The sequence below is a fragment of the Molothrus ater genome, chromosome 13 (assembly GCF_012460135.2).
Source record: "Molothrus ater isolate BHLD 08-10-18 breed brown headed cowbird chromosome 13, BPBGC_Mater_1.1, whole genome shotgun sequence".
Taxonomy (NCBI): Eukaryota; Metazoa; Chordata; class Aves; order Passeriformes; family Icteridae; genus Molothrus; species Molothrus ater.
The window spans coordinates 15,150,259-15,294,437 of NC_050490.2; the positions used below are offsets into that span (position 1 = coordinate 15,150,259).

General features: G+C 40.8%; 1 long non-coding RNA gene across 4 annotated transcripts; it reads left to right on the forward strand.

The window, feature by feature from the left end:
- Positions 1–1,386: 1,386 nt before the first annotated feature.
- Positions 1,387–62,308, forward strand: LOC118690815 (uncharacterized). Of its 4 annotated transcripts, XR_008508598.1 has the most exons (10): positions 1,387–1,661; positions 2,999–3,033; positions 6,471–6,657; positions 8,470–8,566; positions 17,396–17,491; positions 20,581–20,671; positions 28,337–28,456; positions 29,396–29,473; positions 30,997–31,074; positions 60,852–62,308. It is a non-coding gene; the product is annotated as an uncharacterized LOC118690815 (long non-coding RNA). The 4 variants fall into 4 exon arrangements; XR_008508597.1 differs by lacking the exon at positions 20,581–20,671; XR_008508599.1 differs by lacking the exon at positions 20,581–20,671 and having other exon boundaries at positions 6,556–6,657.
- The last annotated feature ends 81,871 nt before the right edge of the window (positions 62,309–144,179 follow it).

A 144,179-nucleotide genomic window follows, 5' to 3' on the forward strand; every position in this document is an offset into this window, starting at 1 on the left:
GCTGCTCCTCTGCCCCCAAGCAGCAAGGAAGCTGCTTGACTGCTCAGTTTTAAAGGAATATGATGTCTCCCTAAAACTCTTAGGGAGGCTTGCTGAGGATATTTAAGAGGGTTGGAGTTCTGTTATTTATGGAGGGGCTGTGCCCAGGGTGTGCCTGTGCCTGTCTCTCTTTTTAGGACACCTGTTCCCATGAAAGCTGCTGTGGTGTTTTAATTCCTCACTCCAGACCACACGGGGGCCAGTTTAGCCCCCAGCAGTTTTAAATGAAAGATGAATAATTTTAAGGGTATTTTGTGGATTTATAAGGAGGAAGTAAGGAGTATACACAAAGGGAAAAAATAACAGTCTATGGCAACAATATTAAAAATAACTAAAAACCCACTAAAAATTAGAACCCCCCCCTCAGCTTTCCCTCTCCAGCTGTGGATATTGTCATTGTAATACTGCTCAGAAATGGGGTCTCTTTGTGCTGGGAGTGAAAGTGAAACGCAGATACTCTTGAGTGTAATAGAAAAGCAATGAGGAAAGCAGCACATCCAGTAATCAGGTGAGCAGAGAGGGTTTCAGCTGAGACCATCCTCTGAATATCTCAACCACGGAGTAGAGCTATGACTGGATTCAGAACTGGCTCAACATCCTGGTCTCCCTGTGGAAGGAAATATGGCTACAGCAGCCTCTATTTATTGGGATGGCATTGGGGGATGCTGGAAATTAATTGGCTCCTTGGATATGAGGAATAAAAGTAACCTTGGGTCTCTCTGCTAAAAAGAAAAGGAGAGAATCACCAAACCAAGCAACATATGAATAATAGGAGATCCAATAATGACTTAAAAAAAGTATTTAAATGCAATCAGGCAGAGTGGAGGAAAGAATAATGACATGTGTACAGTAGACACAATGTAGATTACAATTTATAACAGGATACAGGATGGAGCCAGCACTTGATTAGGGGACCATGTTACAAATTTTTCAGCATATGTCCTCTGTTTTTCTTTGCCTTGGCATAGAAGGCTGGGCACTGCTGGTAAGTAAATCAGATCATCAGAAAATGCCCATGTTGATGGGAATTGCAGGATCCAAGGAAATTAACTTGACTTGTATTTTAGACAATTCTGCCATATCCATTCCTTGCCCAGAGCTGTCAACTGAGAAAGAGTTGTGCCTGCTTACAGCTTTAATCAGAGATAAAAATTACCCCTAGTTCATGAATATGTTTATCATGGAGATAAGTCAATGGCAGAGAATAGATTCTCAGCACACAGCTCTGCGTGTCTTGCACTAAAACATGTCATATACTGATGTGTTTTGCTCTACAAATAGCACCCTCACACTCCACTCATGGTCCAGACACAGACAGAGCCTGGGCAGGGAAAAGTCCTCCAGAAGGAAGCACAAGGAGCTTTTGCTGATGAGCTTGGAGGGCCTTAAAGCTCCCTGGGTGTCTGCTTGCTGTGGCTTGGCCACCATCTGTGAACCCTTCACCTGACTGCCAGGGGAGAGGTGAAGAGGGAAATTATCATTTGGTCTGATCACAAAGGCTGTTGGGGCTCCTTTGATCATCATCCTCTGTGTCTTGAGGCTCCGTCTCCCTCCTGGATGTGTTCCCAGCTGCTGTTGTCTGGACCCAACACTTCAGGCATGGCTCTTGACCATTAAAACCAGTAAGTCAAGCTCTGTGGCGGGGTGGGGGGAAGATGTGATGTGCTATTTCTTGTGGGTGGTCAGGCTATGATAAAAAGAAACCTTTATTCATTAATAGAGTAATTTTTTTCCACTTTTAAATGTCTTTTTTCTCCCCAGCCTGGTAACATCACATCCCTCAGAGTACCCTAAATTAAAGAAAGTACTACCAGAATAACAACAAAAACAGGAATGGGAATGACACAGCAGCAAACCAGAAAGCAAATGGCTGACAAGGGATATTTATATGTTGCATGGTGTTATTTTGGCTGCTCTGTTTGTCCAAATTGCCCTAGAAAACAGAAAGAGCAAAAGCAGCTAAATGAAGCCTCCTTGAAGTTGGGGTTTTGCTGGATCCTGACGTGTGTGTGCACTGGGTGTGGGTGTATTTGTGAGTGTACATTGGGGAAGAAGGAAGATTGTTATTGTGATCTCTTTCTAGACAGGCATAAACACCCCTGTTTATTTCCAGCATGCCATCTAAATTCAAAATTAGCATAAGCTGATGGTGTTAATTGATTTATATGCATGCAGGCAGTGGTTTATCAAAGGTAGAGGGACATAAGGTCACTCCCCTAAGGGCCTCCTGGGAACAAGTATCCATCTGAGATAATATTGAGATTGGCATAGTTGGGAATATAGCTGTGTCCAAGTATGAAGAAACTGAGTTCTTTGTCATTAGCAGCAAAATAATTTTCCTATTAATATTATAATTCTCCTTTTAATAAAGGCTGCTCTCATTGAGGTCTAGGAAAGTGCCCTCCAGGTCTGCTCTGAAGTGGCCCAGGCTGCAGCTGCAAGGCTGGCTGCCTTCCCAGAGAAGGGAAAAGTCCTGTCCAATTTGCCATCTGAGCCAGGCTCTCGGAATTTTGTTCCTTTCAGGTCAGTGTACCTCAGCCATTGTGGAAATGCCAGAACGTTTTCTCAGAGGAGGTCAGCAACGACACAGAGGCAGCAGGGACCAACAGGGACTTCTTTACTTTCTGAGGAAATTTCATTAAAATATTTTCCCTGAGCTGTACCAAGAGCAAAGCCAGAAAAGGGCCATGACTTACAAGTGTAAAAGGAGGAAAAATACATCTCCTCTTGCAGTGCTGGCCCCTCAGAAGGGAGGAAAGGAGAGGAGACAGTCTGAAAATGCTGTGTCCAAAATGTCTGCTATTGCTATTGTTTTTCACTATCTATTAAAAAAAAACTTTGTTTTTTTTCATGAAAATGGGTTAATCTGAACTGAACTTTCCTTTTTCCTTTCTCTCTCTCTGTTTGTTTGTTGTTTGTTTGCCCCTCACCTTTTCCTGGGTCAATCTGGGGAATTCAGATGTGAAATCCATCTAAAAAAAGCATCCTTCACTTGTAAGCAAACCTCCCCTGCCTGGCAAATTGGGAATTTTGCCCTGTCTAGTGGGAGCTGTAGTATCTGATTGCTCTCTGACTAAGTAGGAGCTCAACAAGGCCACCTTTACACTGAACAATCCCATATATCAGAGGCCACCCCTTTGAATTCAATGGCTTTTCTGGTGCTAAGAGAGGGTATTGGAAACTTAGTCTGAAATCACACCTTTCATGTAATAAGCAGCAATGAATGGAAAAGAAAAGGAAACAGAAGGCTTATAGGATTTAAGGAGTTTCTTTTGAAGAAAGAATCCACCCTGCTGCTGATGGCTCATGTGGGTGTTGAGATGTGCAAATAAAGCAGGGTATAAAGCTGTTAGCAATGGTTCACAGCAACAGACCAGCTCCTGTCAAGGAGAAGCAGGTTAGGTAAACTTTTCAGGTGTTTGGAGGTGAATCTTTTCATTTGTGCACAGCCCTTGTTTGACCCAACTATTTCACATCATTACCAATTGCTTTGTTCGTACATATCCAACTTCCTCCTGGCGCTTTATTGGTTTCTGCTCCTGCTGACCTCTTCCAGCAGTTTAGTTTCTAACATCCTGAATGCTTCATCACGACTGTTCAGCACACCTCACCGAGGGCTGAGATTAAAAGTTGAAAAAAGAGAAAGAGTGAACACAACAGGAGAGGAAACAGAAGAGCTTTTGGCAGCAGCCTGGTGACACCCTGGGGGGAGTCAAATGGGATGAGTAACCACCCGAAATAATGGCAGAGGGGAAAAAAAAGAGAGAAGAGACTCAAACAGCAGGGCCTGAGTGAGAGAATTAGTAGGAACATCAAGCTGAGAAGGCCAGGGGAGGGGAGGAAGGCAAAGTCTATCTCTCCATCTCAGCTCTCTGTTCCAAAGAGAGACACTGAGCCCTGTTAAAATAGAAAATGGGACCATTTAGTTTACAACACTAGGCACAGATATCTTGTATTCAGTGTCTGCTGCACTCCTGGACTGAAAGTCTGCTTGGCTCTAAGGTATAAGAGCAGTCCTGGGGAATTCTGAAATGAGGACAGAAAGGGGAGAAGGTGGGAATTTTTTTTTTTAAACAGGGGAAGAGCAGATAGTGTCAGACCCACCTGCAGTGGCTGCAGGGCGCTGGTGCAGCACAGCCAACACAGCACCAGCAATATCCTCCCTCCGTAGGTGCTACAGAGCTGCATTTGTGTCCCCTCCCTGAGCACAAGGATGCAGGGACACAGGGAAAGGCTGAGAGCACATCAGCCTGGCCAGGGCTCACTCTGGCTGAGCCCAGGACCTTCTGCCTCCTCTATCCTGGCAAATCTCAGTGGGGTTATGTTTAGGCTGATCAGTACTTGCTGAAGGATAAACATTTCATTTATCACAGGGAGGATGAGATTTGGGAGCCTGGCTCCTTCTGGATAGAGTGACAATGGAAACATTCAGTACTCATGCCAGGAAACATCATAAGATTTATTTAGTGTCAATAAAAGAAAGAAATATTTTGACAAAACCAGAATATTTTACTTGGGTTAACTTTTTTTTAATAATTCTCTATTATATGATAGAAAATTAAAATGTAAAGCCAAATATTGTTGTGTCCCCCTCAAAAAGTTGGCATGGGTTCTTTAGCACAGTCAAGATCTTTCTTCTAGTTTTCTTCCAAAAAGAAGCAGAGTCAAAATGAGTTTGATGTTATGAAATGTTTCAGTGTTGATGGAAGCACCTAACTGATAGCCAGGGTATGTGTGGCTATCTCTGCTGTTAACATTACCAAGAGCCTGACCCCCAGGTGCTCTCCGAGGTTTTCAACTCAATTTGCAAATTCAGGCTTTTCTTTAGGTTTACAGTACCATGAAGCAACATAAAGTTCAGTGATGATTGGATTAGGTTTTGACAAATATGAGAAAAACATTGAGATGTAATGTTAAAGCAGAAGGAACTCCAGGAAAGAGCAACTGGAGGTCTATTTTCTATTTTGTGAACATACTGAATATGTGGCTACAGCTGCAGCAGATTCACACTGCATAAAGTCTCTAACAAAAGACATTATGTAAACTTTGCATTTGAATAAGAAAAAGAGTATTTGACCTGCATTCTTTTCTCATTAAGTATATTTTTTCTGTGCACATTCTGGTTCTTTTTTTTTTTTTTAATGCTAATGAAGAATTAAATTGTTACATCTTCAGACTAATGACTCTCATGAAGATTATTTTAACAATTCCTTCCGAGCTTTTTCAAGTCCTGTTTCATGCTTAGGAGGCACAGAGAGTTTAAGTTTCCATGTCTGCCTTTGGTATTTCAACCAAGTGCAGATTTGTGACATGTGCTGCCATGTCCCAGGGTACATAAAGCTTCACTTTGGTGTCCTTGACATCTTTGGTCCTTTTTGTGGCTATCTCATAATTCATGCAAGTGATGCCATACAACTGTAAGTTTTTCATGAGGTCATAAAACTGATTTATAGAGGTTTTCCCATAATCTCCAAGCAAATTAAAGAAGGTTGATGGAGCTATGCAACTCACTGTTGCCTCAACAATGGTCTCATTCAGAAATGACACTGAACAAGATTGAGGTATTAAGATATCAAGAATGTCCTTAAGAAGCCTTGTCTGTCTGCAAAAAAAATGTGATGCCTACAAACCAAGAAGGGCTGTTTCTTCTCTACTCTTAGTTGATTTTACCCATTACATCTACCTTAAGATTAGCCAGATAGTTTCTTACTTCACTTTCTGCTTTCAAATGGAAAAGACTGATTAATCCAATGCAGATCAGCACTTACAGAAATAATCTGAGGTTAATCTCCTTTCCCTTTTGAGATATTTGAAGTTTTAGATTATCCCTTTTACAAAAAGTATTTTATTTTGCTTTTCAGCTTTTAAAATAATTTTATTATAAGGGAAATATTCCAATAAAGAAAAATTCCAATTCCAAAAATTCCAATAAAGGAAAAGATATTTATATATATTGATATATATATATTTACCTGTATATATTTGCATATATATATATATATATATATATATATATAAATTATATATATATATATATTTAAAAACAGATATATCAAAGTATATATTTGTATATCTAAAACTGTGGGGGTTTCACATATATAGATATTAAACTATTTAAAATGCACATATATAAAAACTAAACACAAACCTCAAACTCTATTTGGAAACTGTTAAAAGTGGACATTTCAGAATTGTGGGAACTTTATTCTTCCGTCTTTATTTCTGAAGCTGTTTGTGAAGCGCTTGCATTTTGACAGAACTATATAGTCCAAGAAAATGAGCTTTCACTAAACTGCCTCCAACTTCAATATATGCCCTGTGTCAAACTCAGAGAGAGCTTCCAACCTCTGTGGCTGGGGCTGAGTGCCAATTACACTGCACCCAATGGCCTATAACTGTCTTTTTTGCTTCTGTGAATATCACTTTTCTAGTTAAAATCTTCAGGACAGCTTGCAAAGTGTCTGCTACTATTGCTCTGGAGTTAAAAGTAACCTTGAAAACATTTCTCCATGGTAGTAATCGAGGTGATTCTTCCATCCCTTCTCAAAAATGGCAGCATATCATTCGTATCTTTCCTCCTCAAACTCTGCCCAGCGGGCTTCTGAAGACCTTTTTAAGGTGGGTGTTATCCTTTTTATTTTCTTCTTATTTGAATATTTCATCTCAAACTTCACAGGGAGATGACTATCTCCCAAGTGCGTGAAACCAGTCAGGAGTGTTTTATACATTGTAAAGCATTTGATGTAATCTGTACTGTGATTATACATAAATAAGTAAAGAAAATCTTTTTTAAATCACCTTTGTATTGGGATGAGTGGTCTTTACCAAAGAGATCATACAAACTAAGAGAGCTCTAAAGGTGTGAAATTCAGGCCCTTTAAAGAGTATTTGAAATAAAACCCAGGAAGCATAGATATTATAAGTATTAGTTTTACTATTAGAGTGAGGAAATAATTAGAATTATTTCCTGAGTGATTTAAAAGTGCTAATAGAAGTATTGAGCCATATTCTGATCACACAGTTTTGTAAATTGGAAGTAACTTGATAATATGAGTTCATTAAAAGGGACAGTTCATTCAGGCACCATACAAAGAGATGTAAGTGTTTCAATAAAAGACAGACACATAACAAAACTATAGCTCAAGTCAATACTGCCTTATGGCCACTGTGTTGCAACAGGCTGTAAAGGAAAGTAATGAAATCATTAGATACTGTGTCCTTGCATTCTATTTTCTATTTACATGATAATAAACCGTTATTAATATCATCATCCTTGTTATTGTTCTAGTATTGTGAATTCTTGTTGTTTTCTCATTATTTTCCTTAAAGCCTTAGATGCTGGAATCAGGTGATCACCTAGTAAATTTCCAACTTCTTTTTTTTTTATTTAAATGTAATATCCTAGTTTTCCTAGTTGTGGGAAGAAGTTCAAAAGCACATTTTGAGTGCAGCTCAAATCACCTAATTTTATGTAACTACATCAGATGAGTCAAAGCACAAAATTTATAAAATCCAGGCAGTGTGTGAAGCACAGAAGCTGCCCTGAAGGTCCCAGCATTTAAATGAAACTAACTCCGTTGTCGCCAGTGCCAGTAATTACAATAGGCCTGGCATTTCTTGTTACCCTGTGAAATTACCTGCAAGGCCTTTTCATATTGTCCCCATGCTGTTGTTTTCATGCTCAGCAGAGCATTCAGAGTCAATGATGGGCAGCTCTTGTGTGTGACTGCGAATCGTGGGGCATTTTGCTTTGGACTCTATAGAAAATCCTCAAGGTGTTTATTGACAAATGCTTCCTACGAGCTGCTGTAATAGAGAATTCTCCTCTCCGCCCGCTCCCCAGTTCCTACAAGGCCAATCTCCTCCACATCTAGGCATGCTGTTGCAAAAAGAATATATTTTTTCCAGTAGCCTCCGTAATGTGCCTTCAACAGGAGCTATGGATCAAGCGTGCTCCAGACCAAAGGCACTCAGTCCTCCAGCTCGGAGCTGTGTGTTGCCATTTCCCCTCCATTTGTTTCTATGGAGCTGACTGTGTGTGCGGTCATCCATAAGGGTGCTGAGATACCCTGGAGAGAGGAGGAATAGCTGCAGCTATTTTTCATTATTATATACTTCACTTCGTAATAAATGAGATCCATAGCATGTGAACGCCGCTCTTGTAGATCATCGTATCGGCAAGCACGAGGAACCTTGTGTGCCGCAAAGCTAAATAAAATAAAGTAAGTAATCCCGAGAAAAATAGGCTGGGGGGCGGCCACTGAGTGTTCACAGTGCATCCTGTCAGCCTGAGAATGACCTCAGGACTTGCAGCAGCAAGAGAATGTGTAGTTTAAAAGCTAAAGCCATGGTCTTCATGCCTGTCTCATCTCTATCTCTATCCACACACAATGCAGAAATGTACAGACTTGCACTTCCATTGCCTTGCAGGTGTCTTTGGGATAACAGGGACCAGCAAACAACTTGTGACCCAAGAGGGAAATAGCAGCAGCAGCAACTGGGCTCTTCTCCAAAGCTCGTGATAATGGTGAGTGCTGAGCGTCTCTATAAAGTAGGGCAGATCAGATGTGGACTTTTCAGGCCAAGTTTATGACAAATCTAGTTTTGCACAACCCCCATGGTCTTGCAGGTAGGGCAGGTATTTGTCTGCAGTGCAACACAGCAGATCTGGATGGTCCTGCTAAGAGTCCAAAGTCAGTTTCTCACCTGTTAACATTTTGACCAATAACCCAAAGATGTGAGCTATTGAATACCCAGTCAGTGCTAAAAAAATTACAGATATCTATTTCCTGCATGGCAGTTGTAATTCAGGAGAGGAACTTTGGTGTTATTTCCATAGGCCAGTGATGTTTTGGTACCTTCTGCCTTTGTAAAGTGATCTATTTATTGGGAGGCATAAGGAACCAGTCCTAAAGCTGGGTTTGGTGTACACAAGTGTTAGCAGGAGTCTCCAAAATACCAAAACTTAGTTCTGGAAAACCACACTCAGAGTCATAAAAAGAGTGAAAGAAGGGAGATAGAATAAAATGTAGCTCTTTTCTGGAGGTGAGGATTTTACCTTACAGTTTATTTGGCATTATAACACTTGTAAAATCACAAACAAAAATTTACACACATACACACACAAACAGAATTCTCCCGCTGTTCTAAAACACAGTGGTTTTCTTCACTGTTTCCTTGGGTGTGAGTTGAGAGGATTCTGGTTTGGTTAAACTTTCTGCCTCTCAGATAAAAAACAGCAGCAATTTTCTGCTTGAATTTCTCTGTGACTAAATCCATTGATCATCCTTTCTCTCAGTGAGTGAGGAGTGTGTTTTCTCTTTAATAACTACTATCCTTCTCCCTGAATATTTTTTTCTCTCCCCTTCAGTTGTTTGTGTTGTGTTGGTCAGTCCACTGCACTATTCCTCTGAGAGACAGAGAGAGCGCAAAATTGAAGTTATTTTATGCTTCGTCTCCCTCGGTCCCAATTTTCAAATCTTCATGTCAATTTTCACACATCAGTGTCATATGGCGAATGCTATGGAAATTTCAGTGGGGTCCTTGGGACACAATTTATACATGACCCCCTATTCCCTCCCCCAGCCAGGCTGCAGACCCTGCCTTTACAAAGAATAAGTGGATTTATAATTAATGTGGATTTTAAAATATGAGTACATTTGGAAATTTTCCTATTTGTTTGCCTCTGTTGCAGTACTAGTTCAAAGGAATACAAGCTCTCTCTCTTTCTCCTTTCCAACCCTAATAAATTGGCCAAGTTAATTTAAAATTACCTTGTGTTGAAGTAAAAGATCAACTCATTATTAACTTTACTTTTTTCCCTAAAAGTTATGCTGATGAAGGTTTATCAATGAAATAATTTGGTAATCACCAGTTAGCAAATGCACTCATTGCCACCTACTTAGGTGGGCAAGGTTAGGAAGAAATGGAACATGGTGAGCTTGGATGGGCAATTATATCTTCTCTTAAATTAATGAATGTGCATGGTGTTAAGAGTCCTTGGTGAGTGAAATCCTAGGAGAAGATACAAAGGCTCAGCTGACACCAGAAGAGCATTTCAATCATTGACCTTAAAATGGGCCCCTGACATCAGAAAGGGGTCCAGTCACCTGCTGAGTTTTACAGTGTTAATTATCCTCTCTTTGGGCAGTGAAGGGATGACAAGTTTTCCAGGTTACATCTCAAAACATCTGAAAACTAAAGCCATTTGTGGGGAGACCTAAACTGCACCCAATCCCCACTCTAGATTTTACTTACAGATGGTACCAAGGCATCACAGGTACCTGATTTTCTGTGTCACCCACCACCAGCACCTAGAAAAAGATTTTCTACAATCAGTCATGAAGTTTTGGATAGTTTGTTTCAGTTTGTTCTTTTTCTCTTTGTCAAAACCAGCAAACAGTAACAGGGAAAACCTAATGCCTGACTTTGAAAGAGCTCCATCTTCCCTCCCATTTTTTTGTGGACACTCAGCACCTCTTGCAGATTCCCTGCTCTACCAAAAAGAAATTTTTTTTTTATCCTTCAATCCCTTACCTATCCTTCACGTCATCTTTGTCTGACTTTTTTTCAGTTTTGGAAAACTATCTTAGGAATTGCAGTGGTAGTAGAATGGTTGAGGGAGCTTTTCTTCTGAAAAACTCTGGGGACTGGGCTTTGCAATGCAACCTCTCATCCAGGAGGTGTAGAAATCAGAATCACATCATCCTCCAGTTTATTTAAGTTGCTTCAAAGCCAGCTGCAACGTGTACAACAGTACACTGAAACCCTCCACCAAGCTTGCCTTCCCTGGTGATTTTGTGTGCAACCTCTGGATGAGATAGCTTTATTGGAATTGTTGTCCTTCTCCAATGTGGCCAGGGGGAAATGAACTGGATGAGCATTTTCTGTGCCACACAGGGACCAGCCAATGCACTCCACGTGTGTGCAGGTAAGAACACACTGCAGTTTGAAGTAACATGACCCTCAGAAGGGCTGCAGAAAATATATTTGTTTGGCATGCTGCCATTTTGCTGCTGGCTGCAATCTTATCACCTCTCCCAGTCTAGGTCAGGGGAACCCCTGCAGAACAATTCAAGAGGGGAAAAAGAGCATCTGTAGGTCCTGGGGCTGCCTCATCCCTTAAGGTGCTGTTGTTTCTGGAGGCACCACTCAAGCAAAATCAGAGTTCCTCTGAGATGCTGAGGGCTGCAGGGATGGTCTTATGTAAAGCTGAAAGCTGTAGGAAATGTTCACTGTGAACCTCGTGAAGATCTCAGTTTTTTGCCTTGCTGGAGAAATTAATCTTGGAAGGAACAGTGACCAAGATTGCCCCAGTTTATCCAGGACATGCCCATAGCACTTCTCTAACAAGTCCTGTGGTGGTGGATGAGGTGCAAACTCAGACAACTTTGCACCATGCAGTCACAGGACCATCAGTTGAGAGCTGCAAACCTGCTCCACTGAAAATCAGAATTGCCTGTATCTAGGGTTAAATGAGGCATTTTCACTGCTGGAACAGCCTGCCTTACGCTGATGTAGCTGGCAGAAGGATAGAGCCCTCAGCTATATTGTATATATTCCTGTAAAGACAGGGGTAATCCACCAAATTGAGGAAATAGGACATAACTCAGAGAGTGGGCACGTGCCTCTGCGTGTGTGCCTGCATCTGGGTGTGTGAGAGACAGAGGGAGAGATGAGATATATGGGGAAATACATGAGAGATGAGGCTGGAGAGATAATTTCCAGAAAATACAGCGACCATCAGAAACTCTGTCTTTCCAGCTGGAGGGTTTTGCAGTGCTGGTGCCTCTCTCTTAACTTGACAGCTCCACTCTTAGCCCAGCTCGTAGTTGCTGCCTATAAATTTAATTAGAATGGGGGTAGGGGAGGAACAAGCCTGCACAGCACTTGGCACAGCTCTGAAAATAACCAGCTTTAATACCTTTGACATTGAAGCACCTGCTAAGGGCACAGGCTGCTGTACAGCTGACCCACCCTGCTCTGGAGACAGCATGTGTCACTTTGCTTGTCCTCAAACCGTGCAGCCCACCCATAACCCAGGGGATGTGTGCATGGCTCTGGGGCTGGGCATCTCCCCAAGCACCACCAGGCAGCATTTCATCCTGGAGGCACCTGGGAGGGACACCAAGCACCCCTGAGCATGTGAAAAGGGAGCTGCTCAGGCACTGCAGCGTGCCTGGTGTATTTCATTTTCCTCTCTCTGATGTAGTGGGCTATTTTCTGTGTTTGCAACTAAGTGCTGCACTGCAGCCAGCCGTGAACATTTCTGTTGGCCCAGCTGGCCTCTTGTTTTAATGCTGTTCTCAGGGCTCTCCCTGGGTAGAGCGGGGAAGTAAACAGATTGGAACTTTGCCCACACATATATATTTAATTGTGAGCTGATTTTGTGCTAGGGAAATGTAATAGACCCATCACTTTAGGCAGACAACTCCCAGCTGAGGCAACAGGTTAGAGATTTTCCCCACTTCTGGAGCTTCCTGAGATGTAGCAGGTCTTATAGATGTAGATCTCTTTGACAGAGATTGAACCTTTTATACTGTTTCTGGTAAGCTCTAGGCAGTGTGGAGGCAATTTAGGGATTTGAGGGATATTTGACCTCTATCCTATGCATGCTGTGGGGATGTGCTTGTGATCATGGCTTTGGGTCATGTTTGGAGATGTCTCAGCTGAGAAAAGAAAGTCCCTGAGCTCCTCTCATGGAGTCCATCAGTGACCCAGTGTCAGGATGCAAATGAAACCTGGACCACACCTGACCCTTTTGCCACCATTAAGTGGCACTGAGGCTGCTGCTAGAAACACTTTTCTAATGTGTAATTCGATTTTTTTTTTAAATTGTGTTTGAATCTAACCCAATTTTAGTTCAATTCAAGTTAGCCAAATTCAAATCAAGATCAGATTGAATTCCTGAGGGTATTGAAATCTGAGAGTATTTTCATATCCTCCAGGGAAGGACTCATTGGACCTGAACTTAATTTGAGGAAAAAAAGGCTTCAAGTGTCTTGACATAATCTTCACAGAACCATGGAATAGGTTTGGGTTGGAAGGGTTGCTTAAGCTCATCTAGTCCATGAGCACAGGGACATCTCACACTAGACCAGGTTGCTCAAAGCCCCTTCAGATCTGACCTTGAATATTATCACCCTCTTTCTTTTTAGGGGGTGTTTCTTTGTATTGCTCTGTCTCAAAGCCCTGCAAGCTGCTGCATTTGCTCAGACCTGAGGATGAAGCAGCACAGGAGGCTCTGAGCAGGGCACCACGCCAGGCAGAGGGGTGCACACAGCCTTTGCATACACCACGCAGGACCTGAGAGGGCAAGACAAAATCCATTTTAAATATGCAATCGAGTCGTGCAATTTTCAGCCTATTCAGGCTTAGCAAATGCCTTTGAGGGATCAGACTACCAAGCACCACAAGTACAGTTGTGACTATGCACCAGCCTGTAATGCAACAGCTCTGATGTGAAGTTATTACCGCAGGCACAGTGTTGATACCTGTGTTAAGCCTCTGAGCATTGCCCAGTGTGAACTATGTGTTTCCACAAGACTGAGCAGACCCAGACAGAGCTGATTGCTCTTGCAGTTAATAAAAAGCACTGCACTTTCTCTCTTGACAATCCCGACACCTGAGTGCTTCCTACGTATGACAGTTAGCACATTCTGGTTGCTCAGTGGCCTGTGAGAAATGAGCCTCTTCTCAATTTAGTTCCTATCATCAGACAAGCAGTACACACAATAAAAAACACACCTTGACAGTCAGCCCCCAAAGTAGCCCTGGGGACTGCAGGTCCGAACTTCCCTTTCTCTCCTACACAAAGCCATAAACCAGATGGAATTTATCGGGCTGGGCTTCCTTCAGGTAAATCAAGGTAACTCCACCAAGGTCAAAGGAGTCACTCTGGTCAGGGCAGAATGGCCTGGAGGAGGGGAACCTCTGCTGACCCCACCACGTTTCTTCTCTAGATGGGGCTTGTCAAGCCCCCCTGACTTGCACTGGTGGCCATGGTTTGCCACAAGGTCCCCTCAATCAGAACAAGGTTGAAGTCCTGCCTCCGCCCATGAGCTGAGGAGCTGACCTTCTCACAGCAAAGAACACAGCATGGGAATGATGTCCCTTTTTCTCCAGGAGGCTGAGGAAGGCCACAGGGCAGAGGGGCTGGAGGGCTGGACCAGCAGTGGGTGGAGGGTGGCTGCTGCAACAGGCTGTGCTCCAGCCAAGCCCAGCTCATCAGGTCATGTCAAACGGAGCTAATATAAATGTCAGTGTGCTGCTTTCCGTCGTGAAATCTGTGTTTGTTGTACTGCAGTTCATTTTCAGTCTTCCAGCTCTATGGATGCTATCAGCTGACATGTCTGGCTGGTATCCTCTGCCAAAAATACACACACTCTCAACATTTCTCGGGAGTTGGGTTTTTTCCCCCCCTCCCTGTGACATGCTGATGTCAAATTTCTTCCTGGCTCTGTGATACACAAGACTGTCCACACCTACCAGATAATGAGTTTAACATTTCAAGGACAGAAGCTCTCAGTCTCAGTGAGACACGGCGTGGATGTGCAGGCCTGATTTGGGGTAGGTGCCAAAGGTAGCAGGGCTCTTTTAAGCTTTTTTGGCATGTTCTCTCTTAAGATAATCCAACCCAACAGAAACAGATGTGTATAGCTCAGAGTACCACTGGTATTCTTGTCACAGTTAAATACTTTGTTGTTGTTAACAGCAGCTTAAATTCTTCTCCCATTTTTCCTTGCTTTTAGAATAAATTCTGTTCTTCTGAGCACCCAGGTCTCAGTCTTCTATTTTTGCTGCTCTGGTTGACTCCAGGCTCTTCATCATCTCCCCACCCTATAATTTTATGTTGGCTTTACAAATAAAAATTCTTACTCTCTTCCATTCTGCTCCTCCACCTTTCTCTTGGCAACCTTATCTGCATATCCAAACTCAAGCATCCATGCTCTGACAATGACTCACAAGCCTACTCTGGACTTGTTTCTTTTTGTCCAAAACTGAAACTTCATGCAGTGCCCTTAACTTTCACTCACTCATGGTGAACTCTCATCTTAAGCTGACCATGAATTTCCAGTTTCCTCCCCACAAAATCCAGCCCCTTTGCCTCTCTCTCTCTTTTTTTTTTTTTTTTTTTTTTTCCTAGCACAACCTGGAACTGATATTTGTTACTAAGGCTCCAAATGTAAGGAATTTTTCAACTGGGACACCTCCCTCTAATTTATTACCTACAGAATGTGTCTATGTCTTTCTGAGTTTCAGTTATAACAAACAGAAAAGATGCTGTATTTACTGGTGCTCCACACCAAACTCTTACAGAGGTTTAGAATTACTTGGATTTTATCTGTGGAAACATTCTTTATTTTTCTGGACAAATTGAACCACATGTATGTTTTTCCAAATTACTCTGGAAATGTAATTTCTCCAGCTTATCAGTCTGACCAATGTATGTTTTGCTTTCCTTCTTGGAAGGAAGATATTTCTCCATGAGAGTCCTTCTGCTTCAACAAATGCAAGTAAATCCTTACTTTGAAGACACTCTTCTGCCTCATTCTTTAGCTTGGTCTGATGAGACACTGGTGATCCCAGTCAGGAGAAAGGCAGCCAAGGAGCCAGAATCCTGTCCACCCTCCCAGGCTGGCTCGCTAGGACAGACACACTGTCTCCTCATGACAGAGAGAAGTCTTCTCTTCCCTGGATGCAGCTGCATTTTAGGCTGGTGCACGTTCTCCTGATATTTCTCCTGTTCTTCTGCCAGCTCCTCTTCCCTTGGTTTTGTCTGAGCATTTCCTGGGACAAGAGCAAGATTTTTTATTTCAACATCACCAAGTTCAGCAGGCTCCCAAACCTCAGTGCTGAGGACTGTGAGATGCCTCATGCAATGCTGGTAATCAATAACATAAATTAGAAAATAGTTATTAAATGGCAGTAGGGGAGCAGAAAGGGACAAGAACCAGAAAGTTCCAAACAATGTATTTGAGACACCCATGCTTTGACCTTGATAACAGGTGCATCAAATAGGAGTTGCACTTCCACGGGGGTCCCTTCCCACCAGGGATATTCTACAATTCTGTGGTTGTTGCACTAATGTTTGCAGAAATGTAGGGTCACCAGGATCAGAATCCATTCTTCTGGCCAGTGAGTGACAGCAGTGTTTTTATTTTGGCAGGCCAGCATCATTCCAGCCACCAGCACAAGGCAAAAACATGCACACACAGAGCACCCTCCTGCCCGTGGCACCCTCCAGACATCCCACCTCACCTGCTGACACAATCCTTCAGCGCCCACCAAACCCAAATGCAGCTAATTGGGAGGTGATGACAGCCAGGGGATTGCTGGATTTGCGTGCTAATTTCTCTATTTTAGCATCACACAGCCCAAGTACAGGTAAAATGAGACTCTGCACTTCATTCCAGAAGTGCACTTCATTCCACTTCATTCCATTTCCTGCCTTCTCCATAGTACACATGAGCACACATACACACACACACACACACACCCCTTTTCTCTCTTGGGCTGTCCTGAAGCCAAAAATCAGCTGGAGATTGCATTACATGTGCTTTCCAAAAGGCTGGCCAACAACTTCAAGGGGCAACGTTTTGGTTTTTTTTTCCCTCTTGCTAGGACAGGGCTGCAAACTGCAACTGTAGATGGGTCTTTAGAAATCACAGCAACCCAGCTCACGTGGGGAAAACAGCTCTTTCCACAGGCTGGGTTACAGCTTCCTCACACTTTTTATGCCAGGGCTTAGGATGGATTCCTGGCTCTTGTACCACGTGATGCTGTTGAAGCTCTGTTTCGAGTACCCAACCTCCTCCCCTGTTCTACCACTGGCATCTGCCCCTGCTCTAAGTCTACCAATTATTTCCTTTAAGTGTCAGCAGCACACCAGACACACTGAGATATAACCTTTCTCCTAGTTGATGCTGTTAAACTATTACTTGAAACTGAAGTTGCAGTTGACAAGTGCTACTTCAGTCACTAATAACTACTTCAGGCGTGCTAGTGGTGTCTTGGCTCTTAATGCTGTGGCTCAGGGCTCAGGGAGTGTCTTTACAGGTCACTTAGAGCCATCCATCTGATCTGAAACAAGATCAGTCAATCTCTCCTCTGGCTCTGTGCCTTGCTTGCCAGGAGGTTCTGTCTAGGGCTGCAGCAGGGGCATACTTTGCATTTCTGGGTGGCTTTAGGGGCTGCTCAGGTTCCAGAAGATCCTACTTTGGGATGTTCCTGTGAACCTGTGGGCTCCAATTCCTTGAGGTTGAATACAGCCTTTTCAAGGGAGAAAGATCTCCTTTATTTTCCTGCATCAGAATTTACTTTCTATTTTAATCTTCTATTTTTTTTTTCCAAGTAGTTTCTGTGTTCAACAAACACCTTCCCGAGAAAAACAAGATTTCTGCATGGATGGAGGATGAGCACTCAGACACACAGCTGAATGCTACAGCAGCAGGTAAGGAATAGCTTTCCTTTCATTTCCCACTCCCCTTTCTTCAGGCTCAACCCTTTCAGTCCAATCAAAGTGCCTGAGGTATCTCAGACACAGAAGATTCAAGTCTGGCAGAGGTCACAAATATTTCCTTTACATTTTGGCAGGCTTTTGGCACAGTCTGAGGATAAATTTTGAGTGGGGTAATATAAGGCAAGGGCAGATCATCAGTGCCTTATGCCCTGTTACTGAAGAGAATCCTCTCAGAGATGCTAAACCCAGAACAGCCTCCACTTTTCCTTTGTCTCCTGCATATAAGAAGCTACAATGTGGTATAACAAACTAGGTCTGGCTTTTCAACAGAAAAAGGATATGTCAGGTTTTAAGTCTCCTTGACATGACAACATCTTCATCTAAATCGTGAAGCCATCCTTTGGATAGCCCAGCCTTGGTCTAATGTCTTTTAGAAAATGATGCTCATTTAATTCCTGAAATGTGAAATCTAGGTCTCAGGTCAAGAGCATAGATGCTGTTTAGCTGAAAAATTTAGATCCATCAGACTGTCTGCAAGAGTCTGCAACTTTTCAAACTTTAGATTGCAGCTAGACTCTTACTGCTATATATAGTCTTTTGAAGAGTAGCATCTAAATAAAAATACCCTTGAAGTACAGGGCACTTTTTATGCTCCCACCCTCACAATTTTTTAGGAAACAAAAGGCTTCTTCAGGGCCACAACTTGTCTGCACAGAACAAACAGCCAGACCTCAGCTAAAAGTTTATTCCTTTTTTCACTCTTTATCCAGCCCTGAATTCTTCCCTCAGGCAGGATTTTGATGGGACTTGATGGGAGAATCCCCTAAGACAGGCAGGGTCAGATCACACAGATGAAGGGACTTGACAATATGGGAGATATGGAAGCACCTCAGCCAGAGCAGGGCAGCTACTTCATGGGAAAAATAAACCAAGTTCTTATCTTAGTAATTGTAAGGACAAATTAAATCTAGTCCCAAGCAATCAGGACTCACCCCTTCACTGTTACAAGATGACAGACCTCCAGCCAAGCCACATATCCTTTGGTAGAAGAGTGATCAGCTGAATCTCTTGTCAGGCAGATTTCTAATTCTCATAAGATATGTTGGTTATGGGCAGGATATTTCTACAATACAGGGAAATTTTCATCCTCAATGGGAAACACAGCTGGGCCAAAGGAAAGCTTGTGTGGCACCTGTATCTAGAACAGATCACACACACATATGATCTTCCAGAAGGCAACAGAAACTCCACTCATATGGCAATTGTGTCTTTATATCCTCTCTATGTGTATGAATTTATGGTTGTATGAACAGCCATATCCAGTTATTGAAGTATTTGATGATCCAAAGTGCTCAAGGCCTTCTTATTCCATCTCATTCACAGTTAAAGTTCTGCACAACCTTTTTACTGGCTTTCAGCCTGCCATAAATACAAATGACTTGCCAATAAAAGCTGGTATCTCCCTCTGTCAGGAGGACTATAGCATCGTTGTTATTTAAGAGGTGGCAGTTTTGACACAATTCTTATTTAAAATTTGTAAAAGGAAAAAAGATGATGTAATAAATCTGCATGTTCTTCCTAAGCAGCCATTGAAAGTGGATGCTCTTCCCCTTTCCAACAGCATCAGCCGTTTAATGTTTCCTGAGTTGTTTTTGCATGAATTAGGGCGTTGGAGTGAAGCACTGTCAGTTACAAAACCACGCTGTTGTCTCCAGCTAATTTTGCGTTAGTAGCTCTTTTAAACTGCTAAATCTAGTTTTTAGTGTATGATCATTTTGTTTAGTGATGGTGTAAAACAGCTGCTACTTTTCTGATGAGTTGCCTGTTTTCCATTTTATGTCTCTGCAAGATGTTGGGTTTCATCATGGCCCCATCTGACAGGCAGCTGAGAACAACCTGTAAAAAAACCCTCCAAAACACAACAGAAAGCAAAGAACCCCAAATCCAGGGGTCCAACTGCCCCTACAGCCAAATTTCAGAGTGATCAGTCCTTCTGTCTTTACTGGTACCCTCAGACCATCTCGATTCTACACTAGGATGATGTAAATGAGGAGAGCAGGGTGAGAAGGAAAGCAGGAAAATCGCTGCTCTAAAGGGGAAAGTGAGTGGCCATCCAACACCCCCAGACTGTTTCTGGGGGGCTGGTTCAGATTAGGATGGCTGTGCTTTTTGTATCCTTGCTGCTCAGGCTGCTACTCCCTGCTCTCTGCCTGGTTATGGCCAGAAGGCTGAAATTATGGCTTGGATGAAATTATGGCTTGGGGTGTCCTTCCAAAGTAATTAATCACTCCGCTTTCCTCAGATGCTGCTTGCAGCCACTGCTTCTTGAGTGTTGTTTTGCCATTGAATTGTTTGGTGCCAAACTCTTCTCAGGATGTGGCTGCTCATGGCTATCAGGAGAAGGGAGCAAGGCCCAGACTGTTCATGACTTAGTTACCCCTCACTGACATTTCAAGGGGCCTCTCTAAAGCAAAATCCCCATCACCTTTGTGAAAGTTGTTTTGCGTTTGGTGCTCACCAGAGGTTCTCATGAGGAAACACTTAGTGGTCACCCCGTAGATATTTGCTGCTGACTTTCCCAACCAGGCAAACAGCCCTGCTTCATTCAGTGGCAGAAAGCTGAATGGTTGTCTTTGATCTTGCCTTATCCCCTGTATCCTGTGGGCTGGCATTTGTTCCATGTGTTCCAAGCAAGAAAATGACAAAACTCATAAAGGAAGCACTCAGAGAGCTTCTCAAAAAGGTGAAGACTAAGATCTTTCCAATAATAACCCACACTCCATAAAAAGATCTTAGATTCTGGATAGACAATTGGAAGCAGCTTGCCTCCCTGATTCTTCCTTCCTTTTGCATTTACTCTCCTCCTCAGCACAACTCAGGCTTTTCCAAAAGCAGTCCAGCCCATTGAACAGCGGTGGTCTAAACTGTTATGGAGATCTTAAACTGCTGAATTGTTACAAGCTGAAATTGATTGCAACTGAAACTGTGAACTGAAGTGCTGGAAACAACACAAAGAGAAGTGGGGAAAGGGTACGAAAGATCTTGCTTTATTATTTTGGGTTTTTTCCCTCTTTTGTAAGATTTCTGAACAACTTGGCCTTGATGAGTTCTGCATCTCTCTCAAAAGCTGTTGGACTGTTTTTCCTGGTATTTTCAACACAAACACAAAAGGTATGCTTGGTTTGTCTTCCAATGTGCTGGTTGCAGTGTAATTTCTAAAGAATTCTAAAAGTCTCCTTCAAAGTCAGATCCAGAGGGAAAATCTATGATGTCAGATCCAGAGGGAAAAATATTATTAAATTTACTCCTCCTCAAGCTAAACCACCCCCCGCCCCTTTTTTTAGCTTTCCAAACCTAAAAATCTTCTTAGCCTGTTTCACTCTTTCACTTTGATTTTATTTGCACCCTCATCACGAGAGCATCTGAACACCTTGGAGTAGTACATTAAGCAACGTGAGCAACATCTGTCACGTACGGTTTGCTCGCTGTCTCTCAGCATCCTTAAAATGAATTTACGGCTTCTGCAGGATCAATAGTGCTGGAGACAGACAGTCTCTGTTCATCCTCAGAGCTGGCACAGTTTGGGTGAGACCCTTGTGATGATTCCCCCAGCCTGCTGTCCCTTTGTCCCCCAAGTGCCAGCTCATGCACCGGAGGGCACCCATGGAAAAACTGCTCTGCACCAAGGTTGTTTCCAGTGGGACCGAGAAGTCCAAATAATTGGGAAATCAGATGAGGCTGTCACTGTTTCCCTGCTCTCAGTTGCATGTGTATGGTCTTGGGGGCCTGCAGTACTCAGGAGCCCAGATGGATCCAGCATCACTGATTTTCCAAGGTTTTCTGCCTCCCTCAGGTGGCTTTGCTTATTTCTTAGCATCAGTTACAACTTAGGGCTCTTGATGGACAAGGATGTTGCTGCTTCTCACCATCAAAAACTTCTCTGCCAATTTCTTTGACAGAGACAGTGTTCTCAGCCACTGAAATCAGGTCAGTAAATGTCCCCTGCTGAACAGAGCTGGGAGCCCTCTCCTCTGAAGCCAGCACCACAAGCAAGATCTAGGCATCCTGGGGCACTGTAATTTCAAGCAATATGTTTTCTTAATGGGCCAAATATGCTTTGCTTAATTTTGCTTTCAGTGCATGGGATTGTTATTGCTCAGTGGCCCCACACAGGTGTTTAAGCAGTTTTGTGGCAGGATTTTCCAGTAGCAGCATGAGGTTTTATTGACTGTTACCTCAGGAGAAACTTCAGAGGAAATGACATCCCCAGCTGGTTGTGATGGATGCATGTGGAGCTGTGGCAGAAAACTCAGGAGCCAGTGACCTCTCTGTCATTGTCTATCATATTTTGGGTAAGAATGCAAAGCAACTGTAAAAGGACACTGCTTTTCATGCAGTGAGAAGAGTTAGGAGAGATGAAGTTACTAAATTACTTGTTTTCCCTGAAAACTGTCGGCTTGTCAGCTCTGATAACATGAACATACTGAGGATAGGTCAATAAGTAAAATAAGTTCCATATTTTGTGAGGATTCTAGGTTGTAGGGTTTAATTTGGTCTATGAGTGTGGATTAAATGGTAGACTAGGGGAATCTGGCCTCTGTGTGGTAACCTAAATTATAAATTACACAGCTTTTGACACATAAGAGACATCTGACCCACAACTTGCCCTTGTTCCAGTTCCATAGTAGGTCAAAACCCAGGTGAACACCACTAATTTCTCCTCAGTGCCACCAGCCTGTACCTTGCCATCCATAAAAAGCAAACCCATGTACCTGGCTGTTTGGAAACCCAGCAGGCTCCACCCAGGGCATATTCCAGAGCCTGTGTCTCTGGGCAATGTCTGAGACTGTGCTCCACTGTTAGCAGCAATGGAAACAGGAGCTATCTGATCAAGACAGATAAATACATCTATTTCAGAATACATAATCTTACCACATATGTGAAGCAGTTTAATCATTAGCAAGTTGTCAAGCTTTTATTGAATGGAATTAGCCTCTTTATTTCTGGTCAGGATCAATCTTTTTTTCCCCTTCCCAGTACAATGAATGCTTATATGTTACACGTTGCAGCGTCTGGGGCAGATGACACTTGCCAAAGGGTTTGATGATCAATTCTGATACAAATCTGACATGAAGAAACAGGAGAGAATCTGCATCAGATGATCAGTGGGAGAGATAAATTCACATTTAATGCTTCTAAATGTCTGTGCATGTTATATCCATCTCAAACACAGCATTCAAAAGCAAGCACAGGGCACAAGATGATGCTTGGATGAGGACACAGAGTACAGGGGTGAGGGTGGCATTTCTCAGTGGAATGTTGTAGAACTGTGGGATGGAGAGCCTAGTTAGAATCAAGCGTGATATTAACTATAAAACTATGGGGCACAGAAATGGCCTCTTGCCCACCAACTGTGGCATACAGAGGTCATGGGCAGAATAAAAAAGACTTTCCATATTTGTCTATTCACTAAAAATCTCTGTTAAATTTGCACCTCCAATTTGGAGATGAAGGAGAGACCTATTACCAGTCCCAGACCTCGGAGCCATGCCTTCATTTACCACCAGTCTGCTTTGCTCCTCTTCCTTTCCCTTTCCAAGCAGGGCTGTAGATGAGTATTCATGAACACTCCTTATTATTTCTCCCCTCACAGTTGCTTTTTTCTTCCCACACCTGCCAACATTAGCTCCTTCCTTTGACTCACGCTGCTGTACAGCCTAATGCATGTGATCTCCATGCCAAGATGTTATTTCATTTCCCAACAAAGTTCTTTTGGCGTGGAATGAGCTGAGCAGCAAGAGCACAGGAGGGGAGGCATAGGCAGGGGTGGGAAGGGGAACCAGAAGGAACAGGGGCTCAAATTTATGTTGCCTCTGGCTTCACACACCCAAGTTGTGCTGTGTGTGTCCGGGGAGCAGCGTGGGTGGGTGGAGATGGCAGCAGGGGGTTCATCAATGGCAGGTTGCTGAATCAGGAACCCTGACACTTGTGAAGTACTCTGTCAGGAACATTAAGTATCCAAAAGTGATAAAGCTTCAATTTGCTAGTCCATTAGACTAATTACTGCAATAATTAAGTAACTACTTGATTAGAACTAATGGGTACCTAATTATCCAGGAGAAAAGTATCAGGTGGCAATTATCAGGTGGCAATTAATAGACTGGAGTTAATGTCTTAGCACTGTCTTTGTATGAATTCATAAGCAAGGTAAAGAAAACAAACAATAACTTATTAATATTTATTGGTGCCACAGTGTTTTTCAGCTTGTTTCATTTACACAGAACCAATTAGTGAAAAGACAGTTAGTGTTGCAAAGATGTAAAGTGACTGAAGCAGGAGTTTGATTTTAAAGGAGCAGGATCACATTAGCACTTATAAGCAAAGACAAATGGGTATCAGCCAGGGACTTGATTCTGGTGCTACTAATTCATCAACAGAAGAAATCAGAGTAATTGAACTCAGTATTAATAATGAAACACACAGGAAGGCAGTTCCTGTCTTAATGGGGTTCACTTTAGTTTTGGTCCCTCCCTGGGTCTCCATCAGCTTTTTCTACAGTGCCTGGGAACTGCAGGGACACCTCAGTGCACAAAAGGGAACTTCCTGCTGGCAGGGGTGGGAGACATGGCAATAAAACCCTCCAGATAATGCTGCCAGCTCTCTGAAGGAGACAGATTTCCTGAAGCCTGGGTGCAACACGAATTCCATCATGAAGGTGAGATGGTTCAGCTGAACTCCTGCCCGTTCACTGTGTTGGTGTAAAGAAATCACAACCAACAGCTCCATTCCTGGTAATTCCCCCTTAGCTCAGCACCCACTTGAAACATCACTGTGATCTCCTGCAGCTGATGTCCAAGAGTAAATTCAACCTCCTTTAGACCTCAGATTGGAGTGTGGTCAGTTTTTTGGGGGGAATGTCTTTTTTTTGTATTCTCTTTATTTTTTTCATGGCCATGCAAAGGTCCACCTTCTCAGATTACATAATTTGCTGCTGTTTCTTTGAGGTCAATTCAACTGTAGTGATTTTTGCAGAATGAAGCTATGGCCTAGGATGTACTTCCCTTGCTCTCCTCTTCAAATTCAAGGAGCTTTAAATCTCCCAGCAGAAAAATGAAAAATACCAGGGTTTTCTTTCCTACAGATCTTTATGATCCTAATGATCCTCTAAAATGGCTTCAATCCAAAAACAGTTGTGCATGCAAGTTGTCTCCTTGTCTCTCTATGGGAGAGCTCATATTAGCCATAATTACTCTCCTGAGTAAGAGTTGTTAAAGTGTGATATACAATGAACTCGTGACTGATTTTAGAGCACAGAATGAAGAGTTCCCTTATAAACCTCAATCCTTTGAAATTCAGCTGTTAGTAAATGAAAGACCAAATTCCAAGATGGCTTTTGCAGCTCTGCACAGTGCCTGGTTTTATGGAAGTGAAGGATCTTGCCTCTACAACAGCTATTTCCCCCCCCCATCCTTTTTTCCATGTTATAAATAAGTGAAAGGTATCCTAATCATATTTTAGACTGTGTGCAGAGTCAGATGCTAAACCATAATGTCTGTATATGAGAACATGTGGAATGATAAATGGAGATAAATCTAAAATTTATAGAACATGAACATTTGCATAAACTGCAATATCCAAACACATAGGCTGTTAAGTAACAATTGTCACAAAGGGCATAAAAAATTCAACTTTGTTTCATGGAAAGAACTCAAATTCCTAACATGATTAAGATAATATATCATTTGTTCCTATCTTATTAAAGGCGTAATTGTTGTTAGACACAGAAGTGGCATTAACTCTAATCTGGCTTTATATATGTACAAATAGGAGGGGAGGTGGATCTGAAAATTGATGCTTTTGGTGATCCATAGGCATTTTATTAATGTTTGAATAATAACTGCCTGGAGGGCCTGTTATAAATTAAAGGGACGAATTGAGATATAAATTTTTATGAGGACTAGTTATACATTTCCATTATGTGTTTAAAAATGAAGGAATTACTGTGAACACAGCAGAACTCACATTTATTTGAGGTGATTTGGATGGGAGGGAAGGTGCAGTGAAGGAAGCTGCATGCTGGCTGTAAGAAAGATGTATCTGTCCCTGTGAAAAGATATATCATATGTCATGCATGAACTCTCTTCCACAGCAGACTTTTCTCTGCAGCTGATTTCGCATGATTATTTATTTGACAACAGCAAGTGATGATATAGCAGTGAGTTTTAGGCCACTTAGAGAAGAATTCTTATTCTTAAATCATAGAGGATTTCCCAAACCCAACCACTGTCAAACTAGAGTTAATCTAACAGAGAAACCCAGTAATCTCCTTGGCATACATTTCTCATTATTCCTCCTGCTTGGGTATACACATCTTCATTTGCAGTGCATCTGTGAGACCAGCAGCGCTTCAGAGCTTCCTCCTGCCCTTTGCTGAGGCTGCTTTTGGGAGCTCAGCTCTGATTGCTGAGAAAGCAGCAGCTCCCCTTTGTTATCCAGCAGCACTGATGCCCTGGGAGATCCTCACACAGTCCCATCACCGTGCTTTGACGTGACAGCACAGGGGATGACAACCCAATACCCTCACTCAGGCAGGCTTGGCCCAAACCCACATGTGCTCATAAGGGAGAGGAGGCAGGATGCCAGTATTTAGACAGCCACTTAATATGTGGGGACCTGTTTTCCATGCCCTGATTAATTGGAACTGACCACAGAGGGCAAAGTGTCCTAGATGAAATCCTCCAGTGTTTGACCCCCGTTTAGAGGCTTGATTGCTCTGGACTTCAGTAGGTGCCAGCAAGCTTGATGCCTTGGAGGTCTTTATCTGCATTCTCTGTGCCTCAGTTCCCTGTCTGGCTCACAAGAGTGACTCACATGAGTGGTTTGAGGAGGAATGTGTTCATTGGGATGATATCCAGAGAGATGGCAATGTTGTTTCATCTGCAGACATCCACACCAAGGTAGCAGCTGTGCAAGTGTGTGCCAGGGGAGCTTTATTATAAGACACACAGCACAGGGGCCTTCCATTTTACAGCCTTTCATGTGAGTCAATTAATCAATTTAAATTTTGCAGGCTTTTTTTTTTTTGGTTTTTTCTCCCAACCCTCCCTTTAATTAGAATTGCAAGGGCTGGGCAAGTATTTTCTTTTTGGACTAGGCCTGATTCATTGGGAAATAAGACTTGAGGATGCTCTTGGCTTGTAGAGAGCCTGAAGCATTAATGAAGTTGATAAAACATCAAGACCCAGCTCAACCTTATTTTCCATCTTTGAAGCACCACCCTTGGCTCTATCACTCATGGAGATCACTGTGCACACTTGCATGGAGGTGGTTGGCATTGCCTTTCGATCTACAAACAGCATTATTTTTTTCTTTCCAATGTGGAAATGAAGTGGTCTACAAGAAATACGACCAAATGTCCTCATGGTTCTGATCCAGGTTCCTACTTTTAGCAGAGTTTTGAGTCTGGACTCTATTTCCAGGCAGCTTAGCCTGTGACAGTAAACCTGTTGTGACAGTGAGAGGAAGAAGGATCAGCTCCACTTGGTTCCTGCACAGTTGGCTCAGCTTTCTACAACCTCAGTGTTTTGTCTCCAATCTTTCAGCTGAGAAACACAATTTGTGACACTCCCAACCTTACTCAAATCAGCCTCTGTGTCTGCTACCTTCAAGGATAGTGCCATGGTTGTGTCTCTCTCTTTTTCCTGTAAAGTCATACAAACAAAGTGATTGTCGTGAAAATATCATCCAACAAGCACTGAAGCAGCAAAAATTATTCTCCCAGTCAATTGGAATTTTTTCTAGATGCATTACAGTGCTGGACAAGTGACTAATTAGGCAAGACTTGTACTGTCTGTTTTTCAAAACTATGTTTTTTCTGTATGTGTTATTGAAGGGACAGATTCACAAGAGTTTCTTTAGGGAAGATGCAGGGGAATGTTATAGAGAGTAAGTTCTATGACAGAATTAGCAAATGTATTAAGTACAGTGCCAATCTGGTATAGCAGAAATGACTAAATACCCATCAGGGCCTGTCACTCGTCAAGAAGTGAAATCTTAGACCCATTTAAGTCAATGACAAATGTTCACAGAATCTGGCTGCAAGTTAATAAATGTTTGGAGCCTGTTTAACTCAAACTCTGATATTTGTCAGATTAATTATTTGACTGATCTTATTGTGTGTCAAACAATTTCTTTGTGGAGCTAGAATGCTTTGTGTTGCATTATCTATAATTCTGATTAAGAAAACATCATGCAAGTATCGAGATATATCATTGCGAGTTTTATATCAGGTCATAGAGAGCTATTATATAAAATATTAAATAATATAATTAAATATGGGATTGTAAAATGTTCAAAATAGGCCATGGTTGAGGCTGTATTTCATGCCTTATTTTTTGACATTTCCTGATTTAGGAGTACTTTAATGTTCAACCTGAACTTTCTTTTATCATATTCTTTTTATTAAGCTACATTTATGTAAAAGGAAAGAAAATAACTCCACATGTACACCAATTCCTTCAGCTTACACTTGCCTTTAATACAAAACAGAGGATTTCAGGACTATATACATCAGGTGTTTTCAGCAAAGTAGCAGCAGCAAATCATAGACATTTGTCATTCCTCGGAGCTGTCTGACAGTTCTGACAATTCATTAGGCTGGGCTGAAAAGAGGTTTAGAAAGCGAAGGAAGGATCACAGGTAGTGGAGTTGCCTTTGCATGATCCAGTAATAGCTGATTTGTATCATTTTTGGTGATGGATACACTCTTCAGATTAAACTCAGCTGAATTTTCCCCATTTATTCTTTTCTTTTCTCTTTCTCTTTTTTCCTCAACAGGAGCTCCTGGGCACATTAGTCTAGATTTAGACCTCGATTTACCCCAAGGAGGAGATGCCCAGGAAATTCTTCCTGGAACCTCCTGATATTTGTGGCTTTTCAGAGCTAAGGAGAAGTGAAGTGAGTTTTGCTATTCAGTTTCTACCCAGTGAGGCTTTTCTTTTCCAGTGTGTTTGAGTTACAATCTTTGCCGTGGCCGTACCATGACATGTGCCATTCTTCAAAGTCAGAGTCACTCCTGCCAGGATCTATGCAAATCAAGCTTGTGCCTTTGTGCAGAGATAAGTGCCTCCATTATCCCACTCCTTCCACTTACTGATTTGCTTTTGAGACTCGTACACAAGCAATTTTTTGACTTAAAGGCGAATCCTTTGCAACAACGCTGAATCCGCAGAATAGGCCACCTGGAAAATATGTGATCTTCCATTGGAAAGCATTTTCCTTTTCCAGGTTGGTGGGCTGCTTCAAATCATGCAACCATGTAAAATGCCAGGGTCAGAGCCTGAGTGGGTGAGGAGATGCTGTCCAGCCAGGGAGCATCCCTGGGGTCAGGCAGATGATGGTCCTCAGGATCAGCAATATCAGGGAGCCTGCTTAGCTCTGCTGAGGATGAATAGCTTTCCATCTTCATTCTGTCTGTTTTATAGCTGCCACAGAAGAAGCAGTCTGAGATTGAGCCTGACCCAGTAGTATTATATGTAGGTCTTACAAGAGCAATATTTGCTCTTGATGACCATTGGAACATAGTCCTTTAAAGAACACTAAAATAACCCCAAAAGAAGGGCTTGTACACTGGCTGTTTTGGGGAGTTATTTTTTAACATGTGAAATTTTTCAGACCCTCAAAACCATCCGTAAATTTTAAGTACTTCCTAATTTATACCTTTTTTTTTTCTCCTCTAAGGTTCAAAGTGCTGAAAGCACTACCTCACCATACATCTTGGGTACAACCCCTTCTTCAAGTTTCCTACCTGTATCAGCCAAATAGAGAGATTCAAACCAAGGTTTTAGCTGGAAAATCTCAGAAATCCAAATTATCTCAGCCTTCTCTTTCTTCCAGTGTGTCTTTATGGGCCCAAAGTCAGTCTCTACCCTGAAGAAATACAGGCATTTCCGTGTGATTCCACATCCAGAACTGGTCAGTATAAAGCAAATAAATGACACTCATGGATGCTGGATCGTGTGTCACCTTGTCTGATGTGCCTTCAGATTTGTTGGTAGCTTTTGGGGAGTTTGCAGTGATTTTTGCAGTCAGTTTTGAGTGGCAGGCTGTATGTGTTGGTTTATAATTCTGGAGTTGTGAGTGTGGGTTGAACTGTTGGCATTAATTATTTTCAATAGTGAGTCAGAGCCTGAATTACAGGATCCTACCCATGGATATAAGAGAAAATAAAGAAACAAGTGGCCTTCCTCTCCCTCCCCTGACATAAGTCATATTTTGTCTCCTACGACCTCAGCTGGCCCTTTAAATTTCATATCAAACATTAGAAAGAAAGAGGTCAAAGTAAGAGCCCTGCTGGAAAAAAAACCCACAGCCAACCCAGATATGAACTATGGGAACTTGTCATCTTATCATCCTAATTGAAGTCATTCTGCAATGTATGACAGTCCATCATATATTCTGCCAGTCAGTGTGTCATACATGATGTGTAACAAGAGAGCTCATAAACCCAGAGGGGAAGCCCCTTCTTTTTTATTACTTTATTTGATCATTTTCATAAAAAGTCCCCTTGCTCAATACAGAGGGACGTGTTTATTAGCCCCATTAAAGCTTTGTCCATTCATTTGACACTGTGATTTACACAGCTTTACCACCAAAGGATCCCATTATTTCCAGTCTGGGGAGGTGTCTTTTTTTATTGTGTGATGAAAAGTAAGTATTTAATTCCACAGGTGAAGGCAAAGAAAGGGGAGGTTGTTGTCAGAGGCTCAGAAGTAAACAAAAGGATGCTTTAGGTATAATTGACTCAGAGAAAGAAAACATTCCCAGTAAATAGAGAAAAATAAATAAATAAAGATGCTCTTCCTGTGGAGTGGGAATTTAACTGGGCTCAGCTGAACTTTTTTTTCCCCCCGCATGCCTTCATTAAAAACAGCAGAATTTGGCAAAATTTCCCTCTGTGTTCTACTCATGAATGTTTCTAGAAAATATCAGCTTTCATACGCAAATATTCTTGAAGTGAAATTGGTGGCTTCCTTTGAACACAGCTAGTGCCTCAAATCCCATCTGCTTTTCCTACAACACGCCCACTCATTATCTAGCTTATTTGGCTTTATTTTATTTTTTTTAAAATGAACACAAATTAAGCTATTTAATCAAATATGTACATGATTACATGGCATTTTTGCATAAGAGTTATACACCCACGGAAATCATTAATCACAGATAACAACACTATGTTAAAATTAGACATTTTGTTTTCTTTTTGTATGCGTGTGCTTTTTAACATAATATCCTGCGTAGCTCTAATTTCACCTCTACTCTCATTTGAATAAATCAGGATTGTTTTACAACAAATTATTCATTTGTCTGTAGCTCTGGTAATTGGTATTTATGTTTAGACTCGATCTCAGAGGAATAAAAATACAGAACTTGAAAATAAAATTGGTATGGTTCAAATCCCTCTTATTCTTTTTTCTTTTCTGCTTTTTTTCTTGCAGAGAATGTCACCATGAATGTCCATTGGCAAACTGGATAAGAAAGAGTGTCACAGTGCAGGACAACCTAGAAGATGACAGGTATTTCCAGGCATAGCAATGATGAGATCAAATTCCCCTCAACCTGCCTTGTTTGCTGATCTTTTAATCAGATTCAACTTCACTGCAGCTACAGCACAAGGTTCCCTGACAATGTATGACAGCATGTGACAGAAAAATATTTTGATTTTTTTTTCTTTTTTGGTCATTTGATGCTATTTGAGATAAATCTGAAGCCCCAGCAGCATCTGATAAATCTACCAAACTACTTTAGTGGAGGTTTTTAACTATTCCTAATTGAACTGGAGGGTCTGGGGTTTGTGTTCATGTGTTTGTAGTGGAATCCAAACAGGAAAGCTGGGAAATGATCTAAACCCTTTGAGGTTAACTTGCCATGAAATAGCATCAATGACAGAAGAGGACATTATTAAAAAGGAGCCAACCTCACTCAAAAAGAACCACTTTATGAAGCCAGAGCCCAAAGAACACCCAGGGCTGTTTGTGGTCCCACAGGGATCGGTATTTCCTCCCCCATCTTCATCTCTCCAAATTTCCTCTGAACGGCTTCTGAGCTGAATTCTTCAGAAAGAAAAACACCAGCAAATTTTGAATGGGATTTATCAGCCTTTTCCCTACAATCTGCTCCGTATTCCTCTCACACCCATGTTCTTGCAGTGTCTTGGGGAAATGCTTGGATCACAGATAAGAGAGAACAAGGAAAGGAATGAAGCAAGAAACAAACAACAAAACAAAACCAGCACCCCCCCAAACTTTTTGATGAAACTCCTCTGTGAATCGTGTGTATGGTTACAGCAAAGTTAAAACTGCCTTCTCCTTCACCAGTACTTAATTCCTGCTTTTAAAATCAGGCTCCCTTTGATCTTGATGGTTGAAATGATCTGGAAATGAAACAGCCAGTGCTTTGCAGAAAATCTGGAGAGGGTCCCAGACATGGCTTTTACCTGGAAGGCTTCCAAAACAGGATGAAATCTCTCTGGTTTCAGAACAAATTGCAAGATTTTTTCTCTATGTCTAGTCCAACTGTGGAACTCTAGCCCTGATGTCTGTTGCTTCCCAGAGCACAGATGTAATAACCTCTGAGGTGAAATGAGAACGTTATTCCCCCATCTTCTCCCCTCTGCCTCCCCTCTGAGGGTTGAGGGCTGAGAGAATTTTATTACAGTGAAGGCTTAAAGTTTTGGGCAGACTTAATTTGAGGAGACAGTTGGTTATAACCCAGGCTAGGGCCATCTATGTGAAGGTTGGAGAGGACAGAGCACCAGGAGCATCTGTGACATCTGGATCCTGTTGAAAGCTCAGAAATATCTGCCTGGCTTCACGTGACCTGGCCCCAGAGCCAAAAGGGCTGAGAAATGTGGTTAAGAGACTGCAGCAAGCTCTGCCCTAGCAAATGAGTCCCACTGAGAAAGCAAGCACATCAATATTTCTTTGAGTCTGTTTCTTTTAGTGAATATATTTCCATATGTTGCATTAATATTTCTTTTATTGGGGCTTGTAAGTCCATCTGGTAGTTGTATTGGGAGGGCTTGAGCTGGCAGATCCCTGTGCTGCTGTTACACACAGATCTGGACAGCCCTTGCAAGGGTAAGTGGTTGGATAGGGACAACATCTCCTCAGCTGCCTTTTTAATTGGATGAACTTCTCAAATCAATCAAGATAACCTGGTTACTTATGTCAATTAGCTCCCACTGTGCCAATGTTACAACGTAAGTATGGGCTGAGTATAAGGTATAGCAGTTCACAGTAAAGAAACCTCTCAGACACTGTACAGTGTAACAACCCTGATCTAGGTGGTGTAAAGGAGGAAAGATACCTGGGTAACAATATTAAACAAAAAATGTGCTGAAATACCACAGTTTGCCAAGACAATAAGAATCACTTTCCTTTGCATGCATTATTAAGGAATTGGGGAATAATTATCTGCTTTAATACAAGCTTTTTCCTTCTGCATGATTAACTTCAGTGATATCAACAGAGAGTGTGATGACTCTGAAATGACAGCTCCTGGTAGCACGTTCTGGGATTAGCAAAAACAGGTTGTCACTTTACCCCAGTCAGGATCAGGCAGTCTCTGTGTGCCGAGTGCTGGACAGCAGAGCCACGTTCTGCACCAGACACCTGACAGCCCAAGTGGGCAGCAGGTCCTGCCTCCTGCCAGGTGGCTCCCAGGTCGGGCATGCAGGGCTCTGCTCCTGCAGGAGATTGGATTTCCTCAGGCAGCACCGTGTGATTTTTGGCTGTGCAGCTTCCAGACTGAAAGCACTCCGTGCTCCTCGTGCTGAGCTGTGACTCGCTCTGCTCTCTGCACAATGCACTGAGCTGATTTTAAAATAGTGTGTACTTCTAAAATGCCTGCCTCTAATGCCAGTCCTGTGTCTGGCTGCTCAGTGTGCAGAGTGACAGCACACGTACCAGCCCCTGGAGGGGATGGAGAGAGAGGTAGGACAAACACGCCAGAGCTCTGAGCAATGGTATGAAACAACAACAAAAAAAAATCCTTTCATTCTTACTAAAGTTGTAAAAAGTCTGTCGTGGCTTCTGTAGAAATTAATCAATATATGGAAAACTGCATATCAACTGTGGGGGCAGCAAGAATCTCTCCATAAATTAAAATATTGTGAGTTTCTAGAGCTAACTGGGAAAAGCACGGGGGTTATTAGCGAGGCTGTGGAGCCAAGGCAGAGTCCATGGAATTGGATCCTTCACTAGAGTCCATATTTTGTCAATGTCAGGATACATAAGAACTGTGAAACAAAGCAAATTGTATGTATGCAAGGAAACTAGAAATTTAGTCCTGCATCACAATCCTTTGAAAAATTCATATTAATTAAAAAAAAAGATGAAATGTCCACATATTTTTTTAAAGAGAAATAGGAGGTGAGAAGATTAATTCTCAAAATCCGTGAAATATACAGTGATGAGTTACTGGGGTTTGCAGTGAGGGGGGTGTTTTTGTAATTCTGTAGGCATCTCAGTCCTCTGGTGAAATGATGTATGGGGCAATCGTCTGGTAGGGGCTGATGGGATGTAAATGAAACTAATTAAGGAAATGTCAAACATAATTAATAAAACAGGTTTAAGTTGCAAAAGCACTGTCAGCTGAATGAATGGGGAAGAATGCCTCATTCCCATTGTTTTGGGGCTTGCTTGCTTATTTATATATTTCTTTATTTATTCCTTGCTCAGCCCTTTGCCCTCCCAGCAGCTTTTACAGTTGCACCATTCAATTAGATCTCAGAAAGCTCTTGGTAGGCTCCTGCATTTTCACCTTGCCCCCCTTGCGAGCTGGGGTCCCATAGAATAGGAGGAATATAAATTTGCCTTGTCGGCTTGCAGCCTGGGAAGAAGAAGGAAAAAAAATTAATTGCTAACTCCTCGTCTTCCCCAAGTACTACAGGACATTAACATAACCAATTTGCTTGAACTCCTCACTGGCTGCTTAATAGAGCATCTGACCAGCTGATAAGACCTGGGTGCTGCTGCCTATGATACCTTGTTATTAGCATTTTCATAATATTCAAATTTACAGCCCCATGATTCACTAGCCTCCATTCATTATTGATAAGTACAAAAAATAAATAAAAAAGGTTTATAAATAGCAAAGGGGGGTGAGCGACCTATAATTATGGCAAGCAAATTAGGGTGCATGGTAGAGTCAGTTACATTTGCCTAGGAGTAATGATGCTCAAGAACTTTTTCTCCCCAGGGACCAGAAAAATAATGGATTCCCTGGCAGCTGCAGATGGGCCAGGAAAGGCTGTCACCCAGGACGCTGTTTATATAAGTTAGGCAGAGCATATGGCTCCGTGTCCTGCCTGTAGCCACCTCCAGACATTGCAGTTTCAATGGAAAGAAATAAATACATAAATAAAAATAGCCCCTCGCTGGAAGGTGGTGGTGCAGGGATATGAGGAGGAGGAGAATAGAGGGGAGAAAAAAGCAAACAACCAAAGGGAGTCTGCTCAGAAGTTTCTGACGAGAGCAACCCCAGCAGCTCAGGGATCAAGTAGGGGTGATAGCCTTAAAGCCAGGGGCTGTTTAGCTGCATCACTGAAGAGAGAAAGATGAAATGTGATTTCTGCTAAAGCAAAACCTTTCCATGTTGCAGTCCAAGGCAGTCAAACACAAAAGCTTTGAGCCTGAGATGATAAAAATCATGATCCCAGTTGAAAGTAGGAGCTACTAGAAATAACCACTGGATACTTTATAATTTAAACCCTGTGGTTCTATTTCCATTAATCCAATCAAAGGCCTTTTTTTCTTTACTAATGAAACTAGAATGAAACACAAAAGGGAGGCTGACCTGTTAGCAGGTGACTGTTTCTTGCAAGTTATTCATTAAAAACACCCTAATGCTCTGGTGCTGAAGGAGGCTGTACCTATTTCTGTATAAATTAAACATAAGTGAGTTGGCTGAAAGATAAAAAAAAAAAAAAAAAGCTATTTCTCCTGACTCTCAATCCTTGTACAGGGTACATATAGAGGAAACAGCCCTTGCAGGCATTTGCAGTGGGTTGGGGACATTGATGTGCCAGCTGCCCCCAAATTTCTCAATTCTAGGTAGCTCCAGTTTTATTGTGGGAATGAATATTACCAATATGGTGCAGTCAACATACTCTAGATAAGAATGAGCCTGGGTTTGGCTCTTCTTGATAGAGCCAAAGCAGGCTCAGAAATAAAAGGGAAGAACTTTGGCAGGAAAACTGCAGTTCGGATGTTTTCACACTTTGTTTTTTTCTTTACTAAATTTAATTAAATTATTAGTGAATCTGTGTTGATTTGCATCATTCCATCCTTCTATTCTGATGTTTGGATAATGTGCCACTGGCTTTTCTTGTAAACACCAATTGGCCTGCAAATTTCCGAGCTACTTTTCCAATTATTCCTGTGTTATTTTCAGATACTCCCAGCTCTTCTATTATGCAGCAGTATTAGCAAGTATCCACTCTGAACTGCAGCCATGTCTGAATTTCCAGTTCTTGAGAACTTTCCTGCATCTTTGCAAAAAAATGAAGAGAGGATATTAGAGTAATCTTCCAATTAGCCCGCCTCAACAGCCTGTGCCTGGAGCCTTGTCCATTTTAATATGCCGCAAAAAGTGCAAACTGAAACTTATTCATCTTTATTTTCTGAATTGTGGCAAAGTTTACGAAGTGGACATCAGCTCAGGAAGGAATCCTCCTCCTGCAGCAAACCTTCTCCCCAGAACATCCCCAGTCCTGCAGAAGCTCACACCTGGACCTGAGCTGTCCATCTTCCACACATGCATTCATCTTCCAGAAACATCCTTAGGCATCCTGTGGGCTCTGCTCTGCCTTAAACCTCACATTAGCATCATCGGGGGAAAATATAAATTTAAACTGACACAGACTTGCTTGTCTCTTCCTTTGTGTTTAAACACAGATGGTTGCTTTTGTTGTGCCGCCGCATTTCAGCCAATGCAAGCAGCAAAGTACTTAACTGGAATATATATCTCTTTTCCTTTCCAAACATTCACAGCAGTGAGTTTTTTTTGTGGTGGTTTTTTTTTTTTGGTAGGTGAAGTATCATTCTTCAGAATATATACAATGTTTTCATGCATCTTAATCTAATCCATTAGTCCTTGTAATTTATTGTTAACTGCTTGGATGTAGGGGCCATGACAGCTTTGAGTAAAGCATTTAAGCAGGCATCTGCTTTGTATAAATTATAAGAACCTTGGTCACACAAGGTTTCAGACAGAGACAAAGGTCTCTTACCAGCATCTGTAGCCCTGGGGATGATAATTTTTTTAGTCTTTCTTTTTTACTGTAAGAAGCTTTGGATATTGGAAGCAGTAAAACTATCTGCAGACTTGCATTTACTTTTGTATTTGGTATTGTTAACAGCTCCAAGGCAGGAGTAACGTGATTGGCATGGGGTTTGGGAGCTGGAAAACACTTTGTTAGTCTCAAATCAGTTCCTTGGAGGCTAAAGCCCTGATTAACTATAACTGGAGTGGATTGTTTTAATCTGACTGCTGCAGTATTTTATGTCTGGTCATTTAGGCTTATTTCTGTAAATACTTCAATAAGCCCGAATCAATTCCTTCAATGTGTCCCTTTGTCTCCTGCCATCGGACATGGCATGGTGTCATGACACAAGTAAGCAGAACAGCAGGATCAGGGAAAAGATACCTTGTGCCACTGAGCAAGGAACTTAATTGTGAACAGGAAAGCAAAAACAAATTCTTAATATTATCCTAATATGTCCCAAAGCCCTTTCTCTCCTCTTTTGATTATCTTCCTGGTTTTTTGCCTGGTTATGAGATGTCTGAAAGGACAGCAAGATTTTGTTGGGGATGCACAGATGAGCCAAGGTCTGCTGTAGAAATGCGCTTACTGCCGTCTCACTTTTGCTGCTTAGATTAATTTGGCTCATTCCTGAAGGTTTCTGCATTGCATATTTCCTAACTAAACCAGAAGAAGTCTGCTGGAGCAAACTAATTGAAGCAGAGTACTCTGCATCTCACTTTGGCGCCATCATTCCATGCTGCAGACACACAGTTCAGAGTTAATAAGGATGCCATGTCAGGGATGCCACTCACCAAGGTGAAATGCAATGCAGTGGTGGACAAGCCTGGTGAGTGGTTTTCCTCTTCAAAAGTAGCTTGGAGACATGGCTTCACTCTCCTTAGTAGCTCTGGCTGCACAAAGGCAGAGCTGTGAAGGTGATGGGATCATAGCAAATCTACCCGAGTGCAGAGCTTTGGTTTAATTTTTTTTATATCAATGGCTGGTCTCAGCTCTAATTAACCTACTCCCCTATCAGTCCATTCCCTCCCCACATGCTGTCTTTTCCCCTTCCTCCCTGTGATCTCCATTTCACTGCAGAGATGGCCTGGCAAAGAGACATTATTCTATTTAGAAGCCGAGCACCTCACTAGGGGTGACAGGCCTGTTTTTAGGTCATTTATCTAATTGCTCTTTGCAGATAAGAATTAATTAGCCCGATTATTTTTCTTAGTTTTTGGATGGGTTCCCCACCTGGAGAGAAGAAATTCCTCCATGTCAGTGATTAATTGCTGAGCCAGAAGCTTTCTGCCTTGCATTTGTAATAAATGCCGACTAGTTCTTTAGGTCGCATTAGGAACCAGACAGATTGTGGTTAAAATGCACGGGATAATAAAGCATTTCTACAAACAAGATCACTGCCATTAGATTTTGATTAAATATTTTAATTTATCTGGAGGTTGAGGGACTGCGGGAATCAAAAGGTTTAAGGTCTCCTATTCCCAGCACTTTCTGATGAGAGTCGCCCTATAGCCCTTTGATCTAAACCAGATGAACCTCATGGCAATGCTTCAGCTCAGGATTTGGCACAGCTGGTTTGTCTCATACTGGTCTGAATGCTCCTAGGGCCGTGAGTGTGCAGCCAGCTCAACTCGCTTGTGATAACATTTTGTGAACTACAGGAGTCTGGTCGAGCTGAGGGAGGAAAGGTTAAGATTTGTGTGTGAAATTATGGCAGGCTCATATCCAGCTGCGTTTAGCACAGTAGAAATTATTTCATTCCCCCCTTTCCTTCCACTTTCTCTTCCCCTTCACCTCTTTTTTTCCTTTCCCTTTCCCTTCCCCCTCCATTTCCGTTTCCTTTTTATTTCCATTCCCTTTTTTCACCTTTTTATTTCCATAGGAATTCTGAGCATTGAGCTCAAAGAAAAATCTATTTTTTCTGCAGGGCCAACTAAAGAAAAAACAGTGGCCTCGATTCACAAGCTGGTCAGCCTAGGACAGGTCTCTTTTCCAGGATTATAGAGCAAGCCAGACAGTATGATCTCCTGTGCCCTTAAAACCTGATTTCTGACCTAGAAAGTTCATGGAAGAAAATTGGAGTCTTGCCATCTATTTTGCCGTGCTTGTGAACTGTTTGAAGCCCCTGATGTCCCAATAGGAGAAATTAATTGCTGGTGTTAGAGCAGCTTCTCTGATCACAAAAGATGTGGAGCTGCCTATGCTGTGGTGATCATTGCTGCCTGGGAGAGAGGAGGGTTGGGAAGGCACAGGGATGAGATCCTGGGTCCGAGTCCCTCTGTCCCACAGCTGAGAGGTGTTAGCAGGGCAGTATCAGGGCACCAAATAGCTTGGCTCTGTTTGTTGTCCAGGAAAAAAAAAAAGTAAATCTTCCTCTTGCTGAAACACTTGCAAAACATTTACATTGGAGAGGAGTAAACTAGGGGCCCTGTGTGGATTTTGTTAGTGGGCAGTTATTTTTCTGGGGATTTTGTTCGTTTGCTTTTTAATGGAAAGGAGGAAAAAAAAATGAGAAAACCTGAAAACATGACTATTTTTTCTCCTGACAAGTGGGCTGAAGACAGACGAGGAGAACTGATATTTCTCTAATGTATAGGAACAATATTGCATTGTGAAAAGTAACTTTCCATGGAACTTCGTTCGATTCTTACTCAACCATAGTATTTTGAGAATACCATTCCCAGCTGTGATTTAAAGACAGAAAAATCTAGTGCTACACTGATGGTTAGTCAAAAATCAATGCTTAAAAATTGCTCCTAACTTCAACTTTGAGCTATGGGACTACGAGAGCTATTTTGGCTTTGAGTATTGAGTAAAGCTCATGTGTATCAGAGATAGTTGATATTTCTCACTACCTACAAAAGCATCAAAATTATTTTATCTTTTCTTTTGGTAAATTGAAGTTTTTATTCTGGTCACCATTGCTGCCTGTATTTCATAACTAGACAGAAATACACATGCAAGACAGAGCACCTATTTTTTTTTTTCCTTACCAGATACCCAAGCAGAGTCAGATACTTGAATTCAGTGGGAGTCGAGGTGCTAAATGCTATTTTTGATCTTAGCAATTGGACCCCATTTTAACTAATATATTACATAATAATTTGGGAATAAAAACAACATCTCCCCATATCAGTGGGAAATTACATTACAACCCAGTTTTCGGATGTAGAAATGGAGTCCCTGTGAGTCTGAGCTTTTTCCTTAATGCCACAAAATGTGTCACTGGAAAAACTTCACACAAAACCTTAGCAATATCTGCTCTTGTTTTAAGCCCACACCAAACCATTTAATTTAAGTAAGATTTACCTCCCCCACCTGCAATGCCATTTCTGGCACTGTACATGAGGAAATTTAACAATATCGAGTGGCCTGAGTTATGATAATGAAAGATGGTTGCTAAGAAAAAGCATGATGATAGCCAAGAAATTAATATTACAGAGATGAAAATCTTCTTATAGACCCAAAATAATAGATGTTCTGTATCAATATATGACTAATCAGCACTCAAGGATTTATCTTTCAAATTACAGAACATGGTGGAGACATTTAATGCAATATGGTCTCCCTTCAGAGAGATACAGTATGTGACTAAATATCTCCAGTGAGTAATATTCACACTTACTCAAGTACTGTAAATATATCCCTGATAAATCTGGAGAGCGAATTCTTGTAAATTCTTGTTTAACACTGCAAGGAAGCTTAATAACTTTCCAATCTATCAACATGTTTTAATTTCCTACTGTGCAGTTTCTAACCGAAACAAGGCATTTAACAGAAGAGATTCAAAACTAATGGATAATGGGCTGTCATGTACTAAAAAACCTTGGTACCAAATGTGACACTGAATTGTGTGGGTTTGGGCAGGACATTTCCAAATGGGAATGTTTCATCGCTGCTATGCCTAATTATGCATGCATTTTTATGTAAAATTAAATGCATGTGCAATGTGCAGATTAAAATAAGAAAAAACCCTCTCTCCTAATAAGTGGGAATGGCTAAGAACTTGATGGAGGGTTGCAGCCAGGTGGCTACATCAGCCAGTGACACGTGTACCTACATGTGCTCCCTGAGGTCCAGAATCCAGGCGAGCAGAACACCCAGTAAAAATCATGCCACACTTAACAAAACCAACCTATTTTTAAGTGGGATTTAATAATGTTAACCTACATGTATTTTACAGGGCTTGGAAGGGTGCAGACTGGATGATCAGTAAATCCAGTTTATGTAATGTTTCAAGCCCCTAGTATGGGCTTTTTTTGCCCTCCTTATTTTAAGCAGGTACCTCAAAAAATTAAATCCAACAAACACGTTGGCATACACATATCAGGCTGGGCTTTTGGAGGGGGTAGAAGGATCAGTCTAATTTCTGTATCCTCTTTTCTGAAAAAGCTGCCCCTGAACTGGTGCTCAGTGGAGGATGCCTGTTGCAATGGTGTGCCCATAAGCTCATGCTGGTCAGAGACAACCAAGGAATTTTTGTTGTCTTGGGCTTGAAGGGAAGCAAGTTTCAGAGTGAACATGCCATTTCTGGGACATCCTCGGGATAGTTCTTCTTCCTTAAAGCATATTTCTACATCTCTGCCATGAGAGCAGAAGAATTCCAGTCAGACCCTTGAACTAACTGGGCCATGCAAGGCTGTGAGGAGCAGTAGGGAAATCAGCACAGCTCCTTGGAACCTGGTGTTGGCAGCCACACCACCCAAAATCTGAGCTGCCTGGTAGCTTCAGGTACTGTCACAGAAAGAAAATTCAGAAGTAATCAGAGTTGTGATGGAGAGAGGCCTGAATCATAACTGCTACTTTTGTGTGCTGCATGCATCAATCTTTACCAATAAGCTGAAATTACCTCAGACTTTTTATTTATAGGTGGTAATTGTCTTTAGCTAAGTATAATTTTTTCCCCTAAAACATTGGGACATTTTCTAGGCAGAGATTTGCTGTGGAGCTTTACACGAGCAAGTGCAACAATACCTGTACACTGTTTTATAAAATGTGCAAGGTTTTTTTTAAAAATATAAATTATTCAGTTATTATGATGCTGATGCTGCTGCTACTGTGTATATAAACGTTTCCAGTCCCAGAATGGGCATAAAATACTTACTGTGAATAGTAAACATGAAAGAAAACAACTGAGCTGAGAATTAATGATTCACTATTTCCTTTTTTTTTTTTTTTTTCCCTCAGCTCTGGGGGTCTCTACAAAAGAAACAGCTTCCTACAAGTGATAATGTTAAATCTTCTTGTTCTTCCTACTTGCCTTTTTCCTCTCTGGGGTCTTTAAACTTACTTCAAGCATTTGAAAAACTTCCCTAATTTTTCCTATAGTCCTCCAAACCAAGCTTCCATGGCTAGTGGAAGATGTTTTAATCTCCTGCTATGTGATAGAACTATCCAGTATTCTCTGTAAAATTGATCATATGTGATTTTTCTTCTCTCTTTTTAAAATTTTCTGCCCAAAAATATTATATAGGAAAATAAACACAGAAAACCAAGTACTCAAAGCATTACAAGAGACATGCGATAGCCCAAGGAATCAAATCATTATTTCCTGACCCCCTCAAGCCACCTTTTGCCTACCACAGTGCAAAGAAATTAAGAGTACAGAAAGGCACCTCCTTTTTGTCTGTTATTCATGTGATGAGGAGCATTAAAACAATTCACAGTAGTCTTTTAAATGCAAATATTATCAATATCAGCACTTTCATTTCAATAATACATTCCCAGACATCTCTTGTTATGATTCACAACTGTCTGGTGTGATCGAGCCTCTGGTAACTCTCTCAAAAGTTCTTGAGACTTATATTTATTTCCATCATTTCAGGACACTCTTTGTAAAGATGAATATCTTTTAATACCTCTTGCCTGGGTGCAAGGGGTGACCCTGATTTTTGCAAAATCTCATTTTGCAAAACACACGCTGAGTGTATTAAGGCCCTGATGAGATAGAGTGCTGGCTAGAGAAACCTTCAAACATTACTTTTTTTCTCCTCCATAAAGAGGAAAACTCTAAATGATATTGTTGATTAGATACAGCATATTGGTAAAGGTCTTGCTAGCTCTCCTGAGCATGTCTGCTTGACTTCTAAATTCACAGCACTAAAATGTTTTCATTCCCTTTCCCTTCACTCCCCACTTAATCCTTAAGCATTTTCACCTTAATCCAGAAGTTTTCAAATGCCCTGACAAACCAGCTAAATGTAAAGAAATAGCTGCTTCTCTTAGCTTTTTTTCCTGTCAATCATTTAAAACCCAGTGTAATGTGTGATGAGGATGACTCAGTTTGTAGAAAAGCAGCAACTTAGCAGTTGGCTAATGTTTTGTGAGCTGCTCAGCTTAAGCAGATGGAATACTTGTATTTCATATCTCAGCCCCATCCCTGATTATGGTTTTTTAGCAGTCCCAGGTACTAACTACCTCAGCATCAGAAGAGATTGGTGGCAGGCTGGTGTTCACAGCTTACTTGTGATTCTGGAAGGTTTTCTTATTATATGCAATAGTTCTGTCAGACAGGTGTTGGAGGGATGCATTTGTGCTTTGGGGAATAGCAGGTAAATTTATGCAGCTTTAAAGGACTGGCAGATTTAGCTGCCTACATATGATTTAAGGGCCTGATCCCAAACCCATTAAAATTAATGGGAGTTTTTCATTGACTTAGTTGGCTTTGGATTAGCTCCTAAGTGAATTTCCAGTAGAAGGCAAAATCCCAGCCAACAAAGCTGCTGATTTCTTGGCATCCTTGTCTCCTTTTAGTGAGCAGTGGCAGAGCTAAACCTTCCAGAGCTGCCCAGTGGAGTTATTCTGACAAACCCAACCTTTATCTGCAGACAGTTTTATCCCTTACCTGGTACTCCCAGAATATTTAAATAAAAAATGGAAAAAACAGAAATGTGGACTTTATTTAAATAAATCTGCCTCTCTTGCCTTAGAGTAGAGAATTCCTGCACCATGTTGGACCTAAGAGTTGTATAAACGTGTGTGCTCTCTGGATTTGGATATAAGTAGATAGCCTGGGAACAATGCAAGCATATTTTTCTAAACTTCTGTGCTGTTTTTCAGAAAAAAAAACCCCATGGCCCAGGAGCTCCTTAAAGAAAAGCTCTCTATGCATTGAATAACTCTCAGTGTGTTTTTCTTCCATGAATTTCTCCATAGATTGTTTTTGAAGCTATACAACCACCCCTAAATCTTTTTGCAAGGAATTTGCAAGTTGCCTTTGTGCTACGCAGACAGAAGTCTTGTACATTTTGAATATACCCTGTGCTAGTTTCCTTTGATGACTTTTAAATCTTGCATTACTAGAGACAGTGAACATTCATTATCTATTTGCCATTTCCAGGCCAGTCAGTATGTTAAAGACCTATCTCTGACCTCCTTATCCCTCTTCTAGGTTGTTCTTTTACAAGATAAAAAGTCTTGATCTATTTAGCTTAACTCAGAAACTATAATGTAACTTTTCCTAACCTCAAATAATTCAGGACCTGCAATTAAATTTTGTGGTCAGCTTGGATTCAATCAATACATTCGGCTTACTGGACACAATGATATTTGTTCTGAATTTTTTTTTTTAATACCAAAATTAGTCTGACTCCAGCTCCCTCATGAGATATTGCAGGGGGAGATAGGGGTGGGCAGGGGATCTGTATTTGGAGGATTCCTGACATTGCATTAGTTAATAATGAGGGACATATTAGTATTCTTAAAGTTCCTATAGTCTCTAAGCTTCATACAGAGCTGTAAAATAAAACAGCCATAGCCATTAATATGCTAATGTTATATGCTATGACCATGTTGCTGTCTCTCTTGAGTATCTCCCCAGTCTTCCTATCTCTTTCCACATCATATTAACACTCCCTGGGTGAAATCCTGACCCTGTTGAAGTCAATGGCAAAACTCCCATTGACTTCACTAGAGGCAGGATTATCTCCTCCAAGGAGCTTTATGGCTTCACTCCTGACTGCTTTGCTGTTTTCACATCCTACTGTATCCCCTACTTGCTCTCCCTCTTTTCTGATAAATGCTCACCCTCTTGCTATCATTTATTTTGGTCTTGCACTCCTGGTTCTGCACCTTTTTGAAGTGAGTCTGCCAGTGTGGAAAAGTCTTCCTCTGCTCTGCCTGCCCATTGACTCCCTCCTCCTGCTATCAGATCCTGCTTAAATTTTGTATGCTAATCTTTCCCTGCTAGCCACTGCATTCTCCTCTCCTTTCCCCGCATCCCATCATGATATAGTATATACTAACACTAAGAATAGGTGAAAATTGCCTGTCTGCCTCCTCAGATGACTTCAGACAAGGTTTTCATATGCAAGACATCTATAGCAAGGGAAATGCTTCCCAGGCATTTTCTTCCTCTCGTTTTTCCGCCTTGTATTCAGTCCTTGCATTAGATAGACCTGTAATATTAATTCCTTGCTGTCCAGCCTTATATTTTTAGTTTAATTTTATTATAGTTATGCACAGTTATAGAAAAAATAAATTGCCCTAAAATTAGCATGCTGAATAGGCTAAAGGAGTATTTAGAAATGAGCAGAGAACAATGCTCTCTAGATAATTTATCATGCAGGCAAGAAGAAAGAGTTGCCTTACTAAGGACTTCAGACTCTCCATGAATATATAGTGTAATCAGTAAAGAGTTTGCATGATCAAGTACTAACCAGAAAAAATTTGAAATACAAAGTTCATTTAAATCAATAGAAAGCCTCCCACTGTCTTGGCTATAGGCCTAAAGAAGGATTTCAGGATTTTACCCATTGCATCAGATTGCAAAGAAACCTTGTAATGCATTGTGGGTTTTTTTATTTTATTTTTCTTTAATTTAAGTACATAGGCTGAGCAGCTTTATACTGTTGACTTTGTATAGTTATGAGCCTAAGCTGAAAGATCCGAGAAACTATTAATACCCTCCAGAGAAATATCAGCTTGCAATAGTGAGTATGGATCCCTCTTGTTGACCTAGTTTATATCTACAGAATCAACCTACACAATTCCTTTCACCAGCTGCTCTGTGGCTTAGGGAGATGGGGTGTTAATTAATGAGACATTTGTTGAAATTTATAAGGGCTTTTCCTATCCAGGTTAGACATAAATTATGAAGGCTCTGGCAAAGTGGGCAGAATATTGTTGACTGTAACTGTTCTGCTTATTTTAGCCAGTATTAGAGAAAATAGGTCTTCAAAGAACAATTTATGTGCAGGAGCAAGCTTGATGAGAAAAAGAGAAGAATATTTTAAAGAAAAAATAAAGTCACAGTATGAAGTGATTTGTTTTTCTTATTCACGGTACTATTACTTTTTCAAATTTCTATTTTCAGTACGGCCTTTTAGTCCCTGATTTGTTAGGAAAAGATACTTGTATGGTGATGAAACTGTGATCTGTTTGAAATGCATATGATGTCATACAAAATTCACTATTATCTGCTACTTGGGTTTTATACAGATAAATATATGGGAAATGTACATGTAGAGAAAAAATTAGATTTTTTTTTTGATTATGTGTAGTCTCCATTTTAATGTTAATTTCTAACAAATATTCTAGCATGGGAATTTAACAGCAGACGTATTGGTAGAAATAGATTCTTTCAAGTGAGTGTTGGAGTACAGTGGTTTTCTTAATAATGAAAAGCAAATTTCCATTTCTGAATCATAAGCATTGTCATCGTCGAGCTAATTCAAAGCCTGACATTTTATCAGTCAGGAAAAGAAACATGTTACATGCATTTAATTAATATCTCCCTCTGAGGGTTCGAACACGCACAGGAGTCTATAATAGCTGTTCATTTAGGAGCCTTTCAGTTCAAGCAGTAGATCCAGATCTGGAGGTCCCTGTTCCCATTCACCCTCAACCCTTTTCATTTCTTATGACATGTGCAGGATTATGTGCCAATGGAGCAGACATTTTGCAATAAAATGTATTTTCATCAGAAAATGCTGATTCACTAAAAGCAAAATGTTACATGGAAACATATTGCTTTTGATAAGCTTCTGAGAAAATACACATAGGGTCTGCTGATTGTTTCTGATTTTCCATTCAGCTTGCTTGTTTTCCTAATTTTTGAAGAAAATTTTATTTCATTTTGAAACTAAAAAACAAATAAATCTATCCCACGTTTACTTTTTTCCAGCTTTTTCTCCAGAATTTCTTGCAAAATCACTTTTTTTTTTTTCAAAACAGTTTTGTTCTTGAGCACCAAGCACAGTAAACCTATAAACAATTCTCAATATGAGAACCCAAATTGAGTGACCAGATAATTCTAAAAGCTAAGAGCTGCTACAAGCTGAAAGAAACGAGGTGAATCCATCAAACAAATATCTTTCTGAATTACCACTATGGCAAATTCTGGCAGGAGCTGCTTTCTTTCATGGTTACTTAATCATGAGGAAAAAAACCCCACATGTCCTGAAGATAATAGTTCACCCTTGGAAGACATTTCATGACCTCCTGCAAATCTTATTTTCCTGAGGGTAATCAGAGACTCAAAAATCAAAAAGACCTGGTGCTCAAATTGTTTAGATCATCCTTTTCTCTTCTCCCTGTGACTGTGCTTCCCCAGGAGCCTGTGAGCTCCTTGCTAGTTGTGATCTTTGGGGCAATCAAAGAAGCCATTTCATATTCCTTGTCAGTCATTGGGCCTCCTGATCTCTTATCAATTACCTGTCAAAAGAGGTGGGTGTTCTTCTTCATTAACACATTGCAGTGTGGTAATTAACAACCAGATAGCAAAGGGCTTAGAAAGTGGCCTCTCTTGACCACTTGTTCAATAAATATTGACATAAGCACCAGTAAAAGTATGTCATATGGGTCTTTGCTAAAAACAACAAGCAAGGAAAGAGTAGGAAAGCAAACAAAGTGTATCATGACTTGTTTTTTGAAGAAACCTCCACCAGATTTTAGCAGCAAATGGGAGCAATTTGGGCGTTATTCAAGCCCAAGTTGCCTTGTTTTTTGTTTCTCTCCTGACTGAAGATGTGTCCCCCTCCCCCTGCTTTTTGGGTGGGGGGCAGAAAGGGGAGGTTACCTTCCCGTTGAAATAAACCAGCAAGAACTTTGTCAAGGAATGAACTCTTACTGTAACCCACACCTCATTTGTCACCCTGATGGGCTGAGGAAAAGTGACATTTACAAACTGAGAATGAAAGTACATCCATTTCACCAGTCTGACACCCTGATATAATAACTATTTACCTTGAGAAAGAGGGACTGAGATTTCCGATTCTTGTGAATCTTCTCACTTTGGCACTTATTTTCTCACTCTGTCAAACAGCCCCAGATTAATGGAACAATTTGTTCAACAAATCATATTAGCAGAAAGCGCACAGGGTAAAGAGAAGGAGGCGGGGGAGCAGGAAATTTTTACTCATTCATAGCAGTGGTATCTCTGCAAATAAAAATGTAGTTATGCCTGACATTTACAGAGGTACAATGTGAAAGGGAAAAAGTGTAATGACTTTGGGCAGTTGAGAGATCACTTTGCAAGAACAGTAGTGCTCAAAAGGGAATAAGATAAAGTTACACATAACATCTAGATTGAGCTTCTTTCTGGAACATATTTGTCAAACACAGCAGGATCCGTCTGTGTTTAAAAAGGAGTTTTCCATTAAAATTAAGCACCGTGTTCTTTTCCTAACTATAAAGAAATGCTCCCTTACAATCTGCTTTTCAGAAATGTTAGGTAAAGAATTAAAGTAAGTTGGAGCCATAGGGTGAATGCTATGAATCCTTCTGGATGGATTGATAATGTCTAAGGGACTGATATAAACCCTACCTAAGCCAACAGAAGATTTTCCATTGCCTTCACAGGATGAATTGGGCACAGAACAATCAGAAACCCAACTATTCTTCTGCATTTACTCCTTATTTACACTTTATAACCAGACAAACAAGGTTCCTTCTATTTCCCTATACACAGATAGCTCCTGCCATGGAGTCAAGAGAATGCAAGAATGCAACAATTAGTTTTTCCAGCTTTACAGGGGCCCAGGTATAAGTATAATCAATTCTAGAAAATTATCATTGGGTAAATGTTTTGGTTAGGAATTGCAAACAAGTTAAGACTGTATTGATGAGTAATTCACTGGGCAGCAAACCATACTTTTTCCTCTCAGCTCTTTAACCCAGAGCTCCTTGCAAAACTGTGTGTTGGTATTTATAGCATATACAGAACAGATTATCTTTAAAAAGTGTTTCTTTTTAAGTCTGAGCAGCCTGTTTCTGCTAGCCATGAAAATATAGAGAGCAATGCAGCATCATCCCCCTGCATGCACACTCACACACTTATAAACACATTTTAAGAGGATACTCTAAGTTTTCCATCACATTAATTTATTTCTGTTAGCTTGGTACAGCAGCACTGTACCCTGTTCTCCAATGAAAATTGACGCTCCCTTGTTCCACGTTTCTTTATGCCATGACCTTGAGTGTCAAGAGAAAATATTGCTTTGCATCCTTGTGTTGCTTGAGTCCTGCTTCTCTCTTTATAGCTTATTACTTGGCATACTTCAGAGCCTATGTACTGCAATGAGATATGCACTGTACAGCAGGTAACACTTGGAATACTTCAGGCTATAGAGATAAGAAGAGCTGACTCTGTTGTGCACATAATATTTTGCCCCAAATTCAGGAATTTAAAGGAATGGTTCAAAGGTTTCTGGTGGCAAATTGTTAGTTGCTTAATAAAAGTAATCAGCCTTCTACATGACTGAAAAAAACAAACCAAAACTGAAAAGCTGAACACACAAAGTCATTACTTATTAATTCAACTGGGTTTTATAATGGTGACAGTGAATGAGATGCATGCACAATTTGGTAAGGATCTAGGCAAGGGGAGTCTGGCAAAATTAATGCAGTTGGGATTTCCAGCAGCACCACAGAGAGCAGAACCCATCCTCTTCAAAATACAGTGCAGGTAAGGGTCACCGGTGACATTTCCTGAGCAAGCACAGCAAAAGAACTAAAACTAACCTGATTTTAAGTGGCTCAACCTCTTCAACCTATTTCAGTAAATGGAGAGCTTCTGAGAAAACCTTGCCCCAGTCCACCCACCCCATACTGAACAAGCCCCAGACATTAGGTAGGCTGGTCCCTCTGCTGACCTTTCTCCTCCCTTTTCCCACTCACACATGGTTTTACTCTTTATTGATTTTGTGAATTCCTGAAGCGCCCTGTTCTTGATGGCCCTGAGGACAAAAACGTTGCTGTCCACTACGGCTGGAACAATGACCAAGGGTGAAGGTAGCAGAGACTTGGCTGCTCTTCCGTGGCCATCTCCAACCTAAGACACACATGAGTAACAACATTATTAGTTCAGAACAAAAGAGGCCTTGTACACTTTAAGGTTTACACCTCACTGATCCTTCTGGATACTTCCCTGTTCCATGGAAAGTAAATTACAGCACAAGGACTCGGCTGCAAAGAGAACTTGGCACGTGCCATGCTCAGATGGCAGGTTCTCCTGCCAGTCTGCAACCCCCAAGGTAAACAGAGATCAGTCCCAGCCTGGAAGGAGGAGTTTCTGAGTATTTTGTTGGTTTTTGTTTTATTTTGTTTTGTTTTTTCATGACAATCTCTTCTTTCATTTTAGTATGCTACCACAAGGGGGAAAATAAAATCTGGTTTTGTATCTTGAGCATTCCAAAAAGTATTGGATTTTTTGGTCAAATTTGAAATTTTGTGGATGGAGCCTGTGAACAGTTTTGTTATAGAGATACAGAGTCAATCTTCTGGTGCAAGCCAGTATTCCTTACAAAAGCATAAAACAAAGAGAAAGGAGGTGCCAAGGTGGCTATAGTGGAAATATGCTACAGGGAGGCTAAAACTAAAACAAAAATAAAAAACAAAACAGCCCTCCCTCTCCAGAGAATCTGAAAAGAAAGAAACACAAAGCACTGATTGTTGGTCTGTCCTTCCCAAAACATCTCTGTTTGCCAACATATTAATATTCCAGAAGCAAATGCTCTCATCTTTTCCCAGCTGGGGATTCTCCATCTCTTCAGGCCTGTTCACTCCCATTAAGTCACAGATGTAAAGATGGACTAGAGATGTTTGACACATTTTTCTAATTTTCTAGAAATTACTAACAAGCACAAGGACCCTATTTCAGAAATGGGCTTCACAGCAGAGGTCAGTTTGAAGGTGTATTAACAGTCAGGGATTCTCCAAGAGATTGTGTCCTGAATGTAAAAGAAAAAAAATTAAAAATTGAATCTGAAAAACTAAAATCCACAAGCTATGTGTGTGTGTAGCACTTTCTTTGTGAAGAGTAAATCATGTATTTTAATTTTGACCTCTTTGAATATTTCACATTTTCATTGTCATGGCAACTGCTGTTTTTCCTTTAGAAATATCAGCAATTCAAACTGTAATTCCCTTCCTCTTTCTGGTTTCTCCATATCCCTGGATTATTTGTCCCAAAAGAACTCCAGTAAATTGTCTGTGATCCAACTGTAACAATGAGCTGTGGCAGTGGGTACATGGGCACAAATGCCTAACGGGGTACTAGAGTAACTCTCCAAGTCAGAGATGGATTTTGGCAGGAGCCAGGACTTCTCCAGGTGCAATCACAGCTGTTTGAGTTGGATGTGTAAGCAACAGCACAGCCCAATTCTTTGCTTTTTGTGTGAACCCCAGTGCCAAGGCCATATATATATATATATATATATATATATATATATATATATATATATATATATATATATATAAATAAAATAATCCTCAAAACATTAAACACCAGGAAAAGAAATTAAACCACTGTCCTATATTAAATACCATATTAAATTCTAAGTTCATAATTAGGCCTTACGGGGCTTAATCTTCATGGGCTGTTGCTGAAGGAGCACTCAGGTCCATCAGCAGAAGTTGTGCTAATCAGACCTTTCTCTGGAATTGTATTTTACAGAGCATGTGGGCTAAATGCTCACAAATCACTCATGAGCATTTGGAGGGCAACTTTAGCTTCCAAAGAGAAATATTAGTCCTTGTGTGATGTGAGATGGTCTTGGTCATGTGGGAGTGCAATATCCTGAAAGCGGAACTCTGCCCAGAGCGGCAAACTTACTTGTGTATAGCCAAGAGGAGAATTTTGTAAACTGAAAAGTAGAACCTTTAAAAGTGAATCTCTTGCAGTGAAAAATGTAGCAGATTAATAAGAAATATGAGTAGCATTTTGCTTCTTTGGTGACTCCTTACTCATAGTAATTCTTTAGATATGGAGCAAACAGTTCCATGAGTACAGGATTTAATAAAGCCTAATGAAGATTTTTAGTGGAGACATGTCTCGTAGCTGGGTTCACTCTGTTTCTTTAAGGTGAAAACACTGCCAGCAGCTATTTCTCCAGGAAGCTTTTCCTGGTCTAGGGACATTCATAATGCCTCCCTCCTGTGTAAATTATCTGATGTCTAATGGTGACAGACGCGTACACACATACACAGACTGTGATTGCATAAGCCTGGATTCCTGAGTAAACCATGCTGAAAGAACCCATCAAGAATGCTAATCAGAATTGGAGACCTTCAAATACCATATGAAGCAACACAGCTACTGCTTGTCATGCAAAGTTGCAAAACATCTATACATAGGTCCCATATAGGTGTGCATGTAGAGGTTATAGATAGATGTGCGTATATTTGTGTATGTATCTATATCTGCAGAGTTTCCATGTGCTAGAACCTCCCTTCTTCAGGCAACACATTATTGGTTTTGTTGCCTGTGCAACTGTGAATGAGTATTAATTTGAGATGACTCAGTTTGCTGCATGATTCATCCCAAATGTGAAAGGGGGCAGACTGAGTGGAATCTCATTTCCCCATAATACAGTCTGGGGCAAATGGGCCCTGGACACCCACGTATTTAGAAATCTTACATACCTGTGAAACTTTTATTTTTTTCATCCCTCTGATGAATATGGAGACACCAGTGTGAGTTTTATACACTCTGCTCATCAGGCCAATGTATAGAAACTCGCTGAGCTGAGACATAAATATGGTCTAATCATCAAATGTGGATTCAGGTCTCCCCTGCTGAGCAGGTAACAGTCTAAAGTGTTTAAACTGATACCTGCCCAGCATGTGGTATCTTAATCAGCATCACATTCCTGCACTTCCTCCCTCAATTTGGTCTACAGAGACAATGACCTCAGGAAGACAATTTTATTTTAGTGTTCAAATTTGTCTATATGAATATATTTTTAACTCATGAACTGCCTGGTGGATGAGCTTTGTGTCCTCTGTGCAAAAGAAAACGTCACTCATATGTAGGGAATTATAAAGAGGTCATCAGATGGAAGGTAGAAAAGTGAAAACCTTAATGAGCAGTTTAAGAGATCTTATTTTTTTTCAATTTTACAATTTTAGACAAAAATCAGAAGTTGGGCTGACATGGAACAAGTTCCAGACAGGAGCAGCTCATCCCTGAAGATGCCATCTCCCCAACCCTCACACAGCATCTGGGGTCTCCCAACACCTGCCATCATCCTTCTTTCTGGGCAGCTCCAGCCACAAGGGAAAATTTGTTTTTTCTATTTCTGTTCAACTCCTTCTGGGCACAGATAAGGTGTGTATGAACTTTAAAAGAAATCAGTGCAGTGGTTGCTTTTTGAATTCCAGCCCTGTTTATTGTGATTAGGGACACATTTCCTTCGAGGAGGCCTGGTTTCATATTGCCCAGAGGGAGGGACCAAACTCCCTGAAAACCACAGAATTCATATCTGTCTGGAACAACCCATTTACATCCCAGTTTTTAGACTGGCTGGCAGATTGGGAAGGGCTGTGAAAGCTTCGACACCTGACTCCAACCTCGAACATCCTTCACCCACACCTCTCCTGGGAGGCTGGTAGTTCCAGCACATTCCCTTGCTCCTGTCCAGCGAGCTGCTTGGTCCTGCCCTTCCCTCAAACCGTGGCTGGAGACACCCAGTGTCCCCTTCCAGGACAGGGTGTCCTTAGGAGCAAGGACAATCCTGCTGGAAATTCATCTGCTGCTCTTCAACTCTGCTGCTGCTGGAGGCTCTCAGCTCCTCAGATGGTTCCTCTGCTTTGTTCCTGGAAAGGTTTTGCGTGCTGCAGGATTTGAGGGCTTTAGTGAGTGGAATAAGCACAGAGGAGGATGGGGTAGTGGTTATGGTGTCCTTGCTCTGTTTCCAGGTTCTTTTGGTCTCCCTGGATTTCTGACTGGTGGGGTTCTCCTCTGAACATCTCCAGGTAGGAGAGGTCCTGGAAGATCACAGCGAGGCTCCCAGGCGCCTTGGCCTTATTTTCCACTTTCACCGCGGCAGACCAGCTGGTGCAGCAGCAGCAGGAGCAGCGCTTATCTCCAACTCCCAGCACTTCCCCCGGCGTGCGTGTGGGAGCCGGCGTGCCACGGCCTTGCCTCAGCAGGGGGAGAAGCGCGGCCGGGCCAACAGGAAGGCTCCCTCGCCGTGCGCCGCATGGCCGGGCCTGCAATCGGGCGGCTGCAGGGATTTCCCGTCCCTTCCGCCCGGGCGGCTGCAAGGCCGCGCCATCTCTTCCTGCGAGGCCGGCGGAGCGTCGGCAGCACCCGCTGGGCCTCAGGAAGCCGCCGGCCATGAGCGAGCGGCGGCGGGTGGGCAGGCGGGGGCGAGGGGGTGACACTGGCCAAAACTCGTTTGTTTGGTGGCCGCCAGGCCGACACGCGCTGGCCGGGCCGGAGGAAAACAAAAGCGGGATGTCTGCTTCAAAAAAGGCAGGAAATGGAGCAGCGCGGGGGGACGGAGAGACCTATTGGGACTGGGCTGGGGCTTCTCTCTTAACCTATTGTTTCATTATATATTAAAAAAAAAAAAAAAAAAAAAAGAAAAAAGAGAAAAAAAAGGAAAATAAATTGAACACATCCTGTGACCTCTTATCAAGCTATCAGGAAGAAAAACAAACAGCTCATTCATCTAAAGGCTCTGGGTGTTTTTGATGTGACTGCTGGACTTGTTAAATCTGTCAGGCCAGGCAGGCATAGAGGGGTCGGGACCGGCACTGTCCCTTTGCTTTTTATGACTTTTGGGCCAGGCAGGAGCTGTTTGTTTGCCAGGGTTTCTATAAACAGCATTAGGCATTTCCCAGCTGGCTCTGTCCCCCAGGGCCTCTGCTCCCTGTGTGCAGGAAGTCTTTCATTCCCCTCTTATCTGCAAACCAGACGATTTTGATGGCTGATGGTTCTGCTTCATGTCCTCTCCCTTTTTTCTGGCCATGCACCTATAATTTTCCACTTCTCTTCTTCCAAAGAATGTGACATTTGAGGGATTTGAGCCCCTGCTTTATTTAGCTCTCACCCATGATATTATTATTCTTTTTAATTATTCTTTTATGACTTCTGTACTCATGAAGAAGTGGCCTTATGCTCTAAAGTGCTTCAAATCTGACCTAGCAAAACCTCAGTGAGTCCTGGTTCACAAAACATCCACATAAACTTGTTTACATCATGCCTGTAAAAAAGCTGTATTCACTTCTGAGATCTTTGGCTAAGGTGTTAGATTTTTAAAACCAGGGAGGGTCATCAGGTCACCTATGCTAAGTGGCTTTATAATTCCAGTCTTAGTATTTCACTCATTTCCCACTGTAGTGGGGCTAATAAATCATTTTGTGCTAAATGGTATCTTTCAGAAAGGCATCCACTCCTGATTTGAAGTCTTCAAGAAGTGGAGAACCCACTACCTCCACTAGGAACCTGGGTTATACAACTTAAGCAAAAGAAAAAAAACTTAAAATATCTTTTGAGTAGAAACTAGAGTGCTGTTCTGACCCATGGTGCAATGCTGTGAACAGGGTCTTTTCCAGCCTGAGAAGAAGAGCATAGTTAAGTGAATAACTTGAAGGACATATTAAGGAGTGATAATATCTGATTCAACCAACTTAAGCCTAAAGAACTCTCAACAATTTTACTCCTTGGCCTGCTCCAGATGGGTGGTAGGAATTTGGGCTGTGCTGACTTGGTCCAACACCAGAAAATCCTGCAACCATAATATCTCCATACCATAGCCAGTCCACTGAATAATTGAAACATCAGCAGGTGCCTGCAAAAAATGACACAAGTGTAGACTCTCTTCATACCAACAGAGATTTAAAATTTTCAGCAGAGACAATGATTCCTACAGCAAATTTAAATAAAACTTACAAATACATAACTGAAAACTGGACCATGGCAGAGTTCAGATCATTCCTTTAGGTGCATCACTGGTAGTGGTGTTTCATTTTCTAGAAAGCAGGACATGGTAAAGTGCAATGATATATCATTGTGAAACACTGTTTGGAAGCTCACTTGACCTTTCAATCTTGGTACTTTCCATATTAATCCCATGCTGCATGAATTATAAGAGGGAAGATAAATATTTAGTTTCTTACTGTTCTGAACAAAGTCCCACAATGTTTTCTTTGCTGGCTGGAGCAATTCAGAGCAACCAGGAAGGAGGCAGGCAGCCTGGTCGTCTTCCCAGGATACTGGTAACACAGACTGCACATCTAATTGCAAAAACAGAGAGTAAGGAATGGAATTGCAGGCAGGTTTTTTGCAGATTTTCAGAGAGACATAAATACAAGAGAGTGGAGGAAGAAAAGGAAGTAGAAGACTAAGGAAAACTACTTTATTCAATTCACTGACACTGTGGTACCTAAATTTGCAGTTGATTTATGGAAAAGCTTTCAAAGCCCCCTCCCTCAAATTAATATTCAGTACAAATTACTCTCAGAGGCTTTGAACATTTCCCCACCAAGCACTTCAGGAAAGAAAAACTAAAAGATCCTTCCAAATCAAAACATACAGCTCAGAATCTGATTTTTCTTTTTTCTCTGATTTATCAGCCTAAATTAAGACTGTTTGGTATGAAAATTTTGCCCAGAGGATTTAGATACATGTAAGCAATTTTCCTCTTATTCCCACCACAGTGTTGGAGTCAAAAGCATTTAAAAAACTTTAAAGTTGCCCAGTAGGTCTAATGGTTAACTCAAACCAATTACCCTGAGTAACATCAGTGCTTTCTTTAACTAATTTATCCTTGGCTATCTTCAGTGAGCTAAATCTGTGTACTCAAGTCTCTTGCAAGTTCCCATGAAGTTTAGCTCCAGTTTTTGGCTTTAGCAGAAGCAGATATTGCACAGTGCAGGGATTGTGAGTTAAATCACTATTACAGATGATTGTAGATCAAGGGAAGAGGTCAAGGGTGGATCTTTATATATAATGTTGATATCACTTGTGAAACTGGAGGGACAAGTTAAAGCAGAAGTGAGAAAGTTGGGAGACAGCTGATTAAAAACTGATAACTTGTATTTCTAAGAAGTTTGAAACTGTTCAATTGTCTCTAGGTTTTTGTTTGTTTTTTTTTTTTTTTCTTTTTTTTTTTTGATCTTGCTGGCAACTCGAACAGCTGATGTCATAGGAGTCTTAGTTTCCAGATTGTTAAAAAATTGACACACATTCAAATAAACAATCAATTTTTGTATGGAGCAGATTTGGAATTTGTAAGGTGTGTTCAGCTGAGTTTCTTGGCCTCTTGTAAACTGTTCATTTTACTAAGCCCACCATATACTGATGGTCCTGTGGCAAAAAGGACTTCCAGAGCCTTTAGAGGGAGTCCTATACAAAGAGTAAGTGTGAAACTCTGAAGTCTATCTTATCCCCTCATCGAGTGTTAATGGGATTTGTATTGATTCATTGATGGGAGATTACACTCCTTAGTGCCTTTGTCATTAATACTTATTGGTAAAATGTACAACATGTGGAAGGTCAATATCTCATCCATATCCTTTCTTTTTTTTCTAATTTGGTTTCTAGTAGTTGGAAAAGGGGCTCTGAGATAACAGCCAAGTGCAACAGGGGTTATTAAAGAGGCCCCAGCTACCAGCAGCCAAGAGGAAATCTTCAAACACTGATTTTCACAAACAGATTGACTTCACTTCTCCCTATACATACAGTACCAGAATGATTAAAAAAAAGTTAGACAAATATTTATACATATGGCTAATGAGAACACCTGGCATAGCAGGCAAACAAGCTAATGGGGGAGAGATGGAATGGATGTGGATCTCACGGTGTGTGTTGCATCCCAAGCAGCTTGTTTTCTCCACTGATGTCTCCTTCAAAGAGCCTTTTGCTCCAGAGAATGAACGTGCTGGAGCTGCTGCCCTTGAAAGCAGTTGGGTTCCCACTCTACCTCAGGGCAAAAGCAAAAGCCACCCCCCTTTGGAGGAGGGCTGGTTAAAAGCTCCAGGTGCCAGTGCCTTTGCTGGGATTTTGAGTAGGCTGGTGATGGCATTTGGACAGAGACATTTGTCTCCTAGGACCTGGGCTGGCACCACCAATTTATCTCATGCTGACCACAAAACAACCATCACCTGATAAAGACTTTCATTTATTGCCAGTGACTGGTGAACCTCTGGAGGTTTGCTTGGGACAAATACCAATTCAGCTGCCAAACCTTATCTGAACTATCTGAACCTCTGGTGTCTAAAAGAATTGGGCTGGAAATCTCATCAGATAAGGATTTACTCTGTGATTGACTCTAGTTATTGCTTCCAGATGGGTTAGAATTACTGACATAACTGCCCCTTTTGCTTGGTATTTGATGTATCCAGTTCTGGCTCAGAACATGGGAAAAAAGTATAATTGACCAAAAAATATATGTACCTTTTATATTGGGTAAATTTTGATTGTTCTTCATTTTTAAAGTTTTTATCCTTCAGTCTCCATTTCCTAATTGTTCCTGAACTGTAGAGAAATCAGAACTTTTTCAGCAGAGAGCCCACTGATTTCAGTGAAATCCTTTAATATTGGCCTGCCTTGTTTTGGTAAGTCATAATAAAAGCAGATAATCATGAAGACTGGGAGATGGTTATATCACCTCCTTTAGAAGAGATTCTGAATGAAAAGCCAGTATATATACAGATAACTGAACTGCCTCCCTGTACTTCTTTTTTATTTTTCTTCTTACATAAAGAAGTCAGATAAATATTCTGTCAAGAGAAAGTCAAAATTCTGTTTCTAAATAAATATTTCCTTTGCTTATTTACATTTTTACAGTGTACTCACAATTTTAAGTGCAATGTTTCATTCAATCAACAAGTCTTCCCCCCTCTCCCCACCCCCTTACTAATTTCTTGGTTTTCAGACATTCTGAGAAATTTTAATTTTTTACTGGTGTTGATTGACAACAGTTCCCACCTCCTTGGCCAGACTTTTTCTGAACAAGATGAAAACTGAAAATTACTTTGTTTTATGGAATAAATCAAAGGCTACTGTAGCAGTAAAGAAGCAACCAGAAAGACAATATCATTGGGATGAGGAGGGAAAAGCCCTGCACTGAAAACTGGCCAGGAATCTGTGAGAATTAAAAACTTGAACTTTACATGAGAAGTGCAGGGATCCAGACAGGAACAGAGGTTGTTCAGATGGATTTTTAGCATCAAGCCATTGCTTGTTAAGGCCTGGCAGATGCACCAGAGGGATTGGGATGAAAAGGGAACAGAAGTTGGTAGGTTTGGAGGAGCAAAGTGCATCTTGCAAATGAGAAGACAAATGTCCCTTATTGTAACTCTGTGACGTGTCCACAAACACCATGAGATTTTGGTGGTGCAGCCTCTCCATGCAGGATCATCTAGTGATTAGGAAGGGAGGAATTCCCAACTGACTGCAGGTCAATGGTCCCTCTAGTTCTCTAGTCTGTCTCTGACAGTGCCAATTTTGAAAGATGAACTGTGGAGAAGTTTCCCAAGGGAAGCAGTGGAAGTCCCATGTCAGGGGACTTTTACATCTAGACCAGACAAAACACCAGAAAATGTACTGTAGCCCTAGCGAGCAATTCTGCATCAGCAGGGAGATGGGCTGAATGATCTAATATGGCTCTTCCATCTGCAATTCCTGTGAGTCTATGAATCACATTTCTGTGTGGCAATGCAGCCGAGTAAATACAGTGCAGAGCAGTAGCAGCAGCTATCTTGGTATCTCTGTAACAGTAACATGAGTAAATTAGGCAGACAAATTCCAAAAAGGGATATATTTGAGTCTCCAGTTCTAAATCCATCTGTTCAAACTGCCTATAGCACAGTATGCAACTGCTAATTCCTAAGTGGTTCAGGCTGGATAACAAGATATTTTGTGTCAGGTATGCTATTAGCAAAGAACTAACCCATTACTCGTTCCTGTTTTGTTGTACAGAGGTAACAGAGGTAGTGTTCCCTAACCAGGCACATTTTTGGATAAATACAAAGACTGGCCCAGCTATCTATAGCCTCTGTGAATTTTAACTTTAACCATATGGAAGGATCTTGCAAAAGTAGACTATAAAATTTGAAAATATGTCAGTTTAAGATGCAAAGTGTCTTCTGACTGGGAAAGCAAGGGTGGAAGGATTGAAACATCTTATTACCAGACAAATGTGCTCAAGCTTTATCCTGGTCCTGTGCCTAGATGATCCAGACAGAACTGAATTCACGGACAGTTGGGTGGGTGTCAAAGCTGCCCATATGTCAGACTAAGCAAACATTTCTTTTGTACGCGCTACCCAGTCCAGTGGGTCAACTAGGCTTAGAAAAACCTCTAACTTCGTTGATTGATTTGGGAAAGGGAAGTATCAAACATATCAAACTCCACTGTCAGCAGTAATCACCACTGAACAGGATTATGTGGAACAAATTTTCAAGATACTTCTGTGGAAATAAGGGCTGTATACAGAGATGTTACACAGATGTTATACAGTTGACAAAAAGTCCAGTGTTTCATTGCTTACTTCACAGGAGAAATTTCTCTAGCAGCCAGGAAGATACTTTTTCATAAATCAACAGGAAAGGAAGTGTTTATGACTTTCTTTTCTTTTTACTGAGGTTGCAAAATCCTGCAATTCCAACCACCAAAGGCTTATGTTTCTCATCACTGCTCAACCCACCCCCTCACAGCCATGATCTTCCCACAGCCTTACTTAACTATCTTCATTAAGTGTTACTCCATTTTCTGGGATTGTAGCATGATGTTTCTGCCACACCTGTGGGATCATATTTGATGATTGGTGATCCTAAAAAGTCTTTTCCCCTTAACAGGCTTCTGAGAGTGCAAGAAGGTCACCAGCTCCTGAGCATCACTTCTAACGGGGGAGGCTGCAGCACCTACAGCACATCCAAACCCAGAGGCTGGACATGTATATGGGAAATCATTTTAGACCAAATACATACATTTATTTGTGTGTGACTAGCTCCACCACCTCATGAAATATCCAGGTTTTTAGTTGTCAACAGGCCTCCTTGAATACCCTGACTATTCATGAAGACACTGAAGAATTCAGTTTCATGACATCCAGACCTGGTGATTTATTCATTCTGAACTGCGGCATCATTTCTTCGCTATTCTTCATTCATTTTTCCCACGTTTAAAAAGTTTCATTCACCCAGTCATAAATAAGTGAGTAAATAAATAAATAAAAAATCCCACACCTTTGTGAAGAATGAAATTGAACTGTTTATAAATAAAGCATAAGCTGAAATGTGTTTGCATAAACTGTTTGATAAACACTTAGGAAAAGAGAAATTGGGGGGAAAATCCATCTTCGTATTTTTCACTGGAAAAATGAAGACTGTTTTCAGGTAGGAGAAATATTTGCACTTTTTTCCTCTATTTTTGAACTGACTCGGTATAAAATCCATTGCCAGAAAATGTTGAAATTGGTAACACATTGAATGTAATAGTTAAATGCTTGAATGTAATAGTTAAAAAGTTCTTCCACTAGTACTTAAAAAAGACTTGGACTTGTTTATTACTGTTAAAGGAGAATGTCTTGTTTGTAGCTGTCTTAAGGTTTGGCACCTGATCTGGACAAATCAGCCAAATCCCCTTGACAGTCAGAGGAAAGAAAAGGCTCCTTTCCAGCCCAGCCCAAGAAAGACATCTGCAGTAGGTGTATGAAGAGCTATGAAGAGACAACCTGGACAAGTAGCTTTGACATCTGAATTTTGGCTGGTTAAAGCTGGATTAGATGAATTCCCCCATAAGGTCCTCTCAAGCTAAGAGAACATTTGTTTCCCATGCTATTTACAGTTGTTACCCAATGGCCAAAGGTCCTATAGGCTTCAGATGAACTACATCAGTATAAACCCAGTAATTACAAAATGCAGAAACTTTGACATAGCTGTAGAATGAATGCCAGCATTTAATTATTAGATGTCTACATTTACATTATAACTGTTTTGCACCTGGATTTACAGGAAAGGAACCTACAATTACAACAAGCAAACTGCTTATATAACTTCAATGCAAAATAGACTGCAACTAAACTCAGGAAGGATTATCATTACCTGTAGGTTTCTGGATTAAGTAAGGCATTCACTGAGAGGTTTGTACTACAATATAGCCCCCAAACTTAAATGTTGTGACATTAGCAAGTAGCTTATAATTAAAGTATGTTGCCATTTCACCAGGCTTTCATTTATAGGATAAAGTGCAAATTCTATTCTCTGTGAACTTTAGATACATCCAACTTTTTTCTTTGTTCTTTTCTTTAAAGCTTTGCAACAAATGCATCTCCATATGCTTATATTAGTTAATCTAGTATTAAACATATTGGCTGCGCAAAATGTTGGCATGCATTAATAAATGTTTTCATTTTTTTATTCTTTTTTTTCCCCCCCCTTACTTTAAATTCTTCCTTTGACTACACAAGCAACAGCTGTCTAGCTTCCTGTTCAGTACTGGATCTAATGCCTCTACAGAAATCTAGGTCAAAACACTTGGAATGCATGAATATCAAACAGAGTTTTCAAAACAGCAAATGAATACATCTTTAACTGGTGACATTTTCCTGTAGCATATGGCTGCAAGCTCAGGGGACTGCATGCTTTTTTGATGAATATGTTCCGTCAAAAACTAAGGAATGGCAGTGGGCTTATATCACCTTCTGTTTTGCCTTATGAAATGATAATACAAACTCATAAATGGATACTACTATCACAAGACTCCTGCCTTTTGTCCAATCCCAAAGTAGTACAAGGCCTACTGGTTAAGAGCCTCACTCTTTGGTCATGTTAAAGTGTGAAAGATAACTGTCAAAGATGCATTTTTGTAAAGCACTTGCCCATGTCATGGAGGGCATAAGATTACCTGCATTTCCATACGAGTGGAAAACAGCAACATACGGTACCAGGAAAGAGGCACACATTAATTCTAGAATTCCACTAAGACATTAAATCCTGCATATCATTTCTGCAAAAGAATGGCACACTAGAACAAAGGTAATATTAATATGGTTTAGCTCGACACCACAAATATGCAGGGAAAGTTGTACATTTTTAATGATAGAAATAAGAGAATAAAGAAATAAACTAAAATTAAAGTGCTGGCATCTCAATAAACCCCATATCAACATAAAAGTGCCAGTCCAAAGAAAGCTGCTCTAACGAGCTTGTCTGCTCCTCTCTGAGAAGAAAGCATGGGTTTGGCAGCAACACCAGGGACTGTTGAATAATTAACCAACTACCAATTCTGACCAGTAGGAAACGATGGAGTAATTATTTCTGGTCATCTATTTATCTTCTCAAACAGCAAAAAAATATTCCTGTCTAATACTTCCTTAGGTTGATGAAACACATAGAAAATCACCTAAATACTCTGGAACATTCTATAAAACCCGGGATTGGAAATGTTATCTCAGCTGGAAGCACCCTGGCTCCCTTGTGAGATTTGCAGGGGGTTGTGCAGGGTTTTAAAACAGGAGTGTGGCCAAGGTGTCTGCAGGTCTCCAATACCCTGTGAGATGTAGTGGGGCAAACTAATACTGAATTCAGGTTCTGTTCTAAGCAGCCAACAGTTTTTTTCTGGGTTGACACTCATGGAGCAAATGTGAGAATTGAACCCATCTAGATAAGCTCTGACCATATAAAATTGTTTTCATAGAAAAGATTTTAAACAACTGTGATATAAAGGCTGGGCGATGCTGAGTACCAGGGCTTCTCCTGTATTTTGAAGTTTCTTTTCAGTTATGTAGACTCCCCCCACTTTTTGCCCTTCCTCATCTCCCAAGTGCCATATTAAAACAATCCAGGATCTAAATTTCACTGTTCCTCTCTGATATTTCAATAGTTTCACACCACCTTGCTGGCTCAGCTTGTAGCTCCAGGCAGAGACTGAGGAAATAGAGTCTGAAAGGGGAAAAAAAATGTGAATTCAGTCAATTTTGAGGGATTTTTAACATTTTGTAAACAAAGCCAGTTCATTAAAAGATGGATGGATGAACAAAGGAAGTGATCAAATAAAGAATGATTATCATTAGCCTCCTATGCATTCCTCACAGTTTATAGAAAGTACATCTGTTTTCAAAGCTATTTAGGATAGGTGCTTTATATATATTTTGCAAAAAGAAAAAAAAAGTAATCCGTTAAATAAAAATGAAAAATATAAATCCTTTTGAAACAAATTGTTTTATTTCCCTGCATTTTTTCTACTATTTCTAGATGCAGCTTTGGAAACATAGTCTTTTTTTCTTCCCTTTGTCTCCCTTGCTGTCTTTTATATATCTTATTGTCACTTAGCTGAAACTTTAGTACATTTAACCCTACAAAGGGAACAGCATGTGTTTAACCTTCATACTTTGAGCAAGTGTATTTCTTATAAACATCCCTATCAGCATAATATTTATAGTAGGGGTAAACTGATTAAACTTTGGATGTAGTCACTGGTGACCCCTTCTTTATGTTACCCAGTGGTCCACTTAATATCTTCTCCCTGGTTGAGAAATATTAACATTTCATCCCATGTTATACATTTGAATGACTCTTTGTTTTTTCAGCAAAATAAAAATTAAGAGCATTTTCATAATGCCTTTTTGAGAAGTTGGATGGCATATTTTTAAAATATTCTTTCCATTTATGACACCTTAAATTTTTATTGTTCTAATAGTTTAACTTAGGTACATTTTTTTCTCTCAGGAAAGTAGTTGAATTTCAATTCACTTGATGTTGGGTAAATGAACCAGAGTGCCTGGTTGGTACAGGACATGAAGTAACAAATTAAATTATTTCATTTTGAAGATGAAGAGATAGTTTCTCTGAAATCAACAGAAAAAAATAGTACAATTTAGTTGTACTTTCTTTAGTTCTAAAATTCCTCTATTTACATTAAAAAGAAGGGTTTGTGTCAATCCAGTTATGGGAAAGAGAAAGCCAGCAGAGCTACACAGCCAGCTGAGCAGGGACAGTAATGTTTGAGTTGTGAAAGCAAAGCTCATTTATGTGCTAAGCTTATTTTATTTTTCTTAAATCAACATTAAGAAGGAAAAGTTGAGATATTAATTACCCGTTTACTGCCAATGTAGCGGAAAATGTAATTTATAGACCACTTGCAAAAAAAGTGCTTGCTTAATTTAAGAACTCAAATTATTCAAATAACATTTTGAATTTGATTATTCGTATAATTGAAATGTTGCTCTCGCCGCCTGAATTGCTTCTCTGAGTTACAACCTGAGCAACAGTTAACTAAGATCACACTCGCTGTGGAGACTGGCACCAATGTGAGCAGGAAAGGGAGGGAGACTAAGCCAATGAACAGCACTTACCTGGAGAAATTTATGGGCCAAGCATCAAGATTTAATTGGAATTTGACATTTTCATAGGCTCTCTACACACAAAGTTGTTGTCCTGCCCTTAATTTTCCCATATGGACTATACCAAATTAATTTGGTCCCACAAATCTGCATGCCTGAAATGTGTGATGTGCAGAAGGTAAATTGTCCATGTCTGAACTGTCTGTGCCTTCAGTCAGGCATTGACCACTGTGTTGTGACCAAGGTACAACTATACTTACATTCTGCTTCACCAAGCCAGGAATTTTGGAACTGGTATAGATGTTGAAACTGAAGTTTGTCCAGCCCTTCTCTAAGAGCCTCCTGAAATCTCAGTATATTGTCACTGAATACAGTCTATGGATCATTACCACTGAAAGCAGGGATCTGCAGTGCTCAAATTCTGACACTGATAATATGAAATGTACTTCCCTTCTCTGCAATGCCAACAAAAACAGGGCAGAATCAATACACCCAGATACAGGCAGATATTGACTAAAATCTTAATTTCGCTTAGGAAAGATACCTTTGAACTCAAAGATATCTACCTGCATCTTTGCAATTTCCCAAATAAGTGTTTCCTATCCCTAGTAAGAGGGAGAAAGAGATTAAATAGGATGAAAGACAAATGCAACATTCCACACTTGGCATCTAAAACACTCATGGATATAAACCTTTGAAGCACAGAGCACACGAGGCTTTAGTGAAACTGGAGAAGACCTACTTTGTATTTCAAAAATGGATTAAGATATTTAAACAATCCTGCATCCATACAGAAAGGGTCTCAACTGGCCTAGTGCAAGTTTGATTTCAATGCACCTGGACTTTCTTAGCAAGAATACCTCAGCTTTTTCAGGATTTAGAAAACTGATTCAAACAGATCTAACACTAATTTTTAAATTCTCTTCAGCAAATGCATGTCAATTACTTTTTACTTAATATATAAAGGGTATTATATTTATTTATTAGTTATAGATTAGATATAATCATTAGCATTAATTTATTATTCTTGGCACAATTTCTATTATTTTATCCTCCCTCCCTTCTCTACCTGGCTGTTAGTGAAGCCAAGGGATCCTCAGAAGAATCTGGAGCAGAAGCTCATGTTAGGAACTATAGGAGAAAAATATTAAGATTTTCTTCCCAACAAAGAAATAAGCTGAGAAAAGGACAAAATTTCATAACGCAAGATATGTCCACAAAATTTTCTCAATTCCCATGTGTTTAACTTGGGCAAGCAATATAAACCCTTTCAATCTCTCAGAATGACTGAAAACTTTTCTTGCTGAAAAGTAGAAATGATAAAAATTAATATTAAAACCTGAATTTTACTCAGAAATGATTAAGAAGTGTTTATGAGCAAGTAAAAATAAAGTATTGTAATAAAAAGGTGCCTCACATCTTTAGGTATAGGTATTTTTGCTTCTGCTCTATATGACTAGAAATTCTCAGGAAAACATTAGTCCATTGTGAAAAATTTTTGGCCCCTGAGTTGTTATTTCAAATCTAATGACATCCTGCTAAATCAAACAAATCAAAACAGACCCCGAACTGTGGGATTTTCAAAGGAAATGTGACGATTCATGTCACATTGAGTTTAAATACCTAACTTCATCAGACTCTAAAAATCCTATCCATAGTCAAAGACTTGGTGTATAACAAGTTGGAAGGATTTTAAATGACAGATGAGCTTTGAGAATTATGGATGAAATTAAGTAGAGGCTTTTTTTTTTCCCAAATTCTCAATGTCTCCAACAACTATGCTTCGTACTTTGCTGCCGAGAATATGAAACACTTGGACAGCCAATGGCATGATGTTTTCTGGGTTTTTTTTTTTCACACCCTTCTTTCCCAGCTTGTCTTTTCTTGTCTAGTCTTTTCTTTTCTAAACAAGTCTAATTCACTCTTCACATTTCAGCTTCCCCATCCTCCAATCTTTATTATTCTTTCCTTCTAGTCAGCCTGCCTTTCAGCTAAGAAAAAGAGGGGTTAATAAAGCCATGATTAAGCTGTAAAAGGCTGACATTTAGATATCAACTATGAATCAACAGCTGAAGTATTAGTGAAATGATTTTGTAACTTTTTTTTTCTCTAACACAGGCACCCTGTGCTGCAGCTCTTCTCTTATGTTCCACTTTTCCAAGGTGCAGAGGGACAAATCACAAGTTGTGTCACTCCATCCATGGCCTTGCCCCGCTATATGCTTGCCTGCCAAGTCTTGATGATAAAAAATCAGAATCTTTTTTTGCCCCTGAGAAACCAAAGGTGGAGTTATTAAACCCATCAGAGCAGCTTATCTCAGGAACATTTTAGCCTGGCTCACAGGCAGCCAACGGAGGCGTGAGCCAAACTAGACAGAGAGAGACGGAGGAGAGGAGAGAGGCAGCACAGAGACCCCATTAGTGATTCCCCCGCTGCAGTCTGAGTGGCAGCTGGGAACAAGGCACTAACTGTTTGCCCGTTGCCCATTCTTGTGTTATTGGGTAAAATAAAAGTTCTTTTCTCTGAGAATCTTTGTACAATAAAACAACTCTCAGTCATTCGCGAGTCAGGGGAGAGGAGAAAAGGGCCTCAGTGTAAAGTGCTCCAAACTGGCACATTGTTTCCAGTCATTTTCTCACTATTCACATATAAGGGGAAAGAAGAGGGAAAAAAAAAAAAAAGGGCAGAGGGATGAGAAAGGAGGAGGAGGGAGGAGGGGCGGCTCAGGGTATCTTTTGACAGAAATGTCAGATGCGCGGGGCTGTCGGGGGAGGAGAGGGTGAAGTGTGTGTCTAAGGAGGGCAAGTTTTGCCTGAAAGTCTCCAGATGAACTCCTGGCCACACACTTCCCCCAGCCCTGACTCTTTGCCCATCACCTTTTTCTCTCCTTGGCTAAGATGGGATAGAAACCAGCTTCTCTGAGACCTAGAGGTCGGAGCGCTCCAAATGCTGCTCTGCAGATAAAGGACAAGATGGGCACTTCTCTCCCTCCCCTTGCTGCATTTCTCATGGTTTTCCTAATAACAGACACACTTAGCAATTTAATTAGCAGAAACTCTACAGAGCTGAAGGTCTGGCTGCTGCACATGACATCTTCTATTTCCAGGGATCAACAGCATAATAAATAGCCACATAAAGGTTTTTAATGAAATCTTTTATTCAAGAGTCTGCATGAACTTGGCTCATATTAGGTGTTTCCACAATAATAATAATTAAAACTCCAAAGAGCCACATGACACTTGTCAAATGCACAAAGTAGGGCACAATAACTCCCTAAACCACAATATCAAAACTTTAGCACTTGGATGAACCTGCACCTGGAAGTCCTGACTGAAGGTTCTCTGCTCAGAAGTTACATACTGAGTTCTGAAATTTGGAGAAAAGCATTTCCCCTAGCCCAAATTCAAGAGTCTTCAAATAATTGTGAAGTAACAACACAAGTGAATACAGGATTAGTGGCACTAAAACAAACTTTCCTTCATGGTTCCTTTAAAGTAGGAAAGGCATCCTGAACAATTTAAGTGTGAATCTAAAAGCAAGGAGAACTTAAAGGACTGATAAAGAAGTGGTAGGTAAGAGTAAGGCAGGTCAGCATGAGACATGGAAAATCATGGCACAGTATTAGTTTGATGACCAATTTATTCTCATGCCAAGACCTGCATGTAGATCCAGTCTGAACAGAGAGGCTGCTGAATTTCTTGAACATGCCCACATCAAGCCAGCCCTTGGTCTGTGGGGTTTGTACCAGTGGGAGGTTGCACATTCCCAAAACCTTCCACTCAGAAATCCCAAATGTGATTATACACATGATGGAGTCCTCAGTGAATGTCCCATGCCAGAGTGTCACTGTGTAACTAAAGTTACCATGGGATTTTAATTCAGTAGAGGGAGCTGTGGGTGAGACTGATGCAGTTCCAGCCCAGGGAAGATTGATTGTGTTCATTCAGCCCCCACAGCCTGAAAATGCTCCCTATTTATTTTATTCAAGTTCTTGTTACAACACATCCCTGAGTTGCCAAGACTTTTTTTTTTCCCACTAACAAAAGTCCTTTCCTTTTCCCTTGTTCACGTCTGTGTACAATCAATCCCAAGAGCACTCTGGTATTTCACTCTGTTTTTGGCCCCTTAGTGCCAAGTCTGTTTCATAATGGCTACATGTATTTCACCAGAGAAAGCTCAGTATTTTTGAGAACCCATATAGACTTGGCTGCCACTTGTTTTGCATTTAAACATGATACTGATCTGGATCAGATACATCCCAACCTTTGGGATAGCCAGGACCTATCATCTGAGCAATTCAATCTAGGTTATCTCCAATACCCTTGGCAAGCTTTTTTTTAAAAGTAGACTAGAGTTAAAAACAACATTTACTGTGATTTTGCATAATGATTACAATTATTTCATAGCTCTGTGGCTGCCAGTGAAGCCCTACATAATGCTAGAGAGATAGTTCTATCACTTTAACTGTCATCCAGTGAAAATAAAAAATTATTGGCCAAAGACTAAAGGATAAAGTAAGTTCAAGTACTGGAGCAGAAGTTTGTGAGCCAGAACTGATCCAGCAGAAGCTAGAAGTACATTTGCACATAAGCTAGTAAATTATGTATTTGTCCTCTTAGTGTAAAAATGCCAGTCCACCCAGCAAGGAGAGTGTATTACAAGTCAGGTGCTGTTTCCTTCAAAGCACCTCAGGAGCCCCTGTCTTTCCTACCTGTCTGTGGAATTGGTAAGGTTTATTTGAACAGAAGCTGCAGACTGTATTAGGCTAGGGCTTTTGTAATTTACCTCCCAAGTCTCTGCTCAGAAATAAAAAAGTCTATTTCTCTTCATGGGCTCTAATCTTCTGAAAATAGCTATTTTTCTGATTTCAAAATTGGGCTGAATAAATAACATTGTCATTAATGAGCTTCATAAAGCTGTTGTATGAACTAAATCAGAAAATAAAAAATGGCATGGGTGCAACAGTTTATTTGCATTACTTTTCCACTCGTTTCCATTTTTCCTTTCTCCTTACTTCACATCTATCAAGACTGATAGACAACACAAACACACTAACTTTCTCTGTGGGTTCAAGACAGTGATAACAGTTGTCAACAAAAAATTGCAGAGTAATGGTACATGTAAGGACACCCTGTCAACTGATACTACTTTTTGTCACGTTCAGATTTGGAAAAAACTGCTTTGACACTGAATTTCCTTGGTAATGTTCCTGCGCTGCTCCTAACCTCTACCATACATTAGAAGTGAGCTCTGGTAGAGAAGCAGTGGTAGAGAGAACATCATGCTCCAAGTCTGCAGCTGGAGGTGGATCTACTTCTCTGTAGAGAAGTAAAACAGATCAATCACACTTTCAGAAAGTTTCATATAAAGCTGCCTGTGGAGCAGAAACACTCATTGATAGCTCATCCTTGTTTAGTGTCTGATGAAAAAGATTTTCAGTGTATTTGAAATGGCTTTGTCCCATTAGCCCAGTGAACAACCACTTGCTTATGTGAGTTATGAGAAACCTTTATGTTCATAAGCAGTGGATTTAACTGCAGTGGATGAACCAGGGACTTATTCAGTCCAATTTTAGGCCACCAAAATTATCACCACTGTCATTACTTGTTGTCATTATACTATTATTATTATTATTATTATTATTATTATTATTATTATTATTATTATATTTTATTTTGGGTTGCTCTATCATGTTGTCAAAAGGCTTTAAAGCAAGATAAATAGCAAATTTGAAAAACACTGAAATTAGCATGCAGCTATTAGAAAATCTGTAAAACCTTGTGGTCCTGTTAATGCAATGTTTTGTGGAAAATGTCTTAAAACTCATTTTTTTTGCAAGATATCATGTTGAGCACACAGGAAGTTCAAAACAGTGAAAGCATGGAGAATGAAGGAAAAAATATATGTGGTCATTGGGCTGAGACACTAAAAGACTTTCTAGTGTTTAATTTGTACCTGGCTCATACATATATTCAGCTGTATATCAGCATGACCTTCAGATATTGTCTTATTATAATTACTGATTAAGCATTCACTTTGTTATTTGAACCTGTAAAAAACTCTCCTTTTCCTGGGAATTTGGGGTGTAGAGAGAGAGTGAAATCCACTGGAGATGTGGAGTCTGTGACTAGGAACTCCTGACTGCTGTCCCTGCTGCTGATTTGGAAATCACTGTTTTATCTTGCTCAGTAATAATTGCCCTCATCCAGCAAAAATAGTGGCTGTGCCTTTTACTCCGATTATTTTATGCAGCAAGTACATTGCAAGAAGGTACAGATGATATACAATTTGTTGTGATTTTTTCTTTGCTGTCCCATCTTCCAACTAGTTAAAATTCAAAGGCCGCAAATAAAATATGATGGAAATACCAAATTCATCTTTTCAGTGTGAATTGCAGCAGGCAGAATTTTCCAAAGGCCTTTGGATTCTAGCACAACTTCATGATTTCAGAGGCTTATAAATGACAGTAGCATTTTAACCTTAAAATGTGTCATGAAAATGAAACTGCAGAATTTTCTCTGCAATTCTGACTTCAGAACATATGCTATATGGAATAACCTTCCAGCTCTAACTTCTTTGCTTTTAACAGCTGCAATCAGAGCCATGACTGAGGGAAGAAAATGCATCAGTGCACCCTTGAGCAGAAAGTTGAGGACCTTCATTGGAGTTCCCAATGAAAATATATGTCTAAAAGCAAATAGAATATTTTATGCTATACCTAAATTAATTTTTATTAATGTGATATTCACATAAAAAGAATATTTATGATTGTGATCATCAAAGTGGTTCAACCCTTTCTCCTTATAGGTCTCCAAGAAGATTTTCAAATTAGTTCCAAATTAGTTCCATGGCATCTGAATGATTCTCTAAACTCCAACTTTCAAGTGACTTTTCATGAATATCACTACAAATGTAAGGATGCTGATGCTCTTTTGTCTAAACTTGACATCTGGACCCAAAAGGACTCATTTAACTGAATGAAATGAAGAATCACTTTGCTGAAAAACGGCTTTTGAAGGATCATCCTTTACCACCACTAATCCTTAAAGAAAAATAAGTGTACACAAGCACACATCGATGCAGCTCCCCAAATCTCTGAATAAACTCCTAACTCTCTGTGTACAGTGTTATTTGGCAGAGCTATAGGGCTGCATAATTACCCCAACTCCCGCATCAGGCAGGGAAAGTTGGTGACATGTTGAGTGAAATGCTACACTGTGTTAATAACGGTTTTGAAAGAAATCAGAAAAGTTAATCATGTGTGGACACAAGGTTAAGAAGCAATGTAACAGACTATTAAGTTTAATATAGATATGTGATATAAGCATATGCAGACAGCCATTAGCATAAATTCATGTTACAGAAGAGCAGTGCAGCATCGTGCGCGATGGATTTATTGCGCACGCGGTGTGCGGGGCGGGCACCAGAACGAGGGAGAAATGGGCCAACAAATTCACAGGCAGGTCTTGAGTCAGACTGGCAGAACCAGGGCAAATGCAACCAGTCTGCTTTTCAGTGGTGATGTTGTCTCAGAGTGACTATCTATCACACAACAGTCAAATCACTTGGCTGCTGTTTTCTGTGGGTTTGAGCATGAAGACGTCAAAGTCTGGAGTGCACATGAGGTCCTCTGCTTTGCATTCTTACTGTGTGATGAGGACAGCTCTCACAGATCAATTTCTGCTCCCTGGTTCTGTAATGGATATACTGACAAATTCTGCAAAAGCGAAAAGTCTGATGCTGCTCACCAAGAATAAGAATTTCAAGAGCCTCCTTATATTTGTCCCATTTACCTGATTTCAGGATCCCTCGTTCATACTGTATTGATTTTACCCAGTTACCAACAGAGACGAGTGAAGAATCTGTAACAAGTTCTGAGAATTTGCCTCCTTTTTTTCTTCATAGAATGTTAAAAATGTTCATTACACAAATCCACTGAAGAATTCCCCGTTTGCTAACTGCCTGCACTGCTATTTGACATTATCTAAATATATGTGGTTAAAACTGGCTCCTGCTAACTATTCTTTCTTGAAAAAAACTGATCACAGGCACATTTCTTGAAGATGACTAAAAAAAAATTTCAAAATAATTTAGAGCTAAATTGGCCAAAATGATTTGTGTCATATCTGAAGAGACTGCAAGATGGAATAGTGAGAACTCCTAAAATTTGTTTATAACAATCAGCATTTTTCCTCTTCCTCTCTGGTTAGTGCAAAACAGAGTAATTGGGAAGAGGCCACAACTGGACTTTTGACAACATTTATAGCATGTATAAATTGCACTGAACCACTTGTCCTTCATAATCCCAGAAAGAGCTTTTACACTCAAGATGTTTCCTGCATTCTATGTTCCTCCTAGCAATAAAAGCCCGCAACAAAACAGTGGTAGGGCCTGATTCAATTTAATAGTGGTCTCCTCACAATACCTAGAACTGTTTAATGTTATGAATCCTTAGAGTTATGCTACTCTTTCATCAACAAAAGGAAGGGTTACAACCTTCCCCATGTACAATGTTTTTATTGTATTTTGCCTTTGGGAATTGCCAGCCCAGTCTAATCTCTATCTAATGGTGTGTGAGGGAGAAAGGGTCCCATCAGCTCAAAAAGTCATTGATATTCAGGTGAGATCCAAGCTGTTTTCCAAAGTTTGATCATTCCTTCATCTTCAAGGGCTGTTTGGCATCTTATCACTCACATGTCAAGTCAGGTCTAAAGGTGATTGTGCTTTATGAACTTCAGTGTGGGTCCTGAATTTTGCTCAGCATATTTGGAAAATTCTTCAGATTTCAGATTTTTAGCTGTCCTTAACATGGAGGAATTTGCAACTTGTTTTAACAAATTACTCAGTTAAGATATTTTTCATTACTCCTGTAACCCCAGCGCCAAAGACTGAACACCTCAAAGTTATCAGTAGAGCATCTTATTAGGACTTCCCCAAGAGGCAAATCTGAGTACAGGAGCCAATTTAGTGCTGAAATATGAGCTTCCACTATGGAACACAAGTGTTTGGCAGGAGAATATGGTTTTCATGGATGTAAAGTTGTCTGTAATGATTCTATGAAGTATGGACTTTCCTGCATAAAAGGTTGTTATGGATCCTAATGAGCTTTCCTATCATTCCTAAAGAGATAACAACAAAACACTGGGCTACTGAAATCAGTTATCTCATGGACGAGGTTAGCATACAGCAGAAAGAGGCTTCCCATTTTTGAGGGGAAGGAGAGGAGAAGGAATGGAAATATGTACATTCTCAGCCATTTGTTCTAGACATCTTGAAAAACAAGGAGAAAAAGGGTTGAGAGTAAATGCAACATTCACACTGGAACCAAATGCAGTATATCTACAGACTGATTTATATAGTGCAGATACTTTATGGAAAATTTTAATGCTGAATTCTAGCTATGGCATTTAGAATATAGCATTTTCTTGCTACCACTCTACTACATCATGAACATCTCCATTTCCTCTACCATGCCAATCAATATTTCAGTAAGAAAAGAAGCTAGGTGATAAAACAAGGAAGATTTCCAGTGAAGTTCAATTTAGGTTTCATAGGAAGAAAGCTCTAGCACTGTCCTGGCCTTTGAGTGGCTGAAGAACTGAGCTAACTGCTCTGTATTCCCAGCCTGGCTCCTTCCTCCCCACCTTAAATAAAAAGCCCTCCCATCATGCTTATTAACATTCCAGTTCATCAAAGCAATTGTTAAATAAAAAAATCAGAAAAAAATAAAAAAAAAAAAAAGGAAAAGAAAAAAGTTATTTCAGTGCCGACGGAAATTATTCCAACATTACATTTCAATAAAATCCCCCCTCCCTGGTCCCTGTGTGTATAAGCAATCAATGGGTTAAGTTTAGATCACTAGCGTATGTTCCATGACCCCAGAATGCTTCATCAAATGTACTCATTACCAACTGAGCAAGTGAATGAGTAGTTGTGAGCCGCAGTTTAAGCGCTGATGGGATTGTGTGTGAGCCCCAACGTGGCCGAGGTATTTAAATTTTGATTTTTGTAATGGGCTTTGACATGTTTCATTTCCTCCGAGGGAGCACTCAAGACCTCTGAAAGTAAATGTTGCTAAAAAGTCATCAAGGCAGAATATTAAAATGCCATCAAATGAAAATTTCACTAATGCAATCCGGCTAGGCCTTCAGGTACCCGAGCGAAAAGGGGAGTGTCAAAGGTCCCGCTTCTTTTAGTGAAACATTATTTGTTCCTCTTCACTGACTGTTTCTCCAAAATAAATTATTTAAAGTCTTATTTCTTTTTTCTCCTGGGCCTTTTAAAGTTCAACTACGCTGAGAGGAAATGTGGGGAGGGGTGCCGGGGGAAGGAGGTGTCATATGTGGAAATTTAACAAATTGCTGTGCATGCATCACGCGCTGGGAAGATTGGTTTACACTCTCTGGATGTCTGGAGCCTCGATACGGGCAGGGGACAGGCACTGACACGCTCTGGTACAGGACTTCAAACAAGCACAAGGGCAGAGACCCACACAGGATCACAGCTCAAGGACAGGGTTCAGCCTAGAAGATATTAAGCACATTCCCCAGGAAATAGGAGGGATTGGAGAGCTGGTGAGCTCACCCAGCACCTTCCAGGGTTCCTCTCCTCCCCTGGAGACAAGATGGAGGTTGTAAATTTCTCAGACCCATTCCCCATTGAAATGGTAAAGCAAGAAGCATTCAGAGAAGAGTAATGAGGTGGTAGGAAAGCAATGTGGTGGTGGATGTAGGGATCTTTCTTTTCGGTGGAAGACAGAGCAAAGGCGAAAGGGCATTGTGCTCAGGATAAAAGAACTGGAGACTCTGGTTTCACTTCCACTGGTTTTATGCCTGTGTAAATCTGCAACTCTCTGGCCATTCCTCCCAACTTACAACACTGGGCAAGACTTAAGCCCCTTGTTCCCAGCAATCTGGAGGAAAATCATAAAAGAGAAATAACAAGACATTATTTAAAGAGCGTCATTCTGCTAAGCTTCATTCAGAATTTACAAGAAGGATGAAACAGAGGCACCTTGACCTCATGCAGAATCCCTTCCTGGCTGACTCCACCAAGGATATTGGAACAATGAACTCAACCAGTGGAACAGGGAAGAGGAGAACTGCACCATCAGGCCAACCACTGATTGACCGAGTATAAGCAGGAGGCTTGCTACGGTCAAACTTCATAAAGCTGATTAACACATCTCTGCCTGATACAGACACCACTGGGAAGAGGGCAGGCAGCAACTGTCAGGGGGACAAGCAACTATTAAAAGATAGTTGAAAAACAAGAGTTTCCAAATGATTCGTAACTACCCTTTGTAACCTTCTCAGGGATGTTTTTTTCGAGTGAAGGGAGCGAGTGGAGTTGTTTTTCCCTTCTCTCAGCCATTTGTGTATCACTCTTGACTTGATGTAAATTCTGTACAATGTAGTTAATAAAAGTAAGTGAAAAGATATCTGAAGCAATCTCCCCAGTGGCTCCCCAAGTCCAGGGAAAAAAAAAAATCCTCTCTGCACACCCACAAAGTAAGCAATCTCATTTCAAAACCCATTCTACCAGTTCCTGACATTGTCTGATTTCACATTAGCACAACGGATGGAAATGGCATTCAAGCTAATTATCTACAGGAGACTGAGCAAGAGGTTGAGGTGAGCTCCAAAAATTAAATAGGAAAAAGAAAAGAAACTAGAAAAACACAAAAAGCATTCCCCCAAAAGGCCCTGTAAAATCCTTTCAAAAAAATTTCATGGCAGAAAACAGAGGGCATGTTTTTTGGGAAATCCCTTGAAAAGTAAGCCCTGTCTGAATGCCCAAGGAGAGAATCGGGCTCTTTGTCACCAGGGGAGTTTTGGAATTTACAAAGCATACACAAATACTTCCCACTTTTGGGGGGGGATTTTGAAAACACCTGATTTGTGAGCCATCTGCCAAAGTTGTGGCTCAGATGTGTTTCATCTCAATTGGGATTAGGGTGAGTGATCCAAAAATGTGCGTCTCAATCTAAATGTTGCGGGTCACGTCCCACGACATTGGTACCTTGTCTCTGCTGGTATTCAGTATGCAAATGGGATGCAGCATGAAGTGATCCAACAGCAAGATGTGATTGGGAGGCAAAAGATAGGACAGCATGTTGGGGAAAGGGAGAGAAGTATTGCAGGATGCAGAAAAATGGAAATGAGATATTGGGGTAAAGCTGTTACAAGGAACTGAAGGTTGCAGTGCTTGTGATTGGGAGAGCTGCTGGGAGAGCATGGCTGGAAAATTATAAGAGACTGGAGGGGACAACATCACATCTGAGGTGGGACCTCAGGGACAGAAACATGAAGTCAATGGGAATATTTTTCTGAAAAGAGAATAGACCTCAGATTGGGAGAAAAAGGGCTATTTCGAAATAATGCTACTTCTTTTTCTACTTGCAAGGGGTTTTGTTTGCTTGTTTTCAGAGTTTCAACTAAACTTGAACAACTAGAATTGCATTAAAACAAATATAGCCCCCCTTAGGGCACCCAAGGTTGCTCAGAACCCAATATATATTTTCTTTCAGGTCACTCTTAATTTCAATATATTTTGACATTTAAATTGAGAGCTCAAGATCTGATATGCAAAACCAAAGACTGGAAGAACAACAGAAATTACAGAAAAGATAATACTCAATTTCCTCACACTTGGCAGTCATTTTCAGCAATAGTTACAGCTAGACAAATATTTTGGTTGTAAAAGCTTCTTTCAAAATGCCTTTTTGGTTTAAGAGCAAAGAAAAGTCAGACTGACCAAATTGTTTCTTTTGAAGAAGTCTAAGAAAAACTGCAACGTTTTGTTAATTTTCTTTTTCAACTTGAATTGCTCTGTTCTCAGTACACTTTAAGTTAATTAAAATTAAGACTTCCCAAGAATAAAATATTTCACTGTGGATTGTTTTTTTCTTCAACTCACTGAGGCATTCAGGACATTAACAAAGGCTCTTTTTCAGCTGGACTTTAAACAGTCTATTTACAAAAAAAAAAAAAAAAATCACAAACAAGCTGAAAAATCAATTATTCACACAAATCTAGTATTGACCTTCTCTATAAATTACTCAGCCATCCAGTTCTGCCCACAAATTCATATGTAAGTCACAGTGATACCAAAGGAAATTGTGAATATGAATCTGACTGTGACTAGGCTGTTTAGCAAATCTTACGAGAAAACATATACTCAAAAAATAATCTAGCAAAGAAAACATGAGAACTAGCAAAAGAAGTTACATTTTCATTGCTTTTGAAGACAATTTTTGAAACTTCTGAAGAGTTCATTGGCAGTGAACAAGAAACCCCAAATTCTCTTCTGCTTCACAGATAACTCTTCTTTATGGTTTGTATTTTAGGATTAGATTGAAGGACTGCGAGCCTCTGCTCTCTGCTGGTTTCTAGTGTGATTTTTAATATGCCCAGAAAACAACAGGGAGACATCTGGAAGCACGATAGGATGAAGAAGCCTCGGAACAGGACAGGCAGCCTGCAGGTGAATTTTAACCTAGCTGATCCAAGCAGACATTTGACCTTTGCTAAAGCCTGGTGGTTCCCATCTTCAGAGTTTCAGTGTCACACCACATTCACTGGGATGATGGCAGAAGAGCCATGAGGGGTGCTCAAACTTCATCCATTCCTGTGGCCCAATTTAAATTCCACATATACTTGGAATTGCTTTGAATCTGAAACAGTTGGAAACCATTTGGGACTTTAAAGAGAATCTCTGTTTCAAAAGCAATCAAAACTTGTTGTTGTTTTCTATTTGTGAGGTTCTTTCTTCATGGCAAATGGCACAGAAAAGAAGCAAAACCTTCTAGAGACACCCTTTTGGAGGGAAGATACTCAGTTGTCAAGGGGAGCATTTGACAAACTCCTTCTATAGCAGAAAATCCTCTGTCCCTTTTTTATCTAACTTGGCATAACGAAGGTATGATGCTTACAGAATGCACTGTGTTTACTTAAGTTTCTCTTCCAAAAACTCAATCAGTAGTGCAGCCTCACCATCTTATTCTGTAATTAGCAATTACAGCCTGGCTGCCTTGATTTCTTCATGCGTGTTACTCTTTTTCCTGCACAGGCAGTGCCAAGCAGGGCAGCAGCATGTCTGCATCAAGGAACAGGGTCAGCAGTTTGTGTTTAAGCCACTGACTCCACACATGAACTTCCCTCACATTTTTTGCCTTTCTTTGACCTTCATGTATCTAACTGGAAAATGACTTTTTGAAGAAAGAAGTGCTATTCATTGGAGAAGATTCCTGAACAGCAACAACAACAGAAGAAGGGTTAAAAGGGCCTTCCAAATTTTCCATTGGGAGTTTTGACCTAAAGCTTGGAATCATGAAATCTTGATTTTTTCCCCCCTCCTCTGGTTGGATCTCTGAATTTCATAGCAGAGTCTTACTGCAGTTATGTGCCTCCATGCAGTTTGGGAAGCTGCTTCTGACTGACAGCTCCTGAAAGGCCCATAAGAAACACCATGTTGATTGCCTCAAAACAAAAGCTTTAGAGTCTCTTCTGATGAGCCTGCCTCCTCCACTTAATATCTGAGATCTGCTGAGGTGGGTTCTGGAAAGAAAATTATTCAGGAAGCACTAACAATGCACTTTAATTTTCGCCTGGACCTACTTGCTGCCGAAACACTCCCAGTTTGCTTCTGAGAAAACTACTTTCTGATTAATATTATTTTAAAAGTTAGTGCTTTGTCCAGGAGAAAAATGAAGACAATTAGTTCTGTCTAATAATGAGAAAAATACTCAGCATATTATTTGTACAAATCACGTTATGGCAAACTCAGGTTTTTGTAGGTAAAGGGCCTTATTACATTCATCCTGCAAAAGCATTCTGCTTTCAAAAGCAAAAAAAAAAAAAAACAAACCCCAAAACAAACCCCAAACCTGCAGCTGTTGTAAACCTTCATGTTTGGTGAAAAAAGGAAATCCCAGATAAGCACATAGCTCTGATTACATAGACCTGTAGTTTCCAGAGTTCCCTTGTATATATAATCTTTCAAGGTAGAAAAAAAGGAGAAGATGCAGAAGTTTTGGGTATTAGGGAAAGGTGAATAAAGCCATGGTTAAATGTATAGCTGCTGTGAAAATAATAAAACAACATTTGGAATAAACCTGTAAGGTAGTGGTACCAATATACTGTATGAATAAGCAGTTTATCATCGCTTTGTCTGCAAAGTTAAACAAAACAGAAATTCACAGAAATGCCAGAAAAATTAAAAGCAGTAGTGAAATTCTTTCTTAAAATCATACATGAAAACTAGGAGGATCCTTTAGCACTGGGAGATGGTGAGTCAGAGAGAAGACGATTGGAAGAGTTTGGCAAAATAATGAACAGCTAAGAGAAGTTAAATCAAGGAACGATTTATCACTCTTCCTATAACCCAAGAACAATGGAGTGCATTTAAATTTGAGAAAGTAAACAGTTTCCTTGGTGTTGCTTTTTTACCCAGTGACTTATTAACCTATGAGATTCATTACCACAAAGCCTCTCTAGAGTCCAAAGCAAGATTGAAAAAGCCATTTGACATTTATTTTGATAATGACAAAAACTACTGTTCATTTTGAACATCTTCAGCACACTTTTTCCAAGGGGTTGGGATAAACCCTCGGGCTCCCTGGCAGAAATCTAAACTCTAATTATTGAGGGTCAGGAAGAAACTTCTTCTCCTGGCAGGTCATCCCAGAGTTGCCCACTAGAGGGTCTCCAGGGTGTTCCTTGAAGGCATCTGGTCTTGGTCATCATTAATAGCAAAGAGAGGCCTTATCGAGGATAATCATTCCCATTTTCCCATGTGTTGGTGTATTCCCGTATGCAAACCCTCTGCAAATGTCTGTGTCTTGCAGAACACCCCTTTCACTGGAGAGCTTCCCCACAGGAAAAAGGGAAGCCTGCTTGTCCCTCTGCCTGGTTTTACCTCCCCAGTCCTCCAGGCTCAGATCAGAACAAAGAGCTGTGGGGGAGCAAGGGGAAGACATAAACCAGGAGTAACAATCCTGCATCCCTTTGCAGAGATTTTAATGGTATATGTGTGGAAAAGTAATAAATGGGACATAGCCCATTAGGCAAGAACAAATTCTCTTCCCATAATTTTATCTTTGTTTAATTGAATATTTAATTAGTATAAATACCAAACTAATTTTTTTTTTTTTTTACATGTTCAGTACATTTAGCAAGAAGTGTTGATCCCGGTCTGCGTCTTGAGAGGCATTTATGCAGACACGGACAGCAGCCATGCCCTTCTTGTCCCCTTCTGTGTGCTAATAGAAGTGAGCGGGTCATTTGGCATTAGCAAAGGAGTAACTTAGCATTTGCACTGAGCTGAATCTTGCCAGACTGTGTGCATATTGGAGCCAGTAGACAGCGGCTCCTTTCACGTTGATGAATGGCTTTTTTCAAGCGTTCTGCTCCCTAGTTATGAGAAGGGTGACCCGGTCAGGAGACGACTTTATGAAGCTATAAAAAATGTATGTCACTTCGGACTCTCTAATGTCACAGGGAAAAAAAAAAAAGGGAGAGAGAGGGAGAGAGAGAGAGAGAGAGAGAGAGAGAGGGAGGGTAAAAAAAAAATCCTGTGCACAAAAAAATAGCAGGGTAATAAGCCTGTTTTCAATGCTCTAAATAGCTTTCTGTCTACAGCCCCTGTGTATCCCTGTGAGCTGGGGCTGCCGCTTGCTTCAACAAAGCAGCGAGGGTTTTGTGTGTGTTTAAAAAGGTTGATTCTCTTTGCCTTCCTATCACAGTAAATGCTTATCATGATGACAACAAGGCATTGGGAACTCAGGTCGGGTGGCTGTTATGTCGGCTGCTGCGAAAAAGCTATAATGCACTTTAAAAAAAAATAAAAATGTAATCCACTCAAGGTGCCTCTGACTTAAGTATGCAGAACAGCTCGAGAGAAAGGCACCATAAAAGCAAAGTAGCTTTGAAAGGGCCCTTTCATCTAGTATTTTATAAAGTATTTTCTCTGTGTCACAAAGAATAAAAAGTAAAGGGTTGCCAGGTATGTTTGCCCCCATGCCTTTGGTTAATACTCTGGAGTTTAAAGATACCGCCATGTAGATTTTAAGAGATGACCCTCTGTAGATCCATAATTTAGCATGCATTGAATTTCCCTATTTCTTTTTAGGCTTTGATATGCATATTTCATTGCATTAGATGCTTCCCCCTCCCTCATGTCCCCCTCCACCCACCTCCCCGAGATGTAGCACATTTTATAACTGATGTTAAAATGTTAATTTGCACAAGGTAAGTGGCCCGGAGGACTGAGGGCAGAGGCCTTTTCTTTATTAGGATTTCAATTAGTCACGGGCCAAGTTGGGAACGCCCAAGTTCTGGGTTTGAACACCGCCCTTGCCAAAGCTGAGATGCAAAAGCTCCTGAACTCCTAGACCCAACCACTAGTCTGCTTTCCTGTTTTTCCTGGTGAGATTTCCAGTTCTCACCCCGCCCGCCACTGGAACAACTTGCATCACAGCAGAAACAGAACTCAGCTGTGAGTCGAGTGCCAGGCTGAGATAAATCATGGACATGTCTTTGTAGAGACTTGGAAACCTCTGTGGTTTTTTGACAAGCAAAAATTGGCCTGGGAGGAACACAAATCAGCAGGATTCAATAACAGCAACATGCAAGTCAGTGCAAATGGGCGGAGGTGACACAGAAATGGAACTTGCACCTTTCTGGGATTCTGTGGGGGCACAAAATGGATGTAGCTTTAATTCATTTAGAAGCCCCTGGAGACTGAACTGAGTCCTAATGAAAGTTCCCACCAAAGTTAATGGACCTGATTCTCTTCTCATTGCAGGGCGTAATTTTAATTAAGTCAATCGAGTTACACTAGCATTAAAGTGGTGGATGTGAGGGGACTAGCAGGTCTTGGGAGAGTTGAGCCTCCTAATGACAGGACTAAAATGGAACCCTGGAAATTCCAAACACACTTGCACTGAAATAAATTCAGCGTAATTACATCAAAACACATCCAGCAAGCAGTGGCCTAAATTCTGAGGGAATGTTCCATGCTCGTCACTGTGTAATCCCACTCTCTTACTCATGGAAGCAAGATTAGGATTTTGCTTTCAGGGGTTGGAGAGCAGAAGGAAATACAATTCCAGAGAAAGAAACGCTTTGATTATATTTTCATTGTTCTTGACTTTTACCAGTATATACTGAAATCAATAGCAGAGCTCTTGCTTCTTCCTCACTGAAGGAGACAGACCCTAAGCAATAAAGGAAATGGAAGCAAAACACAATCTCTGCTTCCAAAAGCTTCTTATCTATGGAAACGCCTTACAAAGCATGGGATGGAGGGGGAGCTTACACTGACCTCTAAGAAGGGGTAACAGCTTGTGACAGTGCTGGCTGTCATCACCACAGCATCCTGCCTTAAGCCTAGTGGCACTTTTCATGCCATGAAAGAAGGAAAACCATCACCTGGCATTAACTCAGTGGCCCCCTTCTGATCCAGCTGGAGAGCAGGTGACCCCAAATCACCAGTGTCTGAGACGGAGATAGTGCAGCAAATCCCAAGAGAGCTATTTAAAGCCACACTCCTTCTTTTTTTTTTCTCCCATACTTTCATCCACTGAAAATATTTAAGCTTGGTAATGCATAAAATATATATTTTTGCAGGAAAAAAAATTTCCCTCCATTTAAGAATTTATTAACAATTTACATAATTGCTTAAGTAATCTGCATAATTGACAGAAAGTTTAATTTGACCCTAGTTCAAATGCAACACTTATGGTTTTAAATTGAAATGGGTATAATTCATTTATGAGAGTAATTAAGCCATAGTGTCTAACAAATACAATGTATGCTGCCTGAGGCCTTCAAGGCCAGAACATACTATTAGGATGTTTTATTTAAATATGTCAAATCTGTTCATCTCCAAAGCTGCCTGTGTTAAAATATATCAAATGTCTTACTTGACCTTTAAGGTGCCCTACTGAAAACAGGGCATTAAAAAAAAATTAAAAATAAAAAAAAAAAAAATCACAGGCTTTCTTGTGTGCCTAAGGAAAGACAGGAGTGGTGGAAGGGAGACCAGAGGAGGAGTGCTCTGACTGAGATTATGCTGCCCTACCAGAACTATACAATTTAAGGAACTGGGTTTGTCTTCATTAAGTGAAATCCACAGCTGTGGGCAAAGCCAGCGCCAGGCTATTTCCAGCATTGTGAACCATCCAAATAGACCTGAGTGCTGCAGAAATCCTTGTGTTTGCCCTCTGCAGAGACAACCAGGCAATCCCTGGGAATCCCTTGGCTGAGAGCATCCAGCTTCCCCTACCATGGTCCAGGAGAGGGGAGGCCACCCCCAGATGCCAGAGCTAGACAGTGATCTCCTCCCAGATTACCCTCCTTGAGGATGGCTGCTCAAAGCTACAGCTTTCAGGACAAGGTCCCCCAGTCCTTCCTCAGTCTGCCCAATAATTTCCTTCAGTTTTATTCCCCTTGAAATTTTGGCTGCCAAGGTCCCAGACTGTCCCTATATTTGGGTATACAGAGTCTGATCAGCCCATTTTCTCTTTAGGATTAGTAAATAAAAGGCTGCTTAATATGGTTTCTGAAAAGCAGGTTCTAAATCTGTGGATGTGTAACACATTTTTAAATCAAGTCTTCTTCTCTAGGGCCGTGGTCAGAAGAGTTGAGATTTGTCTTGAGGAAACCTGTTAGCTGGAAGAGTTTTTATTTTTGTTGTGGAATATGTTATCTCTGCCATGTTGCTATGCTGAGATCCCCTTCTGGGCCTGTAATTTCCCAGGGTTTAGGACTCAGGCTGTGAACCCACGCCTGATTTCATCTGATTCCCCATGTTGGACAGCTTGACTGACTCATCCTCCAAATGCAGTTCCAGACTTGCTGGTGTACAGCAAAAACTCAGCTCCTCAGTCTTTTCAACAAGTTGCCAGTTAGGTACTAAAATGCTGATCATTCTTTCCTGAAAGGACACTCACTGTCATCAGGTAGAAAAATTCATGGCTATGTGGTACATGCTATAACTTCTAATCCTTCTGTAGTCAAAAGAAATGGAATATGAAACAAGACTTTGCTTTTTTTTTTCCTCAAGAGGCATGTTCCTAGTGTATTCCAAGGCAGACCTACTCACTTTTCTAATTAAGATATGATGTGATATACATAGGAGGGAGAGATGAGATGCAGGATGAATGTATGCCAAGTAGCGATCTCAATTACCAGCCATGTAGATTAAAACTGTCTGATATCAAGGAATTTATTAAATGCCTTCCATAAGCTACAAGAATATGCAGAAGAGCAGTTTTGCCCACTCTTGTAGCTGTGTCACTAGTTTGATGATGGATGGGGTTTTTATCCTAAGGAACAGCTTCAGAGAATGAGGAGCTTGAAAAAAAGGAGCTTGAAAAAAAAAAAATTCTGCTTTCATTAAAAAAAATGGAAGAGATGATCAAATCACAACAGTTCAACAAGTCAGCATGAGCCAGCTAAGCTGCAGCAACCATTCCTGGGCATGCTTTTATCTCAAAGGAAAGGCCAGTTTACAGGGTAAGGCTCAGCCTGCCATGAGAGAGGGCAAAGTGATGTGTGTAATTTTGCATTTGCCCCAGGCATAGGAATGCACTTGCAGCAAATCACTGCAGCTCAGCTGGCACATGGTAACTGTTCCCTGGCAGCAGGTAGGAAACATGCATTTTAGCTTGTTCATAGTGATGGATAATTGGAAACACCACCCTAATTAATCCTAAATAAATATGGCCCATTAATGGAAGCACATGCTGATTGATTGATTTTCTTAATTTAGATTAAGAACTAAATAGCTAGTTATCTTTTCCCACCCCAAAAATGCAACCTATGGTTTCAGAATTATTTTCTAGGAAATCAATATTAGGACTAGGAAGAAGAAATGCCCAGTTAGTTGATGAGCCTGAGTGACCATGCATTGTTCCAAATTGTTAGGAGTTTTACAGTCCTGACTGACAGAGCCAAGGAAATGTTTACAGGGACCTCAGAGAACAGAGGCAAGACCCAGATTTTGGAGAAAAAAAATCAACACCTCTTCAAATGTGTTTTTTTGCATCATTGGATTATCTTCAGCTGCATTGGTCCAGCATGAATGGGTTAAGAATGCCAGAGCCAGCCAGCATCATGTAAGGGAGAGAGTACATTGTGGTTTTAAGGAAAGGTTACATTTAAATGTCAAAAAGTGTTTCTGGCATTGTGTTCCAAAGTAACAAGTGGGATTATTAACTTTTCTTAAAAAAAAGGATTACATTCTTTTGCTAGTGTCCAATTCCACCTGAGAGGAGGTTTTCCTCTTGTCTGGGAACTGTCCAGGTGAGATTTAGAAGGAGCATCTTCGGAATGGGAGAGGAGGGTGATTTTGTGTTGGGGCTGTTCTGAGGTGATTCCCATCACAACCACAGGATCAGCCCAGTGAGGCTGCCTGGAGCTCTGCAAGGCAACCTGACCTCAGCACAAAAACCTGGCCACCTGTGCAGATCTCTCCAAACAAGTTTGATTCCAGAACATCTGCCCGGAATCAAGCACCACCAGTGAATTACTGATCATCATTGCTGATCTAATAATAATCTCATAAATAATACATCGCCCCCAGCTCCAGGCAGCCAAGGCTGCAGCATGAAGTACTACTCACCCTGGAGGCACAGATTCTTCTGAAGGGCCTCAGTTGAGCTTGTACCATCAGTTAAAAGTGAATGGGCTTCACAGCATTTAATTGCCTGATTTGGAGTTTCTAGGGAGGCATCTAGATAGTAGTTGGACAGTAGGTAGCACAGAGTGATTTCATATCTGTACTAGATAGGCTATTTCTATAATAAAAAATATATTTCAACTGATTAATAAAATATCATATATAATTATTGTATGGAAAATAAAATATTTCTTGGCTTAAATAAAAAATCCCCAGAAGCGATTTCATATAGTGTGAAAGTTTAACAAAGTTTCTATTTGTAAACCTCCAGTTCTGCTTTAGTAAGAAGAGAAAGGCTGTGATTAAATCAATCAATTGATCGTCATTCAGCCCATTTCTTTCTGAACATCCTTGCCTAATTCAGCAATCTGTGTTTACCATTTTAGCCTACTCAGAAGCACTGTGGGAGCAAATCTGTATGTGGAATTATACTCTGTAGCCCTATGTAATTAACTTTCCATCCTGCTATTCTTCATCACAGAATCATGGAATCATTAAGATTGGAAAAGACCATGCTAAACATAATTTTTTTTAAGAAAAGAACCAATATAAACTAAAATAAACTAAGCACAGGTTCCAATGTGAACATAGGTTGGACCTTCACCAGCAAGTCACCAAAGAGCATTGCAGCTCTCTTAAGGAGTATCCAGGCAAAATCTGCCTTGTTTTCCAAACCCTACCAGTTCAAAGAAAGTGGAGACTAGTTTTGAAAACTTATCCAGACCCGTCTGACATAACCCTGAAATATCTTTAATGTGTTATCTCCTACCTCAGCTGAAATTTGAACAAAGGGCTTCACACCGAAGTTCGGAATCATTGTGTAAGAAGTAATCTTTAACTATTTTTCAAAAGCCAACTACATTTAATGACTGAGAGGTAGATTCTCCTACCAGAAAGGACTTGCCAGAGTTCTTGGAGTGCTTGGACAATGCTCTCAGGCACATGGTGTGATTCATGGGGCCAGGAGTTGGACTTTGATGATCCTTCCAACTCAGGATATCCTATGATTCTACCCCATTTTCCATGGTGAATCACTCCAGAAGAAATGCACTGAAATTGTTAAGGCTTCCAAGGATCAGATGTGATGTGGTAGGAAAGGCAGTGGACAAACTGACAGGAGAGAGGGGAGGGACGGGTCCTAGGAAAACTGCACTGACTAAAGTAAAATATCAGGAACAAATCCCACAACCTGAAGTTCTACCCACCTACATTATTTTCCTTCTTTCATTCCATGTTTTTCTGATATTCTTTGCTCAGGCCCTGGTGCATTATTGCGTATTCCCACAAATAATTGTAAGGGCAGCTGACATCATTTAGGCATCAAAAAAATCTACTAGGGCACTTAGATGTGCAGGTGACCTTAAATACACCCACTGAGAGCACAGAAGTGGAAAGAGGGCTTTGAAGACTGGCCTCTAGTGTTTAAGTGCAGGTGATTCTGTATCGTTTCATTTGAAGTGGTTCTAGCTGGGCTTGGAATTTGTGTCCCTGCTCCATCAGAATGGCCTGGAGTTTCTTAATTACCAAACAAATGGAGAGTAGCTGCTTGATTTTGACAGCTCCTTTGTGTATCATTCTTCACAGAACATGAATGATTAATGGAATTTTCCCAACACAGTCAAAGTTGTTTACTGATGGAATTAAAGCTGAAATTGGCAGTGCTCTTTAGGGAGGACTTTTTCTATAATGTCACCAGACCTGCCAAGCTCTCCTAAAAAATAGGAACAATTAGTGATGGGTCAGAAGGATTCTGGGTATTAAAAGGTTTGGTTCTCTCCAGTGAAAGAGAAAAGGGGGGTGGATGGGTGAAAAAGAAAAGAGGATAAATGAAAAAAACTAAAGCCTGTTATTGATTATTTCCTTCAGGGAGTAATATCCTTGGACCCAAGTCCTATTTTTGAATTAAAAGGGAAAAAAATGCTAGATTTCAGTATCTGAAGATGTGAAATACAGAGAAGAAAATGGATAAAGGAAGCCAATGGTCAAATTTTTATGGTTAAGCACTTCTCATAGGATAAACAAACATGAAAACTACTTGGCCTCAGTGACTGTAGACTTCACATCGTCAACACAGGGTGACACTTTATGTGTCAGTGTCAAATGTGTTGAGGCAGTAAATGTCAAGGGGTGGAAGAAGAGCACAACTGCACATCTGGAACAGCTGTATTTAGAACATGGCACTTGTGGTTATGCTGCCACTTCGAGCCTTAGAAATGCCTGGAGGAACAGCTGTCTGGTGCAGAAGGCAACCATTGCTGGAGGACATGGAGTATCTTGTGCATTTTCTCTTGTAGGAAGTCACAGGGCTCTAGGATGGCCATGGAAATGTACCAGTACAGCCTCTGGGAATGGGAATGTGCAGGTGAAGAAGATAGATAAGATTCTGGGGTTCCTGATATGTTTTGAGAGCATGAAAGGAAGCTGACTGGAGTGAATCGGGCAAAACTCCTAACTAAATGATTTGGAATTATTCTGAATTTATCCATGATTACTGTTTTTCCCCACGTATTTCCAACATTTGCCTTCTTGTCCCCTTGCATTGCCAGATTCTACAGGCAGAAAAATTTGTGGGAGTAATATCCTCCCATCAGCAGTGGTTCATCTGGGACACACTTACAAAGTTCATAATAAAGGCAAGCCCTACAGAGCGTGCTCAATGTTTAAAGTGTTTTATGAACAACTTCACACCAACCCCAGGAGATAGTTAGATAAGCATGTGATTTATTTTTATTCCCATTTTCCAGATGGAGAAAAAATAGTGGAGTGACCTTCTAAAGGCCGCAGAAGGAGTTGAAACAGAGATGAGATCAAGGAGTTCCTGACTACCCTGTGTGTGGGGAAAACATCAGATTCTTCTGCATCTCTCTTCTGCATCTATTGCACTGACAAAGGCCTTTCACCACACTCACGTGAACATGTCCACAAGATGGATTTTTATGACTGTAGTGGAATCTGGTAGAGGGCCAGGACGTTTTGGTTTTTAGCTATCCCGTATAAGATTTGCCTGATGTGCTTCTCTCTCTCCTGCCTCTAAGCATTTTTCAATAAATAGGCAAAATTATCCAGGAGCAAGGCTGCAAGGGCCAGCAGGGAGCCAGTGAAGTCACGTCTCCCGTACTTGTAAGGTTAGCAGCAAGTAAATATAACACAGCCCTGCCCTTCCTCTTCTAATGAAAGTGGCTCACCACCAGGTAGGTGATCAGCTGCCAAAGGAGATTAATCTCCCTTTTTAGCATGTGTTTTGGGGTTGGAAGGGATATCAGTTGCTTTAGTATGTTTTTAACATCATCTAAAGCGTAGCCAAGGGTTATAATCAGACCCTTGGGAGAGCAAAGGTACAATAGATAGCTGAGTGGCTCTAATCCACAGCAGCATGATTATCTATTGATAACTGCCTCCTCCCCTTTAGCTGTCCCACTGATGCAGAGTTTGGTTAATAAAAACAAATGAATTCAGCATGCCATGGTCAGTAAAGAACATGCATTGAGGGTGTGCGGGCGGGGGAAGGTTAACTGTTCTCTTTGTTTGCTTTTCTTTTAATGCAAAACCCAACTGGCTTGGTGATGTCCAGATATGCACAAGCACCCATGCCAGATATTCACTTGCACAGGCAGGAGTAATCCAAGTACAAAAGGGAAGACTGGGGTGGAGGAAGGGGAAGTGGCTGGGGCCAAGTGATGGGAGCCAATTCTTGCTGTGATATACTCCTGCTGCCTTTGTGATCTTGGGCAAGACTCTTGGATTAAATTTAATAGCTGGGGCTGGATCCAGTGACTGATTTTAATTAGAAAGCAAAAGGGCCCTTTCACCTTCCGCTACTAAATTTGACCTGAAGTTAGTTATCCATAGTTAATTCTGTACTGTTGTGCCCTAAAGTCAGGCTTCAGGACCAATGAAAATGTAGCTTCTACTGATCTTTGTAGGATATTTATCTTGATAATACCAGTCATGATTTCCCCACATATAATTTTCACACATATTTTTCATTTTCTGTGAGAAAGGAACAGCAACAGCGCCTTTCTTCCATATTCCCCTGGCAAATTTATGAGGAAATATACAATTTTGGAGGTTTTTAAGAATTACTTTTAAGAAAACAGTAAAACTTAGTGTTGGAAACACTTTCTGAAAAATCTAGAACTGAGTCTCCTCAAGCATAGATCATGGATTGTGAGTGTTGTGCCCAAGCCTGGTCAGAGTCACCATGGGGCTATTCAGTTATTTGCATTACACCATAACAATGTCACAAGGAAAGTTCAGCACAGCAAGATGGTACCGATCCAAACCATGTATGTACCACACTCTCCATTGGCTTTTACCATTCCATCACTGGGAATTAAACTCTGAGGGTTAAATGCTGAGGAAAATGAATGCTTTTCCATATTTGAAAAGCATCTGCAGAAGGTAGAAAGTCTTAGAAAATAAAAAAAGCAAAAAAAAAAATAAATTCCCCAAATAAAAAAGTTCAACCCCCAGCTTATTTGTTCATCTATCATATTTTCCAGGCAACTGGTCTCTTAAGAAACCTTGAAACAAATAGCCAGAAGTGAGTGGTGGGGAGAGGAAAGATATATATGAATTCTTTCAAGCAAGGCATGTCATGGAGCTACCTAGATTTTCTACTGGAATGTAACTTTCATGTATTTTCCTGATGCTAGCAAGGGTGGGGTGCTGGTTTGACAGTAAATCAGTGTTCCTAATTACAGGGACACTACTAGAAGAAATCAAAATTCCTTTAATGAATGGTTTGCCCAGCTACTGCAAGTGTTCTTGAAGTTCAAGCCCTTTTATAACATTCATTTGATCATAAGACTGCCTGGTCTTGTGCTATTTTAAGCATTTCAGAGACAGATAAACATCTGCTGCAGTAAAAAAAAAAATAAATTAAAAAATCAATTGATCACATGCCCAGGCAATGCTTACCATGGTCTGTACTTATTTTGGCTAAAGACATACAGAGGAGTTTTCAAAATAATGCCCTGGAGGGAATAAATTAGCAAGGCCGTTGAAACAGCAACCACAACACCCTACCTTAATGGAGCCATTTAAAAAAAAAAATCCAAATAATTTAATCCCTAACAAAGGAGGGCCTGTCAGGTCAGTAACCCAGATCTGAGGTAGTGGTGTCATGTAACAATACTGCTTGACTTGGTGTTCATTTCCAACACAAAGTTCAGCCTAACAGCAGCTGTCAAATACCTGTGGTTAATCCCCCCGTAGCTGCTTTGGTACAATTTTGGTGGTGTAATACACAGGATCACCCGACCCCAACAAGGCCACCACACTGTTAACACTTTGCCCTTGGGAGGCACTTGAGTGGGTTGGAGCAGTTAGAAAATTCCCCTCGGGTGTTTAGGAGAAGGACCTGCTCAGGCTCCTGACTGCATCTCCACTGTACTTCGTGCCACAGTAGTGCTGAAATGTGTTTTTCAAAGTCATTAAAGCCTGGCATTTCAGAGCTGGGCTCCAGGGAAAATGTCCCTGGCTCTCTGCGCCTTTCCTCCTCTGCTTTGAAACATCGATGCTAAGCTTCAGTGCACCTTCCTGCTGGATTTTCAAACAGCTCAGTGTTTTACAGGCTTCAGGATATTATAAATATTGGTGCTGTTCAAGCTCTTTTCTTGCTTGGTTTGTGCAACATCCTGTGTGTAGTAGGATGGAAATTTTTACATCCTGTTGAGCTCCACCTTTTCTTGCTTCATCATCTGTACCTGCACAGGCTTTCTCTTAACTCATACCTGAATAATTCCCCTGGAATCTTTTTGATGAGCTCTTCCAAATATCTTGAATTCAGGCTGGGAAATGAATAGAAGGCAGGGATGAGAAATGTCCTCTCTCATCATGGCACTGCTCATGTCCTGAGTCTATGCCTCCTTTTGGAGAGAAACTCAGATAAAGCTGAAGGATGTGGCCAACAGCCTCTGCATGTCTGGACAATCTCTGCATAGTTCTCCCTATCCAAACAGGCGAGTCAGAGACATTGGAAAAAAAGATCTTGGGGTGAGCTTCTAGTTCCTTTCAGTAGCTCTTCAAGTCTCACCTTACCCTCAGTCTTCATCTCTTTGGATGGTTCTTTGGATTGGGAACCTTAATTAATGGAAATTTTCAGGATTGTTCTTGCCACAGGGGATACCCCATATAGGCAAAACACCAGAAGGTGAAGCGCTTCCTAATTCCATTTCATATCAATTTATCTGGGAATCACTGGCAGTCACTTTTTCAACTATGAGCAGAATTATTTTGCACCCCAGGAAAACTAAAATTCTTTCACTTTGGAGATGAGTTTGCTACCTAACTCTACTATTCCAGTTCTTTAGTGTTCTCACATTGGACTAATAATAAATAAATAGATAATTATAATTTTTACTATTATCAATAATAATAGTAGTAATAATGATAATAATATTAATTAGTAAGTAACAACCATTTTAAAAAATCCAACATTTTCTTTAAGGCACAACTCTGTTCCACATGACTGGCTGTAACAGACTCAAGTTCTTTGAAAGTAATGGAATTACATTGCCAGCACAGCTCACTGGTCTCTCTCATTTTTTGAAAATTCACCTCTTTTAATGTATTGGCCATACTGAAGCTCAGCATCTCTTGCTAAACTGTGGGAACTCAGGATTGCAACCCAGCAGACCCAAATCTAAGCTATGCCCTGACATGGCATCATGGGGCCAAGGATCTGGTCTGGACTGCATGACCTGAGGGTTTTCTTGGAAGTGAAGTGAGAGGTGACATGACTAAGGTCAGAGGGAAATGTTTCCTACAGTTTTGGTGGACAGCATCCACCTGTATCCTCATCTCAGTGTTGCAGCAACTCATGAGTTCTCATGGAATGATTTATTGATCAGTTGAATGGACAGGATTGTCCCTGCTTGTATGTATTTTAAGCACTCACAGAAAGCAGAAGGACCCTGGTTAAATCAGCTATTCCACCTTCCTGGATCAGAGTCTGAGTATTTATATCACAAAGTTCACAACCAGATAGCAGTAGATGTTGATAACATTACATATTCACTGGAAACAATGCATCACCTGTACCTGCTGATAAACATCAATATTTTCACCTCAAAACATCTTAAAATTATCAGCCAGGCTTTTCAAGTACAAACTCCAGTGCCTCACACACACACACGGGGGATGATTTCCAGAGCATTTGAATTTTTAACAGGAACACAGCTCTAACATCGATTCCCCAGGCACAGAGGAATGAGAAATTCATTAGCCAGGCTGGGGACATTCCCCCATCACAGCATGCACGCCCTGGGAAAGGAGTCACATTTAGCACACTACAGTTTACCTGCATGATTAACCAGCGACGCTGTTTTTGGATGTCTAATCAGATTATATTGGGTTTATGTACAATTTCCTAAGCAGGCCGACTGATAGATTGATCAAGGGTAGATGGGATCTGACAGCAGAATATTATGGCAGAATTCTTCCAGTGATGGATGAGCCCACCTTGACACAAACTCCAAAGCTTTGCCTCTCAGTAATAAATCTCAGCATGAAGTCATCTGTCTCTGACCTGAAGCTCGAAATCAACGACTCAGGATACTGAAGTTTCATCGTCTTTATGAACACTTAAGTTGGCTCAATGGCATAAATACACACCTCCTGCATTCAATCTCTTTAATAGTGGCAGCCCTTATAATGTTGTTTTTATTTTTATTTTTTTTTTTCTGTTTTATAAAAGTTAGCGACTCACAACTGATTTTTTCACCAGCCAAGGAGATCGCAGCTAATAGATTACATTCTGCATGATGCTTAATGAGCCATGATTGGGAAAGGAGATGGGAAATGGCACTTTGGATTGATTTAGCAAGGATTCAGTGGATGGAATGCCACGACTCCACAAATAGCAGCAGGTTTTACGTGGTGCCATGAAATTATATAACAGGCACCTCAGCTAATACCTTCAAAACACCTTGCTGGCTTGAGAGCCAGCATTTTCAAAAGCTAGTTCAAGTCAGATTCTGAAAAATATGCTTGGTTAACCAGAGGGCTTTTTCAAGCAATGTTGTGATTAACTTTCAGTAGGAAATGAACAAACAACAAAAAAGGAATTTTTTCCCAAGCCCAGCTGAAAAATCCTCTGTGTGATCTGGAACTCTAAAAGTGGAGATAACTTCTACATTGCGCGCAAACTGCATTATGCTCAGAATACATGATGGTGCAATATGGTGCTCACACCATCCAGAATAATAATCTCATTTGCCTAGGACTTAATCCTAGGCCACATATGAGACTGTGGCCCTATTTTTTCATGGGATTTAAGCACCTAATTTTTATCAATTTCAGCAAGAGGTCATGGTTTAGTTTCTTTTTGAGTGTCTGGGTGCTCAAGTTCTCAGATCATGTTTGCATGCACTCTCAGTGTAGAATTGTGAGGGTGTGTAACAGAAGCCCTCCAAGCCCCCTGTGCATGGCTGACATCCTGGGTACCCACAGCAGCTCTCTGAATTAATTCAGTAATGCCTTCAAGTGACCTACTGCAGGCATTCTCATCTGACAGAGTCAGGAAATGGGGTAGCTAATAGACCATTTTGGAGTGTTGTAAGATCACGGCAATCCCATATTTTTTGAGGTTAATATAATGCTAATTGGGCCTTGGGTGAAGAGTTCATAAGACAGATGAACCCACATTAGTTTTGAGAATTTGAGCAGCCAGATTCTTAATCCATATTCACTACTGCTTGGGAGTGGTTTTGCTCTTTAACTAAGAAGGAAAAAAAATATCAGGAGATTTCTGTAATTGTCAGCTTTTCCTGACTAACCTTCTTGACTGCATCTTCTGCGTTCATGATGGCTGATAACATACCAAAGTCATGGCCAATGAGAAAAGTCAACTTGTAGGACCAAATTCACCTCCTGACTGACTATGGCAGACCTAACTGCACTCTGAGATTTTATTCCTGCTAATATCAAAGTCCAGAAACTGACAAAGCTGTATTATTGTCAACCCCTGTAGTGAGGCTGGGAAAGTAGGAATAACAGTTAAGTTAGACCTGCGTGAATAATTCATAGGGAATAATTTACTTGATGAATTGACCTCCTTTTTTTTTTTTTATCTGTTCATGGCCCTGTCCACAAGCAGCCTCTGATTTTCTCTCTTCTGTTGTTACTCAAATTGAAAATATCTGCTGAATAATTTCTGAGGATAATTCTTGTTCTGCAAATTTGTCCCTGAGCAGTTCATTGTGAACATTTGCTATCTGAAATCCCAGTGCTAGCTAGACACACAGATCTCATGGTGTTATTTCTGTTCCTTGCATAAAGGGCACATACATTCAAAACAGTGTATTTTCCACTCTGCCTATTGGTAGTTCTGAGTCTTTTAATGTAGTGTTCAGCTCTGCAAGGTGTGTATTTGATTTTAAGGTCCAATTTTTGATTTGTGTGAGATAAATAATATGTAAAATGAGAGGAAACTGCTTTTTCTTTAGGGATTTTCCTATAGACCTGCAGGTGCCTCCCAGTCAAATCCTCTAGCTGCTCAATGAGAGGACAAGAAAATCACAAAGGGGAACAAATTTAGGTGTAAAGCACAAATCTTAGTGCTTACATCAGCCTCCATGAGATTCCCATGAGCAGGAACCATCCTGACCCAGATCCTGCCTCACAAACACAGGGACAACATGCACAGGGGATGCAGCACAATCCACAGGACACGTAGAGGACAAGGCAAGCAGCCCTGGCTGTCCTCCACAGCTCTGGAGGGACACAAAACCACCTTCACACCTTCCATCCTGCTTTCCACAGGCTTTGGTGCTGAGCAGCTTCTCAATTCCCTTTGCAGCAGGGTCTCTTGTTTACTCACTGCGCTCATAAGGCTGCACATTGACTTTCAGAATCAGGAGGGGGAGAAAAAATGGGAGCAAGACAGAGTTAAAAGTTTCAGCCATAAAAGCTTTTGACACATCTTTCTGTCTCTTTCTGTCCAAGTAATCAATCTTCTAAGTTTCCAGGAGCGGCTGAGATTTTTAAAAACAGCTGTAATCTGCGGTCATTGATGGTGGAGTAGATTGTTTGCCAAACTATTACCATAACTGTCAACCAAAATCAGAAAAATAATCTCATTGTGCTGGACAGATGCCTTTCCTGCATTATTGATATAGTCACTCCAGAGTAATCGAGAAATATAAAGCATTGTTCTATTTACAAAAGGAGATTGGCCAAGTCCTTGAGAGTGAGCAGGAGGGACAGGCACTTAAAGGAAGTGAGATATAGTCAACTCAGTAAAAGTTATGTGTCAGGGTCATGTGGCCTCCATAGTCAGCAGTAGAATCTCAGTTTTCAATAGCTTTTCCTCTCCTTTCTCACTTTCAGATTTAGCTCCAGAGTTTAATCTCTGACTAAATGAGCTTTCCAGGGTTTTAATGCAGCACCATGGAATCTACCCAGCTTTTTCCCCTTTCCACCTTCCCTCTGGCTGCCAGCACAACAACCCCAAATACATCTCTGGGACTGCTGCATTTCCAAAATTTACAAAAAACACTGCACGTTCCCCATGCTGCTCTTGGGAGCGAGGATAAATCAGGTCAGCTCTGCACATTATAATACAATACAAGAGAATTTTGTCTGCTTGCCACCGAGATGTCTCTGAAAGCACTTTGCAAGGCAGTGCACTAAATATGAGCGTCGCAGCAAATCTTCAGGCAGATGGAGCAGCCAGCCTGCATTTAGCCATAGCGCCCACAGAGTCTTTTGCTGTTACAAATGTTTGTATATAGAGAGGGGCCCAATTTTGCATTGGAATCTGCTACAGTGAACCCATAACCCCGAGTTCCCCATTTATAGCACAAATGAATAAATATCTATACAGTCAGAGGACTGGAGGTGGGACTGGAGCTTCTATTTTCATTTGAACTCCATGCAGGGGTCAGGCACAGTGAGAGTCCCGTGATCAGCTGAGGACAGGCTCTGGGAGATATGTGGTCTCCTGCCCTTTTTTCCTTTTATTTTTTTAAATTTTAAAATTGCCTCACATTTCACTGCAGGAAAAAGTTTATTTTTTCATCAGCATTTTGAAAACATTTGAATTTTTTTTTTTTTGGGGGGGGGAGCAGGAATCATCTATCTATTATAGATGTAGTCCTCCATTTAACTTGAAAAGAGAAATTAGCTTTTACAAAATGAGAGCAGTTTTTAGCTTATTCTTGTTCAAAAGCAGATATATGAGCTGCTAGCCTCATTTTGGTAGCAACAAAAGAACTTTTCGGCAGCTTAATGCTTTGAGGCAACACATGGCTTTTTTCTTTCTTTCTTGCAACAAAAACATACAGATGCAATCTTTGTCTCAGTAGAAAAAAGATGGAAATAAAAATAATTTCATCAAATTTGGTGTAATGAGAATTATTGTCATACTATAAAAATAATTTAAATAACAACAACAACAAAATTGCTTTTACCCCAGTTTTACTGAAACGCCTACAAAAGAGCCATTCTAGGGAAGCAAATGGATGCTCTGGTCTGAAGTGTGAAAATCAACAATACACAGAAAAAAGCAGGGCTAATTGAAGGACTAATTCATGCTGGGTGACCACCAGCCAAACAATAGCTCCAACTCACCATGCTGACAAAAACATTTGTAGCTCTCAAATAAGAAAAAAAAAATTGTGAGGAAAATGCCTGACTGTCTTCATGCAGAAGGACGAACAGCCTGTGGTCAGGAAACAAATGCATAAAGTGTCCTTGACACCACGTTTGTGGTGACTCTCTTGCTCTGGAGTTGTTGTACTCTGGTTAGAGAGATGTTCTGAATTCATCCACACGTGTTGTGGACAAGAGGTTTGACCCAGCCCCTCACACATCACAGCCCTAACTCCTCTAACTCACACCCATCTCCAGCACGCCCGAGCACACACCAAGCCCCACAGTGGTTTTAATTGAAAAGCATAAATTTGGCCTGCTAAATCTATTAACGATTTGTTTTAATTAGGAACCCAGCTGCTTCCTGAGATTCTGCAGTCTGGGCTTCAGAACTTTAACCACACTGAAAATGAGTCTCAAGTGAGCTGCTTCAAGTCTTTCAGCTCAGCGTTTTTACAGACTTGTTGGAAGGGAGATGTTTGGAAAAGTTTCCACAGTGTGCCCATCGCCCCTCCTCTCAGTCCTCAGATGATGATGATACTGACTCAGGGAGGGTAAAACTAGACCTCCTTCTATCCAAGTGCTTCTGAAACCCAGATTAAGTTTGCCTTTCTTTATAGAGAGCAGTTAACATCCACTGCCCATCGTAAGTGGAGTTTCCAGAGAGACAAATATGGGACCAAATTAAAACATATTTAAGATCTATGGACCCTATATAGGGACTTGGTGAAGCCAGGCAAGACGTTGTCTTTTCTTGGAACATTTAACAGATCACACACTGGTGAATTTCTGGGCACTGGGGCACCCATTCCTGCTAGGTTTGCATTGCCACTACTGCCCAAAGGAAAAGCACTGGCTTTTGGCTGATCCTTTTGTGGACCTGTGACGATTTCCAAAGCCTTTTTAAGTCAGTAGTTAAGATACTTTTCCAGCTTCTCCTTTCCTTCCTGGGGCTGTGAGCCTGTGCCAAGAGGGAGTCATTTGTGCACTTGTAGGCAAAGATCAATGGGAAAATGAAGAGGAATTGGTTTTTTGAGCATTTACAACTCTAGAAGGCATCGGCCTTTCCCTGAAATTACCTGACAGAAACACACACGTGTGACAGTGCATGGTCACAAGGACCCAGGCAGAACACACACAGCTAAAAATGCAGCAAATACTATTTCATTTTTTATTAATGATTCACTGTTCATATTTCTACCCTTGCTGCATGATCCAGCCACTGTACAGGTGGAAATGACAGTCATGAAGTTCAGTGAGATGTGTACATAACCCCTTCACCCTTCACCATTTTCTCTTGGCTTTTCTGCCTTACTTTCCTTCAACTTTTTCCTTCCTTTGTGTGAAACTATCTCTTACAATCGTTTTGGATTTTTTTTCTATCTAGCTAATGCCAGTTTCAGAGGTGGGTATCCACATAACTACCCAAGACTCCAGCCCATGAAAATGCTCTAAGAGAAGAAAGGAAAGCAAAGTAAAGTGAGGTAAAAATCCATGTCATCAGGACACCAGAGCTCTGACTTCAACAGTGTTCACCACTCCTCATAGACTAATGTTGGCTTTGCTCTTTTGGATGCCCAGGATGATTTTCTCAATATCTATGAGTAGAGAGGAATTAGACTTCTAATTGTCTTTTTCCCTCCAGCCAAAAGGTGAAAGCCGGCATAGGTTATCTTTCTCTTCAACTTTGATTCAGCCACTCAGAGAAACTTTTCAAATAGCTCAACTCTTGACCACATTAGTTTATTTTATCAATCAAGCTTTGATTCACTGATAATAAACACATCAGTATAATTCTTGGAAGTGTTCACGAATAATAAACAGAAAACGAAGCTCACGCTAAAGCTGGTCAGACAATGGGATTATTTTTTTCTACCAAAAAAAAAAACCTGTTGATAAAATATAAAAACCAGACTTGAAATGTTTTCATGTGTGCCATTTAACATTTCCTCTAACTAATGAGATTTCCATCTCCTTCCAACAGGAGGGCACCTCTCAGAGTCTGAAGTTCCCCCATATAACAAGTCCATGCAGACCCAAAGCAGACGGTCGATCCTTGGACTTCTCAGAGTTCCCTTAACCAGACCTACAGACACAAATTTAAAGTTTCTCAGTCCCATTTTTTCATTATTCTTGCGTGTCCTGTATTTTTATCTCTTTCTGACATCATGATGTTCTATGAAATTCAGACTGCATTAAAGGTCTCTGGTCTGTACATAGGAAAATGGAAATTTGAAATCTAAACATTAAATGAGGAGCCCGCCAGTAATCCTCCTATGCTAAGAATTTAACCACTTTTTTTTAAATTATGCAACCTCATTATATTTAAACCAATCTAATGCTTTGAGGTGGAAGGATATGCTTTTGATTTTTATATAATTCAGTATATATTTTATATAAATCTGAATGTTGCATTTATCTTAAAAATATAACTCAATTATCTCAAGTCCAGCCTAAAATTTTCAAATTGCAGATGATTTTTTAAATTTTTATTTTCATTTGACATTTCAAATTCTATATCAAATAGCTGGAAAAAGTCCAGCAGGGATACTGTTATCTGCTCTTCCTTTCCAATTGAGTTGGATCTTGGGTTCCAACAGAAGCCAAGCTATGAGTTACCACATTGAGAATTAAATTCAGAGCTCACACAGATTTTCTCGTGCACTGAAGGAAAGGGTTTGTACAGAGAAAGCTTTCCCAGTTTTCCCTAGTGGGAAGTTTCCTAGTGTCTTGGGACTTTGTGGACACCTCCTTTGCATAGACAAAACCATAAATCAATATCTGTGGGTGCTTAACTTACAAAAACCTGCTGATTTTAGAGTGCTACAAGGGAGAACCCTCATCCCATTTCTTCCTATGCAGCTGAGTGATTCCTTCCCACTAACATCTTCCTTGTCCCTTCTCCCAAGGGGCTTCTCAGTCCCCTTAAGTCTTTTTTGGCTTGTTCACTAAATCTTCAGTCTGCTCACTCAGGATTAAGGACACTCAACTTAGGTATGTTCATCCACTGTGTGCTTTGGTTCCAGGGTTGACTCATAACAGAAGAGTCCTTAAGCCTTAAAAAGCAGATTGAAAACTCAGTAAAAAAGCTGAAGAAGAGAAACTCAAGATAAGAAGTCCAAGTCTCCCACCATAGAGGCATGAAAAGCACTTTATATAATATATTGTTGCAAAGAGTTTTTTAGTGACTTTGTAATGATTTATAGGTTGCCTTTTGTATTTTTTTATTATTTTTACTCCTCCCACAACCCTTGCAAGTCAAAGATGGGTTTATTGTGTACCCATTTGTCCACATTTAGCTCAATAATTTTCTCATTTAAATACTGAGGAGCAGTATGTAGAATTGCTTGTTTTTCTCAAAAAGAACAAATGCCAAAGAACTTTAAGTAATTTCTTTTTTAAAAATGTGTTTCTGCAACCTAGCAATATAAACGTTCTGGAGGTATATTGGATACAAACTTACATAATCTTGGGTATATTTAAAAGTTTCCATGGAAACCATTTCTTTGTCAAAAGAACAACATTGCTCTGGGCTATTTGTAACCCACACCTAGCACTGTCCAGCTCAGTATGGAGACCAGGAGGTGACTCTGATGGCAGTAAAGGAGTGGTCTTGGCTGGTTTTAGATTCTTAGCCAGAGCAGAAGGTGCTAAGCAACATTTCTGCACTATCCATACATGAAAACAGCAACAGTGAGAGAGTTGAGGCAATCTGACCCCTGGAAAGCACCAAATGCAAAGGCACCTGCCTTCCCTAGCAGGGGCCCTTCTGGTTGTGTTAAGTGCTTCTGGAAGAGGGAATGAGAGTGCAAGGTCTCAGCTCTCCTCAAGCAAGGATATTTGTTCTGCATGCTGCAGGTTTTCCCTCCAGAATAAGCTGCTCTTCTAATGAGCTCTGTTTTGACAGCAGCATTGCAGCTTGCCAGGAGCTGCTCCCAGTGCAGCATGTCTGTCTGTGCATCTGCAAAGGCGTCTGCAAGGTTGCAGCCCTGATTCCCACACTGTTCCTCGTGCCCTCTTTTATCCATTTTTTAAAGACAAAATGGGAGGGGGGAAAGGAAAGGGCAAACGAGTCCAGAGTGACCTTCCTCCTGCCTCCGGAAACACTCCAGCTTGCAGGGGCAGTGAGGTGGACCTGGGTTTCCAGCTGTCAGCAGCTGGGAGTCAACAGCGGCCCATCTTATCCACTTCAGAAATGAGCCCTGGCTGATTGGACAAATATTTCCTATTTACCAGCTTCTCCCCCCTCCTGGATAATTCTAGGGTTAATCCACCACACCACCTCCTCAGCCCAGCCCCGTGATATTGACACTTAAGAAACACAGAGCTGTTTATATTTCATTGGAGAGCTCATACTATCAATTTTCACATTAGTGAGTCCAGCTATTGCTCTCTTCTATCGGGATCTATTGAGTGGTGGCAGTAGAGATATCCGCTGTAGTGAAGGAAAAAAAAATACTTAGCTGTCTGATGAAATGTTTTAAATGCATAGGGTTCACCTTGGGGTTGGCTGCTGCTCAGATTTTATCCATTAATAACACGCAGGGCTGCCACACTACTCTCCAGGGCTGATAGGAAAAATAGTACCACTTACAGATCCCCTGGTTTGCCTCAGGGAGAGTGCACCAAATGCAGCACATATCATACATTTCGGGGCTGAAATTTACTCCACAAGAAGAAGAAAAAAACCAATAAACACCCCCCCCCCCGCCCCCCATCCCCAAACATTCTCTGTATTAAAAAACAAAACCCAACCCTATTCCTGACACACAGACAAAGAAAAGTTGCCGTGTAGGCCAGTAGTTGCAGACCTCAAGTGTTTTACTTATGCTATGAAACGCCTCTGGGCAAAACAGGGGCAAGATTTCAGTGTAAACGGCCTTTTTTAGCTTACTGCTCTGCAGGTTGACATTTCACCCAGCAGGGAGAAGAATCTGAATTGTTACAAGGAACCAGGCAGTAAAGAGTAGGCTCTTGGTAAGTCATCATCTTTCCAGCAAGAAAGCCTCATTTATTTATATTTTCTCTTTTTTTTTTTTTTTTCCTACCCCTGAAACAATTCACAGGAAAATGATCATCAGAATAAGAATTGTTAACTGATTAGATTATTGTCGGCATTTGGTACAAGAACATCACCAGGCGCTCAAGGGTAAGTATTATTTTCATCTACTGATGAGGCTAAGAAAGGATTGTGCACCCAATTCCCTGTGCATTAATGATCTGAAGATATTTGGGTTGGGTAGCATTGTTTTCCCCTCTCTTTCAAAGTGAGCCACAGAGCTCTGCTGCCAGGAAGTGTTATTTAAGAATATGAGCTTCTTTTGTAAAGGGAAGGGCATAATTAGATGTTAAGAGCTGATTATTGCATTGTTCTCCACAGAGATTTCCAAAAGGAACAGCACTTGAAGAAAGAAAGGAAAGTATGCATTGTGCTTGGAAAGTGAGAGATATCTGCCTTAAACATTCTCTGTCTCCATATCTGAAAACTTTACAAAAGATGAAATGGCAGGCAACTTCCAATTGCACATTGCCTGCCAGGAGCCCACTGACCAAATGTACCTGCTGTGAGACTAGGGCTCCCACCAAAAAAAACAGAAAAATCCCCCATCTCCTCCAGCAGGAATCACTTGGAACAGAAAACCATGAATTTTTTTTTTTTTTTTTTTTTTTTTAATAAGGACTTGAAACAAGCTGAACTTGTGCCTACACACTGCTGTTTCCTGCTACTCCAGCCCCAGGGAGCTGACACACCTCATGCTTCCTCCTCTAGGCACTCAGAGGAGCAAGATGTTTCTATCAGGCAACCCTCAAAAGGAACCTTGGTAAGAAATAAACCCTCCTGAGCAGATGAGGACTCATCCAACTCACCCAAACTCTAAGGAGCTAAATGTAGGACAGACCATGGGCATTTATCCATGGTGCACACAGAGAGGATGCAGGCTTCAGGCTGATAGCCACTAAGAACCCCCCTACTCCATGACATACTACACAGAATAGATGTTCTCTGGGTGCCATCCCCCCAAAAAGTGTTAAAAATCAAGCAGACTAACCTCATGCATTTCTCTGGAGGCTCCTGGCACAGTGTCTGGCACATTGGTCAGGGGGAGCAGCCAGCACAGGCCTTTAGCTGCTGCCTGAGCTCCATTTGGTTGTCAGCAGTGGCAGCTGAAGGGGATGCCCACCTGACTTGAGCATTCACTTAGTTATTCTTCTCAAAGTGAGGAAGGACTGCTTCAGATTTGCTTAACACCTCCTGAAGCCAGAGGGACATCACCTTCTCCAAGCTGACTGTTTCTGCTGCTGCTTTTTCTTCCGCAGCCTTCATTATGTATCATGAATACATGGAGCTCTTCTAAAACACACCTTAAAGCTCAGGTTCCTACCAGGAAAACCCCAGCAGATCCTCAACCCCTCTTTCCCCTCCACTCCTGGAGTTTCCAGAAGTTCTGATGAGCTGTGAAATGCTGCAGTTTTAAACAAGTGGACTTCTTTCTAGCAGTTCCCAAAGAATTTTCCCTCTCTTTCTAGGAGAAAAAATAGGACTTGGTGTTGCAGCCTACTCACAGTGTCCTCACAATTTTTCAAGGTTGCTTCAGGTATTTCATTATTAATGTCTTTAAGGCCCATTTTAAAGCTCATTTAGATAAAATTTTCCAACTACTCTTACCAGAAGTTTGCTCTGAAACCTATTGGATGTCATACAAAAAAAGTTCTAATCCTCAAAATATCATTTATATGAAACAGAAATGTAAACCATACCCTGTACTACCTAAAGATTTGCATCTAATCTACATATACAAGCACAGAGGAAAGGTGTAAGAGCACCTCAGCCTTTCTGATCTCAGGTAAAAGGATTCTCCTAGCCCAGGCATGCTTTTATTACCCTTTTTTTGGTATGGGTTTGATTTTTTTTTTTGTCTCCATTGGATGACAGATTCACTTGGATTAAAAAAACAAAACAAAACAAAACTCCCTACATACAAGAAATAAACCAGTTTCACATTTTACCATACTTTGTCAAAAAAGGGCTTCTTCATGACAAGGCAAATTTCTTGGGACCAAAGCCTGAGCTGAAGCCACCACAGCTTTGGAGACAGGTGTCGCAGTCCTTTTTTTCAAATCTGCAATAACAGCCTTTAGCTGTATCACAATTAACACACTCTGTGTGCCAAACTGTAACGAACTTGCCTGTTCTCTCTGGACCTGCTTGCAGTCTGAGGTGAGAACTAATGAATTGTCGGGGCCACAGGAGGAGGACAAGGACGGGGAAGCAGAGGGGAAGGAATAAGAGTACAAACATCTGCGTGTAGAGGACAAAGCTCTTCACAGTCTCCCAGGTTATGCAGCCACTTTGTAAGTATTTGGCAGCTGAGCCATCCCTTTCCTTGCAATCGCTCTGTTTGCTTAGGAGCAAACCCAAATTCAGTTTGCACCGGAGTTTGTTTGAACACATCCCTTCGCTCCATTGTTGTGATTCGGGATTTTTTTTCTTTTTTTTTCCCTTCTATGCATCTTCATCCTTCATGGTTGATTTGGATTATGATGTAAACTAAGCGAACATGACACAGCTGCTCTCTCCAATAACTAAGGAGATGCCGGCTGCCACTCACCCCGGCACTTTGGTGCTTCACAGCAGGGCTGGTGGGCTGATGGGGGCCCTCTCTTTTGGCATCTGTCTGTGCCATCCTCGTGCCGTTTGCTGAAACAAAACCAGTGATGTTAGCAGCATATGGGCAGCCAGAACAGGGGTCATTTCCCTTATTTGCCAGCAAAGTAAAGGACAAGGCCCAGTGGAATGGGGATATACAGAGGAGAGCTGGCAGCATGGTGGCAGAAGAGGAGACCACAGGCAGGAAGGATCCCAGGAGTCACCTCTGCCCATGCGTCCCTTTCCCGTGGCATGTGGAGTCTCTGAGCTTTGCATGGACTGTTTGATGCTAAGCTCTGTGAGTTTTGATCAGCTGAGCTGACTCTGGCAAACCAAACTCATCTGGCTGAGGTGGACACCCCGCCTCAGATACAAAGCCTGACTCCAAACCTCGCTGAAAGCTGAGAAAGATTTTGCTGACAATCAAATTCGTGTAACAGCTAACAGAAAATAAATCACTTCCATCTGCATGCTCTTGGACCAATAAAGGCTTGGTCTGAAACTGGAGGAGCCAAGAACCTGTCAGGGATCCAATCTAATTGTATATCTAACCTGATCAGAAGTAAGAATAATTGGAAACCTCTCAACTAGATTGTTCTTCTTAACTTACCGGGACAAGCCACACACCAACAGCTTGCACAATCTGACTTCTGCAAACAAAAGCAGTCTAGATAATTTTGGAGAAGACACTGAGCATTCAAACTTCCAGGTTACCTGTCTCTGTTTGCTGCCAGGAAAAAAAAAATTAGGCATTTTTTCCTTCAGAGCAGTACCTCTAGGCACAAGGTTACAGCACTGGGCATGTTTTAACATATAGGCTGTGCTGAAACAGAGAACTTGAGGAAGATGCTTAGCAAAGAAAAATAGCTCTGAATAGAATGATGTCTGCAGAAACCAGGGATGACAAATCTACTGCAATATGAAAATATATGTATATGGCATTGTGAATTTAAACGGTGCCCTGCATAGCAGACATAGCTCAGGTGTTTATTAAGATTCCTTTTTGTTAGAAATCCCCCTTTTTGTTAGAAATTTTTGCCTGCGAAATTTAACTCACTTGTCTGTGCTCTCATAATATGCAAGTATTCTTCAAAATTGCTACCTCTCTTTCTATGTCTATAGCAATGCTTACCTAAGTCTCCATCCTCTTTCAAAGTATCACTTATAGTATCTGAGAACCTATATATTTTTATAAAACCCTTCATTTTGGGAGTTCACTATTTTCTCAAATTGTCTGGGAATTATAGGCTCAGAGGGTGTTATTTCTATCTGATAATTTTACAAAAATCTTTACATTTAAAAAAATATGTTGAGTTTTTGTGTGATTATTATAAAAAAATAATGTTAAAATTTGAGAAAAATGTGATTTCATATCTTGCTCAAATTTAAATAAATATCATTCCCAAAAAAATATTATCAGACTTTTTAGTGTTTTGTCAATTATATCAGGGATATACATTAAAATGCATGTTTCAGTCCATGACCATGTGGCTCTACCTCTTGATTGAGTAAAATGTTTACCAAAAACCTTGAGTGTTTTAAAAAAATGAGCAGAGTTGTATCTATGTATGAAAAGTAAAAATGTTGTAAATAAGGGAGTTGGCTTTTTTTTTTCTCTCACAGTTTCAAGCTCCACTTTCTAACTTAAATGCATAAAGATTTTTTTTTTTTGTCAGCTTCAGTGCAGAGAAACATTAAAATTCATCTCACCCCAAACCTTTGTCGGGAAAAAAAGATGTTAAATATCAGCAAATGGATCTGATAAGCTGCAGACTATTTCTGCTGTCAGAGAATGACTGTAGGACAAAAACACATGTTCAGGATTTGACATCCCTTGGCATCTTGTAAATAGCCTGCATGAATCCACACCTAAAAACTGCCAACACAAGCAAAATTGTGCCCAAGTTTCTTGTAAGTTAAGCAAGCAAAGCAGAGACATGAAACGTGGTTGGATTGAATATAGAAACCTAAAGACCCCCAAAACTGACCTTGAGATCATTTTAGCGAAAGATCTTCTCTGCACTTTTGCAGCGCCAGCCTGATTTTCCCTGTATAAAGAGCTCTGTGTGTGTGTGGATGGGTGAATGTGCAGGACTGCGTGATAAACACGTTATTAGGGAAAAAAAACCAACAACTTTCCATAGAAGAATGATAAGAAAAAAGAACTGCTGAGTAATACAAAATAAACCCTTCCTTTTTCTTTTTTTTTTTCTTTTTCTTTTTCTTTTTTTTTTTTTTTTTAAGGATTCATTCCTTAGAAGAAATGAGAAGTAATCCCTTGGCCTGGTTTTCTTCCACTTCAATTCCACCCCCTCACCAAAAGCAAAGCTTTTTTTCTGATTTGTGATTCAAAGGACATCTCTTCCCTGTCTGGGTGGCAAATTGTTTTCTCCTTTTTCTGTACAAAAACAACAACAACAACAACAAAGAAAAGGTTAAGAAGAAGGAAAGGAGGGATATTTAAAAAGATGAGGAGGAAATCTGTTTCAAGAACCAATTTCTTCTGATACAACATCAATGTTTGTGCCACAGATGCAAGAAGAGATTACTTCCCTTCTTTTCCCCAGTCCCTTTATTTTTCAATCTCTCAATTCTTTTCAGAGATGTTGGTCTTCCTTTCTTGGATTCAGGTTTGCCCACTGCCAGCAGGATATGTCAAAGCTTCTGCACTGAATGGAGAAATCTCTTTTTCCTGAAAACCTGGGGATTGTCTCAGCATTGGAGGGATAGATTATTCAGGGGGCTATCACAGAATTAGTGGTTTCTGCTGGAAAGGAAATCCACACTGTGGTGGGAGATGCCACAGCCATGATTATCCCAGTCACCTAAATGGGAACACATTCCAAACTTTCCCTGGGTGAATACAATTTTTGGGTCTCCTCTATAAATAAAGATTGACATCTGTGTGGTCCATGATGGCTCTAATGCAGAGTTCAGGGCCAAAAAGGATGGTCCTACACTTGGTTTGGCTGGGACTGTGGTGCAAACACACATGGGCACTTTTTCCAACCTGAAAAGTGAGAAGGGAAGTGGGATGGGGTCTGTGGAGCTGAGAAAGGTTGTGGAGCAGTCAAATGCTGTGTGCCAGGACATGGTTGGGCTGGGATCCGGAAAGTGATTCTCTCCAAAGGATGTGGAACAGCTGGCAGCATGCCTCCTCCCCTCCTCTTCCTCTGAAGCACCCCTGGAGTCAGGATGCTGGCCATAATGACTCAGTAGTCTGCTTGGCTGTGGCAGATCTTGTATTTCTGGAGAGAATCAATATAAACACTTTCTTTTGTATTTCCTTATTTTTTTTTCCCTTACCCATTGTAGTGCCTCTTATTTCACTGTCTTCTGCCTGTCCCCAGCACCAAAGGAAACTGTGATCCCTAATTCCCAGCCTGCTATAAAACCACTCAGTGTGAAACGTAATATGCAAAGAAAAAAAAATTTTTTCCTTTTTTTTTTTTTTTTTTTTTCTTCCCCTCCTTTTTGGCAGGCTCTGGAAAAGGCCTGTTTCCTGGCAGGAGAAAAAGCCAGCCTTGGCTTCAAGCAGCCACTGACAATTCCCAGCATATGGTAAGAGAGGGAGCTTCCGCCTACCCCATCAGGTAAGTGCCATCTTCCTCACGGCAGCAATGATCGATGTCATGCCTGGAGAGCGCTGGCTGCTGGGAGAGGAGCCAAGCAGCCAACTGGCCACTACAAGGGAACAGGTCAGGCTGGACAAGGCCTCTGGGTGAGGAAAGCATGCTAGCATAAGCATGCAACCAGGAAACGTGGTGTCTTAGTGCACCGTCATCTGCCTTGCGTTTTTGGCTCTGCGGCTGAGTTCGAAAGGCTTAATTTGCTTACGCTCACACTTGGGTTTTAGTGCTTTGCAAAGGTGGATTGGAGCTTTTTTGCAAATGCCTTTCAGCATCGTTTGTGTGCTACTCCCTTCCCTTCCCTTCCCTTCCCTTCCCTTCCCTTCCCTTCCCTTCCCTTCCCTTCCCTTCCCTTCCCTTCCCTCTTCCACTGTCAATTCTTGCCAGTCTCATAATGAGCTTTTCCTTGTTGGTTAGAAGAAGACTTGATCCCACATCCTTTCAAGCTCAGCTCATTGAGTCCATGTTATTTTGGAGCAGTCTCCCAAAGTACAAAGAACCAAGGAAGTTTCCTTAGATTAGCCCAAATTTTGCCCTGTTTAGTCCTGGGCAATGATTCAGCCCCACTTTGCCTCAGGATCTCCTTCTCCAACCCCATCTTGCACTGTGCTCTGCAGTATCACAGGAGGGTTTGGAAGCATCAGAGCTGCAGAGGGATGACTGTGCATGACTGCACCATGCCTGGGAGGGGGACAAAGCCCTGTGTCATGATCCCATCCTCCCCACAGGGCCCATGGCACAAGGGACAGGGTGAAGACTGGGCTCCAGGCCCCCTTTTCCATGGTGTTTCCATGGGATGGTCTCTGCAAGGCAGGTCTGCTCCCCGGGCTCCCAGTGCAGATAAGCACCTTCAAAGCCCCACCGAGCCATTAAGACCAGTTCCTCAGCTGTAAATCAAAGCAGCTCCATAACACTTTTTTCCTCTCACCTGAGCCCTGACCTGGAGGGACCACATCTTGTGGAGAGAGGGTAATTCATTCTCCATGCTCACTCAATCCATAGACCCTTGGCCAAGGATGCTGATTATTGCTAACCAGGGTGCTGTTTTTTATCATCCTGGCAGGGCTGAGAGAGCCCTAACTCATTTCACATTGAGCTCTGAATAGCCACTGCCTGGTAGGAAGTTTTGGTGAGGACCAAACTGAGCTGCTCTCCATTTATCCTATGAAAGACTGTGCACTTTGCAGCTCATTCTCCAACACAGAAATAAACTGTCAGTGGCTTCTCTTCTGGCACAGATTGATCTAATACAACTGCCTCAACGCACACTGCTTGTGCAGACAGTTCCAGTGCACATTACTGTCATTTCTGATGTCCTAAAAGCTGCTGCCTTCTCCCTCCCATGCTCTTAAATGCCTTAAATGCTCTTAGAAAGTGTGGTGACACTTTTACGGGTGATGGGGCAAGGGTCACAAGCTGAAACTTTGCATGCCAAGAGATGCAAACAACAGATTCCCATCTCTAGGAGGGAAGCAGGATCTGATTTCCTTTGTCAGTAGGTTCATTCTTTGTGCCACATAATTATAGATAAACAAAAAGAAACATACAACATGCCTTAAATTAAATTCAGAGTTCTCTGATTGCCACATTAATGGGAGAAAGGTTATCCCAAGCAAGTGCATCTCTGACTGCTGTAGGAAATCAAGCTGCGATGGAAAGTGTAAAGCAGGGGGTTACTTTCTAGAATCTATTGTAAAAATCTGAGCTGAGCCATAGCTTTGCCAGTCAATGCCTGAATGTGATCAGTGACCAAAAGTGCTACAGGACAGTAAACGAGGAGTGGAGCCAAGTCCATAAGTTTATTCACCTGAACTGTCAGGCAGCAATGGGTGCTGATCAGCAAAACAACAAATGCAACTCATTTTCAGATGTCTGTGATCATGGTGAACTGATTTTGTGTCCTTGCACTGGAAATATAGGGGTGCTCATGCTGCAGAGGTACTTTAAAATGTTGATAAAAAGGCAGAATACTAAAGTAAATGCTACAGGTAGACCACTGCTTCAATCTCAAAATTCTGGGTAAAATGTCTGTCCTAGAAAAGCTACCATATAATGTTACAGTTTGCTTTTAATATTTTTTAAGTGGGTTTCAATTTTTAATTATGAGGTCTTTCCCTTTCATATAATTTGTTTGTTTTATTCTATGATACACAAATCAAAATGTTATATAGCATGGCAAGCAGCATATACTTTGATCCAGCAAAATAGAAAATCTGTTACAATTTTATAGTGTTATAATCATCCTTTTGGTTTTGAAGTAAACTAAATAAGATAAATATTTCCAGAATTACATTTTTAATGTACTGCTAACACTATTGGCACAACATGAAACATTTACCATTAAACTGAAAAATAAAAGGTCAGTATTTAAAACAAGCAAATTCCATCCCATCATGTTTCTACACAAAATATCCACTTAGCCTAATTAACTACAGCTCCTGAGCATCAGTGAATGGATTTTCACATTTAACAAGTTCCATGGAGTTCGGCAAGAATGATTATTTCTTTTGAATAGTCATGCTTAAAGAATACTGCTGCCCATCATACGGGATTCATTACTGCTCAGTTTCAAGAGTCTGTCATCCACAGAGGGAGCAGGAATGATTCCATATGACTTAGGTGACAAATCATAAAACATAAAAAATGAATAGCTAACAGCTGTCTGGACTTTTCCTGCTGCAAACAGTTTCCTTCAAGTTGATATTTCCTCATGCTCCTAATTTTCCAAAGAAGACAATCCAGATGTTCCAGCTGCACAGTGCAGGTATCTCCAATGCAACCAGCATCTACAGAGAGATCACCAAAGGGCTTCTCTGCTTTTCTCTTCTTCCCCTTGTCTATCCTTTTCTTTTTTTTTCCTTCCTCAGTTTTTTATTTCTCCTCAGCAAGAGTAAAACTTGAGCATGGCCAGGTGTTTTCACTTCAGAGGCTCCAATGGCAACAACAACTCCAGTGCTTTGGAAGCTAACAAATTTGTTGTGTCACAATTGATAATCAACTCTAGTAAAAGAATGTCCAAATCAATTGAGCTTTAGCAAGGGCAAACTGACTGGACACAGCCAGACTCCCAGCAAAAGTAGGCCAAGCTTGATAAATTTGCCCTTATTATAGCTATTGATGTTTAAATTTCTTCAGGGATGTTGTTACATGGGTGCCTAGTGGTGACAGAGGTACGATGACCTCCTTCGATCCTTAATCTACACCTGTTAGTTGGCTCCCTAGTTGCTTGTGAGTATACTCAAGCTTAAAGGTTAACAAAAGAAAAACAGGCCAAGTTTACGCGACTGCAGCAACGGATCAATGCAGAGTAAATAACCTTCTCTGTCTTATTTCCCCAAGCATTATTGATCCGAGTTCTTTGTTCTTTGTCATGTTTCTGTCTTCTAATCCCGGGGGACGCTAAACGATCGGCTCATATTGGACATGTTAACTGGCACATTATGACAGCTACCATTTTGTCACTCAATGTGGTGCTATATATAAAGAACCCTTGGTTCAGGGGTTTCTGAGCTGCTCTCTCCAAAACAAGCCTCCCATACCTGCTTTTTACTTTTGGCTTCCTTTGTCTGCTCACCCCTGCCCCTTAGGTATTTTATCTAGATGTCTGCCATGGCACTAACATTTTTTTTTCTTTTATTATTATTATTAATTGCACTCCTAAAATTTCCCCATCCTTAAAGATGGACAATAACCCAACAGTTAAAAATAATAGACACTTTTGCAGCATTCAGTGCACGGCAGGAGTTTCAGGCAGCAGCAAGTGCTGGTATCAATTCTGACCTGTCGGGGCTTGTTGTTTTTTTATTTAGGAACAGGAGCCCTTTCCTTTCATTATCAAGGTTACATTTAAAGGATATTGTGCTTTCCTAAGTGTTCTCAATGGATTTCTATGGGATATTACAGATATCACTCTATCCACACTGAACACAGCCTCTGTCTTTCAGCCGAGTGGATGCTCCAAGTACCTTAACGGCTCTATAAACTTGCAGATTTGTGGTGGAAGTCTGTGTTCACTGGGAGACTATTGGATTTCTAACAAAATTAATTGGATTTCCTTCTTTCTGAATGCTCCCTCTACATGCCTATCTCTGAATAAAGACTTGCCAATACTAACTCCCAGAATTATACAGAAGAAAAAAGGGGGAAAAAAAAAAGACGTGAACTTGGAAGGCATGGCAACCTACTATTGCTTATTTAGCCTTCCTCACACTTTATCTAGGACACAGAAAAAGCCTATTCTAAAAGAAAAAGCTTTTCCCTTCTCTGCCAAAAAACTCCAAGCAAGGGATCCAATCACTGGAGGAAGTGTTGCGTGCCTTTCTGTCACGGCGAGGGAGAGTCCATTGGCTGAATAGTGTCATATGGATTTAGGACTCCAAAATTCATAAGGCATTTCTGGGTCTGTCTGGTACTTAATGGACAGCGTGATATAGATAGAGGGAGTAGGACTACATTTTAAACCCAAAAAGAGAATTGATAGTCAGGAGGTAAATTCCTGCCTGCTTCCCCATGTATAGCATTCCACTGTATTAGCCATCACTAATCACCATGCAAATATGCTCTGTCCAGTGGACAATAATAGCATTATGACTTTCCTGCCACACAATCTTATCTTTTCCTAAGTCACAGCTGAGTCAATCTGTGCTTTGAACAGGTATTTTTGCTAATGCAAAGGAATCCAGGGGAAAAAAAGCCCTTGTATATTTCAATTGAATTTCAAGTTCCTTCACGTCTCCGTAGCTGATAATTAAACCAACTGACCTGCTTCTGCATCGAAGCCTGCAGGAAATTAAGCAGATAATACTCTTTAGGTAGATAGGCTTTGGGGGAAAGTTTATTAGAAAAAAAAAAAAGGAAGAGCCCCCAGCCAAAAAAATAACATTGAACTGTGAGTCTCGGAGCAGCCTCATCACTTGGCTATGGGGATCTCCCCCTTTTTTACACTGACAGCAAGGTTTGGAGAAATTTTAGCAGGAACTCTTGAAAGGAGAACCAAAAAAAGACATGTGAAGAATTTGTCCCTGCTAGGCTCAGTCATTCATACCTAAAAACCCATCTCAAATATTTAGTAGATTATTCCAATATTAATCTTTCACAGATGGCATGTTCCTGTTTCTTTGTTTCTTTTTTTTTTTTTTTTTTTTTTTAATTCAAACCACTAAAATATGCTAAAGCCACAACTGGAACCTGGTTCACTGTCTATCTACAGAAACTTATTATTTGATTTGAAATGGTTTTTTTTTCTTTTGACATGCTGGAAAGATATCCTTAAAAGACATTTACATCTCCATAAAACATTTGTGTTTTTTGGACTTGCTGAAAAACTGAAAAATCCAGGGGTCAACCAGATTTAACAGTTAATTTATTCATTATTTGTCTTTCCAGCTGCAATTACTTTGGGGCAAACCCAACATATGCTAATGTTTTTATAGTATGCCTAAAATGTCATAATAAATTCAAATTATTAATAAAACTGACATGTAAAAGTGTGAGATACCTTGTATGTGGGCAATATGTGTTATTCTAGTTGAATATTTTGCTCCATATTTCCAATCACCATGAGGATCTTTTTCAAATATGAGAAGATTTATGTCATTGTTGTCATTAAAGGGTTGGCTGGCTGCAGAAAGGACACATATACATAGTCCATATATCCACCAGAAATTTAGCATTCACTAGAATAAAGAAATTCTGCTCCTAAGCAAGGTACATAAGGCTTTTCTTTTTCATAAAAGTACATTGTGCTGTCCTGCAGGTGTCAAACAGTATCTCTGGTTTGCATTCCTATAATAGTGTTTAAAGGGTTTGAATTTTTCCATTTATTATGTAGCAAGTTCACCTCTACTGCTCAGTAGGATGTTCTGCAAACTGATCTCAGTGTTAGGGTGACATCACTATGTTAAAAATAAACCATGGTGGCATATCTGTGATAAAAAATAATATTATTATTCAAATAAAATTATATATCAACTGTGCAAAGCTTCCAGTGTGTTTGAAGTGTATATTTAAAGGAGACAGCCCAAGCTCTCTGTTGTGAGAGAAAAGTTATATTTTATTATAATATTTTTATGTGGCTATAAAATGTGATGAAAAAAACCTTTCTCAAATGATGTCCTGTTTATTTATTAATTTGGCTTTTTCAGCTGTCAGCAATAGAATCCCCTTAGACATGGAAGGAGTTCAGCTTTCCTGATCCTAAATTCAGTCTCCTTTGAGAGGAAAAATGCAAGTGAGGGACTATCCCAATATTCAGACTTTCAGGTCTTTTGCGCCTTTGGGTGCCAGATCCACTCCTGGAGGTGGGAGCAGACTCTGAGGAGCAGACTAACACTGGCTTTTATAAAGATGTTCAGGGGGAGTTTTTGTTTTGATTTCTTGTGTTGATCTCTCAGTCTGGCCTTTGTCCCTGCAAAGTGCACTCTTATCCTCCAAACAGGGAACAGCAGCCAATTCTGCATTTTCATACAATTTGTGCTTTGACAGGGCAGCAGTCATATTCTCAGAAATCATCAGGGAATAGGACTGAGCAGCCTGCATTCTCTCCTCCAAGGGGCCAAGTCACACAAACTGTGAGAATTCTCACAAAGCTGGTTAGCAGATTGAGGTTAAGTGCTCAACTGATTAAAATCTGGTGGGGGGGGAACAGATATGTTGGTTCCTAAATCATACAAGAAGGCTCAGGGTGTTGTGTTTGGGTATTTTTTTAATTTCTTGAGAACAGCTGAGAGGATTCTTGGTTTCCTTCAGACTGTGGTTTCCTTCAGGAAGCACTGAGGAGTTCAGCTGACCTTGCAAAGGTTGATTTCAGTGTTTTCCACGGGCAAGTGGGTCACTGGGTAAAGGACTAGAGAGACAGATGTGTCAGAAGCTCTTAAACTTGTCAGAAAAGATTCTTTGCTTCTTCCTATAGGAGAAAACTCTGTTCAGTATTGTATAAGGTACTTCTGATCTTCCATATGGAATAATGAGACTCTGTCACAGCCCTCAGCTGGGGTAAACTGATGTTAATTCCATCAAATTTCATATACTGAAGCTGACTTGCTCTAGCTGGGAAACTAGTCCAGGGTCAGAGGTATGTATACTAAAAAAAAAATTTGTTCTAAAGTGTGTATGCATGTGTAGGCTCATGTACAGCTTGGCTGATTTGAGATCTTGGAGAATTTTTAGCATTATTAGTAATATTCCTCCTTTCCCCTCTTTTCAAAAAGGACATTTCCATAAATAAAGCTTTTAGACTGCTCAGCAGATTTACCTCCTGCCCTCTCAGGCACACCCTAACCTCTTCTAATAATACAAATGTTATCTTAGTCTAAAAAGTTATTTTTGTCCTTGATGTGCATTTTGTACTCCTGTCAAGGGCCAGAAAAGAAAGAAATCAGGGGCAGTGTGAGGAAGGGTCAAACTGAGCATGAAAAGATTCCTCTGCCTTCATGTAATGTACAAATCAGGATTGTTAGAGCAAACAGCCACCAACGAGCCACATTATTCATAACACTTCACAGTTTTCTCATGGAAGCCGACAAATGTGCATTGCCTGAACATATTTTGTTAATTCGTTGGGTTTTTGCTATGAATACAGCTGAATAATTTCAGAGCATTTCCCTGACAGTAATGAGTGGTGCTTTGTACCTTCTCTGGGATGCACATTACTACTGTTTTGCTCATTTTATGGATGGGAAATCTGAGGCATAAAAAAGAACAGGTCAAGTGCAGGATTATGGAATTAAAAGGAACCCTGACAATTTTAATTACTACCTAATATTCTAGAAAAACTCTAAAATACCTAATTATTCTGGGTCGTCAGCTATTGGAAGCATAATATTTTAGAAAAGAGTTAATACATTTAATTAAAAGATGGCTAAGTATTTATTGAAAGCATGATATTTTGGGGAAGAGTTATTAGATTTGACTAAAACATGGCAAAGTATTTTTGTATTGCTTAATGAATCTTTAGATGCTAGAAACCTTTGGACCATTTGTTTGATCTTCATATTTAAACATGATTTTAACAGTAACAGTTCACCCATGGCACTAAGAGACATCAGTTGCAGAAAAACACACTAATATGGACCAGAGCTGAATTAAACTGTGTTGATGGAGATAACCAGTTGCATATGTTTTTAGTTAGCAGGAGCCAAATCAGATAACCACCATACAGAAACACTGGGCCTGATGGACATTTTTTAAAATATTTTTCTGAGAAAAGACTGGATTGCAGCCTGAATCCTGGTTACTACGTTTGTCCGTTTGTACTCAGCAATCAGGAAAATGAAATTCTGGATAAAGTGAAAAGATGACTGGAGAGGAAGGAAGAGCAAAGTATGTGAAGGGCAAAGACATAAACATTGGTGCTGTTCTCTTCATGTTAGTAGACAAGGACCTTCTATTGATTTCTCCAGGCATGCTTGCACTTCCTTCCTTCAGTGACTAATGATACGCCCTTTGGGTTATGATGACACTGCATTTCATAGGCCTGCAGGTCGAATTCCTGATGTGTTCTCTGCCTGGCTCTTACTTTAAGTCATTGTTCTGCTCCAGGCCAGGCTCTTCTTAAACGTGAGGCAAATAAGAAAGGGAGATAATTTACGTTGTGCGTCGCAGGTTGGAGAATAAACTCAACACTTCAAGTAGGTTCGAACATAGCTGGATATTGTCTGAAGCCTCATTTCCAGTCCGTGGCATAGCATCGAGTCTGGTGTCTTTAATGTTTTTCTCACAACAGTTTCCAGAACTCTGTTTCCTTCTGCAGGAGCCCCAAAGTGCATATGTGTTAGGCACACATTTCCTCGCCCACCTCTGCGTTGGAACACAGATTTGTTTTAACTTTGATTAACAATCCTCCACAGAAATTTAAAGAAAGAAGTGACTGATTCTTCTCTCACTTTCAGTAAATTAGGAATAATTCCCCTCTCCCTCCCACCCCTAGGCCATGGAGTTAACATAAATAATGTGAAACTGGTGAAGGTGACAGAAGAGTTAGGCTAAAAATGAAGAAACCTACTGCCTTCAACACTGAGAATATGGGGTGCAAATTATATCTCGGCCTATTTAATTGCCAGGCAAAATGTGGGACAAGAACTCTTGGGGGCTCCCAGTCACCAGCAATATGAAGGATTTGATATAAGTAGCCCGTAATAGCTGCTCTGGACAACCTTCTTCTCATGTTTAAGAAGCAAAAACAGCAGGAGGTTTTCAGAAGCGTGAAGAAGTAAGCATCTGACGTTCACTTACTTTTAACAAAAGTTTGTCCTGTGGCAACCCTGAGTGCCTTTGAACATATCAACCTATATTCCACCAGCAAACCAGCTTTTGTGCAATGAATTACCCAAGCTTCCCCAGTAACCACCTGGAAGACCAGTAGCCACCAATGAGATTCAAATTAATGGCATGTAACCTTGAAATGACTGATTTAACATAAAGGTTGGGTTGTTGTTTTTTTTCACAATACTCAACACTGTTTCTACTGCCTGGAAGAATACTTTTGTGAAGCCAGAGATCCCATCATTTAATGTGCAAAATTTAGGTTGTCAATCAGGATGCCTAAATAGCTCATGTTTGTAACAAAATGTAGCTATCAGGCTTCTTCTTGAGTGTTTCATGATATAAATGGGAATTACTGATCCAGAGACTGAGTTTACAGCTCTGATCTGAAATTTCCAGTCTCTCAAGAGAATACTCTGACTTGAGAAAAAACTTAGAGGGCATAAAAATACATTCCTAATAGTCTAAAAACACCACTGATATTGAGAAGCCTCCAGACTTTTTTCCACAATTTCCTATTCCTATAGAACACTTGGTACAGAGAATAGTTTAAATAAATGCAGACACACTGTCCCTGTCTCGCCTTCATTTGGTGCTAAATTCTCCAGAGAGGCAAGAACTATTTCTCAGCTGAATTCTGGGGAGCTGCCTTTGGTTCAACATTTTCTTCTTGAGCTGCACAGTGTTTATGTGCTCTTCTGCCAGGTGTTGTGGGAGAGGTTGATCCTTAGGGCTTTCTTATGTTTAATAATGATTAAACTCTGGTCACTACTTAGGGTGGTTCATGTTCCTTCTCCCTTTCCCCATCTGCCCAAACTCATCAGCCAGGGGAGCATGGGGTAAAAAAGGCTGCAGACCACGAGCTGTGGTCCCTTTGCTCACCTTGGCAGTGTGATGAAGCATCAATTTGTTTGGACACCACAGATTTTGGTCTCAGGGCAGATAGACCAACAAGGACGGGGATGGAAAGGGAGCAGGGGAACTTTCCAAACACTCCTGTGGCTGCTGACTGGGGGGATGACAGAGACTGGGAAAGCAGAACAATCCTCCATGTCAAATTTCAGTATATTCTTTGAAATCTAATGAAGACATGGGGTCAAGCTTAGGCAGGAATCACACCCATAACATGTGAGCCCCTCAAAATTACCTGCCACAGGCCAGTGAAATGAAGTCACACAAATCTGAAGGCAATTTCTTACTCTGTTGTTCCTGCAACTGTTTTTCCTGCTTCGTTCCTCTTCCTTTTGCTGCCACCATTAGGAGGTGCTGGCTGGATGCTTTCAGAGTTGTGTTCCAGTGCAGAAACACATTCTGCCAGCTGATAGAGAAATACATTCACATACAGGGAATTCCTGAGCCGACTGCTAGTTATAGAAATATTATTCAAGAGCCAAAATTATGTGATCCTTCTTGGAACAAAAAGACCATGAAAATCAGCAAGAATTTTCCTCCATTGAGGATCTGGAAATCTATGCCATCTCTTAATATCCAACAGACTTCTCGAGTTTCTGGTGTGATTTTTTTAAGTGAAACATATGATAGAAATGGAAAGCTTAATCAAGTTTCCTGAGCCTACTAATTACTCATTCTTTGGGTTTATTTTCTTCCATGCTTTGCCTGACAATTGAACGTGGCAGAGACGTAAATCTGAGAGGTTTGTTTTGCTTTCAACTAGCTCTTAAAACACCTTTTCTATATACACACAAAGATTAAAATAAGAAAGAAAGGATGTCAGCTGTATGATAACAATGAGGAATGGCTGGACAGAGGATTGGACTCCTTAAAATGAGTATGTTTACCATCCCACGATTGATGAATTACCAGGGATTTTAATTGTAAAGCTCTGGCTGCTATTGCCATATTTCACAGACTAGGATCAGCAGCTATTTCATCTACCTGTAATTTTATTTCTTTACCAAGTGCCTGATCATGAGAAACAATAACTGTCAGCAGTGTAAATTCCCACAGGACTTTGAAGATTTACTCTGACTAACTACAGATCCATCCAATATCTCTCAAGATCAGTCTCTACCTGTCCCAGACTGAGATGTAATGTGGCTGTAGACTGTAACTGTTTACAGAAGTGGGAGCCTTCAATAGGTCAGTGTATGAAATCATTCCTATTCCTCCACAGTAGTTTGTAAAGTTTCCAAAGAGCTTTTCAGGCTTTCTGGATGAAAACCACTATATAAATGCAAGATGCCATTATTATTTATTGTTTCAGTTTGACAGAAAGATGGAGGGTTTCATTTTGACTTTATATTTCCACTTCGCCTTTGTTTCATAACTTTCTGACATGCAGAATTTTCCTTTGAAGTCCTTGCAAGCCTCACAAGCTCCTTGTTAAGGCAGAGAGGTTGCGAATGCTGCAGCCACAAATAAGAATTAAATTAGAGCAATTTGTAATTATTTTTTATGTTCTTATGACATATTAGAGATCATACTAAAGGCCCCAATTTTCAGGGTCCTGTATCAGAGACTAGCTGGCTCAGGATTTTCCAAAAATGAGCAAGAAATTCACATGTGGTCAGGTCTGAAAGGCCCATACAAGAAGGGTTTTTTTTTTAACAGCCTTACATTCCTACTAACCTTGGTCCTTAGAAATAACATCTTATATTGCTGTGAAAAAGAGTTTCTTGGCTTGTCTTTAATAGCAGTTAATTTTTTTTTTTACAGCTGTATAGAGGGTAAATGATGGGAAATCCAAATAGCAGGAATTACCTGCTGTTAATTGGAATACTACAGAATTTAGCCACAGTTTGCATGTATCTGAAAAGTGAGAAATCCACCTCATTTCTGTCCCTCACACAAATACTTATTTTTCCTTTAATTCATATCCTAGTATTTTGTGGTGACAAACCTTATTATATAATTATGATGTGAATATTATTTCTCCTTAAACATTTAATTTCATAAGTTCTAATAAGGTAAATGTTATTTGCTTCTACCTTGAGCAATCCACAGCTTTGTTGACCACAGGAAAAAGCTGCTGTTCAGTATGGCTATTCTGCTTGAGCCAGCTGGAGTCTCAATCCAGTGTCGTTTTAAAGAACCTTTAGAACAGTGGATGAGAGACTCAGCTCTCATCCCATTACCAGCTTTATTTAATCTAAAATGCCTCTGAGAGAGAGAGACTCCCTTATCTCTGAGTTGTGCAAACACACCGCTGCACACTGATACAAGATCTGTTGTGAACCGTGCAGGAGAGCTGGTGGTGAGTGGAATCCTAAGTATGTGAACCCAGCAGGTAAAACAGGGCTGGAGGGGAAGGGCTGAGGTCTGTGGCTGTGTCCCAGATCCTGGAGGTGTTTCTGCAGTGCACAGAAATGAGAGGAGCAGAGATCCAGTTTGATGGATACCATCATTGTGTTACTGACACTAATATCTTTAGCACAGCACAAAAAGAAATTAAAGGAGGCGTGTGCTGTCTAACATATTATGGTGCTCTGTAATCCCCCAAGTGCTGAAATACTCATGTAGACATTTTTTGGTGTTGTTGTTTTAGTCATAATTGCTCCAGTGTCAAATGAGATTGTAATGAGAACTGGAGCTGTTACAGAAAGTTCACTGTTCTGGAACTTCTGTGAGATGGTGTCAAATAACAACTTTTTTTCCCCATGTTTTTCCCACTTTTGCAGCTGCCTCTTCATTCCCTGGTTTGGAGACTGACTCAGAAAATAAGACATTAAGCTTTAAAGCTAGCTGAAAAATAAAGGGTGGAGATGTGAAAAATGTCAGGGACTTGGCATTCTTCTTTTCATTAGCTTTCAAACTTTTACAACATTCCTTAATAGTCTTGTTTAATACTGGTTGTTCCAGCCACTTTTAGAAGATTTTTTGGAAGACATGAGGCCTAGATATGCAAACAAGAAGCCTGATGACTTGAGGCATAGACCAACCAAAAATTAATTCCAGATGTTCCGTATGCATCTGATAAGGCAGAAGCTGGTGTTTCATTAGAGTTTTTGGTAACAATCATGCACAACATATAGGTTGAGATTATCTAACTTGCAGACTGAACTTGTATGAACAAAATCGTAGGGATAAGAATATGTTGGACCCATTTATCATCACATTTGTGTGCCAGTGTTTGCAATGTGTGATTAATGTGGACTGTAGGGCCCCATTCCCTTCAAAACCACACTGAGATGGTTTCAGTTGATGACCATTCATAGTTATTATTTTATTTTTATATCTCCACTCATCCTTGCAGATCTAAACAGGAATAACTTCAGCTCACAGGAGTTAACTAGTACTGCCTGTCTGCTAGATCTACTCTATGATCTGCAAAGAACATTTAATGTTAGAATTGGCCTTTTCTGCTACTGGCTTATATTTTTTGCTTGACTTCACCCTGAGCAGAATAGGAGCTCCTGAGTTCTTGCACAGAGCAATAAAAAGTCTAACTCTTGCTCACTTTTGAATACTTAAATGAAACACCTGAGTTTGGAGACCTGGCTGTAGGACAGAGGGACAGTGCCAGGGAGAAAACCATCTCTAAAGATCATTGTGGGAATTTAATTTAATATCTGGATGTGTTGTTCTTTCTCTGTCAGCCCAGAGGACCCAGGGCTAGCAGATTCCCATCCACTTCAGCCCAACTGCCTCAGGTTACATTAAATGAATCCAGACCCAGATGAGCTGTCTCAAGAAGAGAAAAAAAAAAAAAAGAAAAAAAAAAAAGAAAAAAAAAAGAATCAAAATCAAATCCATACACTAATATATCAGTAACGGAGCAAAGAAATGAAGGAGAAAAAAGGGATAAAAGTACCTGTAGGATGAGAAGTGCAGCTCACCGAGTATTTCCATCCTCCAACTGCTCCCTCTGCTGCCTGCAAGGCAGTGAGAGGGCAGCCAGGAAGAGACGTGGTCTCCGTGTGGCTGCCCAGGTGGGCTCTGCATCCTTCTTCCTCTCCCTGCTCCCAGCATTAGGGATTCCGACAGTTCCTAGATAAAGTTAAAGACTCATGTAGTGATCTCCACACTAATTGGACTGTAATGTATAGCCTCGGTCAAGCAAATCTCTCCCAGCACTCCTCTCCACAGACGGCAATCAAGCCATTTACAGAAGATGCATCGGCTGCTGGGACCCTGGAGTAACCTTAAACTGCACTGGCCTTTTAGCAGAAAACACAATTAATTTTGATACTGAAGGGCAATTAGGACTGGGGTTAAAATAAAAAATCTTCTGAACAGAGAATGTCAAAGAGTGGGAAGGAAACTCTTTCCCTGCACGCAGTGTGTTGAAGGTCTGTGAGCACAGCAACTGTCAGCTCACAGTAATTCAGGTCACTTTAGAAACCCCCTGTTTCCTTAGAAGAAATGTAAATTCAGATTAATAAGCACCATGCTCAAACCCCACTAAGACTGATTGCCACTTTTTTCAGTCTTTGCTGCCAGAGTGAGCACAGCTTCTTCTCGTTCTTGCTGGGGAAACCTGCATTACATCCCAGAATTTAGTGAAATGACCAAATGCATTTATTTTGTACTGTTTCATTTCCAAAGGAAAATGCTCTCCCAGCTGACACTCTGCAAATCTCGACTCAGAGCAAATCATGTCAGCAACTCTGTAAACTTCTTTTTAGAAGCACAGAAGGTGTTTACAGTAATACATACCTACATGCACCAACGTGCCCTGGCACATGTGAAAGGCAGCCAGAATTTTGGCCTCACCTGTGCAAAAGGCTTAAGTCCATGTGACTCTCCATAACTTTACTGTGAAGGTGGTGAGGCCCTGGCACAGTTTTCCCAGAGAGGCTGTGATGCCCCAAGCCTGGCAGTGTTCAAGGTCAGGTTGGATGGAGCATTGAGCAACCTGGTCTAGTGGAAGGTGTCCCTGCCCATGGCAGGGGGCTGGAACTAAATGATCCTTCAGGCCCTTTCCAACCCAAACCATTCTATGAACTCAATAAAATGCACCAGCTGCACTGGCTGTGGATTTTCTTCATTTTTTTCCTCCCCAGGATGATCAGCTGAGCACTCAGCTGAAGTCCTTGAGGGTTACTGGCACAACTCAAGGACCAGAAAAGCCATTCAAGCACAGAGAGGAAGACAATGTTCATTGTGAAATTTTAATTCTGCATCTTTTAAAGGACAAGGGGTAAAAGATGAATGCTCAGAAATCATATGTGAAATCCTGATCCAGGAACATCTAATGGGCAAATGGAATATCTCCATGTATGCCTACAGAAAGTGTCTGGAAATAGGTGGAGGAGGACTCTTCACGCAATAAGAAAAAATGGAGATGTTATTTCCCTTGATGCTGTCAAAACCACTGATTTTTCTTTGTATTTGCAGGTTTTCTTTTCCAGTTACAGAGCTCTCCGCTCTCCAGTGAGTTGATTTCACATCTGAGACTTGCTCAGCCATCCCAGAAGTTTGAACGAGGGAAACCACAAACTAATGTTAGATTTACAGAGTGGGTAGGTTTTTTTTCATTTAAAAACAGCATCCTGGGGGAATCTCTCAGTGGCACAAATGGCATGAGAAGCACTAGCAGTGAGTAGAGCAATGGAGTTCACAGGGTTAAATCTATTGTTTTCAGGGATTGATTTGGTCTCTTTTCTGTCAACCAGTTTAAGTTCCAGGACCCCCTTCCCGTGAGCTGTAAGGAAGTGTGAGGAGCCCAGAGTAAACTCATTTGGGCCTTTTAAGTACAACATGATTCATATTTGTGTGCAGCCTCTGTCATGGGTTGCGCACAGCCCGCTGCCAGAACCCCTGTCACCCTCAATCCTGTGCCAAAGGGTGGACAAGATAACTTAATAGCTCTTCTTCATTTGGAATTTCTCTGATTATAGGCTAGGTCACCTTGTCCAGTGAGAGAGGGAGAGCATTTAAATCTTCAGCCCAAACTCAAGGTTCAATGTACGCAAGTTTCACAGGAGCTGGGCTTAACATTTCTTCTCTTGTTGTCTTGCAATTTCTTGAGGTGTCTCTTCATGAGGGTGAGGCAAGGGCTCCAAGGGTAACAAAAATAACAATAATCCACCATGTTCCTTCCACTGACATGAAAGTAAAAATTCTCACCAAGTGCCTTGCATGAGGGACAGGTTTAGTGTCTGAAAAGATGTGACTGTGTGTTGTGACCAGACTTTAGAAGGGTTCCCAAGTCCACATAGATGAGGGATAGGAGGGCAGAGCATATCCCACCCACTCCTGCAGAGACTGATCTGCATCAAATCATGCAGTCAAACTACTTGATTGCTGATTCAGTTCCAGTTGAAGTGAACACTGAAAACTGGAAAGGATAAGAAACATGAGGTTTAATTTTTTATTATTATTATTATTGTCTTCTTGGGTATATTATAATTTCCTTTTCTAGAATTCTGTGCAATTTCTAAACATAGAATCACAAATGTTAGTCTGGATGAAAGAGAAAACAAACTTCTACATTTGAAAACAGTTAGCATCAAGTCTTACAAAGGTAGTAACAAATTCTGATGACATGAATGCCCTTGCATTTTTATACCGTGAAGCACGTGAGCATCTGAAGTATTATTTAAATGTTGTGGGGTTTTTTTGTTTTCCTGTTTGTTTTCACAGTCTTTCCCATCGTGATCCCTAGCTGTTCTAGTTGCTAGTACAGGCATCATCATGTAGTTACATGCCAAAATTGACCAAAAAAAATTTGCAAAACATTCCTGGATTTTTGAAGTTCAAACTGAATCAATATAGCTTGGAAAAAAAAAAAAAGATGATAAAAATTATATATTGGCATTTTTTGCATACACATACAAAATCACCATGTACTTTTACACTGCAAAAATTCAGTTGTGATTTTTGCACTAATTTCATTAATAAACAATACATCTATCATGATTTTCATCCAAAGAAGGGAAATCACCTAAAAGCTCTATTTAATTAACCTTTACAGCCCCCTTGTGAGCTTGGCATTATTATCTCCATTTCACAAATGGGCACATTGAAACACAATGAGCTTAAGTGACTTCCTTACAAGTAAAACTACATAGCAGGTCAATGGCAGAGCTTGGAATAGATCCCAAATCTCTTGGGCCCCAGTCCCGTGTTTTAAGTGCTACACACCTGGCCTTCTTAAAATGGGTGGTGTTTGAGATCATTATTTTTTGTATTATTGAGCACAATGTGCTCACATTTGGGATAAAACTCTGGAAAGCATCTAAGAAATGCTGTGCAGTTCGAGCATCTAAAAGAGCGTCTAAGAAAGAGAAACAAGCTCTTTCATTTTGTTTAAGGGCTGTACACAAATGTCTCTGGTGGAAAATAAGGAGTCTTTAAGAATGATGTGTGACTTCTAGTGATGGAGCCTGGGTTAGCAAGGGTATTTATTTTTCCCTTCATTAAGAAACAGCTTATCATTCCAGTAAAGGAGCTGTTAATGAGTTTGTTCACACTCGCTGAGAAATGACTGCAGGATACTCCTCAGAGAACTTACTCTGAATGCATACATAAACCAGCCAGAGCTCTAGGTACAACCAACAACCTGCGGAGGGAGAGGAAGTGCTTTTGGATTTCTGCCTTTCCGTCTGTTTGCTTCTTTGTTTGTTTTTCCTCCCCCTCCAGTGCTGTTGCACAGATCCGTGAGGAAACCGTCAGATTTGGAGCAGGCAGGTTGGGGTCTGCGTTCCTGGACTGCCACCAGATCTGTGCAAGGGGCACGGTGACAGTGTGACACTGCCAGTCAGTGGCACGGGGAGGAAGGCAGGAGGATGTGCTCAGTCTGCAGCTCACCCAGGAAGCCAAGATCTGCTGCCCAAATCATCAGGAGAGGGAGATGCCCACGGGTCTCGTTGCACTGTGGCTCTTCCTCCGTGGCATGGGCTGGCTGTACTCAGCAGCTCTGAGCAGCACCCTGCTCACCCTGAGGAGGCCACTCAGCTCCTGTCCCAGCAGCACACATGAGGGTACATCCTCCCCTCAGCAGAGGAGGACGAGGCTGGCACTGATGTTTTCTCCTGCCTCTGCTTTCCCCAGGGCCTCACGCTCCTGGCTTGGAGTATGTGCACTCCTGTACATGGCAAATTTTGGGATTCCCAAGAACTGGGAAACATTCTTCTGGCAGGATTTCAGACACCCTTTTGATGTTACAGGTTTCCAGTGTGGGTTAATCAGACTGCACAATGCTATCAGAGAATTACTGAGCAGACAAGGCAGCTTGCCCACTTGAGCAGTCCAGAGATGATTGTCAGACTGCTCCTTGTGTCTTCAGACTGTTTCCAACAAACCTGGATGTCTGTGTCTGGGCTATATATATATATATAAGTGTATATATATAATCTCACCATCCACCTATTGTCCTCCTGTTCTCTTTTGTCAGCTGTTTTGAGAAGTATTTCCGACTTGGCATGAATAATTGTTGGGTTTCTTGTTTGTTTGACAAAATATGGATAACAAATGGCAGCATTTGCTCTTCAGACTCCAGTTCTACCCCGAGAAGACCCACCCTGACCTCCAAAACGAAATCAGTAACTTCACTCTTCTTCATTTCCTCATCCTGTGTCTAAACCCAGGGGAAGTGGGTTGAGACCTTTTGCACATAATCTGACACACGGCACGCAGGGCCGGAAGGCAGAAAATCATTTCAACAAAAGGCCAGAGCTCTGGGTTAGGTAAATTCAGGAAGGGGAGAGATAGGAAATGGCAGTAATGTCGCCAGTAGACCAAGAGGATCCTGGCACCAGCTGGGGTGTGAAATATGAGGTTGCGTCTAACAAGGACTGAATAAAAAAAGTTCAGCTCACTTTGAAACATATGACACCAAAGACATTTACAAAAACAGCTTTGGAGAGGAGGTGGGAAGACATTTATTTTCTTCAGGGAAACTGCCCTCAAAGAAAAGAATCGTGATGGATATCCAAGGCTAGGACAGCAAGGGACTCACCCAGCCATGTGGTATAATCCCAGGATGATTTCCCTACTTGAGTCTCACCCTTTTGGCCAGTCAAAGGCCCTACACAAGTCACCCAGTGTTGCAAATGTGTGTATATTTGTGCAAATGCTTGGCTCACAGCCCTACGTACACACAGTGAGGTTTCACTCATGCTGTCTTTATAGAGATCACTCTTACCTGTTACTGGAAGAACTCAGTTCTACACAGTTTTTGAGTACTTCCAGGAATGGTGAGTCCACCACTTCCCTGAACAGCCTGTTCCAATGCTTGGCTGCCCTTTCAGTGAAGAAAGTTTTCCTAATATCCAATCTAAACGTCCCCCAATGCACTTTGAGGCTGTTTCCTTTTGTCCTGTCACTTTTTACCTGGGAAAAAAGACTGACCCCCACCTGTCTACAACTTCCTGAGCTGGAAATAGCACAACAATATCCTTTGCTAACTACTTTGGCAGCTCCTTGACTGAATCAGGAAGTTCAGAGGTAGACTGAAAGGAAGGGGAAAAAAATGCAAAAAAAAAAGCAGAAAAAACCCCAACACACACACACACACACACACACCGAAAAAACTTGAACCCAGATAACTTGATATTTTTTTTCCTGAAACTTTAAAACTTGCTTGATATGAGCTTGATTTGTTTTGTCAGTAAGGGGTTAAAGTTCTCACTTGCAAACAAGTAGGTGGATGTTCTATTACAGGCAATGACAGTTTTGTTATTAACACCAATGAAAACAGGATCCAGCTCTTCATCACCCATCTACCTCCCAGTAAACCCACATATCCTGAGAGAATAGAAGTTCCTTTTGACTTTTACATGTTTTGCTACACTGTCCTTGGACCCCATCTGTGTCCTCTACCTGAATTAAAATGAACCCTCCTTTCTTTATCCTCCCCCTGACTTCATTCCCACTGACCCTCTATTCAGCTGATCTCATTTAAGACTGAGTATATTTTATTTCTTTTACGACTTTGTCTTCTGCAAGAAACTCCCAGTCCTTCCAACCTCATGCCACGTGTGACATTCTGTCCCCATCAAAAATCAGATCATTCCTTCAAAATAAGAACTGGCACCAGGTCAAAGTCCTGAAGATGAAAGGAAGGGTTAAGTTTACTTTCAATATTGGAGGAGGGTTCGGAAATAAATGTTGAGGTTAAAAAGTCCAGATGGTAATTCAACTGTATCCCTGCTATAAACATGATTTGATTTATGGGAACCACTAATGGTATCTCAGTTTAGATCTGGATGGCTTTGCTTTCTCTCATCTGTAGCTTGAAATTCATCAGATTTTTTTTCACTCCCACCATGAATCTTTCACTACAAAGAGTTACTCCTATCAAGAATTTGGGAGTTCTTTAAAACCCAGCAATTGATAAACGTTAACAATCCTAATCCATGCAAATTGCCGTCTGAAACCTTTATTTATAACACCAAGCGGATGTGCTTATTCAAAGCAGTCTAAAAGAGCTTTGACAAGTTCAGTCCTACAGAACTGTATCTCCTATTGCTGTTTTCTCTCTGCTGTCCTTCGGGGATCAAACTGAATCAGTTTTCACTTTTTTTCTGACGTTGCGATTATTAGGTTTCTCAGTTTTGTCAGAAAAATCCATCAGAAATGTTTATCTCATGGGGCAAATAGCAATGGAACAGCATGTTTATCACTTCGAGGGCCATAATCTACAGGCAGCAATGGCCCCAATCTGGTTTGTTTTAAAACACAGAGGCTGAAAAAGAAAAATGCCCACGTCTGAAATGTGTGATGGAGATGTGCAGAACTGCATTAGCCCTGACACCCATTTCTTTATGTCTCTATATTTCGGCTGTCAGTCATTACATATATGTTGCCTGAAATCCTTACAGTTTACTACTTCCAGCCTTGAAAAAGCTGAACAGTTGGCCTCAACTGTTAACACCTAAGAAAGGTAGATTTTCATGGTGGACTTTGCAGAAATCTGTGCTCCCAAAGGAGTTACTCTAAACTGCGGGCTCCTGGAGGAGGTAAAAATCAGGTTTAGGATAAGGGATATGAGTGCTTTGAAAACAGTCATCACGGATGGTCTCCCTATGACCACATTCGTGTTATGTCTGGGTACCCAGTCTGTGTTTAAGACACCTAAACTGTAGATAAATATCCATTTTTAAGGCTATCCAAACAAGCAGAATAATAAGTAGATCAATGTTTACAAGACACATTTTTTTCCTTTATGCATGCCATGGAGAAATAACACAGAGCACAGCACAGAGTGAAAAATGAAGAGTGTCTTAGGAATACCCCAGCCTCATTTGTTGGGTCAGCGCATAATGAAAGAGTAACCAGGTATTCAGGATCTGAGTTTTACAAGGATTTATAGATGCATTGATTGGTTTTGAATTGCTTGTGTCTCCAAAGACTTGCAATGTGCTTCCACCAAACCACCAGCGTTACTCCTAAACTCCTCAGGCTGACGGAATGTGAGAGGGAAGGAGAGCAAATAAACCACATAGCAACTAATTCCCTCTTGTGATATTTAGTGGTACAAAAGAGATGTGGTCACCACAGGAAAGGTGGGAAAGGGGAAGAGAAAGGAGAAGGGAAAGGGAAAGGGAAAGGGAAAGGGAAAGGAAGGGAAAGGGAAAGGGAAAGGGAAAGGGAAAGGGAAAGGGAAAGAAACTAAATTGTCTTTAAGATCCCTTTCCAACCCAAGCCACTCTATGACTCTGTGAAAATAACTGTAAGAGATCAGGGACAGACATAGACATTTCAGCCAAGTTATTCTTATAGAAACCTCTCTTTAACAGATTGGAAGGAAACCAACACATAAACTGGAGTTTTCAGGCAATCCAAGCCTGCTGATTTTCAAGACTTGTAGTCCAAATTTGCGTGGTGGTTCTCTGTAGAAGTCAGCTCTTATCTCCAGCTGTGGCACTGATTTGCTGTGTGGTATTGAGTAAATCATCCTGTTTCATTACAGACTTGGTCTGCACACAACCTCCCGCCAAAATAATAAAAGGTGAGAAGTTAAAGTCAATTTCATTAAGCTGGGACAAGTCAATATTTGGATGCTCTGTACTGGGAATGGGAGTGGTTCAAAGTTAGCACCTGGAGGGTAGTTTTAAATGGACAAAATAAAAGCCATAAAAATAGGAAAATTGATTTTGGGAACTTAAATCAATGTGTGTGCCTGCTACAATTTACACACCTGGCTAAAATACTATAAGATATATGCTTGCAATCACTAAATATTGCTATTATTACATGAATTTTGCAAAAACCACTGGCTATCCACTGAAGGTAAGTGCTGAGATGTCTGGTCTGAGATTAAGTAACACAAAGGCCCTGGCTGCACTTAAAAACATCCTGGTTTTGCACAGCTCCATGTAGCTCTGTGTAGCTTTGTGTAGCAATCTTGTCTTAGTGTAGCTGAAAACTGTTCTTCATTGACTTGTTCTGAACTGGAATGAGCCTGCTTTAACATGCCCTAGGACATCCATTGTGCTTTTGTACTGGTAGATCTAAACTGGTATCAAATTAACACTTTCATTTAAATCAGTGCAACTCAATGTGTGATCACCAACAGAACCAATTCAGTGAGTGTTGTCTTTAAATGAGCATTTCAAATCTCTTTGGCTGCAACCTGAAGTGCCTACAGGAGCCATCAGGATCAGCTCTTTCCATACATATCAGCTATATTTTCCATGATACGTGCAGAGTATTTGCAGAAATAAATGGGAAGATGTTTTTCCCATATGTGCATGAACTCTGAACTCCAAGAGTTCAAGTGGGTTCAGTTGCTCTCCTCAAACTGTCATTCTAGTCCTAATTAGTACATGGTGCCGTGAGCAATTTAAATGGAATATATTAATAGAGGAGAATTCAGGGGAGGAAAAAAGAAGCCCTCCCCCATACCCCTGCCTGCAAAAACTCTTAAACACACAGGGGATTTCTTAAGGGTGCCTCACACCCTTGCCACCTCCCCCTTTCCCTTAACAATAAAGATTGAGGGTGGGAGATGGAGAAGGTCCGGATGCTGTCTGCCAGGGAGGGTTTCCCACAGGAGGAGATAGCTGGAGACTCCCACTGCTTCCAAGGAGTCGTGGGGGATGGGGGGGATGCTGAAACTGAGCCATGATGGTTCAGGGAAATGCTGTTTTATTTAAACCCTCAAATGGCTTGACATGCCCCTGGTACTTTCGCTGCCTAATTATAAATGAAAGGAAAACGGCAAGAGAATCCCCTCCTGTTGACCATCTCCCTCTTAACAAGGCACATGTCTCAGCCTCTACCTTTTTAGCTCTGTCCTTGCTTTTATCCTTCTGCAATTTAATCCTAACTCAATTATATTATTACAGCATGTCACTTTGAGTCACTTTCCCCCTTATTGGCATATGGCTCTTTTCAGTTTCACTGCTAATTCTTTTCCAGTGGACTTGTTTAAAACGTACTCATTTTCTGCTTAGACTCTGTGTTATTCACGCATCACATTTCTGCAATGCCTGGCTAACTTCCTCAGGAGGAGAAGGGGAGCCGGGGATATTCGCTCTCTGCATATATTTGCTGGAGTTTCCATCCCGAATTGTCAAAACACAAACTAGATGGCAGGAAAGGTGAGCAGCATGCCCCGTCTGTCAGAAATGTGGAGAGGAGGCTGCCCTCCACTGGGTCTATACCAAAGCCCTGGGCTGGAGTGATGAGGAGAGCTGGTGAATACTGAAAACTGTTTTCTGTCTCTATTGTGTTTTTATTTTTTCATTTTTTTCCCTCCCCCTTTTAATTTTAAAATGCTTTCGCTGACTCCTTGTGCTTCTTTTGACTTTCCTCCTTGTGTCTTCCACAGCACAGGCTCTTCCTAGCAAGATGGTCCTGGCTTCCTGGGGAATATTCCAACTGCCCCTCCATTCAAGTTGTCTTCAGATTTTGATATGGGCTACTTGACTGATAGCTCATTAACAAATGGATCTAGGAAGTCCCAACTGGAGGTACTTACAAGTAAAGAAAAAAAGGAAAGTAATTCTGTGGTTCTTCACAAGCAGAGAAAGAGGATAGTTTTGAAAATATACACATTTCCCCCTTCTCCTTCAGCTAGTAAGAGGAGATGGTAACTGCTGAGACACCCACAATGCTGCCAAGTCCTAAATGTCACTTTCCTAAAAGAAAAAAATCCCTTTTAGGTTTTCATAGAATCCCAGAACAGCTTGGCTTGGAAGGGACCTTAGAGATCATCTCATTCAAACTCCCAAACCAGGTCAGGAACACCTTCCACTAGACAAGGCACTGTCTTCCTTAAGCTTATTTACAAATGAAATTGTACTACAATAAAGAGATACTAGAGAATTTAGCTTCTTCTGGTGTAAAATACCCATGTTTCCTTTCCATTTGCATGCATATTCTTATTCAGGATTGCCTTTTACTGACTGAATTTGTAGGTGGAATAAGCTAACTAAGGGAAAAGCTTGTTGGTAAACATCCAAAGAGATGAGCCCAGAGAGGAATTTCCTGTTTGGGAAAAAAAAAAAAGAAAAAAAAACTCTAAACAGTAAAAAAAAAGTCTAAACATTACAAAAAAAACTCTTGAAGAAAAAAACAAGCAAACAAAATTAATGAAAAATTAAAGCCAGGCCTCCTTTTTCTGAAATCACACTTACATGAAGGCAGAGAAACACAAGCAAACCAGGCAGGATAAAATCCCTTTATTGCAGAGGCAAAGACAAAATTAAAATCAGTTTGTTCAGAGACAATACTGTCAGATAAGAAGAACAAAACCTTCTGTCTCAAGGTGACCTACAGTTTGCCCAACATCTTTCTTGACTTCAGCAACTTCACTGAGTCAAGGGACTGCATCCCTGATTTTTCCCACTTCTCCACATGCAGCTCTGGAAATGAGTGACTTGAATTCAAAGGTCAAGATCTGTTTTCACAGGCAAAATACATATCTCTGTGCTGACTTTTGCAGTTAGATAACTTGCACACTTCAATGCTGAGATAAGGACCAGGTAGGCTGTTTACAAATTCAGGTTGTTGTAAGTTGATAGTGGAGTGCCTCCTACACCTGATATGAAAGGAGGTATAGAAAATTACACATGGGGCTGTGGTACTAACAGCTATACAAGCAAAGCAAGGGTATCAGTGGGGTTGATTACAGGTCTTCTCTCTGAGTTAAATCAAATGTAATAATTATGGAAATCCTGTGAGTTGCTGCTTTTCATTCCAAGATGAAATCACGTGAAAGATGCTCACGATTTCTGATAACAGGTTCTTAAGCCTCAGGTAGTCAAACACAAAGACACTGCTCTCTTTATGCTTTAAGTGTTCTTTTCCTTCTGTTAGTACAGTTTAAACTTGGTAGCTACATTGCTGAGCCCTGTAATGACTCTGAGGTTACAACTAGCAGTTAAAATAACACGGTGTTATTATATCAAAACTCATGTCCACTTTATAGCTGTCCTGAGTGTCCTCTATTTTCAGACTTCATCTGGGATAAGAGGCAGCTAATTCTCCATCCTCTTGCAGGCCACTGGGTCAGGTTGGCCCTTACCATCATATGAATTTCCCTGAGTCCCTCAGTCTACTTCTCTGTCAGGGATAAAATTTAGACTATTTATTCTAGCTCCTCCAGCTCAGCTTCATGTAGAATAACTTCCCTCCACAATAGATTGTAGTCCATGAACCATAAAACTTCCTTAGAAGTTATATTTGCTGATAAATTGTTAGAGGCACCAGGGGAAAGAAAGAATCTTGATAGATTTGGGAGGAAAATGTAAATACCCTTCTTTTTAAAAGAAATGTAAATATAGGACAACTGTTATTCTTTTTGTTCTGTATATTTGGTGGGTTTTTTTGGCGTTTTTTCCCTTTTTTTTAATAGAGGTGAAAATTATTACCTGACCTCTTACACCACAGTATCTTTTGTATTGTCCAACACACTTTATGAAGAGCCCTCTTTGAATCAGGTAGTTCTTAATGATTGCTGAGCAAATAAATAGGAAAAAACAACAGCCCTGGAAAGCAATTTATGGAAAGAAAGCATGAAGAGGAGGTGAAACCTAAAAAAAGTTACATCTGAAATGAATTTTGAAGGAACATATGCTCTCATGCAGCAGATTTTTCAACCTCATAGGAAATATGGTGCTGAAATGAGAATAGGTTGATGAAAGGATGGATTTGTTTTCGATGCAATTTCCTGTACATCTACATGGGAGTATTTCCCCCCTGTGAAAGTCTTTGACTTAATGCTTGTAGAGGTGTGGGAGCCAGGACACCTACATTCCCTTCCTGATTTGGAAAGGATTCACATTTATCCTGATGACTCTGTTTATCTTCCTGCGCCTCTGATGTTTGTGGTAGGCACAATAATGGCCATCTTTGCCTTAACAAGCCTGTGCTATGGCTCATCAGATGAGGATATTGTGATAAAATCCCTGAATTAATGCTAAGAGTGGTTATTATTTTGCAAGATGGATAGCCTACAAAATGCCACTTTGCTATTTCTAGTGACTGGCACTTGTTTAGCAACACAGAGCACAATTTAGAGGAGGCTTTCCAATTCCTACTGGATGGGATCAATTTGACAGTAGCATCAGTATCAGGAGATCCTCTGCTAGGAAAAGAACTATCGCTCTCCACTGTCTTTGCCATTTACAGGAAGGATTGGTGCCAGCAATTTGACTTTCATCAGCAATAAAACAGAGAAGAAAAAAAAAATTAAAAAGAGTCGCAAATGATTCTATAATGTCCTTGAAATTAAATTAAAAATAGCCATCACTGCCAAAACTCAGAAAAAGGACTCACAGCTTTTTTACAGTGCCTACTACAATGTGGATTTATGATTGCCGGAATACTGCTTACTGTATAACAAGTGTAGTATTAAGTGCCATATTGGACTACCATATGGCTACTAACCTCAGAGGTTGGTAGCAACTATCAGTGTAGAAATTAGTGTGCAGAATGAGCCTGAGGATAAAACCAGTTATCACTCAAGCATGCTATATAATTGGCTGTAGCAAGAAACTAAAAAATGTCTCGGAAACCAGATGGATTTGAAATGTTCCATTATTCATAAACACTTTTTTTTTTTCTTTCTGCAGCAATACTTGTTCCTTTCCCAAATATTCTGTTGTTAAAAAGAATAATTACCATGCAGAAGCAAAAAGTAAGGAGGATGAAAGTCCTTGCTGCTGGGAGGGGGTGGCATGTGTCTCATGTCTGCGTTTTGGCCCAGACAGCCCCTGTGCCCACAGTGCCTGGGCTGGGGGCAGCTTCTTTGTGCCAATTTCTGCAGGGACTTTGCTCTTCTCCTCCCGTGGAGAGCAGCACTGGTGAGGGTGGTGTGGGTTTGCGTGGTGATGTTATTAACAGCCCTTCACAGCTGTGGAGACTCATCCCTTCTGCAGTGTTTCCCTCCTTTTTGATCAGACAGATGACAACCATTGTAATCTCCCTGACAGGAACTGCCTCCCCGGAGGACACCACGTCCCCCCACACACAAACGCTCCCTTCCTCTCCCTCCGTTTCATCCCACTCCTCCCACCTCATGCCTTTTCCCACTCCTTCCCCAGCTGGACCCACAGCTGAAGCAGGAAAAGAAAAGAAGGAAAATAATAATGAAAAGGACGCCTTTTGTGTGTGTATGTGGACAGGAAAGGGCAATGAACTTTCCCTGTAATATCAAGTGGGGACTGAAAACACAACTTCAATATGCAGGAAAGGGACACGGCGTAATCCACCCAAATTCAGATCAGGGCAGGAGAATCTCCATGTGGGATGAAGAGCAATCCCTCCCTCTCTTGCCCCACAGCCAGCATCTTGTAAATGTCTTTTCCTCACTGGAATAATAAAAAAGACAGTCCAATTCTTATTTGTATGAAATAGAGGACACACAGGGACCTCCTCTTCCCATCGCCCAGTTAGCTTTCAGCATTCCTCTGATTTAATTCTAATAATCCAGCTATGTTTGGAAGGTCAATTCCAGCTGAAGAAGGAAGCCAACCCACAGTTTCATCTAACAAAGCAGGCTCAGTGTAGTAGAAAAAAAAGCTCTCTTGGTGTGGCCTTTCTCTGAGCTGTATGGTAAGATCAAAGACTGAAAATAGGTATGCTCCTAGCATTTGATTTATGGCACACATTGGTTTGTGGTAAAGTGGAAAATCAAATTTTCTTTTTTTGAAGGATCTGAAATTTATTTCCATGGATCCTCAATAAAATCTTAATGTTGGATATTTGCCACGTTTGGGTTTTGGTTGGATTTTGGGGTTTTTTGTTATGGTAGTATGGGAAAATACACTCAGTTTCAAGTGAAAGCTATTGAGAAAATGAAAATATTTCTTATCTTCTCAGATTTGAAAATTGTACAATCAAAATCATGTTATAAAATGTAAGAGAAAAGTTTAAAAACCAATGACACTTTCAAAGAAGCCACTAACTTCCAAATATTTCATTCTGGAAAGAATATCACAACACTGTTAGACTTACCGAAATAAGAACCATTTCCTCTTCCAAAGGCATTCAATTCCAATTTACAAAACTACAATTACCCAAATATTTTTTCCATCTATTGAGGAAAGAAGGAAGGAAACCATCCTCATGCAGTGATTTGTGTTTCCTGGTCAATGGACCCACAGAGCACTGGTGTAACTGCTGAGTAAGAGAGAGTTATAAAAGATTTATTCCGTTTACTACCTTGACCCACTGTAGGTTATGTTACTGAGTCAATACTGATACACGTTTTGGCCTGGTAACATATTGAGTGCTCCACTTGGAAAAGAATTATGCTGATGAATTTGTGGCTATGTAAGATAAAGTATCTGCAAGGGCTGGCTAGACTTGGAAAGCGGGAAACTTGCTCTAGGACGGTGATGATTGGAAGTGTGACAGCTGAGTTACCTGCTGCTTGTGCATACATCCTACCTTCAGGTATGTACATTGACAAAGAACAGTGAACAGCTGAATTTTTTCATAAAACTAATTTCTGGAGGTGCAATACCTCAATCGGAAGCAATGTTATGCTCAGAATCAAAGCATGGATGTCCCCTTTGGCTTATACCAGTTTTATTCCCTAGTGAATAATTTATTTTCTCTGCTTCCCTAAACAACATTTTGGTACAGCTCACCTGAAATGAATACAATTTCCTTATATATTCCACTTGTTCACTGCCAAGGGCCCATTGCCTTTTGTTGCTTAAAGCTGGTTATGATTCACACTCATTTTTCATTATTAAAATGTTAAGACACAAAGACCAAGATACTGAGACAAAAAATTAATTAAAGAGAGATTTGGAGGATGAATGAATGAATGAATGGGTGATAAAAAGTAAGTTCTATGACCTCTGCTGTTACAAAACTGTGGGATGTCATGGGGCTGTGGAAGTTTGCTTGTGTGTCTGTGTAGATCTGTTGTCTGTTCACTGTCATTAAATGTGTTCAGCCAAATAATGCATTAAAAAAAACCAAAGACAAACCTTGCGGTGTTAGGCCCTGCACAACCAAAGCAATATCTATCCATCTACTAAATCTCTAGATAGTGTTTTAGACTGAAGTTATGGTATTGCACATACAGGATGTTTATTTTATGCATTGCCAGCAATACCACTGTAGCGTAAAACACTTATTTTATGGTGTACTGGGTTTGGTGGAAAGTTGCATGAATCTACTAATTCCAGGTCAGCAAGAGAGTTTAAAAGCTTCCATGATCAGCCTATGTCTGACCTGAAATATGCTTTTGTCAAGACAGGCTATCTAGAAAATTTAAAAGAGAAAGAAATGTGTCCAGGAAGCATCAAAAATTTGTGGGCAAAACAGTGGGTTGGAATGAAACCCCTCTAACAGGCACAGTCCTCCCAATTTCAGACATTTCACACAGAGGTTTTCAAGAATAAGGGTGCCTCTGGCCTTGGTATGGAAGGATCTTGCTTTCAAATTTACCACAAAGAAATATAATTTCATATTAAACTATTTATTTTGGCATTACTACCTCTTTTAATGATTTTGCTTCTTAGAGCCGCTGTGAGATACTATTAGCAGAAATTTTTAAGAGAAACAGCAGAGCTGAGGGCAGAAGATTCTGGTCAATCCATTGTTTATAGAATATTAACCACCTCATGCATGAAAAAAAATCTGGTATGTTTGTTGACTAACAAAATAGAAGAGTAATTTTCCTGTTCACTTCTGAATGCTGGGAAATTATCAAATCAAAAATTTAATCTGATTAAAGAACGTGATAAAGAAAGAGGAAAATATCAGTAGACAGGGATCTTCATCTCTGGATGTGATGTGGAGTGCCAATAACCGCATTAAATGCCTGAGTCTGGCATCCCAAAATATGAGTGTGTTCAGGAGAGAATGAGCCAAGCCAACCTCTGTGGTGCGTGAAGGTGAAGGAGATGCCTAGGAGGTGAGGGTGAACAGATGGGAGAGAGAGAGCTTAGAGTCTGAGCAATAACTCTGTTGTTTAGATCCACTTCTTTCCTGGCTCTCCTGGAGCCCTTACTTGCACAGAAGCGCCGCCTGGCCTGTCCCCTGAAATGTCATGGCTGCTGGCAAAGCCTGCCCACTCTTCTCTGGATGGGCAGCACACAAAAAGGGCTGGAAAATGAAAAGCTCTCCAAGCCTGAGCACAGACCATGACCTGGCAACCCCTATGTGGAGCAAGGAGAGGAGCTGTGGTCTGTGAGCTTCTTCCTGAGTGATGCATTCTTCGTGTCCACTCTTCCAAAATACACTAAGCTGAGAAATTTAAATTGCCTGTCTATGCCTTCATGGATCCATGGGTTAGAAGGGTCAACTTGAGACTTTGGCACTGGATAAATATGTTGATATCAATTTCTTTTTGAGATAAAATTTTGTGGTGGGTTTTGTTTTTCCTCTTAACAGATACCATAGCACCATGGATAAAATATCTCATCATTTTGAAAATCATGCATCAAAACCAGGATATTCAAATATTTGCTATAAGACATGACAGATATAAGTGTCTCAAAATTAGTCTTGCATTCTTGATCTCAAGGAAAGGAAAAATTGAGTCCATTTGCCCTGTGAAGATCAAAGAGTCAGGATTCAAGCACAGATCCCAAGGGCACATCTCAAACCTGCCTCATGGCATGATGATTTTCAGGTGTACATGAGTCCTGATGGATATTTGTGCAATCTGCATTTAAAATCTTGATGTCTGATCAAATCCCATATACTGGTCCATATGCACAAACGTTATTCCCTTCTCTTCTCATCTGGGAGTTCACAATCTGTCATGATAGAAGGTTTCTTGTACCTTTGGATGCATGGTCAGACTGTCTTTTTAATGTAATATTCACCAGCTTATAGACCACTGTGGAAAGAAGGGAATAAATGTGGATTTATGGCATAAAGGGGAGGAAAAAAAATGAAGGGAAAAAGAAAGAAAGAAAAAAAAAAGAAAGAATGGCATTTGGAAAAAAAGGACAACCCTGTCAAAACATGACAGCTGATCCACTGCCTGTTTTATGCTATTCATAGAAAATGCCAAATTCTGCAAATAGTAACCACATGTACATCGGCTTCGCAGACTCAATGTTCTGCTGCAAAATGAGACGTTCTGTATTTTAGTGTGTCATCAAAGGCAGTGAAAATATCACTCCAGCCTCCTAGGCTTAACCCTCTGGTCTCTCAACTGTTAAAAGTTTAATTCGATGGCGGTGGGACCGAGCAGCAACACATCCAGCTTTGTGAGCGGTGCTAACGGAGCTGCCTAATGTATGCCAGTTGCACATAAAGTCAATTAACAAATCTGTTACCGCGCCATTTTTATTCATAGCCATGAGACCATTAAAGCGACAAGACTGCATCTGACGTTTATGATCTTGTTCGCATTGCCAGGGGAAGGAGGGGTGGGGGTGGAAACAACTTTGTGGCTCTGTAGCATGAGAGAAATAGCACCATTCAGAGACATAAGGGCTCTTGAGCAAACGCCGGAGCTTCAGAAGTCTTTTTCTCATCTCAGTCCCGTCCCTCGCCTGTGTCCCCCACACTTTTTCCCAGTCCCTCCTCCCCTTAGCCCCTTGCTTGTGCCTTTCAGGTTTCATTTCAATGCAGAAAGATTGGCTCTTTAGTTCAAAACTATAAGGTAATTGTCCTTTTTTGTGGCTGGCTGATATTCCCTTTCACAAACATTTAAAAGAGTACTTATGCTGAATTGAATATGGAATGGGAACAGCTCCTGATGCTTTTGTGTGCTATGGGGATGGCTTTGCAAGGCAAGGCTTGGGCTTCAGTTGGCTGTGTCCTTCTCCAGGAATGTTTCCAAGATCTTCTAAGTGACCACGAGCTCTGAATAGAGTGTCCTGTTTAATCATCTCCTCCTCAACAAACAGCCTGTGCAACAGCTACAGTAAATTGCTTTCAGCCTGGAGGAGCCAAATCTTGGGAGCTACACCATTTCTGCCTTGGATTTTCCAAAATTTTCCAAACTGTGCTGGACTGTGTGCTCTTCTTTCTTTTTTTTTTTTTTTTTTTCTGAGTGCCAGGAGTGTGAAGATGAGGAAAAGAAGCTGTCAGTAGAGCACTCTGACACATCAGTGTCCACACTTAGCTAAACTGTTAGAACACTTCCAGTATAATCTACATTCCCTGCTAACAAAAGTAATTTCTACATATGTCTCCTGAGCTTCACTTGGTCCTTTTTCAACAGTGGTAAAGGAAAGAAGATTTAGAAATGCTAGGGACAAATTATTTGGAGGAAAATACTTGAAGTCATGAAGTGCCTTTCCTTTAAACCCAGACTCATACTGGTAAGAATATAATTGGCTGGAATAAGAGGGTTAATGGCCATTTTAGTGGGTAAGCAGGTAGGTAAATAGTTAAGTAAGGAGACCAACAGGTTTTATGGCTGAGTGAACTGATTATAATACAGAACTGATAAACTCTGAAATTGTTTCTAGTGTGCAGACAGGAAGGTTGGAGGCCAGCTGTCTTGAGAATCTCAGATCACAATATTTGTCTGCTGCAGAGTGCCAAAATTCAGTGGCTGACATCCTGGCTCCATTAAAGTTGCTGGGTAAAACTCCAGCAGATGTTTTACCATTAACTTTAGCTGGATCCGTTTCACCAAATAGCTGCAGGGGCTGTGTGAGATGGCAGGATTCTCTCCAAGATTGTAGCAGTGGGAGACATCCTTGTGAATGTTTCACAGCGCTGGACCTCCGGAGGAATTTGTCTCTTGGGGACGCTTGTTTGGGAAGAAGCAGGAAAGAGTGTTATTGGGGAGGAATATTGCATTTTGGTTCCTGCAAAGCAAAAAAGACTAAAGAAAGCATGAGGAAAAATCAGTTGCATGTTCAGCTAAGGCAAGGCAGCTGGGATGGCCAAGGTGGCAAAGGCTCATATTACAAGAAATAACTCTCATGTGCCTTCAAAGCCTTCCAGTCAGATCAGAGATGTGTTTGGTTTGAATCTCAATTTTTTAAAATTTTTATTCTGAGAACAACACAATCTAAAATCATCAATAAAATTCCTCCAAGTCCACAGGCAAAGGAGTAGCAGCAGGAGGAGCATTTATAATAGCTCAATATTAATTTCTTTAGGCATTTGTATTGCAATAGATGTGAAGACACCTTTGCTAAAGACAGAGGGGCAACCACTCTTCTCACCACAGAGCTTTCACTTGACCCTTTTGAACCACAGCTTCGAAAGTTCTCCATTTAACAGCAGTTGAGGAAAAGAACAGGTCAAATATTCACACATATGCTATGGGGATTTTTTTTTTTATTTTCTAAAGTAAAAAGTAATGAAGGAAAAGCTGAAACACTGACATAGTCTCACTACTCCAGTTTTTACCCTGGAGTGGTATCTTTCTCCAAAGGAGACCCATTGAAGCCGCTGGAAGCAGATATGGCTAAAACCTGCTTGCATGAAGGATTATCTTAGTTTGTGAGGGTGGTAAAGTGGATCCTGAGTGGCAGATCTAGCACTTCTTTTGTTGATGGAAGCCTTTCCACTCATGCTGTGTGTCAAGATTTTTTCCCTAAGGATAAACACATTATCCTGCAGTCCCAATGGAAGAACCCAGACTTCAGCTGCCCACTGCTGCTTTCCTCACCCAGAGATCAATAAGGTTGACCTTGGCCACAGGACTTTAGAAACTTAAACAAAGTTCTTATGTTGTGGCTACCTGATCCCAGGAAAAAGGCCTTCTGAGGACCTAGACTTTAACATTTGT